General features: G+C 41.7%; 4 protein-coding genes across 6 annotated transcripts in view; 2 read left to right on the forward strand and 2 right to left on the reverse strand.

The window, feature by feature from the left end:
* Window positions 1-2,584: 2,584 nt before the first annotated feature.
* Window positions 2,585-77,485, reverse strand: ppp1r16b (protein phosphatase 1, regulatory subunit 16B). Of its 2 annotated transcripts, XM_068595235.1 has the most exons (12): window positions 77,336-77,485; window positions 74,682-74,793; window positions 52,626-53,049; window positions 27,924-27,994; window positions 17,820-17,965; window positions 15,915-16,018; window positions 10,977-11,101; window positions 7,459-7,584; window positions 7,291-7,366; window positions 6,781-6,910; window positions 6,213-6,360; window positions 2,585-5,591 (listed from the first exon to the last, which is right to left on the reverse strand). In XM_068595235.1, the coding sequence occupies exons 3-12, from the start codon at window positions 52,888-52,890 to the stop codon at window positions 5,115-5,117; spliced, it is 1,668 nt and encodes a 555-aa protein (XP_068451336.1). In that variant the 5' UTR covers window positions 52,891-53,049; window positions 74,682-74,793; window positions 77,336-77,485; the 3' UTR covers window positions 2,585-5,114. The 2 variants fall into 2 exon arrangements, with proteins under 2 accessions (XP_068451336.1, XP_068451335.1); XM_068595234.1 differs by lacking the exon at window positions 74,682-74,793.
* Window positions 77,486-90,049: 12,564 nt separating this feature from the next.
* Window positions 90,050-110,132, forward strand: LOC137796795 (rho GTPase-activating protein 40). Of its 2 annotated transcripts, none has more exons than XM_068594921.1 (15): window positions 90,050-90,254; window positions 98,729-98,952; window positions 100,112-100,332; window positions 101,099-101,177; window positions 102,167-102,315; window positions 103,225-103,390; window positions 103,797-103,888; window positions 104,337-104,414; window positions 105,532-105,691; window positions 106,414-106,496; window positions 107,203-107,409; window positions 107,701-107,844; window positions 108,119-108,270; window positions 108,515-108,570; window positions 109,165-110,132. In XM_068594921.1, exons 2-15 carry the CDS (start codon window positions 98,748-98,750, stop codon window positions 109,269-109,271), a joined length of 1,899 nt encoding a protein of 632 aa, XP_068451022.1. In that variant the 5' UTR covers window positions 90,050-90,254; window positions 98,729-98,747; the 3' UTR covers window positions 109,272-110,132. The 2 variants fall into 2 exon arrangements, with proteins under 2 accessions (XP_068451022.1, XP_068451023.1); XM_068594922.1 differs by lacking the exon at window positions 90,050-90,254 and adding an exon at window positions 97,029-97,189.
* A 25,859-nt stretch (window positions 110,133-135,991) lies between these two features.
* Window positions 135,992-140,590, forward strand: slc32a1 (solute carrier family 32 member 1). Its single transcript, XM_068595297.1, has 2 exons — window positions 135,992-136,856; window positions 137,941-140,590. Exons 1-2 carry the CDS (start codon window positions 136,464-136,466, stop codon window positions 139,126-139,128), a joined length of 1,581 nt encoding a protein of 526 aa, XP_068451398.1. The 5' UTR covers window positions 135,992-136,463; the 3' UTR covers window positions 139,129-140,590.
* A 1,224-nt stretch (window positions 140,591-141,814) lies between these two features.
* Window positions 141,815-144,179, reverse strand: part of aurka (aurora kinase A) — a 4,251-nt gene continuing 1,886 nt past the window's right edge. Inside the window, exons 5-9 of the mRNA XM_068594320.1 lie at window positions 144,067-144,179; window positions 143,527-143,665; window positions 143,138-143,286; window positions 142,725-142,899; window positions 141,815-142,590 (exon numbers count right to left, since the gene is read on the reverse strand). The exon at window positions 144,067-144,179 is cut by the window's right edge and continues 79 nt beyond it. Coding sequence (XP_068450421.1) covers window positions 142,408-142,590; window positions 142,725-142,899; window positions 143,138-143,286; window positions 143,527-143,665; window positions 144,067-144,179 — 759 coding nt within the window. The 3' untranslated portion in view covers window positions 141,815-142,407. The remainder of the gene's footprint in view (window positions 142,591-142,724; window positions 142,900-143,137; window positions 143,287-143,526; window positions 143,666-144,066) is intronic.

The following is a 144,179-nucleotide window of genomic DNA, read 5'->3' on the forward strand; positions in this document are numbered from 1 at the left end:
GAGGAAGAAATTCACCCAAGTTCCTGATCTGATGACAGTACTTTCAGAGAGAATGAAATGGAAAATGTGACACTAATGTTCCCCAGAAATTATACGATACTGTACCATGACTTTTTTTCTGGCTTACTGTATGAAATCTTGATGGCATTTTACTACTAGTGTAATCATTATGGCATATGATACTATGATTGTTTTGACATTCATATCACATACTTTACGAGGACTGTTAAAGCAATGTATTGTGACATACAAAAACTATGTATTTTAATACATGTAATTCCACTCTATGACATTTGTATGGCATACTTACTATACTACAACTTTTCCATGACATACCATGTTGTGACTTTTTGCAAGTTTTTATGACATGCAATATTATAAAATGTTGTATACTATATTAATACATGTATGTGGCTTACCTATTGCTTTTGACATATTTAGGGCACACTAATTTACTAAATTGTTACATTTATTTTGTACTACATCATGATTTATTTACAGGCTATATATTTACTTTTTTGACATTTTATAACATACTATATCATTCAATTCTTTATAGCCCACTATTTAATTACTTTTATTGACATTTCTTCATGACTTACTGTTATGTAAGTAGTTTGAACACTTGATAGGTGAACACTGTTGACGAAGGAAGTGTTGCAGCTCTGGTGACACTCAGAAAACCGGTTCCTCTGGTTTCTTGAGGCGAGCTTTACTGCTTGCAGACATTTTGTCTTTTCAGTTAAAAATTCAAATTGTTTCCAGGCTGTTGGTTTGCTTCATGAATCCAACTGCCGGATCAGTTTTGCAGCTTCTCTTTATTCCTATTGTGCACAGCACCTTCATTGGAGATATATCTCAGTATATATTGATAGCTTTTGCATTGACACGGCGTCTCATGCCGGAGTGGAAGTAACTGACTTATTGTTCAGTTTTACTTAAGTCTGTGTAAATCCTTCGGCCAATTGGTTTGTACAGAAAGACCTTGACTTGCTTTACTTAAACATCTTAAATTCAAGACAAATAGAAGTCCAGTAAAGCCCAACTCATCCTGGGAACCCGGCAGACATTCTGACCCACTGAGCCATCCCTCCATCCATCCTTCAGTTCTTTTTGTGCAGCTCTTCTCTCCGTCTTCTAACGGGCTGGCAGTATGGTCAATAGTTTTTGGCCTCCTCCCAGCGCAGCCCTCCTTTCAGGCCTGCCATCCACCCTTCATTTGCATGCAGCCTTTATTTTCATCAGTGAAAACATCCCTTCGTTCCACCCATCACTCCATCACGGCGGCCCGTGTCTTCGCAGCTCCTGGGATCGGTTCATTTTCCACCTTCATCCTTTCACTCTCCCGACTGCTCCTCGGTGCAGTCCTTCATCATCCCTCCATTTATGCGAGCAGCAGAGTGGTCAGTATGCGTCTGTGTGTGCGTTCTGGCAGCGAGCCACTTCACCCTTCAGTGAAGAGGACTGAAGGACTGGGACCTGAGCCAGCTGGCATGGACTCAGTGCAGGCACAATAGCAAAAGCCAGGCCATGCAGATGAGGTTAATGCAGCCTGGATCATGTTTTCAGCACCATTGTTCTCCTTTCTATCTATTTGCCTTCAACAAACTGAGGCAGCTTCAGATCAATGGCTGATTTCGCCTAACATTTGCCCAAGTAACAGAGGACCGTAACTTGATGTAGATGTTTGACAAATTAGTTAATGTTTTTGGACATATTAGCCAGTAGGTGCTGTGTTACTACAGCCTAATGTATTGTATACTGATAAGCTTCTCCATAAAAGACAGACTACTGTATCCGTGCCAGAAGATGACTCACTACAATCAACAGAAGTGACCGGGATGAAGAAGCAACCATTGGGAGCCAGCAGCTTTTTGTTTTTCTGAACTGTCACTGAGGAGAATCTGACAGTGGAGAAAGTGGAAAAAAAGAAAGAAAAATGTTTCCCCTTAAACTGTCTTCTTGATTTCTTTCAGCTGTAACTCAGCTGTTATATGTCTGCAAAGTGACTGCAGGGTGCATCCTGTAGAAATATTGACCCCTCTGACCCCACAGCCAGTGAATAAGAGGAAGTACAGAAAGAGGGAAGGAGGAGGGGGTGGGGGGGGGAGGAAAGACAACACAGAACATCATTGAAGAGAGCAGTTGATGCCGGGCCAAGACCCTGACAGCTGTGTGCTGAAGGACGGTCCAGCCTCTGGCTGTTTCAGAACAGAAGAAGCTGTAGAAGTAGGGCAGAGAAGGCATACTTGCCGGGGTGAGATCAACTGTTGGTAACCTTCAAACGGCATGCAAACGTGATCTGCACATTGAATACAGAAAATACTGGTGCTTCTAAAAAAAAAAGAAGGGCACCAGAAAGTAATTTGTTTTCTCAACATGCAGATAGATCTTTAAATATTGGGCTACTGAAGGGGGCTACATGCCCCCACTTTTAAGAAATGCCTTTGGTGATGTCTGAAAATGAGAGGTTGGGCCTGTTTGCTGGTGTTCAGGCCTGCAAGGCACATTCTAACAAAAAAAAGCAAGTAATCCTTTGTACCTGTCGACAAAAAAGAGCTTTACTAATTCACAAGCGACCATATCAAATTCTCCAAATATACAATTTATTCAAAATATGTTAATGCCACCATCCACATATTCCAGTAATTATAAAATCAGTAGTTTTTCATCTTTATAGAGGCTTGCAGACAAACACAAGCTTTGATCTATACCATGAGAACACAGGGTACTTTTGAACAAGTGACTGTCCCTTTCTGGCTAATACTGAGTCACCGACCAGGTCGAAGTTAAAAAATACAATTTAATGAGATTTAGATTCCATTAGTAAGAAAGCAGATCGGACATTTAAATTGAAAATATTGCAGCAGCAAGGATGAATGTGAACTGGAGTAACACCAGTAGGTTTTAGCCCAATCATAACAAGATGACGCTTTAAACAATAAATAGAGAAGGAACCAAAAATAGTGGACATAGCAATCTCTTTGACTGTGACTTCTTTTGTACTTCCTCAAGTTAAGTTAAAAAAAACAAACTGCTTTCAATGAGACCGTTGCAAAAATTGCAGACGCTAGTCACGAGTATGATGATGACACCCTGGTGCACTTGACTTTCCAGATAGATCTTTAAATATTGGACGACTGCAGGGGACAACATGGACTCAGTATCTCCCTCTACAACCAAATATGTGCTAACGATGTTCCTCAATGTGGGTAATTGTATCTACATACATGTTCCTCAACAGTAACAACACATACGTGTAAATGCAGAACACATAGGGGATGCCAATTCAGACATATTTACAAATGCATCTGTATACATATTTGCCACTGTCCACTTCACTTTATGGGGGGGTTCAAGTGGCAGCGGCATTGTGGGTCGTCACATGGGGTTGGACATCAGAAACAAACTTCAATTTATGTAAAGAAAATCTTACACCAAAGTTTCACATGCCCCCCCTCCCGCCCCCACCTCCATAAATTGTTTTTCATATCATGGAAGACTCTTTGGCACTCACAAGGAGATTAGAGGGTCTGCTATTCCATAAAAAAGAGCAGTTCAACATTTTGGGAAAAATGATTATTCACCTTCTAGCTGCGGGTTGGGTGAGGAGATTGAAATATGAAGTCTTCAATCTTCTCATCTAACCTCCGGCAGGAAAGCATATTGCCCAAAATGTTAAACGATGTCCTTAAGAGAAGCTACTTCTAGTACTTGATTATATATTTCATATTGAAAGCATGATGCACTAAAGGACACCTGACATGTTGGTGTGGGCTCGCTACCCAATCCATGTGTGGATTACTGTTTTAAGAATAACTGAGGCATACAATTCCATACGAACAGTAATTCATTACATAACACTTACAACTTCTGTAATAAAACAAATACAGTGACTGGGAGAAGATGAAGCCACACAATGGCCACCAGGAGAAAAGAAAAAAAATAACACTGTTATTTGTAGTGAAACAAATATTAAATCCGTCCCAATAGGATGGCTTCTTTGTGTGATTTTAATAACACATAGCAGACAATAATCCTCGTTACACTTCATCTGTTGAACGTTAGATTTTCCATGTCAGGAAGTTCTTTGCTGGAAGACACGCCAGCTCATTCTTACATTTCATTCAAGCTCTCCACACAACATCCAAAAAATAAATACACTCAACTTTAGGAACCATCATTTTTTTCTTTACATATGACATTAATTTAATAAATAAAGAAATGTACAGTCATTTTTAAACTTGTTTGCTCAAATGATTTAAACAAGAGGGCGCAAGTTGAGTAATGCATGAAACAGTCAGTTCAGGTTTGATATGAGAGGACGGCGAGGTGAAGTATAGGTGACAAAAAATGTATAGCGACCGTTTCAAACACTAGTGCAGGACTGAAGTCTCTTCTGTTTCCTCTCGATGTAGAGGTACACTTCCTGAATATGTTAATGCTCTTTTATGGCATTCCTTCCCTTTACTTAGGCGGGCAGCGTTCTAACATGACGGATACGTCAAAGGAGACGTCGCAGGTCTCTTTTTGCTACGTTTGGGACACGTTCATGTCATGGGATGCATCGAGCAGATTCAAGAAATATGACATGAAGGAAATGTTTAATTACATCAAAACCATATTTTTTTGTAATACAGTTTTCCATCTTTTACCTCTGAGGACGAACATGCACCTTGTACCTTGAGATCGTCTCTACTTTCTTAATGTTTGACCCTTCCGGGGAAAACAAACTGATTCTAAATGGGGCCCCGGGGTCAGCAGCGTCTTCCTCGCTTTCCATCCATTTGTGGAGACTTTTAATCCAAGTGACACCTTGAGGATGAAAGTGGCACTGCTCGGCTCTTTTCCTCCTCTCTGCTACGCTCGACACATGCCTGCGTTTGTAGAAATGTCTTCTATTGTCGCAGGAGTCACATGGCAGTGAGGTACAAGGTACATTCTTCAGGCCCGCCATCTTCTCTGAGAGAAGTTTAAAGGAGGGGAGGAAAAGGATGCTAAGAGCCAGGAGCACTCCCTCTTTTCCTTCCTTCCTTCCTCTCCTCCTGCAGCACTTTCCTCGCCCCTGTGTGCAAGAACCCTTTTGTTCCGTCGACGGTCACGTGACCGGCGTGCTATGACACGCAGCAGCAGGTTCGCACCTTCGGCTGCTCGTCTTCCATTGGCTGTTTCAGTCTGAGGAGTGGCGGGTCGCCGCTGGCCGGGGTGTAGTAAACCGCGCTGCCGTTGGAGGAGACCAGCGGCATGCGGGGGTCCTCCGAGTGGTTTTTGGCGTCAGTGAAGGAGTCTGTGGAGCCGTTACCGAGGTGACCATTGAACAAGGGGTGATTCAACAATTTGGCGGCAGCCCTCTGCTTCTTGAGCTCGGACAGAGTCTGAGCGCGCTCTCTCGGACAGACTTCCTCCTGACTGGGCGGGCCGGGGACGGCCCCGCCCTTCTCGGTCGACTGCGCGTTACCGTTGGAGGGCGGTTTCTGCTGCGGCGTGGACGTCGTCGTGGAGATCAGGCCGTTCTGTTTGCTGATGCCATCTTTGAGGATGGCGGGAAGCTTGGGCTTGTCTGGCAGCTCCACAGCCACGACCGGCTTGACCTGCGGGACATCAATAGAGAATACTTTAATCTCTGCGAAGCTTCTCTTTCAGTACATGCAGGCCCGACACGTCACGGGGAGATCAGACATCTTTGTTATCTTTATACGGTGTCAAAGATATTAAGCTCATTTACTATATAAAGTTAGTCTCCCCTCAGAAAGTGTTTCTCAATCTTATACGAGGGGTTCTTTTGACGAAGCTTGGATTGTGGTTTTCAGATTATTATGTTAATGTTAAATTCACCGTGGAATTAGAAAAAAGAAGTCTGCAAACAAATAGTTTTCCTTTTTTTTTTCTCCAGACTTATCCAGATGTAGAAATGATTAAAATTCAAATACATCATTGCATAGGAACCTTATTTTTATGTCTATTTTATGGCTATAATCGCGCAACTGAATTGCACATGGTCAACGATAACCTGACGAGATCGAGGCGGCTGCAATTTTTAGAGCCAGGCTCTGCAGTTGCTCTCCACCGACTGCATTATAGTCGCAAATTTCAAATTAAAAGATGTAAGTAAACAGAATAGGATCAATAGTCTGGAAACACACATATTTTTCAACACAATTTTCTTTTTTTCCATCCTCATTCAGATCTGGATAAATAACCTGAAGACTCACATTAACCACCTGGTCATTCTCCTGGACAGACTCTTTCTCTTTCTCCTCCGCCTCCTCTCTCCCTCCCCTCCACACGATGGCCTCGGTCTCGTATTCTTTACGGCACAAGTTGTGTCTGTCCGACAGGCTGGCTCGCCGCACCACTTTTCTGTGGACACATGGGTTTGCAGTGAAGCCACAAATATAAATACAGCCTTTATTAAATACAATTACAATTCATGCCGTAATCGTATGTAGATTTTACTGACTGGAATTGCTCACAGTTCATCTACTTACATTTTAAACTCGAAGACTAAAAAGAGGCTGCTGTGCTCATATAAACAACAAAAACACATTTACTAAACTGGACAGAAGGCAGGAAACTGCCTCCCTTCACTGACGAGGATTTCTGTAAAATTGAAACTGTATTTTTAATTCAATTTCGTAAAAGCTATCGGTACAGTGCACACATTTTGTTTTGCCTAACTTGCCTCAATCAGCCGATCTTCCCCTTCTCTTTGGAGAGGAAAGTACAAACACGTTGGGAAATGAAATAGCGGCAGTATCACCAGCAGGTGGCGACACTTACCCACGACTGCCTGCACTGGACGTCCGCCTACACAGCGAGGTCTTGGGTTTGAGCTGTGATTTCATGATAATGTCATGTTTGTGTTTCAGGTCCAGCAGGATGGCCCTGAACTCCTCATCCTCACACAGATCTTGAGATGAGAAGGACGAAGGACAGGAAGCGTCACAAGACAAACTGTGCTGTTTATGTTTGGAAACTCATTTAAAAGTTACATTATTATCCTCAGTGATGCTACTAGTTACTAACATATATTTCTGTTCATATACTCAAGTTGTAAAACTTAACCATTCACCAACCACCGAGACAAACATGTAAATGCTGATATCACTAGTGATGAAAATAGCAAAGAAGGTTTATATTGACCATAACACGATTGAACTCAGAACAAACACACGGTGTAAACCTTGCATTGACTGAACAATCTGTAATTGAGACCATGCTGAGGTGACACATTTGTTTTCTTAACCCCCCACCAGGTGTATTGAGAAGAGTGCTGAGGTGTAAATATACCGATGGGGGTCTCGTCCAGGAAGGTCTTGGCATTGAGACTGGCTCCATGAGACACCAGCAGCTCCGCCACATGCATCTGAAACAACAGCAATAGCAGCAAATTATGTTAATGGTTCGGGAAACCTTCATGTGTGCCAGCTTATCTGCTTCCTGTTATGTTGACCTCACCTGACCCCAGCATGCCGCAGCGTGTAGGGGCTGCCATCCGTCGGAGTCTCTCAGGTCCATGCGAGCTCCGCCCTCCAGCAGCAGCTCTGCAGCCTGCACGTAGCCGCTCGCTGCTGCGATGTGGAGCTACGAGGGCAACAACCAAAACAACTATTTGTTTTTGGAGCGCACAGAATAGTTCATAGTTATGCTCTGCGCGTAGAATCCAGCGTGGATTTGACACTGAAGCCGCAGTTTTGATGGAAAGAATAATTTACTAATTAAAAAAAGACATTACACACTAACATGTAAAACAATATTCAAACACTTTGTTCTCTACTCTTAATTCTAGTGGGGATATTACGTTTCAAAAGATACCAAATATGTCTGACATAATATAATAATAATGTGACATCTTGACTAACAGTCCAAAAGATAAAGAATGTTCCATCATAGACGAAAGTCAAACAATTAAATATTCAGGTTTAAGAAGCAGGAATCAGGGACTAATTGATCAAAACTGCTGCCAAGTACGAAGTGATAAAGTCATTGTTTTAGTTTTACATCATATATTTGCAGACGCTGATATAATACATAGTCTATGCCACGCAAGCTCAACTTTACGTGTTTCTGAAATGCTTTGAATCTTATGCTTTTTTAGGTACAGTATTTTCAGGAGAGGAACATTTGTTTTTTTCTAGCCTTCGAACCAGTCTGAGAAACATACACATGTGTAAAATGAAGCCAGCCTTCATCTCATCTGTATCAGATTATGATTTTGCAGGGTGAGAGAGAGAGACGTGCACACCACACATAGCCCAACATTAGCATTGTGGAACATGTTTTAACAACTGAAGTAAGATGACTGCAAGGAGTCGTTTCTGTCCTGGAGAAAGCAGGAAAGGGAGCCCACCGCTACATGTACTGAAAATGTACTGCAAATTGAATGTCATATCTTTTAAAAGCTCAGTGAAGAATTCACAGCGTTTGTAACTCACAGAATATTTGGAAAGAAGAATGTGAAGGCTGAACTCAGTGAACGTCTGTGGCCTCACAGATCTTTTACCTGACAAGTTTATCTGCGTGGCTACAATACCCAGGCGTTTCTAAGTGAGACTGAAAATGTGTCCCATTATCCATATGAATCACATCTTTCTCCTCTCTGAAGCTTTTCCCTCCACCTTCCAGTTTGGCTGTCTGGATCAGGTATGAACAAAATGTTTCAGTTTCCTCACACAGTATCGCTGATATCTGGGTGTAATATCTGGGGTGCAGCCTGTCTCTCGCCAAAACGCATGTTGGGATAATCTCTCGCAGTCTCCTCCAGTTTTTCTCCAGTAGCCCAAGAAAAATGTCGTTCAGGTGAATTGTACAATTTCAAACAGCCGGTAAATGCGATAGTGAGGCTGAAATTGATCATTTGGTTAGTACCTTATTTATACTTTCTCATTTGTTTGCATCACTTAGATTATACTGAGATAATTTTATGAATGAAATCAATGAGCTCCTGTTTGATCAACCCATTCGCGACCACAAGGGATGGAAATCATTGCTCCTGCGCATCGAAAGAAAAGGGCACAAAATGAAAACAAAGAGATTAACCTTACATAACTTCCTACCAGTTCCAGGTCTCTTCTTTGCCAGAGATTTTAATAAGGCATGCTCTAGTTTGCTCCATCATGCTCGAATGAAGATTAACAGGAGCCATAAAGCAAGGAGACAAGCAGCTCAATCAGACAATCTGTAGTTAGACTTTAAAGCTTTACCGGGTTATTTTGGGCTACTACCATGTAATGTCCCCGGGCTATTTTTATCGAGTGATCCCTCACGTTGTTCCCCCGATGTAGATAAATCCCTGATACAAAATAAAGACTTAATTAAAGCCATTTGACTTCATAAGCTCTTCCCGGGGAAAAATTACACTAATGATTTTTTTTTTGTGCCCCACTTGACATTTTCATCCATCGATGCACTGAAATACACAAAAGAAAAGCTGAGGCCAGTTTAGTTTACGTGTCTGTGACTCGCTATTTGAAGCAAAAGAAAGTGTCTGCATATCAATCCCACGCATGCTCGGGTCCTCTCTGCGGTGGGAATGTTATTTTAAAAACAACAGGACGTGACGGACGCGTCCATATTTTGTCTTGCCTTACAGATGCTAACGCACAGCAGTTATTGGTCTCGTGGATATATTTCACTTTACCTCCATCAGATGTGCATTTCCTTTTGCTTGTTGCTGGTGATATGGGATTGTGTTTCTTTTCAGACTTCATAGATTGTCCCAATTGTCAGTACATTTTCTATCCAATTTGATATATCCAGCAGTGAAATTTGATTTGATGTGTTATTGTTTTTCCAGGAAGCTTGGGGAGGCAATTTGCTTTACTTCACTTTTTGTTCCAATTCTCTTGGCATCCCGGCAGCAACCAATGACTCAAATGCGCTGACAAAGAAAACCAAAAGTATGGCGTCCGTGGCCATTATGAGCCCGTCCATCCATTTCATTCAGCAATAATATTTCAACAATAACTATTGTTTAAGCCTGGCTTTGTGTTCGATTCCCATTAAAGCTTTGCACTTACGATGAAAGTGAGCGTCCAAATGCTTGATTAGCTTTAAAGGTTTTATGGCCCTTATGAGCCAATGTTGCAGCGCATAATCATTACAAAGGGAATCTGCAATAAAGATGGTCCTTTAAATATTTACACACCTTCTCCTTTCACCTCAGTGCTGACCTGTCATGCCTGATCATTTGAAAAGAGTTGCTTAAACTCTTGCCTGCTGGCTGAAAGGCAGCGACGAAATTTGTCTTATTCACAGCTCTGTATTAGTCTCGGATCTTTTTACAGCTTTGAGTTAATGAGCAATAATGTCCACACAATTATACGTCTCAAACAACTTTCGGATCATGTCCTGTCTTATCGCCACATCACTCATATTCAAATATTGGCTTATCTAATTATTCCTTCCAGTTTCTGTGGCAACATGGTGTCAGTGCACATGAAGTGCATGACTCTATGGATGCAGTCGGCTCTTTACAGGCGGCTGCAGCTGCAGCTTTGATGAAGCTACGTATTGTTTTTACAGAGCAACGGTGGTGTTGTTGTTGTTGTTATTTGTGTTGTTGGATGTTTTGAGCTAACTCTGTTGAAATACAACACGTGGCAACATTGATGTATGATTACTGCACATGGTCCCTTAGAAATTAAATATAAAAATGAAATAAATACACATAATACTAGAACACTTGAGTCATATTCACTGCTACGTTGTACGCGTTCATAAGTATGTGTGTGAGCAGTAGCTTTGCCCTGTCGTGCAAAAACCCAACAAACTTTTATTGCACTGTTAATATTTAATATTTTTTCTGATGTTTTGACATTTCCTTTATACCCTGGTCCTAAGAGAGAGGACATTTTTGAGTCAGCAATATTTTAAACTTAAACTTTAAACTAAAAAAGAAGAAAGAAAAGCATTGAGTCAGCTTGTTTTAAATGGAGATTGGTCGAGAAAGGTCAAAACTGAGAACAAAGTCTTACCAGCGTGGCTCCCTGGGAGTCCTGCTGGTTCACCTCCTCTCCCTGTCGCAGCAGGTCCTGAACGTCTCCCATCATCCTCATCTCCGTCGACGCTCGCGTCTCGTTGATCATCTCCTGGGTGATGCCTGTCGATCAAATGCACGAGCGGAACCACAGCGTTAATCGCGAGGTTTTTAATCACAAGTTCTTTCCCGACAGCCTCGACATACGACTGCAGCCTGCTGACGGGGCGAGTTCCTCGCTGACCAGATGCTCGTGGAGGCGCAGAGAGGCCACTCGCTCGTCATAAAATAACTTCAAAAAGTCAACGTTATAAAGAAAAATTCATTTTCAGGTTTGACAACAACATCATTTTTTTTTTTATTAGACTGGGGGCTTTCTACTAGCAAGGGTTCAGGGCATCCACAATAAATAAAAAAGAATCTCAGTATCAAAAATGATAGGTTTGAAGGAAAGGAGAAATAAGCTTTAATGGGAGAGCAGCAGATTCAGAGCAATGTTCACAATCACTAAACCAATGAGCCAAACCAAAAGCAGAGTCATTTAGAACATCATGAATTAAAGATAAATATCAAATAATGTTCCTGGTTAACGTACATACATTTGCAAATAAGTATTTCAACGTATTTAACTTCATAAGATTAACACAATGCTGCCTTCAGAACAGTCTTTGAATGTTAAATACTTGAATACTAATTTCTTTCCTGCTGCCTTTCCCAACACCTTCTGCCAAAAGTTAAATCTGTTTGGCCCAGTTGAAGCTCAGGTGATTCTGTTTGTCACAGCCGCTCTACATTCCTCCTTTAATTCATTGCCTCACTGCCAGGTACGACTTAATACGGTGACGGTCTCTCTGGACATCTTCCCCCGCAGTAACGTGAGCAGTAACGTACCGTACTGTCCAGCAAATATAAAGAAATGTAGAAAGAAAACGGCGACTATTACAATCTCACAGTGTGAGACGAAATATGTGAATTACTAAAACTACAATAAATCAAGTGCTGTGGATGCAAATAAGAGACAACTATTTGAATGTATTTGTCACTTGAAAAAGTCCTTAGAAGGACCGCAGCTGGAAATAAAAGCTCAAAGATGTTTGAGTATTTGCAGGGATTCGTAATTTGAAGATACAACTTACAAGCAGAAGTAGACCGGCGTCCCCTGACTGTGCACAAATCATTGCCAGTATTTCAACCTTACAACCTTACCTGTGACACAAAGTTATAATTTGAACCTGGGCGAGGGACGCGAAAGGCAAATCTATCCACTCAGCCAGCATCCCGGCCTCCAGCCCGCCGTTTCAAAGTTAACTTCCTGTTTCAGTGTCACACTCGTGTTTTCAGCCAAGGCCAAACTAGATCCGCTGTAATTCTGAAAAATGGTGAAGAGGAACATTGGTTTTTCTTTCCTCTGAATTCATAACCAGAATCACAGCCCGAGGGCGCTCAAAGGGGCGGGAATCAGGACGACAGTCCCCTTTGTCGACTTAAATGAAATGCATCCCTCCAGCTACTATTTTCTTCCCTGTTTTCTGTCAGCAAGCATCCGTCTCTTTGGTTATGTTTTGATTTGGTTACAGCGATGCCCTTCAGCTTAACAATGCCCCAAAGGATTTAAAGACATGTATAATACAACAGACATTCCTCATTGTCACACTATGACAAATGTATTTAGCAGAAACAATGTCAATATATCAGCACATAAATAAGAAAACAAGAGTTATTCTAGAAGCTGAAGACGGATCACAGGACCAAGAACATCGGTCTGTGGAACAAACCTGTTTTCCTTAACTCAAAGTATAAATGAGTCCTGCAATGACAACAATACTTGCATAGTTGGGGATAAAAACGCAACTAGAGACACTAAACTAAATGTCAAAACCCCCCTCTGAATCTACTGACAAGCAGCAAACCCTCACATTTAGCCAGATGGAGGCAACACATGTTATTTTTAACGTAAGTGATTTTAAAACAAAATCAAATCTCCTAAAATAGCACAATCCTGTGGGTGATGCCATCGATGCTACTGCCATGTTTATCAACAGTCTATGATTTTAGCTTCGAACTGGATTGGGGATCCAAAATGACGTCAACCGTCTGGTTTGAACTGCTCTGCATCCCCACTTTACTTCACCAGGTTCACTTCCTGCTCCACGTTTGCCCGTTATCACTGCGGCTCATCAGTGATGATCCGGACTCAACAGGGAGGATCAAGAGAATGTCAGATCAGTCCATGGTGTGTGTGTTTGTGTGTGTGTGTTCGCGTGGCTAAATGCATGTGTGTGTGTGTGTGCATGCTTGTGTGTCTGTGTACGTGTGTAGGTGTGTGCGCATGCAGGTGTCTGTGTATGCGCGTGTGTGCCTGTGTACGGGTGCGTGTGCGCGCGTGTGTCTGTTTGCGTGGTTAAGTGCGTGTGTGTGTGTGTCTATGCGTCCGTGTGTGCGTGTCTGTGTGCGTGGTTAAGTGCGTGTATGTGTCTATGCATGTGTGTGCATGCGTGTCTGTGTGCGTGGTTAAGTGTGTGTGTGTGTCTATGGGTGCATGTGTGTGTGTGTGTGCTTGTGTGTGCGTGTGTGTCTGTGTGTGTGTCTATGCGTGCATGTTTGTGCGCGTGCGCGTCTGTGTGTGTGTGTGTGTGTGTGCCCATCCCTGCGGCGTCTCTTGAGAGAGAATTATAATCCAGCAACACGGCCGAGAACGTTACGGGAGCAATTAGCAGCGGCGCGCTCCCTTTGATCATCTTAATAATCATTCTCCTCACCTACTGTACCGCTATCTGCATTCTGCGGCTCCAGAGATCTCATTGTAAACTGAGAAGCTCATTTTCCGTCGGCCTCCATTTTCTCTCTCCAAGCCCCCAGCCGCTCTCTGTGTTTTTTCCAGAATTGTCTGTCGTCTATTTGCACCATAAAAAAATTTAAAAATGCATTAACCCCACTGACGATGCAGCACTTAGCACAACAAGGCTCTTTCAGACCTTTAATTGTCTGAGGAAATGTGCCTGAACCCCTCTGATGCCCTCTAGCAGCACCCTGCTTCCACACCGTTTCCTTCTGTTTACCTCTCAGCAGCTCCACTGAGGCATTTGGGATTCACCTTCACGCCGAAGGACACTTTGACCGAGGAAAATTGCACTATTTTTTAACCGTCTCGTTTTTGCTGCTACCTCTCTATTATTTACACCCACCAGAGTGACAGCCACCCACAGCCGGATGGACACATGTAAACAAGAGGAATAAAACGCTAGGTTGGTCATAGCAAGTGCTTCATTGGATGGCGATTTGTCCGAGAATATGGGGCGTAAACCCCAGGGGCACATGATGAAAGACTGATGAAAGAAATGCTAAATCAGAGATTGAACTGAATTACAGTGGTTAGTGGAACAGAGAGTGTCTCCCAAGTTAGCTACCGTTGCTAGTTTCTGTGTTCGCTTCTGGTCGGAATCAACGATGATTGTAGAAGAGACTTCGGGAGGCTCAAGCTGTTTGCCCACAGAAGTGTTGAAGGAATTGTTAGTCAGAATAAACACAATTAAGAGACTGAGACCCAGTTTGAAGACCGAGATTGAACCAAACAGCACCCAACCTCAGCAGTTACACGAGGGCATTTCTCTCCATTTAAAGCCACAGATTCATTTGTAAAATATAAAATGTTTCTTTGAAAAAGGAGGACAGAATTTTGCTCATGAGAAGATCAATGCGCTGTAAATATGAGGGAGTGGCGTCAATCCTTTCATCTAATAGCTAACAAGCATATTTCCCAAATAACTATTCCTATAAACCAGCAACACTACGGCGGGCGTTCCTCTCCACCCAAAGCCCCCGCAGCCACAGATTCAGCCACTTAGTTATCCGACTGTGCGTTCACACGTCTGCCTTTTGATGAAACTGTTAACCGAAAAACAAAAACAAAACATTGACAAGAGCTTATGTTAAGAAGGGTTGAGTGCGATTTAACTCCGGTGTAAATAAAGCTGTCTGTCACCCGACTCCCTCTGCGTCAGTCTTCATTCATATCACACAAACACCGACACAGATGCAAACACTTCTCGAACGCAGCGTGACTTTCCCTCACTGATGTGACGTCTCCTTGAACTCTCTCTCTCTCTCCCTCCCTCTCCCACTGCCTCTCTCTCACATCACACGGACAAACCGCGCAGACTGTGTTTGTTGACATTGATACAGCATGAATATACAGTATCCCAATCTGCATCCCATCACACGTGAGGGAACTGTGAATATCTCAGCGCTCCCAGGGGAGTCAATCCTGCATCTCTGTGGGACACTAAGTCCTTTCTGAGGTCACAAACCTGCTGCAATCTTCCTCAACAATCTGTTCCTGTGGCTGACATACTTTGAACGCTGCCAGAAGCCGCATACACTCTTATCCCGTTGCTCAGGTTAAGGCGGCTTTATACTTTCTGTTAGACGTAAGGGGAGAAATCGGGGGGTCAAAACTATCAAATACAAAGAATTGTGTAATATTGAGAAGGATCTAGACCACTCCCACAAACAGTGGTTGCCCAATCATAGCTTAGCAATTGCACCGTGGCACGGTATCTTTAAATGTATGTCAGATGGATTTGTAGCAAGCCAAATTTATGAGCGACAGCAGAAACAAAGCGTTGCTGTCAAAGGAAAAGATCCACAACCAACAGTAATAAGTTGTTGGTTAAAGGTCCGTTAAATTAAAAGCTGTGTATTACTTCCACTAGCAAATAATTGAAGAAAGACGTCACAGCATTGTGACGTTATCACTTTACATGGAGAAACAACTTGTTCTCATGTTCAGTTGAACTGTGGACATTGTTGGGATAAAAAGTTCCCAAACAAAAGAATCAACAATCTCAGTTGACCAACTGAGAGCTACGGCTCAAAGATTCTGACCGCGGTCCCGATGTCCGCGGCCGTGCCGTCTCTTTAAGTATTTATACTCTACCTCGGTTGGCCATAGCCGTCTCAATGATGTCCAGCGTCGGGTCGTCTTCACACAGGTCGTACGGCATGTTCCCATCAGAGTTGACCCCCAGCAAATCTGCACCGCTTTGGGAAACGAGAGGACAAATGACTGGAATGTTGAGTTGTGTAAGTTAAACAGTGTTGTTGACAACAAGTTACATTCAAGGGCATTATCTGTCATTCAGATATACATACAAATGTACATTCATGTTTTTAAAATATTAAAAAGCTTTTGTTGAGAAACAAAGAAATACATTACAGCTGAATATAATTTTCAGATAGTTGGTCTGTTTAAATGAGCAATGCTGTTAATCATCAAAAGTATTTTATGCAAACCTGCTGAAAGAAAAAGAGAAGCTGATCCATAACTCAAATATAGATAAATCTCAGTCGGCGCACTAATTGATGATTATAATTAAATTCTTTCACTCCTGAACAAGTTGGCCAGAATTATTCGACGGTTTTTAATCAGTAATTTCACTGTGGATAATGAGTCCGACTGATATAATGAGTGGATCGATAAGTCCTGCGTGTCAACAGATGGCAGCAGTGTGGCTGAATATGTTGCGTGTGTTTCTAGTTATTGCACACAGGCAGAAACAGTTTGAGGGTTCACATACTGTCAGCATCTGTGCACGTCTCTGTGTGTGTGTGTGTGTGTGTGTGTGTGTGTGTGTGTGTGTGTGTGTGTGCCGTTAGATCAGAGGACATAATCAAATCCCAATGCAACAATGTGTGTGCAACTCTCTACAGAACGTGTTCAATATGTTCAGATGTAAATGTGTCAGGAGACAAAAATCAACAACGCATGAGGACTTTTTTTTTTTTTGCACAGAGCAAACCTGGATCAGCATTATTGAATTATGCGTGACATTTACAAAACAAAGACGGCTAATAACAACCGTATTAATCATTACATGCCCTTGGGTTGGGAGACAATTCAATATTACCCTTTATTGACTATGAAGATATGATGATTTCACATTTGACCAAATTCTGTCTTGATTAATGTCTCAGAGCAAATTGTAAAACTCTAGCGTATCAGATGTAAAAGTCCAATTAATTTTTACTGAATGTCAATTTGAATACTTTATAAGCAATAATCCATATCACTACATCAACTGATATCATTAAATAATAATGATTTCAACAGTATCTGCCTGCCCCAAAAGGTCCATGCTCCTTTGCCACACCGGGTAATGGTGGAGGACATTGCTTCCATTTTCACATCTTTGTTTTTTAAATAATTGTATTTATAACAATGCAATCGTTTTTTTCTTGCTACTGCCATTAGTGTGTTATCTACTCGGCATTGCCTCGACTCTTCCAGTGCTTTAAAATAAATTTCTGCTCCTCCAGGTTGCAACTTCTGTTGTTTTAGGAAAAGAAAACACCTAATTTCTCCTGCCCAGAACTCAATTAAAAAACTAATTCATAGTTTCCTGCAAACTGCTTACCGTGGCCCACTGGGGACAGTGGTTGCAATAATTTAGACTGTGGTGTCTGTGTGTGTGTGTGTGTGTGTGTGTGTGTGCACAGTTTTCCTCTGGAAAGCACTTAGCGCTGCACACCATTCTGTCTGATGAGCAGCCTCTGTGATTTGTCCAGCCAGTCAATACAAACTTTAAACTAACTTCACCTCCAGAATCTAAAGTAAAGTGTTGAAATAAAAAAGAATTTCACCTTGTGTTTCTGACACATCGGCAACTTGGATGTGGCTGATGGGATTGTTTGATTTTACTTTCCTCAACAGCACAGCAAAAACTGTAGTTTTAAGATGATGGTTCAAACCGGAGCTCTCATTTAATACTTCCTCCAGAAGTTCTCTTCATTTCACTTCTGCTCTAAAGCGCTGCAGGAACCCCTTGTGTAGCGTCTTACTTACTGTGCAATGAGAACCTTGACCAGTCCTGCGTGGCCACAGGTAGCGGCGGCGTGCAGCGGCGTCCACAGCTCGTTGTCCTGAGCGTTGACGCTGGCTCCTCGGTCCAGCAGGATCTTCACCATCTCCTCATAGTTATCTATGCAACACTGTCAGGAAAAAGAAAGGGGGAAAAATAAGTAATACATATAAATGGTATTGCTGATGCTGTAATACTTAGATTAGGTCAGATATAGGAACATGTATAAGGACTGATAAAGAGGGATATAATGAGATAAGACGGCAGGAGATAACTCATAAAAAAGATATGAGTTAATACTTTGTAGCACATATCTGTATCTGCGGATTTCAACAAAATCATCAAGTAGTGTGAGAACTGTGGCGACAGACTGGGATCCACCGCTTCCTCTTGTTTGGAGGACATTGACATGCATTTCCACTACATTTTAATATTCTCAGGATGATGTTGCATGTGATTCTCACAGTGAGTAAGCTGCGTTGCATCGATGCAGCTGCATCTTAATCATCGCAGGAAATGGATGAAAAGAGACTCATAGTCGCAAAGAGCACAAACAAACAAGAAGTCCATTACGAAGTCGAACCCAATCTCATCAAAAGTCTGTTATTGCATATTGCAGAACGCAAAACCGAGAACACATCAAGCCAATTTGGACGGAGTCATTCTGACATCTCAGCTGTTGCTCCCTGGAAGTGTAACAAGGAGCTGGAAATGCCTCCATAACTCACACCCATCCACTGAGACAAAGACACAGGCAGAAAGTATTTTCCTTGTTAATCTTGGGTGTGATTAAAGGGTGGGGTGGAAGGAGATTTGTTCCGTGTAAACCATCCTCTCTTCTAGCTGCTGTCAGCAACAGCAGTTTTCTCCATCAGACCTAATAGGCGTGACTGTGTCAGTGCGACGGCGCTGAGGAAAGACAAGTGAGAAAAACAACAAAGAGAGAGAGTACAAGGAGCAGACGTGGAGTCAAAAAATGTGAATATATTGTCACAGCGGAAAGGTTCAGAGTAAAAGTCTTGTTCTCAGTCTGAAAGGGGCAAATCAGCAGAGGCCAATGCTGTTATTTGAGCTGGCAAAGTTGTGGGGTTTTGAATTTGATCTATTAAATGTTATGTTTGGACCCTCAGTTGAGTGTATGTATAGCATATCAAAGAAGACATGTCGTAAAAAATCCTTCTTTGTTTCCGGAAACAGCAGCATGTTTTGTTTTTTACCTCAGAGAACATCCACTTTTGTAAGAAGCCACTGCAGTGTTGTCGGCTCTCGACTCTGAGCTTTTGAAATGAAAATGAGTCATCTGATGCGATAAGATGCTCAATCTGCTGACTGCTGTTAATCCCGTTATGATTCTACCCACTGAAAGATTTAAACAAAGTGGGGAAAATGGGGGGAAACGGTTGGTAAAAAACAAAACGGAAACAACCAAATTAATCTATCCATCTTATGAAGCACTTAAGCTGCCAAAATTATTCCTTTAATGTTAAAATTAGAGCCTCTGGAACATTTCTGTAATTAAAAAATGTACAGGGTGTTTTTCACATCCCTGAAACAGCTAAGTGTTAGACTGAAGCTCTCTGAAGGGTCCTGGTTCAATCAGCAGCCAATGTGGCTATCTAATCTTTAATATTCCCTTTGGGGATCAATTCACTTCCTGTAAAACAATAAGACAATTCGGGTAGAAATTGGCAGAGTCGACATCTTGCCTTCAGCTCATCATTCTGTGTCTTCACCGTTCTTATGTAGTCAAAGAATAAGATGCAAGTGGAAAAATTGTCCTTTAATGTCTGCCAGATGGCCAGTCCACCACTGCTGCTAGTGAACATGCAGGCTGCGGTTGAGCAGCAGAAACACTGATTTATGATCTAATTCTTATACAGCGTTCGGGGTTCTGCTCAGGATGGCTGCAGTGGCTTTCAAACCATGATTTTTAAGTCAAACACAATCCACACACAAAAATGGTGAACAAACTGCATTCATTTTCAGATGAAAAAAAGATAATAAATCATAATATATGTTATCGCAACGCAAAAGAAACCTGCGATATCGTATTGTGGCTTCGTATCATGACAATATGTTATTGTGGGACCTCGGGTGATTGCCACGCCTATACTTTGTTTCCATAAAAGTACATTTCCCCCTCTTACACTACGTCTTTAAAGACTCCACCACCCTGCAGATGCTCACTATGGAAACCTTGAGAAGCTGAGGTGCGCAGAGCAGACTGTTTTTTTTTTCTTCTTCATGGATTTACATAGAGGATGAGCTGAAGTTCCATCTCTAGAGGTTTTTAGTATCTGAGAGAAGGAGCGAGAGCAAGTCACAGTAAGACAGCTAGATGGGCACACCCATTAATTTAAAGAAACAGGGTGGAGATACCAAGAAAGAGACGCGGAAGCAGATTGGAAGATATCCAAAAGTCTGTTTTGAAAATGCACACAACAACAACAGCAGATGCTTTCCTTCAGCATCCTATGACGTCATTCGGACAACACGCTAACGGCACCAGACAAGCCAAAATGAACCAGCAGAAAACACACAACAGAACAAAACACAGCAGTTAAATGTACTGGCTCTTATAAGATGTTACTTATCTGACAATAAATGTCGTGGAGTAATGAGTGTTGAGTGTTTAGTGTAATCTAGACAGGAAGAACGGAGCACAGAAGTCGTTATTGTGTGACAAGGCGAGCAGCTGATGCTGCAGAATGATTTAATGGCTGAGGCCGTCACCTTTGGCCCCACGTACATCCCTGCTGGCTTTCAAACAAAACCTCAATCTGTCTTCTCGGTCACCTGTGCTGCATCTCTGTCTCCGTCTGCCTAGCGCCTAAAAAAATGAATAATCTTAATCTGAGTGCTTACACAACTATTTAAAAAAAAAAAAAACACATTGACGTAAGGAGAAAATGTGTTGTGTGCATTCGCTGGAGTTTTGTAGCACCGACTGCCAAGGCTATGCAGATAAGGTGGCTCTGACAGGAGTGTGTGTGTGTGTGTGTGTGTGTGTGTGTGGAGGGGAGGGTCATAAATTAATATACAACACAAGAGGAAATTAAATTACTTCACAGATGCAGAGGACAGATAGCAGGAAGGCAAATAAGAGGTGAAATCGATGCGTAGAAAACACAAAGGCAGACTGACTGGAAACACTACTGGCTGACAAACACATCCTGTGACGGTGTTTAGTAATGGTGAAAATAACACAGTAAGGATATCTCCAGCTAATGCAATTTTACACTAATTTTCACAAAATAATTGTTGTGCATTTTTATTCCTGAGCCTGTTTTTTTACATTATTTATGAGAGTTAAAACCTTACCGACCACTGAACAACCCTCCATGTTCAGCGACAGAGCTACTGGTTATGAAGATGGCCTGTCCTAAAGAAAGAAAGCCTGACATGCGAATCATTTTGGTGTCATGATTTGTGTAGAAAACAACAAAAAATGCATCTGGGCTACGAGACACCTCAAAATCACCGCCCATGTCTCAAATTTCTAAATAGGTCTGCAGTGCTCATTAACAGCTTCACCGGTTGGAAAAACAAGCAACCAAATCAGTTATATTTCTATGCCATAAACAGAAAAAGAAAAGAATGAAGCGTTGATGAGATCAAGCTAAGGAGCTTGATGAAAACTTGTTGGTTAAAAGATTGTAAAAAAAAAAAAAGATACTGAGCCATCAGTCAGCACAGAAAAGAAAAGAAAAGAAGAAAAACATAAAGATTCTGGTGTGAAGGTCCCGTCACAGAAACACAGAAAGTTCACTTCGAGGTTTCTCTTTTCTGAATCTTTTCTGAATCAATCGGCGTCAGACTCGATGTTAAAAGGTTTGTGTACATACACATCACAGCTATTAATTCAGTTGGCCGCTATACTGTCAGTGATGCTCTGCAAAAAGGAGGCGAGAAACAGACTGCGAGAGAAACTGTCAGTAAGATCTTCCTCTAAAGCTCCCAAAAGCAGAAGTGGTTCTGGTGTATTTGTGTCAACTACTTCCGATGTCAATGATGTCAAAAGAGCAGCAGGCACAGCGAGTTCAAAGGAAAAGACGGGCGGGCATGAGTCACAAGTGTGTGTATCATTATGTGTGTGTGTGTGTGTGTGTGTGTGTGTGTGTGTGTGTGTGTGTGTGTGTATGAGAATGCATTCAATTCTTCCTTTTGTTACACCAAAATGGTCATTCAGAAAGCTATTTTTGGATTTTCTTTTCTGTCCGAGTCTGGTAATTGGCCAGCCTGTAGATGTAATCCGGGGTAAATTAGCATTGAGCAGCCTCATAAAATTGACAAGAACTTGACTTTTAGGCGACATAAAAGCAAGTCAAAGACATCCACAACCCTGATGGATTAGCTGGCGTCTACATCTCCATCCTGCAGCAGTTGCTTCACAGATGACGTCATCAAGAGACTGCAACCTACACACCAGCAAACAACTAGGCTAATCGCCTCACCTCCTTCGGAATAACCCCACATACTTCAGCCCACCTGCTCGCTGACTAAATTAATCTCTTAGCTTTTTAACACATTCACGCATACGCACAAGAGAAGTAGCATCTAAACTGAATTCTAAGCCTTCCCATGTCCATCCCGCCATCGTCCAACCTTCTTCTCCTTTTGCCAGCAAGCCGACGACGAGGCAAACAAGGAAATAACGTGCCTTTCATGAAAAGCAGCCACACGAGGATGGGAGTCTCTGACACAGGCTCGGATTATGCCGCTGGAAATCAACAGCAACAGTCTTGCTGTGATGAGACGGCGGGCTGAGAGGACCGAGGTCTGGGTTGAGCAGAAAGAGGACGAGGAAATAACACAGTGATTGATACGTTTGCAAGGGCTCGTACCGTGAGGGCCGTCGATTCAGAGCTGGCCCTGAAACTGCAATACTGAGAGGTTGAATGGGCACGACCAGGACCAGGTGGCTGAGACGGCAGGAGGTTAAAAGGATAAAAAGGCTTTAAATTGCCCGGGCATGACAGGAGTCATGCAAATCACGAGGAGGGAAGGGGATCCGTGTGCAGGAACTTCAAGAGTTGGAAATTAGAACTAAAAGGCGAAATTAATTGAATCCCGTCTGTGACGAGCAGATGGGACGTCAGGAGTATGATGGATAATTTGGGAGCTCAGTTTTAGCTTAAAACATGGTTGCACGTCATTTACTGAACTCTTCGGTGGTCACCTTCCTTTAAATATGGTCTACTGGGACACTTGATTATGTCTGAAAGATATTCTAATAACAATATAGTCCAGGAAAGACTAAATGAAGGGTCATTACTGAATTTGGGGAGCCACGTATAAAATATTGGTAATCTCCAAAGTCTGACTGAGGATTAAAAAGTTTGGGACCAAAGTCTCAAAACTTTACATCCCAAATCCTGCATCATTAGAGCAGTTAAAAGCCCGCCTCAGTCATCTCTCTCTACTCGTCTCCATCATCTGCGCATGAATATTTAAGTGGCTGAGCCGCTGAAGTAAAATGTTTTTAAATGTCTGTTGATGTTCTGGGTCATCGCGCCGGGAGCGAAACACAAAACCTCAGAGCCGGATAGCAGCGGTGACTCAACCAAAAGATGGGACAACACCAGTCGGGTGTGTTTGAAAGCGTCGGCTGGCAGGGATACCCGTCTCCCTCCGCCGCGAAGGCTGTCCAGACCAAAAATAACAGCGTTGACTAGAACGAATGAGGCGGCGCTGGCTTGGGAGTGTTGCTACTGACGGGCGAGGGAAAAGAAAGAAAATCAAGGAGGCTAAACTCGACTTCTACACACAGTGCAGCTCGGCTTAATCTCCCAGAGTCATGAATCAGCCCACGTTGGGCCTCACAGCAGAGGATCGCTCTGCTGACTCGCTCTGCTGTGACTCGCTCCGTAGAATAAGCCAACCACGGCCATCATGTGACCATCTCCCTCAAAGCAAAGTCCCGCTTGATCTGCTCAGCAGGTGTTTCTGTGCGGGTTGTTCGAGAAAAGAGCCTCATGTTTTACTTTCAGCCCATACAGAGCGAGTTGCTGCTAATACGAACCAAACATGTCCTGCCGCCTCACATTAATACTGTACTGTTGCTATCATTCAATTATATCCACTGCTGCTATTATTATTTCTGCTGTTATCATTATCATTATGCATCTATTATATTCACCGCTTTCTATTAGCACTGTTATAGCTATTGTTGTTATTGCTGTCTGTCTCTCCCTCTCTTTCTGCCTCGCTCGAAAACAATTAAGTCGAGGCAGATGGACGCCCACCCACAGCTTCGTTCTGCCTCAGGTTTCTACCCTTTAAAAGTTTTTTTTTTTCTTCTCGCCTCTGTCGGCCCAGTTCTAGCTCATGAGGGAATGTTGGGTGTCTGTAAATTATACAGCACAGTCGAGACCTGCTGTGTATAAAAAGTGTCTCAAGATGATTTAACTTAAACGATTTGAATAAATAAATGAATTAAATAGAAAATTAAAACTGACCACCAGTAAACCAGCGGGGGACTTTTATTGTGAAGCCGTCAAGGCATATGCAATATATTGGGAGTGACGGTAATGGAGCTTTTTTGGCAGTGCTATTCTCCGATAAAGACTCTATTCCATATTGCAGGAGAGATACAGCAGAAGATAAGACAGGATGTCGTTAGATCAAGAGCTATGCGTCTGCTGGGATTTGTGTGTAGACAGGCAACATCTTTCACCTTCACACGCTGTCCAGTGTAAAACCCATCGCATGACTTGATTCAAGTAGGAAACTATTGAAAACCGTGTTCAACTATTACACTCCTTCACATCATCCCATTGTGATGCAGCCAGTAAACTGTGGAGAATAAAATGTTCCCTCTCAGAACTCGAAGCATATGAGGAATTCAGTTTGTCTCAAGGGCTGACATAGGAAATATTGAAGTGTGTATACACCAGGCGTGTTAGGGTGTGTGTGTGTGTGTGTGTGTGTGTGTGTGTGTGTGTGTGTGTGTGTGTGTGTGTGTAATCTGGCACATACAGTTCCCCCGAAAAAGCCATTTATGGATTAATGTCTCCCATCAGTGAGGTGAGACCAACCCTGGATCGGTACGACATCTCATTTAGAGAAACATCACCACCACTTCCCTTCATGTATCTCACCCTCTGCCATATGACATGTGCGTGTGTATGTGTGTGTGTGTGTGTGTGTGTGTGTGTGTGTGTGTGTGTGTGTGTGTGTGTGTTGTGTCTTGCCGTCAATTGGCTGTATTTGTCAAATTGAAGCAGGTGTGAAAAGGTCTCATCTTGAAGACAGTGTGCAGGCTGGAACGTCCAAATAGCAGATTATCGGGTACACACACACACACATTCAAAGACGAAAGGTCAATCCAACCTCTTGGCAGCGGATGGCCAATAGCGCTTCAAAACACCAGCCCCACCAGTGGTGACTGATGGACTTCAATTTTCTCTTCCCCTTGTTCATTTCGCTGCCTCCCAGCAGGAGCCAGAGTATTAGCTCTCAGCAGCCGTGAGGGAAAGAGAGGCGGCTGGTTTCGCTGAAGCGGACCGAAGAGAGAGGACACAAATTGTCAGAGGTGTATAACCGGAGAGGAGAGGAGACAAATCGATTATATCAATTAATTTGAATTCATGCTTCAGGAATATTTTTTTAATAAACGGTAATGATTTTCGCGTTAACCTGGGTTATTACGGTGCAGAGCAGCCACTGCTTTCCTGACCTCCTGTGGAGTTCATTGTAAATGCCACTGCAAGTTTTCCTTATATACACAAGTAAAATATCCACATGTCATGCATGCGCTTATCAAAGAACTGTCCGCAGAACGGTTTTTAGAAACTAAAAGCAACAGCACAACTGATTCATTTCAGCATCTCCAAGACTTGCTAAAAAAGCAGCTGACTCATCTTTTCTTAACAGCCCAATATCCCAAGTTTAGGGCAAAAGAAAACAAGGGCAAATAAAAAAATGATGGTCGCTGAAATAGCCGACTGCTTGTTCCTCTTCAGCTCCAACAGTAACGGAGAGAGAGAGAGAGAGAGAGAGAGAGAGAGAGAGAGAGAGAGAGAGAGAGAGATAGAGAGAGAGAGAGAGAGAGAGTTGTGTTAAATCTGGAGCGTCTGCATTGCAACCGCTGTTGTAGAGCATTCGAATGGAGAATACATCAAGCTCGCTAACACGTAATCGCTGTAATCGGGCATGAAGTTGGGTTAGGGCTGGCTGGTGTGACCAGAAGAACGTGTTCTTAAGTTCAACCCGAGGATCCGATGAATGCATGGCTGCCCCAAAGTGTCGAGGTCAATCTTGTTTTTTGGCCCATAGATTTCTCTCTCGCAAGTTTGACAGGAATAAATACTTATTTTAAGCCTTGAAAATTAGCCACTCTTCAATCATGACGACTCAGAACTAAGAGCCATGTATTCGTGGTAATAATATTTCTAACCTGCTGATTGCTGGTACCAAATGACAAAATGTTTGCTCACATTTTAGAGGAATGAGTATTGAGAGAGGAAGAGAAAGGGTTCTTAGAGAGTTGTATCCTGAGACTGACCAGTAAGCAGAAGTAGAGCCAGTCCTGCAACATTAAGAAGACAAAGTATCTCTGCTCTGCTGCAGCTCAGAGTTTATATTACTGTAACACTCTTTGCTGAATTTTAACAGTAAAATGTCCGTGCAAACTGTTGAAATCTTCCAGAAGAAACACGTGTTCAGCTGGAGTAAAGAGAGCTGTGCAGTTTGATGCCGTCGCTCTGTCAGCCACCTTGAAAAATGTATTTTTTTTTAGTCGTGTTGAAGTCTGAATATTAGCCTGAGCTCAGCCAAAGTCAAAGACTTGATTTGACGGTTGTACTTTTCTTGTTTCACCCAATCTGGAGTCTGAATAACTGCTTGTACCCTGAGAGGCGGGCGGCTGTGCTGACAGGAAAAGGCTTCAAGTCAGAGGAATGAAGGAAAACTCTTTTAAGTAAAAAGACTGAGTTGTGATTAAATGAGACATGTGATGATTCATTATTTACGCTGACAACTCACAGAGCAGTTTTGAGTGAAAGGGACTCGGAGCATTGATTTGGATGTAAAAGCTTTGATTATCATGCCCGTAATCGTTCTAATTAGCAACTGAACACGAGCCTGATCTCCTAGATTAATTTCCTGCATCAAAATTGCCAATTTTCCCCAATAATGAAAACCATTAAATATCCTCACTATTAAAACATGTTTTTCTGTCTAAAAAACCTCAACACTATCCTGCAAAAGGCACTTTAATTCATATTACCAACTAATCACACAAGGAACTAATCACACAAGGAAATGACTGAAGACTCAGATGGTACGAGACTTCCAATGTTGCGCCACAGGTGCAAAAACAAAGAGATGTGGACAGAATAAACTCAAGAGCACATCACACTGTTTGCAAGGGTCAAGTCCCTTTTATTTGATATCAAATGAAATGTTGACATTGAGGAGTCATATTCGGACTCTGTTGGTAAAGCAATTTTGTTACTTTGTCTTCTGATAATTGGTGCACAATGTATGAGACATTTTGTACTTAAACATCTAAATTCCATGTTTAGTTGCCTAAAGAGATCATTATTTAATTTCAATTGGCTTGAAAAAGTTAATTTAGAAGGATGCATCATGCACAAAGTTTCCTGAACATGACAGCCTGCATTACTTCCCCACGGGAAGCCGGCATATGCTCCATTCACTTTATGACTCTCGACAAGTGGCTGTGGTTTATTGATAATCTCTATGTTATAAGTATATGAAACACCTGAATCAATAAGTATATAAGTGAAATTACCACACTTTTACTTATTGACAGCTTCACTGAAAAGGGTTTGCTGTAATGTCTGCTATAATAGAGACAGTTTCTTTCAAGCGCATGTCTGAGTCATCATGTAACAATCATGTGTGCCTGTATTTGACAGCGCAGAGGCTGGAAATGGGAGGAGAGAGAGTTGTGAACTTGTGACAACCATTTACAGAGAACGTTGGTCTAATCAGGGACATTCATTGTCTTGCTCAAGGACACTTTGGCAGAAGGACAGAAGACGCTGCGGATCGAGAAAAAAAATTCTCATTTTCCCTTGAGATGAGATTCCATCAGCGCCAAGAGAGTCGGACACTCTTACCTGATGCAAAGCGGTGAGGCCGTCTTCATTGCAGAGGTCCGGGCTCACGTTGTTCTTCAGCAGGTAGCGTACTGATGGAAAAGACACGGAGAAACACATCAGTGGAAGAATAGAATTACGAGAGAATTTGTATATTTCAGATACAGGATTTCCCTCAGTTGGCTTGAGTCACTGCTTCACCTGCAGTTAAATACTATTTTGTAGCAAATAATTGAACGATATTCAGTTTGCTTTCACAAGTTACGAGACATTTGTGTTGCGTGCGTCAAGGTCAAATTTCAGAAAGATTGCGATGTACGGGAAAATGAAACATGAATCTTCATCGCTCAAACAGGCTGCAGGCGCTCCTTTACTTAACCCTAACCCAGTGACATCGCCAATCAATCTGCAATCCATTAATCCCACGGCGTGGTCGTGATGCATCCCTTGCAGGAATTCCAATCTCTCAAATGATCAGCTCTGCCCAGATGTTACCCAACTGACCTTGAAAAAAAATATGGATGAATGTTGGGTGATGGCGAGGGGAGGGCGATGGAGGATGATGTAACGATGCTTGGGATTACCACTGTTTGTCTGCCTCATAGTCCTAAAAGATAAAAGCTCTGCCCGGACCCTAATTCAGAAACATATCAGCTATCACAGGCTGCACACTGGACAGCTGCCCGACTGCTAAGACCGCTAAACCTGCTGGCCTGAGCAGGAAGTGGCAGTGGCACACAGGGCTCCTATCCACGGCAGTATTATCCCCTGTTTTTGGCAGAGCTGCCATCTGCCTTTGTCTCACAGAGACACACAAAAAAACGGAGCGAGTGGATAAATCAGGTTGTGACACTGAAAGAGAGATGAGAGAGATTTGGGATGATAATTATCACATCTGTCCCTCAGACAGTCACATAAAACATGAAGTAGATACGCCGCACGTTTTAAGTACAACAACAAAAAATCAAAGGGCTGCACACTCTGGAGAAAGGTTGGAGAAACACAACAGATAAGATACAGTACAGACATTAATGTTTCACATTATTATTAACATACAACACGTTGATTTAATTTGACAGACTAAGGCTGTATGATGCAACTTAAACATTATGAGGTTCGGACATTTGTAAGAAGGACATTTTCGAAAACTGGATCTCTTTGAATATGAAAGGAGATTATTAGCAGAGCAGCAGCTTCAGTCCCGTGTCAGTCTCTCTACACAGGATGCGTTCAGGGAACGTATAAAGCATCATCTTATTAAGTGGAGGCCGCCATGCGTTTTGGCAGCACTTAGGCCAAACCCACAAAATGGATGTCACAAATAAGAAAAAACTCACTGCGGTTGTGGCCATGAAGCACAAATGAAACGAGAGTCATTACGCAGCCTGTTGAATGGATTAATTTGGTGTTCGGGCACGGCGGCTTCTGTCAGATGGACAATGAGACGCCGCCGTGCAGAGACTTCAGTGAGTAAATCGGAGTTGAACTGAGCTCTTGTTTGAAATACAAACTGTGCTGGTTCGTGCACAATTCAAATATAGTGTTCCTACACACGGATAATCCTTACACTGTATGATCCATTGAAAAAGCTTTTCACACACACTAAATAATACACCAATGCCAAAATGCAAACCCATTCTGTAGTAAAGGACACATGAGCAGGTACTTTGAGAGGTACTTTACTTTGCTTCACTTTGCTTCGAGAGGCGTGCCCAAAATATGAACTGCATTTTATGTGACAGCTATACCCAAAACAAGGCCGGGAGGTGCTGACAACAAGACGTATATGAATAAAGAATGACCATTAGATAGGTAAGTATGAATGCACACTGGCCGCGTGTTGCACGAGTTTCCTCTAAGTGAGAGTTAAATGTTAGTGCTGTTTCACGATAATGGCAGCTGGTCGTTAGAGAAACACATTGTGCAATCCAGCGAACATGGCAGAGGGAGTGCTTTTTCAACAGTAAAGTAGATTGATGGAAATGCAGCCATCGCTCGTCTAACTCCATTATCCCACTTCCTGAATCCTGCAGCCATTAGACCTCAATTAAGCTTCTGACAAGCATCGCTGTCAACATCCAACTATGATGTTCGTCTTTGCCCGAACAATTTTGTTTTGTATTATCACGACCATGTACGCAGGAGCATCTTAAACCATCAGTTGCCTTTTAAAGCTGAGGACGCTGGAATAAATGGAGCAGCTGTTGCTACCTTCCCTGTTCGCTCACTCCTGTAAGAGGTGAGCGGGGGGGGAAGGGACATATTACAGTGAGTGCTGAGAGAATTAGACTCAAGGTTATAGAGTGCAAACATCGTCTGACTGCATCCAATATACGTCACACTCCACCTCTGCTCTGCAATGTGTATCTGGAGTGTTTAGTCCATGAACAGTGGAGGCTTGATTGTAAACACATCTCAGAGGAACTACAGGACCCGCATCACGCTCACAGCCAACACGAGCCGTCTCATCTGGGATTTTCTTGTAATTACAAACTGAGGCTTTTTTTTTTTGTGTATTCAAAATCTTCAAGGGACTTTCTAAATGTCATATTGAGCTGCCCAGGGAGATTATATTTGGATTTAAATTGGCTTGAAATGTGCAAATAAATAACACTATTTTGTTGCATCAAGCACAAGGTTTTCTGAGAATAACTGATTGTATTACTTGTATTTCCTGATGCCCCGAGGAGGCCAAAGGAAAGTCGTTTTGTGACGTTCAATAAGTGCAGTGGCTTGTGAATTTATTTGTAATATAAGTATAAGAAAAGCATGAATCAGCAAGTAAGTTACTGCTCTATGAGGAACTCCAAGAGCAAGCACTGAAAGGATTTTACCACAATGTTTGCTGCAACTCAGGCAGCTCTTTTTTAAAATTTAAATTGCGTTCATTCAGACACTTTCACGCTATCTTATTTTGAGAACAACAACTCTAACTCTATCACATTGACATCAGTATTCAGGCCCTTAACTTAGTACTTAGTTGAAGCTCTTTAGACAGCAATTACAACCTTGAGTCTTCTACTTTCCCAACGCGCTGCTCACATCTGATGTCCTGTGACACTTCTAAAGACATCTCACTTCACACAGAAGCAACTAAATGAATGAACTTACTAAACAACCCAAAACAGAAATAACAGCCAAATAAAGACCACATTATTATCTTAAATAGCCAACAACTGATGTCTGTAAAAAAAAAATACAACTTAAAATAAAAAGGTTTAGGTGCCAACTGAGAAGAAAAACCTTTTGAAACAATTTGATAAAACCAAATGTAAATTAATTAAATGTATGGGGTCATGAAAATATGTTGGTATTGAATTGAATGCATGCATGTGCACATGTTAATGACATCATCATACACACCAAAGACCACATACATGCCAAAGTGTGGACACATTGCAACCTTTTTAGCTAGCTATATTGTTTAAGATGTGTAGACAGTGGTCATGATCAAAGATTGTACATCAAATACACCAGATAACGTCAGATTTGATTAAAAACCTGTCTCGATATATCTTTTCATACAGCAGATCTGTCAAGCTTTGGATTTTGTAACATGCTGAAACTGAGTTAATGGGGTTGTATTGACAAAAAAGAATGAAGAGTTGAAAGATGAAAGACCAGTTTGGAGGGTGGTGTTTTTTTGCCTCTCTATAGATGCAAGAGCAAAAGAGAAAGAACTGAATTAAACAGTGTGTAAACGTCAGATGCAATTGTTTGCATGTCGGATGACTGGCTTTCAAGAGATGGTCTCTGATCATTGCCAAGGGTGTCGTAGTGCGGTTCGATTGAAGTGAGAACATCATCTGACCTTTCTACAGAAGTCTAAATGAAATCCACTTAAATAGAGACGTTTATCAAGAAATTCCAGACAAACTGGAGATGGGATTTGTGCACACAGTAGATCAGTGTCGAGTCAAGTGAAACAACTTGTGATTCTGTCGAGCCAAACCGATTTTGTCCAAAAGATAAAGAAAATAAAATGGTTGCAGTATTTCTACAGTTGTTACCTCTGAAGTGCCAGAACGGTTGTGAGGATCTGGATGAGGTTAAACTTCAAGTCCAAACGATCAGACATCCCACTGACACAAAAACTACGCACCAAAAGTACAAATAATCACAAATCCTGCTCTGGAAAAGCTTACAGTGAAAAAAAGCTAAAGTAAAATTGTCCATCAGCTCCGTTGCTTTCAGCTTTAAGAAAGCTCTATATTTTGGCACAATTAAAAAAAAAAAAATCCCGTTTTCACAATACAGTTTTGGGAAAGTACAAAACATCAGCATGAATGACGCAGCAGCAGCAGATAAATGCTCCAGTGTCTCTGTTCACTTCACCCTCAGGAACACACAGCTCTTCATCTCCATTAATTACCGCTGCGCAGAAGTATATGTGTATGTGTGTCTGTGTGTGTGTGTATGTGTGTATGTGTGTCTGTGTGTCTGTGTGTGTGTGTGTGTGTGCGCACAAGACGTGATTGTTTTGGCGTTGTTTCTCATTCACATATGAGACCCTTCAGTGATGGTTTGTGTGTGTTTAGATTCAACACATACAGGAATGTTGAAATACTTTTTGTCATCAAAAGGCGACCACTGTGTCTGATGCTGCTGACGGAGGCAGAAGTCAGATAACTCTGCTCTTCAGCCCGGAAATCATACAATTAAAAACCAGATGAACCTGCATGCGGCACAGACACACTCGCCGCCATCAACAGCTTGAGATTTCATAGATTTCTTGGTGGAGATGCACTAAAATATATGCATTGGTGCTGAATTGCTTTTTTCTGTGTGACGGGGTGTTGCGCCGATGCATTAGTTGAGATGAAATAGATTTAAGTTGAGATGTATTCGAAGACCAGAGAGATGTGAACGAAAGAGAGCGGCAGAGAGGCGTTTAAACAGCTCGAAGAAGAAAAGCAGCGACTTGACTCGTTTAACATTCATGAATATTTCTGTTGTTTTATTTGGTTTCTTTAATGCATATTTTATATTGTGTTGTGTCGCTTGATTCTTTTTTTTTCATGTCCGGGTGGAATATTTCTTTTTGTTTTTCAATCTTTGGGCTGTTTGAACCCATTTGTGTAAACAATGTTCAATAAAGTGCTTATGAAATTCAAATGTTCTGCCTTTTATGTAATACCCTGCAGCAGCTACGTGAAGGTGATGTGTGAACGGGACGATAGATAGAGAGTGTGTGTGTGTGTGTGTGTGTGTGTGTGTGTGTGTGTGTGTGTGTGTGTGTGTGTGTGTAATGATGATGGCCTCCTTTATCGGTTCATACAGTGATGCACACTGTGACGCATACAAATGCATCACTGCTGAGGCAAATTCAGGATCAATTTCTCTTTGCTGAAAGACGTCACATAATCTTTAATGTTCTTTATTCCTTTCTAAAGGAATTAAGAGCGAGCAGCCATTATTACAAACAGATACAAACTGAGTTTTCTTAGTAGACTGGATGGCTGTTTCTGCACACTTCGATGATACAGTGTCTTAATGCTGTCACTTCCTGTTCAGGTCAGTGGGAACAAAAAATTAATTGTTTTACAGTTATAGTTTGTTGTTTTTATATTTCAAAGAGCAGACTGTTTGAGCAGAATGTGAATGAACGGTGAGACTAAAAGTGGAATTATGTTTATTTTTGTTTTATCAATACACTTGTCATGGTGGAGCAGTGAAATAGAGCATGATTTAAAAATACAGGAAATTACCCTGTAAGAAAGAACAGACTTAAACTATGTTGCATTTTATATATGTACTTTCTTGTGATTCATGGTAACCTTGCTAAATATTTAGGTTTGCTTGTTTCTCAAAAGGATGTTCACTGAAAGATGTATGCTGCGATTCAGTAAATATTTGCTTCTGAACAGAATGTAAAGGGTTTGTTTGTGCCATATCAAGTGTTTTAAGCATATTTTGACCAAAATAGTCGTGGAATGACATTATTAGAGGCTCACATAGTCATTAGGATTCATCCTCTGGGACCATACGTGTCCAAGATGTCCAATTAATAAGATGCACAGCTTTCATCCATTAGTTGTTAAGATATTTCAGTCACAATGACAGACATTGCCAACCCTCGATTTTCAATTTTTGGCATTTCTGGTTGATAAATGAATGAATTTTCAGTGGTGAAGTAGTTATTTCTAAGTAAAAGTCCTTTTTCATGCATAGATGATGTTATTTCTCATCTTGCATGTCTCATTAGCAGCACAGACTCCTACTTAATGACCAACGGCACTTGAAAATGAGCGACTTCTTTACTTTTATCTCACCCGTGGCATATGAGTTTTATGATAAAAGGAAAAGGGATCTCAGAGAATATATCATACAAACCCCGACAGGGAAATGCCAGGGATAAAATGTTGTGCGACATCACACAGGCAGATATATACACTGGTACAAAGAGAGGCAGAGAACAAGAGGGGAGGAAGTAAAATAGAGTCGGCGCTGGCGACACAACGCATGAATGCGATTCCTATCTGTCTGCAGCACCACCCAACGGGGCCGAGCAGACACACAAACACACACACGCAAACACAAAAATCTTTAAAAAGCAATCCATTACATCGAAGGGGTCACCATGGTGATTATCTACCGCTACTGCGGTAACACAACGCTGCAGAAATCTCATGCATGTCTTCCTGGGCAGGTCCCATGAATTCCCATCGAGGGAGGAGATGGATCTGGACGAGATGTTTCCCAAAAGATAAAAGATACATCAACAAACAACAGCGCATGAGACCCACCCTTCCTTCCTGTTATCTCAGTGTGTGTGTGTGTGTGTGTGTGCGTGTGTGTGTGTGTGTGTGTGTGTGTGTGTGTGTCAGAGATGGAAACAAATCCCAAGTGAATGAACTTTGACTACACAGGAGTTATTTAGGTCATACGTTTCCTGAACTCTGATTATTGATAAGAAGTTATTCACAAACCGTAATGTGTTCTCCTCAAGTGGAGCCAGGTTCATGAATATCATGAATACTAATAGATTGTACATTTCTATAGTTTTTCCATGTCGGCTCTTATTAAAACTGTAAATCCTCTTTACTGCAGTGCACACCTAAGCTGGTATTTTACACTTTGGATGCTGATTTACAGACGAAAGCAGATTGCCACCAGAGAAGATCTTAAAGGTCACTGATGGTTTTTAAATCATTGTTTCTGGTCATTTTATTTACTTTTTGTTTTCAGCAATGCCAGAAAAGTAATCCGGTGTGAATAATATTCACTTGAGGTCCTTTAACGCATCTTTAAATAATACAGTTTGTGTTAGACAAGTCAGGTGTGATGTACGTCTGCACTCAGATTAGGAAAAGATTAAAAATGATACTGAAGTTGAGGTTTTTCAGGAGGCTTTGTTTGGTGCAAACTACCCTATTTTCCACTTGTTTCATTTCATCATGTTTTCAGTGATATCTTCAATGTTACCGATCATAGAAACAGAGGACTCTCCCGGATAATGTAACAACCCTATAGGCGTATGTTACGGCCACCAGGTTCAATTATTTTAGATTTTTTTCTGAGAAATTGTGTTTTTTTACTTTCAGTTTGAGAAAATGACATTACATTTCATTTAGCTGATGCTTTTATCCAAAGCGACTTACAATGAGTGCACTCAGCCATGAGTACAAAGTCAACAAGAATCAAAAAAGTACAATTTCCTCAAGAAAGCCAAACCACAAAGTGCTATAAGTACGTGCTGTTTAAGTGCTACTAAAGTGCTACATTTTGTATTTATTTTTGTATTCAAGGTATAGACATATACGACACCATGAGCTATTGAGAAAAAATGAGTCAGAGGCTCAAAACAAAGCTGCTGCACGTTCAAAACAAAGTACTTTGTCATTGCAATTATGCCATTGATAAAATGCAAATTGTGTCTTAATTTAATTTACGATATGAATGTTATTTTCCCCCGTCACCTACAAGTAACAGAATTTTAGGCTCCTTGATGGAATGTTTCTTAACAAAATAAGATCATGAAAATTTGAGTTAACATCTTACTTTACACTTAAAGAACATTCATCGCAAAAGGGATTTAAATGTATATTTTAAAAAAAGATTTCAATATCATATGCAACATCAATATGCTGATGTTATGTCCTGCTGTCCTAATTGGACAGAAAGTTTCCATAAAGCTTCTGACAAAAAATTCACACAACATGGATTTGAGGCGTCAGCTGTGGTTATGGATCCACATCAAACAATGTTATTTGTTTAACATTCAATACTTCATCCGTCTGTAATGCTGTATTCATGTTTATTGACAGGCGTAAAACGAAAGGAACTGAACCCACTGAGATTGAATTTAAAAATAATTGTGCCTTTCAAAGCCTGGTTCAAGGTGTCATCCATCACACCGCTTAAAAACACAGTTCTCATAAATCATACCAGCTCACAATGTGAGATTGAGTCGCTTGTACGAGTACTTTAACCTTCCGTCTGCAGCAACACAGATGTGGATCTCTCAGAGTTCATTTCAGAATGAATTTTATGAGCCTACTCATTTCCTACTGTTCAGGAAATCCCTGACAGATAATTGATGTGGAAGCCTCACATTGCAGCATATTGCAAGCACGCATGTTCAGGCGATCATATCAGCACATAACATGTGCATGTGTCTTTGAAAAGAGACCCTTTTTGTCAGATGATGAACAGTACAGTTAATACAGACATGTGCATGCTCTTATTGTCAGGGTTTAGCTCAGGATGCTGACTCGTACCGATCCCCCTGGAGGCTCATATCTCACTGCCAGTGATCGTTGATAAGGGGGAACGGCCGGTGAAGTGAGGATCAAGTAAAGATTGTAATACGAGAGGGTGGGATCAGACACAGAAGTGGAGAATTGATGTTATTTCCAGAGAATCTCTCTTTGCTTGAAGAGACAACAGTGAGAGCTGTCATAGAATCCCTTAAATCTCACAGGTTAGGTGATACCAATGAGAAAATGGTTTATGTAATAGACCTAAAATGTCACTGTGGTTTATAATCCCTCTGGAACAGTGATATGCTGGTGAGAGGTCAGATTCCACACGGGCGACTATAAAGCATACAAATGGGTCCAAGTAAACACAGAGACGGGTGGTGCACTTCCAGCTGCTCCCAGAGAGTTTGTTGAGATAAAAGGTCAAATTGAAATTTGAATTTGCCTCACTTTAGTGAATATTTTTCTCTTTTTCAAAAGATGGATGAAGCTATTTTCGGATTGCCGAAAGAAAAGTACTGTGAACAATCGGGGTGAGATGCCAACCAGCTTTAAGATGTAAGCAAAACATTTAAACGCAGCATGTTGTTAAGTTTGTGTGTCAATTGGAGGCTGGAAGCTACTTAGCCTAGCTTGCTGACATTAGCACTGATTTCATTTAGGTGCTTTCATTACAATTTTTACAAAATAAATGGAAACAAACTTTATTTTTGGTAAGATAACAGTTCATTCAAGGTAATTCTAGTTGGATATAAAGGGGCCAAAATGGATATTAACCTGCACCATGCCTATATTTATTATTATCGAATTAAACTGTAACTTCTATCAAAACATTTTAACTATTTTGTGTGATGTTATATATTTTTTTGCCAGAAAAGAGGCTTTACTGAAGGATCTAAAAATAATGACAAGAAATTGGACGTTGTCTTTAAATGAATACATCTCATGTGCAGCAGTACATTCAGTTGATGATCTGAGATGATTTACAGTGTTACATTTGGCTCTTTTTCAGTATTTAAAGACATGAACGAGCTAAAAGGCCAGACTGCTATTTGAACATTTCTCCCTCAGTTCGCAATTCTGAGGTAATTGATCCAAAAAATTGCGAGTATTAATTCTGGTCATCGTGCCACGACCCTGTTTCATTCGTTTTTCACTCGTTGGCTACAAATGTGGAACGGCTGATGGAGCACACATATTCATCAGTGTGCATCATTTCCTAAAAATTAGACCCTTTAATCTTAGAGCAGTCAAATGGCCCAAAACATATCAGTGCAGTGGTTCACAGAAAATAGCATAATTACATTCAAAACGCTCTTCGGGCAAGGTAGCCGTCCTTGCTTTCCTGTCGGCTGAGCAGAAAGTAGGCCGCTTGGCACCGCCATAAGCAGCAGCTGAATGACATTGGTTTTAGTAGGACGTGGGGAGAGGAGATCATTGATATAATTAGCATTCCAGTGTGTGTTATAATTATCCTCCACATGATGAGCTGTTAAGAAACTTTAATTGTATGTTACACTGCTTTAACAGATGTAGTTAGACGGCACAGCGCGGAAAGCAATTGGAAGACACGACACACTGTGTGTTGGGATGCAGCAGGTTGTCTCTGGGTCACCGCGAGCAAATTAACGCTGAAATAGAATAAACATAACATGCTCCAGTGAACTCAGCGCTCAATTTGGAAAGATGATGGGAACTCGCTCCAAAAGCGAAGACAAATCCTTCAGGTGACTTTGTGCGCACGCTGACGAATCCTGGATGTCGTCTTGTGGTTCACAAACATCAGCTGCCACTTTGAAGAAACATGAAGAGACAACGCTCCCATCATCGGATTAACTCCAGGTTCATACATCTCATCTCAAGTAATGGAGATTATTATTAGTTTATTTCCATATCACACTGCCAGGGTTCCTTTTAAGCTTTGAGGCAGCGCTGTTAAAGTATATTCAAACTAATTAAGTCAAAGATCACACTGAAAGCATTCACAAATAGCCTTTTTAATAAACTTTACAAAATAAGATCATTCCCCATCTTCTTGATATGAATAAATCATAGATATTGGGCCTCATGCAAAGGCCTTTGTATCTTGACTTAGTTTATTAGTACTGTGGTCTCTTATGCGTGTGCTACATCAAATTCAGCAAACTCCCCTAACTGCCCTATATGTCTCGAGATGTTCCTTAATCGAACAGTACGAGGAAGATCTTTACATGTTTTATAATAATAATAATCGTTTGAGTTTATATAGCGCTTTTCTGAATACTCAAAGACACTTTACATAGGAATTATTCACACAATAATGAGAGGAGCTGACATGCAAGGTGCCACATCAGGGACTATCTAACTGTCATACAACGTAGTCACAGCTACGAGAGCAATTTAGGGTCTTGCTCAAGGACACATCGACGCTGGCTGGCGGGGCAGAGGATCGAACCGCCGATCCTCTGATTGAAGGACGACCCCCTGCTCACCAGTGCGCCACGGTCGCACGTTCTCTGACTTTAGTCCTGCTCTCGGAGATCCATAAAGGAAAAATCTATACTTTTTAACACCATCAGCAGTGGTATTAAGAGCCCAGTTCAAGCCAAGGATTTTGAGAAAATAACTAGTCCTGTTAACACCGTGTCACCTGAGGGTCAAACTGTCATTGAAAAAAAAAGAAGAAATCTATATGAACATGGCTTTAAAAAAGCATTCTGCTATGGCAAGGAGACTGATGACTGCCACGGAAAGGAGTCAAGAAGAAGAAGAAGAAGAAGCAGAAGAAGTCTGCATCAGATGGTGATGGATGAAAGAAAATGTGCCGTAATAGATGATGTTGCACGTTGCTTGTAAGACATCACGATGAAGGATGTTCCCCTGGACAGCGTTTTACATGAAGCTGAATGTGATGAAAGTGAAAAAACATTCATCTGTCAGATGTTCATATCGCTATGGTAGGGCCATAAAATAGCATCAATACCCAATGTTTTTGTTTTTGTGTTTCGTACCCAAGAGAAGATTAAAAATCAAAAATTGCTGAATGTAGCAAGTTCTCCTAAAGCTTTGTTGAGCCTCCACAGATGACGCACATGCTCCAAGCACGCACAAAAGCGCTTATGCTCAACACATTATTCTCTGAAAGGAGGGCGTATGAAAAAAAAGTACTGTGAACAATTAAAAAGACAATGTGTATCGAGCCATAAACGCCATAAACCAACCTCCACAATGCAGAGGACGTAGTCTAATTATATGTCAACTCATATCTAATTTTCATGGATTATTTTGATGGCTTTGTACTAGCCCTGTAAAAAAAAAAAATCTGTTTTGTATTAAAAGCATTATAAAGAAACCAAGATTAATTATCAGGAAAACAATTTGGTTTGGCTGGAGAATATGTACTCAAATCAGAGTGTACACAATATCACTTGAACAAGTTACAAAAATTTACAGGACCTTTGCGCATGACTGCAAAGCCATGATTATGTCTTTTTCTGGTGAACTCACTTCATGCCACCGTGACTTTGGTGACAATAAACTGTGGAGAGACCAGGGATCAAACCATGTACCTTGCGGTTTCAGGACAGCCACTCATCCCCATGAAATGTATGTAAAATATAAATAAAGAGGATCAACATTTACTATTCATTTATTGTAGCAGCTGTCCTGGGAGACACTGAGAATAGGAACCAATCCAGGCTTCATAATGTGTCATATCAGTGCAGAGTCACATCAGGTAGAGAACCAGATGGAAAGAGGCAAAACACATTAAAAAAAACACCCATTTTACCAAACATTTAAATTAAAACGCTTCCCCTCTGTTGCAATCTTCCAAACATGAAGCCAAGCTGCCCTAAAATACCACATTAGCTCTTATAATTGAGTTTAAACAGCTTGTTTCAGCTTTTATATGATATCAAACAGGATCAATAAACTTTCTATCCAATGTATTAACCCAAATGTTTCAAAAGCAGTTCAAGTCTGTACATGTTTATGATCTACAGGAGTAAAAGAAAGGAGTGCCGCATAAAGTTTGGAGACAAGCATCAGTATTGTTTGTCTCAGTAATACTCTGGATTAAGCAACAGTGCTCCATCAATTAGTTCCAGTATGCGTACAAAAGAGTATTAAGATGGCAAGCTTACACCGATTTATAGTGAAATGGAGGGGGAATAAAAAGTAAACAGCCGGCCGGGGAGTAACTGAGATGAAGGGAAGAAAATGTAATGACAAATAAAACAGAGCTCAAACCCAACATGAAGACCTGAGTCACACCGGGTTATGGTCTTGTGAAATATAGGCTTAAAAAAGACTTTAAAAGTATTATTGTGAGTATAGAGGGAGTCAGACGAAATCTCATTAAATGACTCATATGTCAATTGACGCAGTGTTTGGGGTTGAAGACGACAAGTTGTAAAATTAATTTAAATTTTTTTTATGTGGAGATGAAACAAGAGCCCGCTCCTCCTCTCTCCTTAGGGTTAGCTCATTGAGGCTACATTAGCCGCAGCTAGCATAACACACTCAAATCTCTACCTGAACAGTCTGTGGTCAAATTGCATTGTGAGCTATGGCTAACAAAGAAGTAAGCTAAGTAAGAAGAAATACAGATAAAAAAATATATAAATTATAAACATACTACATGAATTCTGATATTTTCTTTTAACTGTCCTTGTGAGTCTTATCATGTTATAAAAGTACAATGCTACATAAATACTCTTGAAGCCATCTTCATATGCAGTTCCTTTACTAAACACTCCGACAGTACTGAAGGAAATTCAGAAACCACAATATATCAATTCGCAATAACTAATTATACTTCTTCTATGTGTCTTGGTGGCAATTTTGAAAATTGTTCCACTGAGGGTATCTGAGGCTTATAAAAAGGTAGGGTTGTATATTTTCAGTCTTGACTGACAAGCCCTCGGGCAGCTGCAGCAGTTGCCATTTGTTCATCCCAGCTCAGCTGCGCTCCACTGCCCCCATTTGGATTTTATAGCTCCAGTATTATCTGACAAAGATGGCAGACAGTTGGGCCGAGGTTATTATTGGTATTTTATCAAATCGGAGTCTAGCATTTAATCTGCTTGCTGTAACGGCATTTAAAAACGTTATCAAATCTATCCATGTCTAGTTTTCAAAATGTATAAGTAACAAAAGCAATACATGTTTTCCCGTCCTCAAATGTCTCAATCAAAACATTTACTTGTTCATTTAATACCATAATTGTCAAATCTCTTTAGCTCCAGGGCAGTTTTTTTTTTTCAGGGTTAATCAAAACATTTTAAAATTCACTCTTCATTAACTTCATGCTCTCAATCCGCAGGTGTTTCTGGAGTTTCATCACATACCATTAAAAAGGTCACTCACTGCAGCTCTCAGGTTTAAGATGATCAATCTTACTGCTGTTAATGAAACACGCTGTCCTGGTTTGGTGAGGTCTAATCCTTGTTGGATAATCCATAATCCTACTGTGGGATTTAGTCTATGGTGGAGGGGGGCTTTTTTTATTCACTATGAGTTGGGGGGTAGGTGGGAAGGTGGAGAGGCACTGGAAGATGTGAGGTAGTTTAGAAAGAGAGGGGGAGCAGTGAGGTGCTGAATAGGCAACCCGGGGATTGGCAGCAGTGGATCAAGTCCGACTGGCACCAGCGGGCGGGGCTTCAAAAACATAAACGCTTTCCCTGTCTGCATAATCTAATTAAGTGAGCTAACTAATGCTTGTTACAATGTCAAATTCACTGTAACTTTTTTCCTGCCATTTAGAAACAAAAAGAAAAGTTCCTGCAGTCCTGTCGATGGAGGCGTCTGCTGCTCGGGTCCATTGTTGCCATTGTATGTCTCATACCATGTATATAAAATGTCTGTCATTTGCATTGCATAACAGCAACAAGTCTTCCAAAAATAAGTGACACAAATATTACATTGACAAGCATTGTGTTTGTCTGTGCCTCCCAAAATGGAAAAAATTATCTCTTTCCGTTAAATTGGTTTAGGCACAAACGTGACTTGTTTATGTTTATGAGTATTGTAGTTTGGGTTAAAATGGTGACGTTGTTATGGTTACAGTGATTCGTCGCTTGCCGTTTTTTGTCTTTAGAGGAGCGTCTCTATAACTCCTTTTTATTACTAGTAATAGTCTTAATAGCATTATTAATTCAACTCGTAGGGACCTTAGAGCCTACCATTTGTTTCAGCACTTTTTTCCACAAGGCAGTTATTTCCAAAAAAGTAAAAGTTATCTACAAAAGATTATTTATTATTCATCGAACACATCTGACACAGTGTATGTTATTTCACCTTGGCTGAAATAAAGAACCCTTTACATCTGTAAATGTGTCAACATGTAGTGCATCTACCCCGTTTTGTTAATCATCTAAAAATCATAACATTAAGCTCTTTCTTTCCCTTTTTTTTTCACACAACGTTCTTAATATCTCTCGACTTTGATTTGAATGACACTATTCACTTCAACCCGTGACCGATTTCCTCGAGGTCGAGTTAGCCCAGCGGCCACATCCCCTATCCCCCACATACTATCCTGTGCAGCAGCAGCAGCAGCAATGATGATGCACAATTTATGTCTTTGCAGCTGAGCAGCTCTGGGCCACGGCTGCCTGGACCTCTCGCCGTCAGCTTCAGTTACCATGGAAATAGGAGTTAACTTGAGAGTCGGGGCTCTCCTAGGATATTTAACTGATGTGGAGACGGGGAGGAGGAGAAGGAGGAGGTCTCAGAAAGCTGGTTGGAAGACTCCCGCTTCAAGTGCAGAACTGTTCACTCGAGACCACAGTGAATAATAACAATAACAATCTGGCTATAAGTGAGCAATTTGAAGAGCAAAAAAGACTAATGCAGCAAAAAGACACGGCCATGAAGAGAAGAAAATGAGGGCTGTACTGAAACTAGAGAACACAAGGAAGCAGGGATAGTCAGTGAAGTGCTGACGTTCAATAAATGACCCTTTGTCGCTGTGTAACAGCTACACAGCAGAGAAACATGTTCAATTAGGAAGCAAAAAGAGCCAAAATCCTGATGACATCACGGCCCAATGCACGGCCCAACGGCTGCGTCCACTGACTGCAGCAACCCCAACCACAATATCACACACATTCGCACTCCACACACTGTTCATACTTCAACCAATCACACTGCTTCCACTTTTGTATTTGTACTTCTTTTTCTTTTTTAAATCCCAAATGATGTTACATGACCGGGATGAGTCAGTTCCGTCTGCTCGGGCACGTGAACCTGCATGGCAGCGGGGAGGAGACAGCAGTGCCAGTGTGTGCCAGGCAGGGCAGCAACACCCGCAGGCAGAGAAAAGGAGTGTTGTTGGACCTGGAGGGTGCCTGAAAACCGCCATAATCACAAAGACAGGCAAGCAAAGATACAAGAATGTCAATATTAACAGCAGCAATGGTGAGGACGGCAGCCTGCTCGATAAAAACAGTTTCTACCATCCACGGACGTCAGGAGAGTAAGACTAGTGCTCTTAATCGCAGAAGCGTTCACAATGACACATTTTATCTGGAGCTCTTAACGTCGTCATTGTCGTGGTCCTGCTCGGAGCAGGAAGTGCCAAATCCCACTTAAGTAATTAACTGCTTGGAAATGTCCAATCAATGGTGATCGCACAAGAGGAACAAGCAAATATGTGAAGAGCCGGCGGTGGAGGAACCTTGATGGAGCCGTAAGTGAAGCGGCTTCATTTTGGCACCAGGAAAAACTCAGAAGTGGTACAAAAACGGTCGCACTCATCTTCAAGCTGATGATGGAATGAATAAAACATCCAGAAAGAGCCATGTGGAGGTTTACAAGGTCTGCAGATTAAACACACTTAATGCTGAATATTTGCTTGATAAATCCAACTGAGATTTGAGTCTCAGATCTCAGTGCCCATCTGAGCTCAAAGCACAGCAAACTGTTTGAAAGTCACTGCTTTGTAAAATCAAACGTTATTACTGAAGTCCTTCGGTCAGTGATCATATGCATGTATCAAGTGGGAGGTATAACTTAGAGCTGCCACTAGATATTATTTTCACTATGGATTAATCTGCATTGTATATTTAAAAGTGAATCAAGTAATTATTCAGTTCATAAAATATCAGAAAACATTGAGCCAATAAGACAAATGCTACAATAGCTTTGTTCAACCAAGTGTCTAAATAAAGCACAAAGATTCAGTTTATTATTTACTTTTTTTTAAAGTCAATAACTCTTTGGCCTTTTTGCTCAAGAAATTACTTAGATGATGAATCAAATATCCAAATTGACGAAGTGAATAATCAACTAATTGTTTCAGCTCCAGTTAAATTGTACATGCCCAAAACAAAAACACAAAAAGTACTTTATAAAAAGTAGATTTTACGGTGGCCCTGAATGCTTAACTGCGACTTAAGAAAACATACAAAAGGATTTTTTTTTTTTAAATTAGGAATTATGCAAAAAAGGTTTCAAGGTTGATACTAAATAACTGCCATATCTCCAAGTCAATCAAATTTATTTTATAGAGCCAAAAATTACAACTCAGAAATTTGCCTCAGAGGGCTTTTCAGTCTGCACACATACAACTTCCTCCGTCACGGGACCTCACATCGAAATGCATCCCTGGAGAATCATCCGGGGGTTCGACCTGTCTTTGTGTGTTTGTGTTGTCTGACCTTGCAGCATTGTTTTCTCAATGCTGCGCATGTGTCGTCTCAAGCTGCAGTGCATTTGGCTCCCAGAGCTACTTTCATTAGCAGACACTTCATTTTTAGAGATCTATGCACACACCCTCCGAGTCCCAACTCGGTGCTCTGCCTTGTTGTGATTTGAGTTAAGACACATGACGCTAGAGAGAGACAGGACAGCTTACACTACAGTTGTCAAAGGTCAGAGGTCACATCAGCTTAGCTGAGCATGTAGGTAAACAACCTCCTGTAACGGATCGCTAGTTATTGCTGAGCAAAAACATCTCTTGCTTTAAACATCAGGGGCTTTTTAAAGACCTCGGGCATAATAGAGGTTGATCACATGTCTGTGTGTCAAGATAGTTTAGAAATAGGTCACGGCTCGTTCACCAAACATATCAAACAACTCTCAGAAGACATTGTAGGCCTCTCGTGGCCCTCATGGCCAAATGTTTTCCAGTATCTGAAGGCATTTGAAAGAAGCTTTAGGTGAACTTTATAGGCTGCTAAATCTGGTGGAAAAGTCCATCCTTTTGTGTCTGCAAGTGAAAACCGTTTGAAGTTTAGCAATTATCTTTGGTGTTGGTCCGACATTATCGTTGCAAACTAACACAGAGCGCAATAACACTGATATTGATGCAAAGCAACCTACATTATTGATGAACTGCACTGTTTGATTTTAATATTTTGACCTTTATTCAGCTCATCTCTCTCGTTAATGGCAGCGGACGCCGGTTTGTTTAATGTGCTGCTCTGTGATGTTACTTTATTTTACATTCCTTTGTTCCTTCACTCCTTCTTGTCTAAAGGGACTTTTATTGAGTGCTTTCAACCAAAAGTTGTAAATGCATCACTCCCAATAAAAACAAGAGAATCTCTTTGGAAAGTAATGAGACATTATGCGGTGTCTCGGTGTGTCGTGGAGCCAGAACAGACAGGAGCAGAAACATTTCATTAACTACTATAGACATTTCTTTGTCTATTAAATGTCACCGCCAGGTTTATTTTGTTTCCACGCCCAGTTTTAATGAAACAGAAAGTTTGTAACATTATTCAACAAGACTAAGAGTCGACAGTCTGATGGCTGCTCGTGAGGCTGTACAGTGTTGCTTTGAGCTAAATGCTAACATACACATGCTATCAGTCTCACGATGGCAACGCCAACATGTTGATGCATACTCACACAACTTTAGGGCAATGTTTGCCACGTTCAACCTGTTGGTTTGGTGTGTTAACACAAGCAAATCAAAATTCAAAAGGAATGTCAGTTTCTTTTTTTCTTTTTTTTTTAAAGTAATTTTAATGTACCTTTTACTACACAATACTTATTTTATAACTTCAGTTACTTTGCCGGATCAGATGGATAAAACTAAACGTAATTAACAGCGATTATGATGCCATTTTCTGGAAATCAATACAACTTTATTGATGCTTGGAGGAATTCACAAACTACAGTCAAAAAAAATAATAAGCTCCATCTTTACCCGTTTCAACTTGAAAACGTTGAACACACTACTGCAACAATAATGATAATCTAATAATGAAATATACATAATTCTGAAATGACCTATCCTGGATGATGAGTACTTCTACTTTTGGTACTTTAAGTATATTGATATTGATATTAACGCTAATACTTTTGTACTTATACTTAAGGAAACACATAAATGCATGTGTTGCACTTGTGAAAGACTCTTTATACACTGTGATTTTGCTACTTTTACTTACTACAAGATTTAAGTACTTCCATTATATACTGTACATTCATTGAGAAAAGGGGTCAAAGGTCACCGATACAAAGGTGTGCTTTTCAATCTCATCATTTCTCACCAAACTCCATGAGAGGAGCTTGTTAAAGGTCAGTGTTATTTTGACAACCAGTTGCATCCGATGTGATGTATTTTTGTTGCACTCATTGTCTTTTCACTCTGCTCCTGTGTGTCCCTTTAATGCTACTCTGTTGCTAACCATATGCCTGAGAGCAGCTAAGCCTATCTCTGTAAGGCCTCGAAGGAGAAGGCCTTACCACTCTAATAAGACAGCAGAAGAAGACAAAAGCTCCTCCGAGACCTAATTTGCACACAAATAACTAGAAAGAGAGGAGGGTGAGGGAAGAAGACACACCAATTTGCAAGTTCTCTTTCCAAGAGGCAATACTCGCTGCTGGAGATATTTTCCTATTCTAAAATCTAGAGTTATGCCTCCTCTGCATTTATATGGTGATGACATGGAAGAAGAAAAAAAGGTGGTGAACCAACAGTGAGCCACAAGGCCAAAAATGGAAAATGTAAAGTGTGGCTTCTCAAACATCGAGGTCCAAGTCATGATTTTTGGTGTGGAATAACTGGTAATTAGCAAGCTGGGTGTTGCCACGCGAGTTGGTGAATAAATAGAGTCCAGAGGTAGAAAACACACTGCGCTTTGAAAACACAGAGGGAGTATATGCAGGGCTAAAACACATTATCACATCGTCACACCAGACTTCTAGTAAAAACAATCTCAACCATAAAGGAGGTTTGTGAAGTTTAACAAACTGATTTTAGGTTGTTTTTGCACAGATGACTTTGTATTTTACACTTTTGACATTACATTTGTAATCATTTGTAATAATTTAGGTTGAACTGACAACAGAAACAAATCAGAATCAGAATAATTTATTGCATAATCATGAATAGTATGATTATAAGAAATGCCAGCTAAGAGCTGCAGCAAAGAAATAAGTTAAATTAAGTAAAGTAAAACAAGATGAAAACAAAAATATATGATTCAGCCCCTTAGCAGGGGTCTGTTTATTATCTTCATTCTGTGGACACCTGATGTGCTTCATCCCTTGGATTGGTTGTTCATAATTTGTGCATATTAAACAATGTTCCTGCTGTAACTTGTTAGATAAAATGCTTGATGAAAACATCAAATATCAACTTGAAGTTTGACAGTGTGCTGCACTTTTGCTTTTACAAGAAATTACATTAAATACAGTCTGAATACTATAAAATTAAGATAGAAAATGTTTTATATTTTATAACTAGGGAAACTCAACATGAAAAGAGAAGCACACAAGTTAACAAATACATTGCCTTGAAAGGGAACATTGCATATTAAGCTGTGAAGCTGTTGAGGTGGCAAGTCATTCAGAAGTGCTTCTCCGGTGATCAATCTGGAGTAGCTGAGTGTTCGGTGTCTTACTCAAGGACACTTTAAAAAGCAGGTAGAATATCTGAAGCATGTTTTCATCCATGTTACTTTTCCTCCACTTTCAGTCAGATAAAGGTCTCCAAATGTTGACATTAACTTCACCTAATGCCTTGCCTTGAATATACTGAGCAGCTTGGCAAGTCAATCTGGGTATGAAAGCCAATTGCCATTAACGTGAATGGAACTGTTAGGTTTCTCAACGGTTATTTCATGTGACGTGCATGTAACGTTTGTCAAGTTTGACCTTTTTGCACACTACAGGTTTTTTTTTTTTTACCCCACAGGGTCTGAACTCTTCATTGACATCAGAGTTGTTTGACAACTGCATCGGATAGCACAGCAGTGCTAAAAAGGAACGTCAGGTGTGTGTGTGTGTGTGTGTGTGTGTGTGTGTGTGTGTGTGTGTGTGTGTGTGTGTGTGTGTGTGTGTGTGTGTGTGCGCGCGTGTAATGACTGTCCTTTCTGACCCTCATTGCTGCTTCTCTGCAGGATAGCTACTCTCTGGGGAGAAGAAAATCTATCAGTCTCAATGGTCAGGAAGCTGCACAGAGAGACACGAAGGTTCTCCGCAATAACTCACAGCCATCAACCCTCATCACAGTGATGGGGCAGAGGGTTCAGGATGGTGGCAGCCGGAGGGCAGAGAAATGGACACAGAATCAGGATGCATCTCTTTCCATCCAATCCTCTCCCAGTTACTGTTTCCTCCTTTGTATTCTTCCTCGGATCAAAGCCTCTTCAATGCGTCTCCAAGCTAGCAGCACACATACAGACCCTTCTCTATGAAAACACACACACACTGAAAAGTCCATAGAATAATCACATATTCTCCCTCTCACGACAACACATCTTCAGCCCGAGTACACACATTGCGTCCTCTGCTCCTTTGCTATATCTGCATCTCCTCACGGCCCACTGAGCCTGCTGCCACAGCCTCCAGTGAAGATGTTGTAATGACAGAGACGTTGTAGCTCGACACACATTCGAAAATGTGCACGCAAACGAACACACACACTTAAAACACACGCATATAAATATACGCATTCACAAATCCTAGTTTTAGTAACAGCAATGGCTGCTCCTGAGACAGTAGAGCATACAAAGTACAACAAAATACTCCATCTACAAAACATGCATGCACGATGAACACGCACACATTTCTCAGTGTGTGCTCGCACACAAGCCCTCCAGTCAACACAGCGATGCTCTGACTGCAACCACGCAGACGAGAGAGCAGTGAAAGAATCACAAGAAACATCTCACTCGATCCAACCAATCTGGGATTAAGCAGGAGTCAGTCCAGCCAATCCAACCTCTCATTTTATTAAGTCTGAGGCAGCCTCAGGTCAAAGTCAATCTCAGTCTCTCTGTGTTGTGGATTTTACCTCTCTCTATCTTCCTTTCGCTTTCATGAAAAAGAAGTGACTTTTATTCCTTTGAAAAACACATCTGTAAGCTTCCACTGCTCATGCCAGCTTTGCTAGTCGCTATTGTTGAGAATTAGGGTTCGAAATAACGTGTAATTTATGAAAATCAATCTGAATGCGAATGTCAGTGCTGATGTCCTGTATTCCTAAGATGCTACAACTCATTTCCACCACGATACACATTCCCAATTTCCGTGTCTGCCTTTACATAACCCTCTTTGAAATGACTGCACAAGAGAACAAATGACACTGTCACATAATATTTTTTTTTGCAGAGGAAGCCCAGAGCCTGTGAGCAGTGTGCATTGAGCAGCATGCAGTCACGATGCTTGATCGAGCATCCGGCGACCAGAGGGAATGAGAGCGGAGATTATCAGGCTCCAGAGCTAGCCAGCTGCCACTGGAGCTGTGTGGGCAACACTACAACCTGTCCCTTGCTTTTTATCTCTCTGCCTCTTTCATGGTCACCCTCATTAAGCAGCACTGTCGGCAAACATTTCTTCGCCCATGGCACTGTCAGCAGTACAGAGAACTGACAAGGCTTCTGCGAGCCAGTTATCAGCGCTTCTCAAACTAAAGCAAAGAAAGCTACTCACAGTGTGTCCGATGCTGCACACTGACTGGTGAGTTCACTCAGAAAATCACATCAAATGTGAACACAGTCGTGCTGAAAACTAACAACTTATTTATTTACGTCACAGACTAAAATTATGTTGCGTACATGTTGGAATATATATACAGCAACTAAAAAGTAGGCAGAGTCTCAAGTCATGCTTATAATGATGCTAACATGTAGGAGGTATAACATTTAGCATGTTAACCATCTTAGTTGAACAATCTTGCATACTAAGATTCAGTTTGTAGCACTAAACATCGTGAGGTTGAGGTAAAAAAAACAAAAGTTCTGGACAAATTTTAATGATGGTGCAAGAAAAAAACTCAGGATCAACCAAGTTATTACAATTTGTTTTGAGGGGGAAAGAAATGTCAAAGTTCATGATAATTCATCCATTAGTTTTTGAAATATTTTAGTCGATGAAAAGCCAGGCTAGCCAAAATCATTAGGATTCATCCTCTGGGGAACATGAATGTCTCTACAAAATGTCATGGAAATGTTAATATATACAAGTCTGTATACGACTATAACTATAAAGCAAGTTTACTGCACAATGTTGGATTAATGCACATCCACAGAAGCAGTCTAGTGGTATAACCATCTATTCATTATTCATTCAGCTGTTTCAGTATGCGAAACCCTGCCCTCACATTAAAATGTAATGTCTTATATCATTTGGCCGGACAAACACCAGTCGAGGTACTCTTAAATCATGCTAATTATTTTAATTTTAGTCGGAAAATATGGACACTCGAGGAGCAGAGTGGCATACAAAATGTGTAAAAATAAAGCTCTAATAGGGACAACCTATTGCTTCCTGTGTTGTGACAGTCTGCCCTCTCCTTACTGGAAAAATGGCACACAAAAGCTTTCATTTGCACAATTCCCTAATGACTTAATGCTTTGACCACATTTAAATCTGACCTCGAATACATAATATATATTTCGGATGATTCCTGGAAGTACATATTTCCTTAGAACTGACGGTACATGAGTAGATGTTGCATGTTCCCGGCCACCTTGTGCAGTTTCTCAAACTAAAGAATCACATGAACACCAACACCAACTCAGCAAAGCAGCATACGACAAAAAAATCCCTTTTAAAGCTATTCAAACTGTTTGCAAAACCTCTCTAACACCACCTCTCTCCGTGTCTAATGAGACAGCACCAGCAGAATTAGCAACAACAGCAACATAGAAAGAGCTTCTTCTCTTTTTTTTTTTTTACCCAAAACGGTGATATCCTATTAGCGCCTGCTGGTTTTCATCAGATCTTTATTTAGGGACCACATGATAAAACTCCAGCCGAAGCCTCTACGTGTGCATGTACACACACACTGTACGTGTATACGCAGTGCAGGGCTGCGTCCGCTCTGTGAGGATTCATGTACATCAGCCTTTTCCCATATCTGTAATTACAGCTTGCACAAGCAAATAATGTACAGTAGTACAGCCATTAGCTGTATTGGTTATGATACAAAAAAAGAGCTCAATCTAATTTAGAGTTAAAGGGAAGTTAAATTAGATGTTGTATCGGAATGATAAGGAGCCTGTTATCATTCCTGCATCACTGGCTCACTGTTAGCACTGCCACAGTACCATTTGTGCTGGAGGAAAACAATTAATATCTCCAAATAGGGGGGCACCATCCGTATGAATTTTAATTAAAAAGACTGGCAGAGTTTCATCTCAGTGTGACAACTACATTATTTCACAATGAGAAAACAGTCTCCTAGCAGAACAAATTCAACTCCAACGGAGTGACTTCCACTGGCAGTTTAAGTGGGCAGGCGCATCTAATCGTTTTCCTGACCTTGGCATTCTCATATCCAGCTGAAGTAGTGAGGTGAGGCTGAAATTAGAGTAATTATTCAAATGTGGCATCACTGAGCTCTGTGCTGGGTTTGACTCCGAGCATTTAAACGAAAACCCAGGCACATATTTTCAGTGTGTTGCCTCGTTACAATGACAATAAATCCACGCCGGTTAAAATGTTGCGTGTCCATCGATGACATGTTAAGAGCCTCTGTGTAATTTATCCTTTTCACTTAACCGAGTACATTTCCCCACAAATCCACACTTCTATTTTCTAATTTGTACACATCATGAATCGTCTTCGCTGCCCTTACCTTCATCTGGATCATTCCTGGCCGATGCCTCCAGAAGAGCCACGCTGGCGGCAAACGACACGTGCCTCTTGGACTCCTGCTGGAAGTTGCTGGCGTTGCGTCCCTTCTTGTCAGCCTTTCGCTTCTTGCTTTGCATCTCCTTCTCGTAAACGGCCCATCTCTTCAGCTGCTGGGTGCGCCGCTTCTGGGCCGCCCGCAGCCTCTCCAGACTGGGCACTTTGTCGAGCTGCTGCAGCTCCTGGATCAGCTCCAGATGGTTGGCCATGGCGCCGGGGCGGAGGGACGGCAGTGGAGGATGTTATGGTGGAGGGGTGAAGTTGGGGGAGAAAGTCTGATTCTAGCTAGGGCTGCACCTTGGGCCGTGGCATCCTCCCATCATCATCATCAGCATCGTCATCATCATCCTTCAGCAGCAGTAAACGTCCTGAGTGAGGAGACAGGGAGAGACATGAACATTGTTCGTAAGGATATCAGCCACAAACTTTAACTACGTGGTAGTGTAATGAATACATGCGCAAATAAAAGGTGGAAGTAGTTTGACGCAGCGCTACACTTCCAGTAAATTCTTTGATGGATACGCTGACAATCGAAAGTGAGCATTGGTCTGATGCGCCACCGCAAAGTGCACGGAGATGCATTTTGGTGTCATAATTAAAGTGCCGTAAGTACCAAGCAACCAAGCGCTAAAAAGCTGTTTCCTTGTCTCGCGTTTCCATTCCCTGTCAAGTGTAAATAAAATCAGATGCATGTTCTACCAAACACTCTGTGGTTCGCATCAAAGTGAAAAGCAGTGTCATTCTCATAATTGCTCCATTTTCTTCCTTTTTTTGACACACACATTCGATCCAGATGATGCCTTAAAGGTTCAGAAAAGGGGACAAATGTACCTCTATGAGAAAAGAGGTCAATTTCTCTATTGGTATCGAAATGACTGATATGAAATATGGCGGAAATGATGAGCATGGGTTGCAGTCTCAATTTTCCATTAGCTTTGTGAGCCATTGTAGACATCGCTACCATCCTCCATCAAGGTTAACCACTTCCTGAAAGCTACAAGTAGACGCCAGTATGATGAAAAACTGATTAAAAAAATAAGAGAGAAAAAAAAAACTATGAGGGTGATGAGCTGAAGTGGGGATTCACCCTGATGTGGCCTTGCTGCCTGTTAACATGAACACAAAGTGTCTTGTTTTCCTCTGTGACCGTTACAAGTTATGCTGCCAGTAAAACAACAAAACACAGCTTTAGATTTGTGTTGTTTATTTTAGATACTGAGAAAGCAACACACTGTACATATCTTTACAAATTATCGTCTCGATTGGAAAGGAATCGACATAATGGGTCAAAAGCAGAATCATGCACATTTTAAAAAAAAAAAAAACATTAACGTAGTGTCGATAAATAGAGTAAATACAGACTAAAAGTAGAACATCTACAGCGATTTAGTGTATTCAGATCAGTTGAATGAAAAAAAAGCCGTTATAAACCCTCTCCTGATAAAACACCAGCCAAAACAAATCCACACACCAAAACAAATTACACTTTCTATGATTTACGTAGAGTTAAAAACAAAATGAACATGCATTATTCATCAAATGTGTTCGTACTTACTATTTTACCAGTGCTGATACATATTTCCTCATGTCTCACTCATGAATCCAGCAGCATAAAATACTCCACAATGCAATGTGCCACTACATCTTGTCAGCTCGCCACCGACCGCATACTACATGAACGTTGCCGCTCTACCCAACTGCTTCATAACTGCTAAAAACATGGACAGGAAACAGACAGTATAATCACTTCCTACAGAAGCATAATGTTCAGTCCTGTGTGTGTGTGTGTGTGTGTGTGTGTGTGTGTGTGTGTGTGTGTGTGTGTGTGTGTGTGTGTGTGTGTGTGTGTGTGTGTGTGTCTGTAGAGGTTAAATGACTCAAAAAATACATCCCAACAGAAATGAAAGTCAAAGGCCATTGTAAGACTTCTACATGCATTAAACTGCAAAAGCTTCCTCTTTAACAGATTTTGACAAATGACACGTGGAAATCAAGATTCTGAGAGTTTGCGCAGGAAGTGCAAATGTCTTTAACACAGGAAACTGGTTTACTGCAAATTATTCGTTAATATCCAAAGGGCGATCACAAAAGGGAAGCATTTCAAACCGAAAGCTGTCTCATCTCATCGATGGAGTTATCTTGTCTTGGTATTTGCTGACATGATGCAATAATCTCAATAAAATGTGTTCATGTGGAGTGTAAATTACAGTCTACACTTTGGGGGGAAACATGCAGGAAGAAAAGATATCAAATGTATGAAAAGTTCAGATTTATAACGATTATTATAGCGCTACACTACAAAAAACATTTATCAACACAACATTGTGCATTTTGTAGAGCGGTAGTGCTTTAATGTTACGTCCAAAGTAAACAACACACCGTTTTGAGGTTGCGGTAAAGGTATCAATATGTATGGTCATCATACCTAACAGGTAATAATTATTCTCAAACCGCTGCTACAATGATGTCATCAACTCAGCTCATACATATTCTGTCATCTGCTCCTGACACAGCATCCTACTGATAGAGGCACATCTATTCAAGCAATGCCATGAACCAGACTCGTCGTAAGTGGGTGCCAGGGCTTAAACAGGAGACGCACCATGCTGGGTCAACAGCAGACTGCCTGGATGAAGAGGAAGCAAAGCCACAGACAGCTCATGCGTTTCCTTTTCGAAACAAACTGCAACCCTAATTGCTTTGCTCACATTACAGTTTGAAAAACATTTGCTCCGCTGGAAAGTTTTCACTGCCTTATTATATATGTGGAGGTTCACTCAGTTGGACCGCCGCCAAAAAGTCAGCCGGCCCTCTCCAGTCTATCGGAGCCGAGTTCAGTGAAGGAGCTGATGAAATAATAAATACTCCACACAACACACACACACACACACACACACACACCTGTGTATGTATCGGTGTTGCAACGGTACAATCTGAGGTGTCTTTTATACACCGTGCCTTATTTTGTTCATTACGATCCCCTAAATACAGCTATATATGTTGCACAGCAGATTTTGAGGAAAAAGTCAGTAAAACCTTTTAACGGCAAACTCGCAAACTCACCAACTCTCTTTCTCGCTCTCTCTCTCTCTCACTCGGTGAGATGTGAGTGCAGCGGGCAAAGTGAATTAACTTCAGACAGGATGTGTGACAAACCAGGAACATCCAGTGTTTTCTTTAGCCGTCTTTGATGGTTAGTGGCATTAGTGCCTGGAATATGAAAACCCAGGAGCCACTGGTGATCATATCAGGGGAATTAGAGCAGCGGTAATGATATTACTCATACACATACACACGCATTTGCACGCACGCTCGCACGCAGTGACAGAAAAGGCAGCAAGTGACGAAAACAGACCCAGACAAACTGATAACTTCTGCATTAATCGGCGACTGTCGGCAATTATTTGTGGCTGTATGTACAGCACTCTGAATGTCCTGGTTTAGGAATAAACCTGTCTTACACATACCTCTCACGGCACTGGATTCATGTAAAATGTATCACACAGCAGATCATGAGCAAAGGCATAATGTTCAATGTAAAATATCAGATGTTTTAGAATCCTACTTTTATCCCGGACTTGTATCACTATCAGTTTGATTTATTCACGTAAGATTCACTCTGACTGTCTTCTGACTGTCGTAATCCTGATGAAAGAGTCTCCAAGTTGACAACGATGTTGATAAGATTGTCTGTGTGTTACTGAGTGTTAACAGTAATGAAGTTAACAAGAAGAACAAGTGGCACAAATGTTCTGATGCTTTATTTAACAACTAACTAATATATAATGAAACAATAGCTAGTTGCAGCTAAAGATGTCACTATGTCTTTAGGAATGATTTCAATGAACTACATTAGATTTCATTTGAGCCTCGGCAGTGATAATGTCGTCACGTATGCAGCAGTATGAGTCCATTATTTCTGACCAACTACTACCAAATACCAATCTCTGGGTGGAGAAGATGCTACCAGACAAGCATGAATCTTTCCACGAATACCACAGATTTTTAGATGAGCATTTTCCGACCCGCTCTGAAACACCCGGATGCCCCAAAACCACATGAGTGAAAAGGACGACGAGTTGCGTGAACAAGCGCGCAGCGGTTTCACTGCTCATCGCTTGTCGTGCCAGCTTAACCTTTTCTCACGCATTATTCTGTCGGGGGCCCTATGCAGAGAAGTTTCCATTTGACATACAGACTGACGTCTCTCTCACGGGTCGCGACATTTAAGAGCCCCTCGTGCTGATTTGTAGTCTTGCTTCTATAAAATCGACAACAGGTGAATGAGAAAATGACATCAGCAGAGCCTTGGGCTCTTTCTAAACAGCAGCAGATAGACGAGAACAAATCGTTTGTTGCCCCGCCGGGAGATTGACTTGCACATTAAGAACTTCAGCAGTGCATGAAAAACAGACAATGCAAACACGAGCAGGAGGCAAAGACAAACCGTTTGAAGATATGTAAAACTCAGGGAGCTGTGGGCAACGGTTAAGCCCTCTGGTGATATCACAGCCGGTCCCCGGGGCCAAGCAGCAAATCACAGATTGACCTCAATCGGCTCCCAGGCAGCAGATAAGAATGTGACACTGCACTCACACTTACTTTTTACGTTTCTGTGAGAAAAGCACGGTTGAATATCATTCATGAAGAATGGCAGACAATGCACGCCGAGCAGCAGCACAATAGTTATGCTCAACAACAGAAGTGGCAATTACGAATAATCCTTCCAGTTCTGTCTGTGTTTTCATTCGGGGTGTTGTTTTCATATATGTCCGGCTGCCTACGCATCACAAAAGCTCCCACTTTGTTGTGATTACAAGATCACAAAAATGCAAACCACACCACTCACAGTCCTGAAATAAATAAAAGTGGTCTGGACTTTAGAAAATGCTTTCTTTGCTTTCTTTCTGGGGCAGATTTCTCATTTTTCTTTCAGACTCAACTATAATTTACTTTGTTGAAAAAATAAATAAACGGTATCTGCAGCTGATCTGTGAGAGCAGAACATTAATAATAAAAAAAAGTAGATTGTGAAAGCAATAAAAAGACATTACTTGAAGAAAAAAAAATCCCCATTGTTCAAGTGAAACATCTCAACAGTGAATTAACACAAGCGAGGAGCTTTGAGCACTGAATCTCACTGGACTGACTGCGAGACAAGCTGGAGAAAAGGAAGTAGTCTGAACATTTCGCCTGTCGAGGCCGCCTGACGGTTCAGTACAAAGCCTCTGTCACTGAGCATGCAGGTCCATTATCTCCTTTTCATCGCCGACAACTACAACGCAGCTGTGTGTGTTCATGAGTTTCCCAAGTCCTCTCAAGGACACAAACCAAAACTCTAAATTATGGATGTTTTTAAGAGGCCTCATTTGATAAAAGAAGCTGTTTAAAAAGAAGAGGTACATATTTTTTAAATGAAATTGGGTAAAAAAAATTTAAAAAAGAATAAAAAGGATATTAATCAAATAATGAAGGCCCAAAAAGAATAGCATCACAATAGTCTGTGTGGGTGAGTGTGTGTGTGTGTGTGTGTGTCCAGTAGCGCTGACATCAGCTTTAATTCACTAATATCTTTACAAACCAGCTGTATTGAGGTCATTCTGGCCGCTCCATCATCATTATGAAGGTGATTTGGCAATACACGTACTGTATAGTTAATGGCAGGCAGGAACCTCGTATTAATATTAACTCTCCTGCTACAATATTTGATATTTAGGATACCTTCAACTCTACTCTTCCGGCCTCCTCATGCTGTATATGTGCATGTTTGTCAGCAGCGTGGAGAAATACATATTGAATGCGACAAAATAAAAACTCAACTGAATACAGTTTGCTCAGCAGACGTTTGAGAGCAGTAAAGGGTCCTTTATACTCGGGTTTTACGCAGAGACCCGCAAAGGCCCCTTGCGTCAGCCCTCTTGCGTGCGTCGCCCAAAATGTCTGACTAACCGACAAAGCTACTCAAGCCGTTCGCAGCCCGCAAGACTGTGATTGGCCTGCTAACCACGTCCTTTCTGAGTCTCGCATTTCCGGTTTTATAGCACAATACCGCTATTTTTAAAAGCCACAGCAGAAACACGAACAATGGATCCCGTTGAAGAACATTTGGCTGAAGACATCCGCAAATAGTTGTAGTTGCAAGAGCGTATATCGTCCTTAACATGTTAACTAACAAGCTGGCAGATGTGTCTCCATAGCTGCTCTTCAGACATGGAATATAAAACGATTGCATCCATCTGTTATTTTTATGTTAATGTTCTTTAAAGCTAAATTCATGTAATCAACTCCCTGCTGTGGAAGACTACTCGCACTGTGAAAAGCAGGGAATCAGGTTACAGTTTGATTATTTGACCGACTTCTTCCCAAAAGCAACTTCAGTTGCACACTGTCGTGGTATCAAACCAAACTTGTTGTTCTCACCAGGAACCGAAGGTGTCGCTCTGGTTCAATCAACCCGGATTGAAATCTTGAAAACAAATGACTCAGCAGCTCAGTCACTAAAAAAAATGTGAAACGTAAAAAAAAAAGTATTTAAAACTAAGAAAAGTCGAACAAAATGCCCACTCAACTGGCAACCCATGCCGGAGCTAACGGTCGGTTGTATCTGTATTTACAAGGCTGCTCGTCCTGCAGGAGTAAGAAAACCTCTCCGCCGTCCAAATACACTGCAGTCATTTTGTGTTTGGTTCATGAAGAGTTTCACAAGTCAACAGAAAGTGAATTCCCATGAGGGCAATTTAAGGGAAGCAGTCATAACTATGCATTTCTTCGAATATGCATTTGAATCCATTTGCATGTTTAAGCTGAAGTCGGTCACTTGTGTTTCATGTTTTAGTCGGAGTGTCAAGAGAATCTTTGTCTTCAAGCAGACTCTTTTAGAGAGAGACTACATTAAAACTAATTAACTTAAAAGCTCAAAATGAGGCCCGGTGGTTAAACACCAAAAGGCTCTGAAATCTCAACCCGTACCACCTCTACCGCCTCTCGCCACCTTCTTCTAGACGATTTAAAAGGAGACCGTTTCAACGTTAGTCCTTTTGTCTCATGTATTTGAAGAAAGCAGAATATGAAAGGAAAAATTCAAATTTGAATTCTGTCTAAATTGGTGTCACCTGACTACAAAAACTGAATGAAAGTCAAAAGAAATTCAAGTGAAAAGTTATATAATCCTAGAGAGGTGCCAGTTCCAGTTGCACCTCTCTATTCAGTAGCTGGCAGGATACTTCAAATGAAAACCATATTATTTTTAAAGACGTTCTATTCCCTCACTTTTCAGCCCATTATGAATGCCTTAAGTCTTTAAAAACACCCCTATAGCCCATTACAGACACACTTGTCTTACAATAATGGCATTCTTCTTCATGTGCCGAACAGATCTGACAGCCAATTACTTCACCTGTTTTACTTACGACTGCAACAAAGACGAGGACAAAGAGGTGCAAAGCTTCACGGCTGTACTCTCAGCTTTAATGGACAATTATAGGAGCGAGTTGCCAAAATAAGAAAGACTCCACCCACTGAGGCTGACCCCGTCAATCAGCAAGAAGAGGAAGAAGGAGAGAAGCCGAGCACTGAAGCAGAAAATAGTGAATGTGTTTGTGAAAGTACAGCCGGGTTCACCGGCTGCACAAGAACACAGTCTCCTCCTCGCAGATCTTCTTCTGCTGTTATGAGGATACGAGCTCTTATCAGTCGCCGTCTGGCACGAGCAGACGCAAAGACAAAGACACACAATCAGGCCGAAGGAGAAAAACACATCTGTGTCAAGAGGACGTCGACGGTAAAACTGAAATTCAGTTCACAACTGACTAAAACAGAGAAAAGCTGAAAATATAGTTCCCAAAACATGTCCGGTGTTTTTAACCAGCAGAGTGACTAACGGTTTATCTAATTAGTTGCCAAATTGATGCATTTTCTATGGATTGACCAACTGATTTATTGCCGAATGGTTTCGGTCGAATACACAAGAACATGACACACAAACGAACATGACACGCGGGCGAACATTGCGTCGCCAATGTCGGTACCCGCGCATGACATTTAGCAGCGAGGAGGCGTGTGCTGTGTCAGGACGCTCCGCGCGGAGACACAGTGGCGGCACTGTCGCACACAATGGGCCAGTGTGTGCGATTGTGTGTGAGTATCTGCATTTTATCTGCATGTGTGTGTATTCATGCAAGCTGTACAAACCCCTCTATGTCATGAGAAAGTGTGTGTACAGGGTGTTCGCATGCCTGCCTGCCCGCTTGCGAAACTGTGGCCTCAGCAGAAAGACGTAAAGCGGCGTCCCTCACCCTCTGCCCCGGCTCGCCCCCCAGAGCCTCAGACAATTCACCATTAATTTGTTTTTATTAATGGGAGATTCATTATAGGCTCCATTGTGAAATACAAGATTTAGTGCTGCGAGACTGTGCAAAGCTTCTCTACGCTGACTTCTGGACGGGATTATTTTGTTAAGACATTTGCAATGAAAGAACTCGATCCAATTTCATGTTTTAAATGAGCAACGACATCTTCTCATTTCATGAATTAGCTGAACCATGAAAGGCTTTTGCACAATGACAGCCTGTTCCGAGTTCAAAATTGAGCCTCACCAAAGTGTTAAGGTCATCAGAGACTAAAACAAATCCATAACATCAGACCAAGCAGTAATTTTCATCATGCTGTTGCCGTCATTGGTGAAAACGACAGCCTCAGCTGACATACTAGACTCTAAGAGAAATCAATGCATAGCTCCCTCTTTGCATACCAGAACAGGTGGGACAATGTGGAGCATTGTTCACATGCTAATAGGTGCTTACAGCACACATACGTTATAATGCGTTATCCTGATCTGGTCATTTTCCAAGCCAGTGACTTTTGTTTTTACATGTGATTGATTATTGAGTTTTATGATTTGGGCGATGTATCTAAAATGACAAATACTGCCTTTTATTTAACCAATAATTCTGGTTCATGCCATGATTTCATATATTATTAAGATCTATAAACATACTAACAGGCCAAGAAACATGTTCAGATGATCAGGTGACAGTTTCTAAACGATCCAAAGGTTTAGTCAGATGATCTAAAACCAGGGACAAACCCGAACATGAGCTGCAACTGAGAACTCATTCAAATCTGTTAGCACAGTAGTTGAAATAGACAACATCCAGCTTCTGCCATTCCCCACAGTGAACTTGACTGAACCTACTTAAAAAAAGGTTGACTATAGGCTCCACAATTCAAGAACCACTTATTGCATTAAAAAAAATATTGTCACAATATAATATATCAGCGACAGCGGCAACCGCGGCTCTTAAACGCACTTCACCGCGGACCCACACTTCAAAAACGGAAGTTGCACCCGAAGGTCCTCGTTATTGGGCAATTAATTTGGGCCCTGAGTCGGTGTTGAGGAAACACTTCACAAAAAGGCTAATGACACAGCACATGGCCGTTAAAACAGGAAGCCGTTGTTTTGGACTGCCGCGCTGAGATTTGACATCTGACCTCTCTGACAACCGCAGCCATTAGCCGGAACGCGACCCCTGGCCGTGTCAGCCCAAAGTCACCGAAGTCAAACTGACAGAAGCCAGGTCTGTGTTTGGAGAGCCTGGCACACACACACACACACACACACACACACACACACACACACACACACACACACACACACACACACACACACACACACACCTTCAATTTCCCCTCAGTCAGTTAAACGCTGATATTTCTAGTATTTTCAACGCTGCATAATTTGCTTCACCTGTCTTTAGAATTATAGTGCTTCCATTTCTGTCCTCTGTTACATAATGTATTGATGCTACAATTACTCTGATTATGTATTCTACATGTTAATTTTTTAATCAGGCTTTGTGTCGCTTTGTGTCGCTTTGATCTACTGATCACCGGCAAGGTTTTTCATTAATTTCTCCTTCACGTTCTTTAAGCTTAAAATCATGTTTTTCTTCAATTGTGTCATGGAAGAAAAAGGACGTTTTCAATGAAAAAAAACTCCATTATTCTGCATCCCACTCAATCAGCACATAGTTTCACTTGTTAGTTTAACTACACTGTATCCAACAATCTGAAAATGAATATGGCAGCAAACATAACAGATATAGAAGAGTAATGTCTACCTAAGAATGGAATGCAGAAACTCTTCCTCTGTGTGTCGTTATCAGAGCTTGTCCTTGCTTTGTTGACATACTCGTGCCAGTCGTGCATGTTAGTGCATGTGAGCGGGCCCCGCTGGCCGGCTCACGGCCACCGCTCTGCACTGCGTTCATACGTACAGCTGACAAAGCCGTCCTGACCGAAAGCATCGCTGCAGAAGCGTAGCACCCACCCTCTGGTTCCCCCCTCAGGTAAACACCGTTAGCTCCGTCAGACACTTTCGCCCCTTGTTTACACTCTAAGCGATGTTAGCACCGTGAGTGGGGAGCCGCCGGCTCACCTTCGCCATGTTGAGAGCTGTTAAGAGGCATTCAAGATGCTCCCAATCCCCGTAAATTGCACTTTTAAATTTCCTCTGCCATCACGTTGAGTTATGTTATGAGTGTGTGTCTCCGCTCCCTCAGCAGCAGCAGCAGCAGCAGCAGCAGCAGCAGCTTCCTTTCAAACCAAAGAAAAGAAAAGAAAGGAAACCTTCATATTCAGAGGCAGAGGATAGCAGGGGACTGTAAATGAAGAGCAGAGGAGCAGCTGCTGCTGTATGTAAACAGAAAACAGGGAAGGCTTCAGTGAGCCATGGATCTCTTTAAATATGCAGGCATGAAGATGCACGATCCAAAGGTAACAAATCTACTTACCAAGAATTTAAGAACTAACTCGGTGTCTAATAAAAACCTGGCTAAAATCACCGGTTAAAGTCAGGAACCATCTGATCAAAGAATAAGTAAAGGAGACAGAAGTTCAGTGCCACCTTTGGTACTTTTTTACAGTTTTAGATACAATAATGTAAAGGTTTGTTACCCCGCCCTAAATGTTAGGATCATTCCAGTTGACTGGGAGACAAACCCAGCAGAGAACCTGTGCTCAAAATCAGCAAATATAATGGAGAAGAAAGGATGCGAAAACTAACAATTTGGATATTTACTTTTCATGAAACTGCTTTGCTCAGTGTCCCGTGAGAGAACTTGCCTTGTGTCAAAAAGGCGTGTTTGTGTTGCAGCAGTGCACCACTTTTCCATCTATCCAGTCAATACTCGCTCACTCTCTCTCTTGCTTGGTCTCTCTCTTTCTAAGTCTATCATGTCTTCCCTCCCTCTCTCCCTCTGCGTCGTCTAAGAGGACATTTTTATTCTGTCTGGATTACTTGTCCTAGTTGGCGCCGTGCGTGCTGGTATAGGGACCGAATGTATTTCCTCCCGTGAAGCCTTGATTTAAAGCACTTAGGTCAACTAGATTCTGGGTCATTGTCTCCCCTGTCGTAATGAACCAGGGCAGAGGTAGACAGCAGCCTGCATGTCGACTAAAGCAAGATGTTGGGGTGCTACAAGAGGCCATAACTGGCCAGCTGCATTCACAACTAAACCAAGAAGCGTTAACACTGTTTAGGTGGCTTTAGTTTTTGTGCCCAAAAGTAATTCAATATTCCACAGTGATACACATGAATAAGCTCAACTCAGCTCATAAGCACTCAAACTACATCTGCGTATATCCACATAAGCTGTTTACTGGAAGCTTGTGAATACTAAGACCGCAATCTTGCAGTAAATCTAAATTTCTCATCCAGGACTGATCCTGCAGGGCCTACTGACCAACATGAGAGTGACCAACATATTAATCGCTGCTTCACAACCCTGCTGGCCCTACAGTCATGCAAAGTCCACATTATATTTCCTGTTAACCTAATTTGTGGTTGTACTTCGCCCTGCCTGACACAGCCAGGTCAGGGCCGACCAGGGCCAATAGTCCTGCCATTGTACCACGTATAATCCAGCATTTAGGCAAGATGGACAAAAGACCTCAGAACTCGCCTGAATGGAAAGGTGTGAGACATGAGGGTCAATAAAGTCCACATAAAGAATCCTACCTACAGAAAATGTAGAGAAATGTTTTCACATTTTTAAGCAAAGGAAACTAATCCAGTCTTTCACTGTCTTCTTACATTTGTATATGGACAAAATTAATACTTAATTATTTCAAGAATCTGCTATGATCGACGTCGCTACATTTTTCCTCTTAGCTTGTGTCAGCATATTTCTATATTTAAAAAAAAGTCTATCTTCTCCTGCTTTTCAGTCTTGTTTTGGTTGTTTCAAGAGATTGGAGGAAACTGATGCTAAACATATTTCAGAACAATTATAATTCACAACTCTTCCAACAATTCTGTCCATCCTGGGAGAGGGATCCTCCTCTGTTGCTCTCCCTCAGGTTTCTTCCCTTTTTTCCCTGTTAAAGGGATGTCATGTGTACAGATTCTAAAGCTCTACGAGGCAAATCTTGTATTTGTGATTTTGGTCTATACAAAATAAACTGAATTGAATTGAATTGCATTATAAAAGGCCTGAACCAGCCAAGGCTCGTCATTTTCATGGAGTTACATAATGGATTTGAATGTTAAACAGTCCTGGTAAGGACACATGCAGGTGTCACCAATCATTAGAAGCAGACATCCAATACAGCACCTAAAGGACACCATCACTTAAAATGCAGTGTGGATTTAGAGGGAATTTTTCGCAGAAATGAAATACAACATTCATAACTATTTCTTAATTAGTGTATAATAATCAGAAACGGAGTACGGAGTATTAGGAGTACTCTTTGTGGTTTTGTCATGTCACTCAAAGGCCACCGTAGTTCTGCGACGCGCTTGAGAAACTGCGGTAACGTGAAGCGCAGTACGCAAACACGTGGCAACACCAGCCACCGCCTTGCGTTGCTCCTGAAGAAGTGTTATTTAGGTATGGATGTACCATGGTACTGCACTCTTGGAAGGGGAGGAGAGAGTGGAGGGGGAACAGTTCGCTGCAATCTACAACCACACCACTAGATGCCATTAAATCCAACACACTGGTCCTTTAAATAAGGTCACATGGCAGCTGAATCAGCAGAATCGAGGAACGAAACTACAGTAGAAAGAGAATATGGAAAAAGTATTTACCATACAAAAACAATTAACATCTAGATGAACAAACAAATGTTGAGACGTGCTGTGAAACGCTATCTGCTACAATGCAGATCTGTGCTAGGTGAATATAAATGAAGCTGTACAAAAACAAAAACCACTTTGTATGCTGTCAGTAGGTTCTTGTGATTTCATATTGGATTCATAGGATGCATTTTGCTCTCCCAATTCTTACTCCTAGTTGATTCATATCCGACCCACAATTGTCCAACTGATGTGAGGAAGGGCAGATGTAAATAACAACACACACATATTGTACTAAAAAGCACAGGAACAGGCTGTACATACGTTTCACAGATCAAAGCTGCAACAATCAAGGCCCCAATGTGGCCATTTTCCTTTCTTTTTACAAAGCTACCCCTTTGCATCTGGGAATACAAATTCCTATTTAGTTTGTACGTTGTCAAATAAAGTCTCTTACAGCCCAAAAACTTAACAAAAAGGGTTAAGAACGGCATTGTTTTCTTTGCTTAGCTTAGATACAAGTAATCATTACTTAACTGAAAAATCATTTCACCACTATCTTTTGTCAGAAGATTTTCAGAGACACAAAACTATGTCAAGTGAAACAGACAGAAACCCTTTCCATTCCTGCACGAGCCCACAGTGTCAGCAGCAGGTCAGAGGAGACTGAAACTGAAGCCTCAGCTCACGAAGCAGACACTGAGTGAACTGAAGAATTTGGAGCACTCTTATATCCATTTTTATATATATATATATATATATATATATATATATATATATATATATATATATATATATATATATATATATATATATATATGAACGTTTTTCTAAACACAGGAAAACCAAGAATAGACATTAGACTCCTTTCTCATGCTTGTGTACCACGCTGTTGCACGGGCCTCTGTGTTTTTCCCCCTGGTTTTTCACATTCAACGTCACAGACGGCCCCGGAAGCAGGTTTAGTGAACAGGAAAAATGTTACAGTGGTTATTTCTTTTTTAATTTCCGTTACTAATCCAGCTTCTCCTTCAAAAATCAAACTAGAAGTTGGTGATTGTTGGAACAGTGGCACGACGAATAAAGACGGCTTTGATGAGTTTCGGTTTCTGTTGAGTTCAAACAATGTGTGTTTTCTGATCATCAACCAAGATAAAGTTCCTGTTCTCTGATTGGAGTCGAATGTACTGTATGTTTTGTATGTTAATGAATCATAATAGTCAAAATACCTGATAATTTGATTTATTATACATTCACTTCAATGTGCATTGCACTAGAAAAGGGGCCAATATTAGTGTTTCCAGCCATGTGTCATGAAGCTCTAGCTGATTAATACCTGTGACGACTGTAATGTCTTTTCTCTTATGGATTAATGTACATTTTAATCTGTCCCGTTAAACAAAAAAGCCAGATGTTGGTGGGGGTTTTTTGTCCTGTGGGAAAGGGGGTTTTACCTCGTAAGCATCATGAGTATCTTTGCAAGTGAAGACTGAGGTTTCTTGAGAAGCCATTAAAAACAATTCAACTTGTATTTTTTAGCAGTGCTTGTATTTTATCATGCAATGTGCCAAAAGGAGATTTCCATGAGACATGAGGTTATAATCAGTTCTCATCTGAAAAAATCATCAGAAAGAGGAGAAAGGAAGGACTTCTCAAACCCAACATGAACAAATGGATAAAATCCATCTCTATTACTATTTCTAGAAGCAATAAAGTCAAGTGTTGGTCAATTTGTGCCTCCTTCCCACTTGCACCTTATTAACCTATAAGTGTTTTATGTCCATGTTTGCTTCATTTAGAAACAGGAGCCAGCTTGTTCTATGCAAGGCGCTGCAAGACCGAGTGAGATTACCAGCAATCTCCTTCCACGGCTCTGATGAGGGCAAAAGCAGCGACATTCCCAGGCAAAGCACGCACAAAGTTTCCTTGCATGTTGGTGTGATGGAAAGCAAGCGAGTCAATGAAAGAGATTAAAGGATTCCCTGGAGATTTGTTTTTGCAATCTTCTATATCATACAATACTACATAAAGCAGAAGACAGACACACAACTGGAATCAGAGAATACTTGGTATTCTCAGCAATCAAATATCAAAATAGTTTCACATTTCTGCCAAGCCACTCACTTAACTGAAGCTTAAGCTCACTTGACTACTCATTACAGCTCAGGCACAAACATTTTTCCATCTTAAATCGTGCGTTGGTTACATCCATGTATGCCAGCTTGTAGTCTTCCACATCAGTGCCTTTGCAGGCGCATTACCACACTTCAACTACTTCAATAGCATAAATCCTGAGGCAGGAATGTGCATCATGTCACCCATGTACAGACGAGTGTGCACATAAAACACATTGCTTCACAGCAGCACTATTGCTGGTCGAAAGGTTCACAACATCTTTCAACATCTTGCATTACATTGTCTCACAAGCCACATGTTATTGCATAATCCCTTCAACACATTAAGACAAGGCGGAGACTTTTTCCGCATGCAGTAGAAAAGACCTAACTCCTAAACTTTGGGAAAACTATTTCCCAGATCATTTACTAAAACATGTAGCATGTTTAGTGTGTGTAGCCTAAGTCTTCTCATCTAGACTCAGTAAGCGACACTCCTGTCTTAAAGTCGTTAGGCTAATTTTAAACAATTATAATTCGCCTCCTCCCACTAGCACTATGTAGAAAATATCCATGCTCTGCCATGTCCATCAAATTTTATATTCCTCTTACTCTGCTTTGTTGTTGTGCAAGTCAGAAGTCTTCATGTTCTTGTTGTCTCAGTTACTGTGTGATGACTTCGTTTATTCCTTGAGATGTTTGTTGTTGTTTTTTTGTTACATCAACATGCAGGTTTACAGCTTTCAAAAAGAGGTCGGGGTTCCCAACGTTTCCTGACAAGACAACACCGATCCCTTTACTGCAAATTTATTTTGAATCGGACAAATGTCTGAACAGGTTGTTCCTTTTGCATTGATGGTTTTACAAAAGGCCTCAACTCTCAGTGCAGAAAAAAGCCCTGGCCGCAGACTCTCTACACAACAGTCTGTGTTCAGGGCCTGCTGTCCTGTCCCGGTCCTGGGTGGGGTTATTCGCCCATCTGCTCCACACTGACATGCGCGATTCATGTTTATTTTAGACAAATCTGTCTGTTTATTTATAAAAGGGTTTGACCAAAGCACGCCCTGTTTCACCACCCCCTGCTAAAGTCATCCGGTTCACTCTCATGCGAATTCAGGAAAATCCTCTGTTTCTTTTCGAAATTGTTCCTCCTACTCTTTTTCCTCTCTCTTTATAGTCTCTTCTCTCGATCTCCCGGTCTGGAGCGCTGTCCCACTGTTGAGTCATTTCGCTGCCTAATGATGGTTTGAGTCTTTGGCTAAGACCTAGCCAGAGTAAACAAGGCTTAGACTCAGGCAGCCTGCAGTGAGTGTCAAATCTAATCCACTAAACCAAGATGGGTGCACAGTGAGCATGCACCGTCCCAGTAACTGCGGGCCTGGCCAGAGCAAGAGCTATGCTGATTTCTCATTTTACTTCACTGCAGAGCAAAGATCTGTCCGTATCGTTTCAGATGAGCTAAGGCAGACGAAACGAGTGAGGTGAGAGACAATCCCTCGATACATTGATAACTTATGTTGGATGAAAACCTATTTCTACAGGTTTGTGAATGGCTGATTTAATGCAGTTCTAACAACACTCCCAGTTTAAATCTGGGAGCGATAAACTTAATATTTACACTTGTTTCCAATCTCTTGCATCATAATCATGCAGAGACTATAGTTCTGTGTTATGTCAATGTGATTCTGTCTAATTGCAGTTTGGTTAATGTGCAAGCGGAATACAATCCATAATGCCCGTGGAAAAGATCATGCGGCTCAGTGGTAGCGCAGACGCGTCATTCAATCAGAGGATCGGCGGCTTGATCCCCGGCTTTGCTAGACCATGTTGATGTGTCCTTGGGCAAGACACTTAACCCCAAATTGCTTCTGCAGGCTGTGCCGACAGTGAATGAATAGGTATGAATGGTTAGTTAGAGTCCCGATGGGCAGGTGGCACCTTGCATGGTAGCCCCCTGTCATCCGTGTGTGAGTGTTTGTGAATGGGTGAATGATGCAAAGTAGGGTTAAAGCGCTTTGAGTGGTCGGAAGACGAAAAAAGCACTACACAAGTACAGGTCTATTTATTATATATGATGAGGGCATTATTACTTATAGCACTGCACTGTTTGCTAGAAAACGCTTGACTGAGCACAAAATAAGATGCAGACCCATCTTGAAGCCACACAATATTATCTTCCAAGTAGGGCAGTGGAAGTAGTCTCTTTTATTTCCCCTTCCTGCGCTCCCTTCAGTGATTCTCACATTGCTCCACTAACCCGTACACAGTTTTCCAAGAATAATTCAAACCACAGATTGGAAACAAAGTACATAAGTGTGAAGCCAGACAGGCAGGATGAGAGGGAGACAATCACATCTCAAGTTTAGATTCAAACACAACCAGTGTGAAGACAGCTTCCTTTTTCAATGGCAGTTCAAAATCCAGTGGGGTTTTGTGCATATTTGAAGTTAATAATGGAAAAAACGAAGGCTGGGTGATATAGCCAAAGTCTTATCTCATGATTTGCAACCTATTTGATGATTAAACAAATGAAAAGGTATATTTAAAATAACAGATGAGTATACATATACATATGTACTCTTGTAGTTTGTTCTAATTCAATCAAGTAGTTGACAATAAAAATAATGATTGATAATGAAAAATAATGATTATCTGAGAAATTTGAGTTAGTCGGTGCTTGTTATGATCTATTTAAACTAGGTAATTAAAGATTTATTCACAATATGATTCCATTAATAAACAATATGATATATTATCATATTGTATTATTTTCTAGCCCAAACAACATAAAAGTACAATAAATCATATTTGTTCTCGACATTAACATCGAGATTGTTGGTCATTCTTTTATTCTACCCGGTGATGATTTTAATGTTTTTTCATCCAAATTTGGTTCTACATCAATACAGTGTCACTTATTACCATTAGTTAAATATGCCAGAAATGTAATAGTTTTGAATAAAATAGAAATCATTTATCCACAAAGCCTAATTTCACAACATGAACAAAAGATCAAAAGATTTGAAATGGAGAGCCACTTCAAAAAACAAATGGTCCTTTAATCTTAATTTCTTTGAAAGCTGTCAACATGAGAAGACGTCTTGCAGACAAAACAAACGCATAACTTCCTCAGTGGAGGCGATTGGATCGCTGGACCCACAGCTCGAGAAGAAAACTGACCACGTCATTGTTTGAGAGCTGGTGCAACACAAGGCCGCACATCTGTGCCAGCTCTGATCTACCTTTTCCTTCTTTAAAGGAATGTTGCAACTGGTGCTGATCGGTTCAGACACCAGCATCATGTCTAGACTAAAATACACTTAAACTGATACAGTCCTTCGGAGGATTCCTAAAAGTAAGCTTTCAGACAAACTTGTGCTCACTCATCATTATTTAAACAGATCCAGCTGTTCACACTTCAAAAAGAATCCTGCATTGAAGAAACCAGAGCTGAAGGAGCATCGGTCCTCACTAGTTTATAAAACCTTAAAACCTTAATGGGAAAAGCATTAGCGGTTAACAGAGTGTGGTATGTGTATGTGTTCGTCTCGAGGGGTTTCAAGCACAGTGAGCCATCGTCAAAAAAGAAAGAAAGAAAGAAAAAAAAAAGAGTAGAAAAATAATAAAATGGCACACACTGCCTTAAAGACAAGCAGCAACACCAAGGGCACAAACCAGGTACACAACCCTCAGCTGTTGTACTACCAGGCACTACCGAGCACCATCGAGCACCAGAGTGATCCAATGGTTGGAGAGTGCAGGCAGAGATGGAAGACAGAGCAACCCAGACATTAAAGGCCCCTTCTCAAACAGCAGAGGGAGAATTCATGAAAACAGCCTTCAAAAAGCATACAAACACACGCACACACACACACACACACACACACACACACACACACACACACACACACACACACACACACACACACACACACACACACACAAACACACACACTCGGTCCATTTCAACAACACTTTCAAATGTTGGATGAATTTTGCCTTTGAAGCTCAACAGCTGTGTTCGTCTTATCTAAGAGGCATTTTGCTCATCAGGACAGCAGGAATCTTTATGGACAGTGACTATTTTTCCAGGCTATAGACTGCATGAGAAACTGTTGAAACGTACTGCTTTTCCTGGAAGAGATAACATTTCATGCTTTCTATATTTATATATATTTGTATCAGATGGATTTGATTTGAAAATCCAAGATTTTCATGGACATATGAGTAAGCATGCCTAAACTTTCAAACTAGACCAGAGAGGCCTGTGTGTGTGTGCGTTCCACAACAATGTGAGGGGAAAAACCTTCACAATGCTGCCTCCCCGCCACCCCCACCCCAGTCAAACACCTTCCTGAAGCAGGCCACAAACTCTATGAGCTCACTTCCTGTTCATAACACGATTGGTCGGCCTGCTTCTGAAGACACAGTCTGCATGAGATGTTTTGGCTTTGACACAGAAACATGCAATGAGCTACACATACAGCTGAGGGCTAAAACAAGGATGTAAAAACATGGACTCGAAAAGGACATTTAATATGCATGGAAGCCTCCAAAGACATGTTTCACTTCTGCTTAAACGGCAGTCACCCGCTGTGCTTCCCGAGTGAACCAGTTGGCTTCAGAAAGACAACTTTAAATGAATTAAGAAAAACAGCCTTGTTTTAAGCTTGTTGACATTGCATTCTTTAAATAATATAAAAGATTTTTTCTTTTTTCCAAGGATTGTATGAGCCTTGTATGTGCAAGAGCAAAATTCATTCATTCATTCGCCTGATAGGAGAAGCTGAAGTGAGTTATGGCGCATGTGAAAGGTCATGTGTAATGAGGGTTGTTTTACTACTTGATTAAGAGATTTGATTGGGACAATTAACTCTTTTTTTTTAATGTTTAATTAATCATTTGGCATATACAATCACGGAAAATTGTAAAAAATAAATAAATACATATAAAAATACTTCATGACCCCAAGTTGATGTCTTGTTTTGCCGACAATCATTCCAAAACCCAAAGGTATTCAGCTTACACTGACATGAAGCTAAAAATCAGAACTGATAAGCTGAAACTAAGTAACATTTGCCATTTTTGCATGAACAATAACTCAGAGGATTAATCAATATTGAAAAAATTGGCAAAATATTTGTCTGACGAAGGGATTCGTCAATAATTGGCTTATTGTTGCATCTCTAGATTCGACAATGGTGACCGGGTGACGTCTATCTTGACTTTTTTAGTTCTCAGCCCAATACAAATCCACTAAAGTTTACTTTCATGTAAAAGCACCAAACACATTTACTTCCATATTTAGATCATCTTTACACTAAGTAATAAATACTAGTGTGCTCGACAGAGCTTAGAAATCATTAAATGTAATCATAAAGAGGACAGTGAGCGTCTGAAGATGAAGAGCCACAGAAACAAACGGACACACAAACACACATTGATCGATGGGGACGACAGACATAATGCTTAAGCTCTTCTCTACAAAACAATGATGTTTGTGGTTTTATCCTCTCAGTGAGTGGTCACACAGGGAGGGGTTCAGATATCCCAGCATGCATCAGCAGGGGATCCACCATTATGCTCCCTGATCACTTAACAGTCAAGCAGCACAATCTGAAGAGGGCCCAATAATTTGGTATCTTTCTGTTTCGCACGATAAAAACCAACAAGAGGACTGGTCTACAACACTGTCGCACATTTTACAACTCACAACCCTGTCAGTACTAACAAGCCAAACCTGGACATTCAAATCAAATGTCCGTCTCTTGTCCGCTTGATTACAAAGTGGACAAGAGATGGAGTGGTGGACTTTAAAGCAACCTTTAAGTAGCCTTGATAGCTGCCCTGAGATTTGCCTGTGTCAGTATTAAGAGCACAGATTAGCAAACAGTGCCTAGCTGTAATCAGAACACTGATCTAGTATAATCGCTTTTCGATGGTAATCAAGCACACGGGTTTCAGGCATGGCTCAAAGACAACTTAGGCAGCAGGAGGTCAAGGAACAGATTTACAATCCAAACAAGAAAATTCCAGTGAGGACTGGAAAAAAAAAAAAAAAATTTATTGAAGCAAAAATGTCATTAAACGGCTTATGTGCTGGTTGTGTGTCTGTGTTGACTTCTTGCTTTGATGTCAGTCACAGACAGCGCCTGGTTCCACCCCCCCAAAGGCATATTTAAGGATAAAGTGTCTTTCAGTGTGCCTCCTGGGCCGCTGTTCTGTTTCAATATTTCATGAGCAACAGCCAAATCACCGTGTCGGAATAATTAAACATCAGTTAGGGTAAAAAACTACAGAGAATTATATGATGGAGGCAGCTCATCAGTGGAGAGGAAGAAGTGAAGGAGAGCAGAGGGGCTCCTCAGAGATCAGAGACGGCTTACTCAGACACTCAGAGGAATCTCATTGTGCCATTTCACTCCATAGGATACAGCCTAATGATGTATTGTCTGAAACACCTGAGGAACTGTTGCTGTAATGTGGAGGAGGACATTGCTAATGTGGCCATGTGTGTGCCTGAGTGTGCTATAATAATGGTAAGAAGGAATTGCAATATTTGTTGTTCTTCGTTACATATTTTGCATTGTAGAAAAAGTACACATACGAAAGTATCATTCATGACATTTATAACCTAAACTAGGTAATAAATGGCTATATAAGCTGATCCGGCTGGTGTCACGACACACAAATAGCAGAGGCAGAAGAATTAGTGCGCAGACTTTTCTTGATTGTCTGGTTCTTGCTCGTGTTCTTCCCCTCTGAAATAGGCAAATTGTCTCCTTGTCACAATTGATTTTTTGCTTACTTTTTTCGGCCTCATTTCTTGATTTTGTACCTCCCCGTCGCCTCAATAATCGATCCTCAGGATTGTGATGCAGATCAATCACAGTGCTTCATTTTGATGGCCGTCACGATTCCTAAAATGCATTTTGAGGAGAAAGGAGGTTTGCCGGAGGAGCTATTGAACGAGGACAGACTGATGTATCTTTTGCTTTTTCCGGTCCCTGTGACTAATAAAAGAGCCGTGACAGTGACACACAGCTGGAATAATCTCAAACCATGGCAGGACTATACAAATATAACCGTTCCTTTTGTATTCATAAATTCTCGGTATTTAAGAGGATCAAACTATCTGCCCTTCACCGTTTGTGTAGTTCCTTGTAAGGGCGTTTCTTAAAGCCTTTTCACCTTGATATTTTTTGTGTTTAAAATGTAGGTAACACCCCCATTCAGCTGCTATAATTATGGCATGTTTCCAAATGCAAACGGCTGATGAAGTCAAATTATTATATAATAAGAATCATTTTATGGCAATCAGCATTAATTTATCACTTAATCCTATGACACTACTAATTTGCATAACCCTCATATATAGCTCATCAAATATATTAAGGATTTAATATTGTGTGTTGAATAAACATGCATAACATCTGTACATTCTTGCCATTATGCCATGATGTGAAGTGAAATGAAAGTAAATAAATTGTCACGAACACTGTTATGCTCACCTGACAGAGATCATAGAATACAGCAGTGTAATAAAACTACGGACATCTGATGCAGCTGTCACATTTTGATTGATGTCCCTTTAAAACGACGGTGCCGAGGTGAAGATGTCTAATTTGTTAAATGCATCGACTCCTCTCTCCTGGCATCTCTTCCACGCCCGCCACCTCCGCTCGCGTCTTCCATGGGCCGAGAGGGGCTCGAGGAGAGCAGGCGAGGAAAGGAATCAAGGATGCACACACTGGGACATGAGAAGGGCCTATTGTGACGTAAACCTACACTACACGTTGCCTCTGTGCCCTGCAGCTCCACCTCACACAATGAGCACAACTCTTCCTACTGCCGATCATGTGTGAAACACAACCAGTGCTTGCTCTCCATCATCTGGCATCCAACACAAGGTTTAGGTAATAAAACGTTATAGTCCAGATGCATGTTTGTGATGCACACCTGCACACGACCATTCTCTCGGCACAGATATGTGCAGTAAGTGTGTCTGCAAGTATGGCAGATTGTACCCCCATAAGAGCCCAAACATGAGCTGACAGCCGGTGCAGATGTTGAGAGGAACAGCAGGAGAAAGTGCTCAAGACGTCTCCACGCATCAAACATTTAAGAAGGCCAACACAGCCAGGCAGGGATACAGACCATCCTTAACAAAGTGCACATCTGGCACAAAGTGACACTAACACAGTGGTAATGTTTCCAGTCTATTGTGTGACCATAAGGCAGTGACTGCGAGAGACAGAGCGTGTAAATGGCAACGTGATGGTGTCATTGTGGTACTAAAGGAGCTCATAGATGTTTAATGGGGACTAGTCTGTATTATAGAGGAGGTTTGATTGGTTGTCAGAAGATAAAACAGCCAACATTTTGATAGTTAACTATCTTCGTCCTTTATTATGTGAGGAGTTTCTGCTCATCTCTCTTTTAAACAATCCTAACCCCGAACATTGATGGTTTGGGATTGTTGGTCGGACAAAACATTTGCGACAACTTGGACTGGAAAATGCGATGAGCAATTTTCTAGCATTTTATAGACCAAATGTTATAGACTTAACTTATGTATGACTTATGTATGACAAGAGCAAGGCGTAACTAGAGTCAAATCCCATGTATGTGTACTTACACATGGCCAATAAAGCTGATTCTGATATACCATATATATCATTTTTTTATCAGTAAAGTAATGTCAAACGTATGTTGTTATTGCCTTTCGTGTGTGTGGATTTTCATATTACTGTAATTTAAATATGTTAGAGGTTGTGTACAGCTGATTGAACAAAATAAGCACTTGTTTACTATTGTATGATGTATTGCAGTGCCAATGGTTAAACAGTGGATCCAATAATTGATCAGACCAATAAAGTCAGCAGCCTTTGACCCACTGATGTGTTGCTACTTATTTGCTCCACATATTTTCCACTCAAAAGTTGAAACACCGCTCCCTCGGTCTCCAAACCCTCCACCTCCGCAGCCTCGGAGAGCTGCGGGGCTTCACGCGAAGTCGCAGCAGCTCCGTTATAAAGTTAATCCTGCGGCGGGTTCAAACTGTGTCCGAGTGGCCGAAGTGTCTGCTGCGGAAGCGCAGTCGCGGTTGTAGGAGAAGCCATGTGAAACATTGCAGCGGTGAGAAGAAGGCAGCAGCCGCGGGAGGATGTTCCGCTACTCGCACAACCGGGGAGGCGAAATCACAAGCAGCGGAAACGACGGTTCTCACCGGTGTAACGGCACGTTGCCGGGGCGGGTAGTGACCCTGGGAAGGCGGTAAAGTGAGCTAGGAAGCTAAAACTGCTCCAAAAAGAGATTCCTCCTCCTGCCTGCCGCTTCCTCCTCCACTGAGGGGGGAAAAAATCCCTTCTTCTTCTTCTTCTTCTTCTTCTTGTTCTCCCTCCCTTGTTTAGTTTTAACCCACCCCAAAAAAAGCAGTGACATGTACATTTGTGCACTCACCTCACTCCGGGTCGTTCACATGGAGGCGAGAGAAACCCGGTGGAGATATCCTGAAGGTTTAAACTTGTCCCGTTACTAAAGACAGAGCGGGGCTGAGGAGAGAAGCTCGGTGTGAGTGTGTGTGAATGTGTGTGTGTGTGTGTGTGTGTGTGTGTGTATGTGTGTGTGTGCGCGCGTCTGCAGCGTCTCTCTCTCTCTCTCTCTCTCTCTCTCTCTCTCGCTCTCTCTCTCTCTCTCTTTCTCTCTCTCTACACCAAGTCACTCCTGGAGGGCGGGGCCGAGAGGGAGGAGGAGACTGAGGAGCACCGTGGATTACAGGGGTGCACATTGTGTGGTGCCCGAGACCACCGAGGGGCCCCCACCCACTACACCCACCACCACAGCAAAGTGGTGGTGGGTGTAGTAGTTTTGTTGTTATTGGGAGGAATTTAAGTAGTCAAATCAACGTTCAATCAGACACAACTGAAGGTCAGATGTAAGAATTGTATGGTGGCCCTGAGAGATCAACATGCTGCAACTTAAACATGTATTAAACAATTAAATGATATATATATATATATTTATATATATATATATATATATATATATATATATATATTTATATATATATATATATATATATATATATATATATATATATAGATAGATAGATAGATAGATAGATAGTAGTTGTAGCCATGGTTTATTGCTCATAAAGTAATTGAAGTCTGCTATACAAAAGTGGTGTTTTTTTGTGCCCCTTGGAAACTGTCTCTGTTTCTATCATCTGCAGCTCATTTATATGTGTTCTGTATGCATGTTTCTGTATTTAGTTGTGTTTTTTGTATTTGCCGCCAGACAACGTTTTTCTACGTTGCAGTGCATTGGGCTCTCCAGGCCACCGTAGAATCAGCCTTATCGGCCAAGTATCCATGTCGCACTAATACATTTTGGTTTTACTTTTAGTATGTACTGCTGCATGTAGTATGCATTGAGTTGGGGCATACTACTTCAACATAACAATGCACCTTGAACTTTGACCCTCTTGGCAAAGGATTGTGGGTCAGAATAGCCAGCAAAGCATGCTGGCTTGTATACTGAAAAATGTGAATAGACGCAGCAGGACATCCTATTTTTGGCATACTGCTTTTGACATATATGCAATGGGACATACAACATATTTTTCTGTTATACTAAATATTTCTGTACACATGTTGATTATTTACTTTCATCCAAAGTTTAAGACACCAAGATAATTATCTCTTTTTTTCAGCATTGTTGGTAAATAATTGTTTAGCATGAGCCAGAGGTTCGTCTTTCAGTAACTCTAACTCTGTTTTTGCAGCTCTCAAAATAAAACTGCTGAGTATTTGGGACACTGATCCTGATAAACAAATACAAATATTTTTATTTTACAGACTTTGTAAGGAATGTATTATTTAGTTGTATTTCTGTCTTAATGCTCATGAGGTGTCAGAAATACACTGAAGCTGATAATATAATCAGTGCTTTGTCTACCCAGCCTCTCTGGAGGGACAGTAGACTTTAGAAGAGAGTGCCTTTCAGTTTTCTCTCCCACTCTTTGGGATTTCCTCTTTTTCTTTTTGTATCTCTGCCAACTTGCATCTCCTTCCCTTTCTTGGTTTCTCTGCTTCTTGTCTGTTCTCCCATGTCTCCTATCTTTCTGTGGTCATACCTCGAGCAATCAACCACCCACCACATAAAGTGCCATTATCCTAATTCTAGATCAGAGATCTGCACAAGATAGTGCTAATCTTAGAAAGTTTCTAAAATGCAAAAGCTACAAATGGGAATTGTTGCCTTTGCATTTCAGGAACTTTCTATGAAAGATTAGGACTATCTTGTGCAGATCTCTAATCTAGAATTAGGATAATGGAATTCATGTGGCAAATGAAACATTTGAGATGAAATGACTCTCTCTTTGAGATTTTATGTTTCTGTCAAGGGAAGAATATTGACAATTCCGATTTAAATGTTTAATTTGTCTGATGCTCATGCAATATGAAAAGTGAATTGCAAGATGGCATACTTTTCAGGCCGTGCTTAATAGACTAGCGTGCAACAAAGAACAATGCAAAAAATTTGATTTATGTATATATATAAAAGATACAGATGGGTCACAGATGTAAGACAAAGTATGCAATACAATTTGGTCAAGCTGCAAATGCAAAGGATTCAGAGGCCAATGCATTTTTGAAGGAAGTAAAACCCTGACCAGCTCATGATGCCAGTAGAAGGTCTTCAGGAGCCCCAGAGAGACATTGAATATAATAAATCAATTATGTATTACTATCTAAATTGGTAAATGTGTGGCCTCACTTCTCTTTTCTGTTTTAAATTATCAATCATCCAATAATTCATTTGATATTATTGTCGAGTAATGAAAAAAACTTTGAACTTGAGGGTTCCTCGGGGATGGAAGATATTTTATTCCCAGTGATGTTGATAATCAAAGACTTCACTTCAAAACACTTCAGGTCAAAGATCTTATTATAAAGACGTCACAAAACTTTTGACACGACAGGTAAGGAAGTCATTCTGCAATAATCTTGGCAAAGATAATGATCTGTGCCTCAAGATTTTCCAACGTATCATCCCTCTCAATCACGCTTCAAGGGGAACATATTTTTCTACAAATTATGATTAATTAACAGCTTGGTTAACACTAATTGAAACAAAAATGCTACAAAACCACTTGGTTATTAGTGAAAATGAAAAAAAGATGTCTACAAACGACACAACAATGCCTCAAAATCACATGGGGATCTAGTGAATTCCCCCGACCTCCTCATTACACCGACTTCCACTCACTCGTTTGAAACATATTCATGATCGTCAAAAACTAACGTAACTCCCTGTGTGGTTCATGTTGTTGTAACGGAACATAATATTAGAGACATGGCTGTGACAAAGACCTATGGATAAAGTGGGGACATCACATTTGAACACAGAAACACACTCTGATCTGAGAATGTGGGTCAGCAGTAACGGTTGACGGAGTAAAGTATTTCATACACTCCCCTTTCTCCTCTTAACCCTAATCTTCCCGCTCCCATGGCAGCCGGAAATGGTGAGTAGGCTTAAAACTTCACCTTTTACATATTTTATGGATTTGTACTTGCCCCACTTCTCCCCGAGAGCTGAAAGGGCTGGTTGTTTTTTGTTGGGAGTGGCGGGACTCAACAAAGACCGCAAAGTAACACTTAAGAATGAGGATTAGGACGTTGCAGCGTCCCTCAAGATGCCACTCAAATGTATTCTTGAGCCAATTTCAAATTCCAATGGGGAATTCTTGCCAAGAAGGAGATGAAAAGACTGATACCAATCTCTTGTTTGCATGCTAAAGAGGAAGCTACACCCTTCAGCCAGTTAGCTTAGCTCAGCATTAAGACACAGGGAAAGAAACAGGGGGAAAGAGCTCTAGCTTGGATGCCCAGGAAATAGTCAACCCCATGTAAAGAGGTAGCATGTTAATTAGTTATCTTTAACGGTACTGGTTGGTGGGTTTTTGGTGCTTCAGAAAGACGCAATTGTTGTTTCCTCTTGTTTCCAGTGTGTATGCTAAGCTAACTAACTTCTTTCTCTAGCTGTATATTACAATAAATCCAACTTCTGGTGTAAATCTTCTCAATCTTAGTCTTCGACTATTCCTTTAACTTTGTCTAGGACGGGCCTGACAATGCTGACTGTAGAATGATTAATCTGATCATTAAACTTTAAACTTGAAAGTGTGTTTTTGAGTCAGAGACTTTCCATCATCTGTTTTAATGGTCTGCAGACAACGAGACACACTATTGGTGACTAATGAGAAGAGAACACATAGATACAATATCCAGAGCTGCTGCATCGCTGCTCCTGAAGAAGCCTTGCAGGAAAGACAATCTTTCTTTGTGTGATGCTGAAAACGTTTTTATGAATGTCTTCTAACAATAAACAGCATGTTGTTGTGCCCTGCATTGATCCAACCTCTCCTTTATCTTGATCTTCTTTCAATGGTGAAGGCTGGACCGGTGCCAAGTCGCTGCTGTAAGCAACGGGACCAAGTTTCCAAGTCCTCCCATTAAGATATTAGCACATCAAAGCAGATTGAGTATGCTTTTATTGTCTACTTCTTACTTCTTTTTTTGCAATCAAGTGCATATCCATCAGACTGTTCATCACAATGCAATTTAAGTATTAATGCAGGGCACTTTTTTGTTTAAGTGCGCATGCAGCTTATGTTATTGACCAGCGTCGTGTGGTTAACTGCACTGAGTGAACGGACATCGCCGTCAAGGCCTTAGTGTGCTTTACACTGAGGGTGCTTGTGTATTGGACTGGATGTAACGTTTCACCAGTTTCTGTGTTTTTTCTCTGTTAAAGTGGATAAAACCTCAAGAAATACATGTATCAATAGATGCTATACACCCCACTATATTTCGGAGGGAGACATTTTACTCTTTACTACATTCATCTAACATCAGTTACTTTGTAAAGTTTTACAAGCAAAACATGAGCAGTTTACAGAATATGATGCATTGTTATAGTTTCACGTCTATCCGATACACCATGAAAATCCTGCTTACAGTATTCCATCATGCAGGAGCAAGACTCTGATAATATAATACATAATGGCATAACGTCTGCATAATAATGAGTCATTTTACTTTTGATACTTTGAGTACATTTTGCTGTTGAGACTTTTCTATTCTTTTCCATACTGCTCGCAGTTCAGACATTTTATAATCAAATAAAACAGAAAACACATCCAAGGATTATAGTGACGCTGCATTCACAGAAAACTTGTGTTAAATTGGTGGAGGACACCAAATCAAATAGCTTAAAGTGGTTCAAATAGAACACAAGAAAGACAATAAAACTGTCCAAAAGCAACATTTCAATGGGTTTTCATGGCTTTTTTCCAGCTGCTAAATTCACCATTCCTCCCTTCAACTGAGACATCAGCAATATGCAAATAACCCGGAGTAAGTTCTCCCAGGAAACGCACATATTTGTTGATTATCTTTCCTCGGGCCATAAGGATGAGACCATCCTTTCAGCTCTCAGCAGAATCGCTTGCACAGCAGAAGTTTAGTGAAAAAAGAAATAAACCACATTTTTTATTTTTGAGACTGAAAAGACAAAAAACAATAACAGTCAAAGGGTGTTCAGGTTTGTAGGTCAATGGCTGATGAAATTGTACTTGAAAAAAGCATGGAGTGAAATATCTTTCCCCTTTAAAGCCAGGGTCAAACGAGTTAGAGCAGTCTGGATGAAGTGAATGTGGGGATTTCATTTCAAACGTTTCATACACGCATTCTGCAAAGCCGTTTTGACCCATTTGAATAGTCATAAAAACACGTTTCCTATCACCCAGCATTGCAGTCTGTGAGAGTAATCATGAACCAGAGATCAGTTGCAAACAATTATGTCGTCCTTCACAGTTCATTCAAATTCCTCTGCTTTTGGTAAATGCTGTTGTTCCCAGGAGAGACGACCCCTCTGAGCCCTGACAGCCGACACCATTTACCTTTTCCATCCCTGCAAAGACTTCTTATTTGCAAGTTGAATAAAGTAAATTGCAAAGAGAATTGCAACAAATATAACCAACTCTAGCTTTACATGGTAATACTAAAATGTAAAATTACTCAAGTATTAGTGGTACAGTCAAACTATTAGAAGAAGTATGAGTAAGAAGTACTTTGCTTACTAAAAGTTAGTAAACGTACAACCATGTAACCATACAATGGTAAAACTAAAGGTACAGAAGTGTTATCGAGTGTACTTCAAGTATCGAAGGTTCAGCAGAAAAAGGCCACTGATTAGGATATTATTAGATTGTATATATTACGTACAAATACATACTTATATATATATATATATATATATATATATATATATATATATATATATATATATATATATATATATATATATATATATATATATATGTGTGTGTGTGTGTGTGTGTGTGTGTATTGTATAATCAAGTATCATTTTACTGTAGGAAGTTGAGTTGGAGCTGGTTTTAACTATACAGCACATGATATGTGAAAGGTCACAAAATAAATCTGGGGATTCGTAAATTGTTGAATGAGATATCAAAAAGGACAAACCAAAGTTCTGCTACCCACATGTACTTTCATTTCACTTATGGATTTAATCTTTGTTTTTCTTTGCAACATATTGGACACATTCACCTCATTGAAGCTTCAACAACTATTTGAATGAAACCATGTGTGCCCTTTAGAGGGGAAATGTCTCTGATGTGAAACTTCTTTAACTCCTAGCTATCTGAAACATGACGAAACATCTTTTTTTTAAAGGTTGTAAACTACTGGGTTTATCTTTGTATTTTATAAATGTACCCTGTGTTATTCCATGTCAAATCTTAATCTCAGAAGTGACTTCACTACATATTAATCTACCAAAGTGAAAAGTATATGCTTGTCCCTTTTTTGGTGTAAAGTAGTATAATAATTGTTCTTATAGGCCTACACTTAAAGAGTAGATGTGTTTCCCATCTATGCACACAGGATATTCATCCTGCATCAGTCAGATTTTGCAAACAGAGGATCAAGCTCCCCTCCATCCTGTCACAGCAGCCAATGATTACCAGTCACACGTCACGCTGAGAGGAACAATAATGCAGCTCGGAAATCAAACCTCCAGGTCTGAGCGTTCTTTTGGAGGATTTGACAGTAAACCAGATTATACTGTGACTCCTCTTTGGCAACACAGTGGCATTTTCTTTCAACTGAAGTCACAACATTATAAAGAATTTCTCTTCTTGCCTCTTTCTCTTCTTCTTGGCATTGTGTCGCTGTCATATTGAATGTATTATTGAGCCTATTGAGACATCATCTGTGCAAAGAGCATAACCAAGGACTCTCAACAATGTTGGCGGTTACGGTGCAAAAGTTTCCTATTTCTGTGTGCACAAAATTGACACCGCAGGTTTCCACATTATAAAACCCCCACCAATAACAACAGCAGAGGGGCAATTCACTCTGCTGGAGGCATACTGCGGTCTGACTGCAGCAAAGCTTCTGTGGGAGCTCCATCGAGGTTTGCAGACACTGATGGTGCAGAAAACTTTTTTCTAACTCTTTGAAGACCAATGAAATGTGAATGAAGCATACCTCACAGTTCTGACCATATAATGCTATAAAATAAGAATGAAAAAAAAATCACTGTATAATCCCTAGACATACCAACCAACTCTTTAAATTCCCTCAAGCAAGGCAGTCATTCCCAGACACTCCAGAAATCTGGTGCACTCGTTCCCTCCGCAGATGTTCCTGCAAGTCATTGCTGCACCTTAAACATGCGTTTGCAGTCAAGCAGAGCCTTTAGTGAGATCAAAAATCAGCCAGTTTGCACATGAGATACTGTGTAAGACTCCAGAGTGTGAACAGCTGAACTTGGAACAAGTCATGGGCAAACACTTGATCAAAAGCAGTTGAATCTCTCCAGGATAGATCAAGAGAAACCCCATAATGTTATATCAATATACTGTAAATCCCTACATCTATTTAGATTATATGGAGACGCTTAATGCCGAAACACGTTATTGCAGGAAATTGCTAGTTAAGTTAAGCAACAAAATGATGCCGTTCATGCTCATTTTTACAGAAGGATAAGATCTCCCTCTGGTGGCCATATTAGTCAATTACACATCCAATTTTTGAAACACTGATTAAAAAAAATAATCAAATGACAGTTGCCATTATCATGTAGTGTGCCATTAACACTTAACCGTCTGTGTGTGTCTTCACATCCTGTAGTTTATGAATGTCCTATGGACTACAAATTGTTGACGTGCGGACTTTTCTGTAGTTCCCACATGATGACACAGGGTGGCGCTGGTGTGGTGTTACTCCACACACATGAACAACAAAGGGGCTCAGAGGGTTGAAGCCCACTTATACAGTTTCTACTTACCTCGGAACCTGAGCAACAGCCATTATGGGCTGCTGAATGAGGGAGGACGCAGGAACTGCAGCACTGCCTTTGACTGCACCATGATGCCTTCATGCACCGCGTTAATGCTGACTATAAACTGAACGTGCAGAACATCACGTGCACACATCTTATTAAATCTTCTGTATGCAATTCACAACGAAGAACATTTTAAATTGACACGCATATTTCAGTTATGCAAAAATATTGTGACTTGATGTGCATGTATCATAAATAATATCTGTTATTGACGTTCTTCTGGTGTTACAGTATCGCTTTTTAAATTGTTTTGTTTAAATAAGCAATTTGGCATGGACAGACATTTTAAAATGGATAATATAGAATTTGTTACTTGGTTGTGCAATGGTGACAATGAGCAATTATTGGTATAATATATATATATATATATATATATATATATATATATATATATATATATATATATATATATATATATATATATATATATATATATATATGTTGGATTATATTCAAATCTGTTGTCATTACAAATGTACAAGTACAGAGTGACAAAATATATGTATACACATATATAAACAAATATATGTATATATGATTTACACTTGTATGCATCTTTGTATTTGGTTGCATTGTGTTTCTGCAGACACCATACCGGTTGCTCACAGTATATGTGTGATACATTTATCTAAACCATTGTGTTCTTCCGTGGGAGTGAAGAGAAAAGAGCAGCCACAGGGCTGGTGGACTACTAGCAGAATATTTGACAAGAAGCGGATTTGAGCATTGAGTTATTATTCTAATCTCAGTTTCAAAATAATTGTGCAATTGTTTAAACAATTGTCATTTAATTCCCCAAACAAACGTCACCAGAACTCGTGCTGCTGAGCTCACACCCACCACGCATACTTTTGTTTGTACTTAGTCAAATCAGGCTTAATCCTAAAGCAGAATCTGGTTAAATATAGCGAGCGATTTTAGCCCTGCTTGAATAATGTCCATTGTCTGTGAATTTATGTAATCAAACCGCCTTATGTTAAAATCCTTTTTTTGTAAACTGATAGCAGGAAAATATCCTCAACCTTAATTATATAAAGTAGCCGAGCAGGCTGGGACAGAATACAGCTGAATGTATTAAATGATTAATGTGCACATCGACATCCACACGGAGCATCAATACAAAAAAGATATCTGTTAAAAATTGATTTTCTTACTTTAGGGCGTAATATTTATTTGTCTTTCAGGTAAGAGACGTGTCATTTTTCCTGCTTGGTCACCTTTTCCTGTCATGATTTTGCAACCAGAAATGTTGTTAAGAGAAGATAATTATGTTACTTTATGACATACTGTCTTTACACAGAAACAAAACGCTTCTATTCACAGTATAATCCACTAGATTCCACGTAATAATCCACATAAGCAGTGCAGGCTTCAGGTGCTGATGGAGAGAGTGATACAACAGAGGTCTGGCACTACAATAAACCAGCTGAGAGCCTTCAGCAATTTATCCATCCAACTTAATGCACACATGTCAGTGTGTGAGCCAATGTAAAGGCATCCTGAACATCAACATTTTATTCTGATTCATGCAAATATGTTTCTCTCTGGCTATGACTGTGGCTCAGTGTTAAAGGAGGCTGACAGGTATACCGTTCCTACTGCAAACAAGGTTTCAATCAATCATTCGTCAGGCTTGTTATGAGGTCCCGCATGCATGCACACAAACACTCCCATGTGCAGTGGCAAAAATGCAAACACGTGTACACACAGATTTCTATTCTATTTATTCCTCTATCTAATCTATTCATATTTCCTTGTTATTGTCTCCGTGTTGCCCTTTCAACAGTCAGATTTCCAGGTCTGTCTGTATTATTGCCTCCGTGAATGCCTTTCAGCAGGGGATGCAATCATCTGCAGGCATATTCTCTGTCTCCATGGAGACAAAGAGCAGCAGTAGGAGGAGTGGCCCGACGGGAGGGGGAGCAAGCTGATGACCGGGATTCATAGACTAACCCAGCCTCTTGTGGGTCCCTGAAATGAAACAATGGCAGGAAGAGAGCGGGTTGCTTTACGGGCCCTCTGTGCTCTCTATCGCTGTGTCTCTCTGTCTTTTGTTTTCTCTGCCTCGTTCTGTCGGTGTGTGTTTCCTCCTCACATTCTCTCTCTCTCTCTCTCTCTCTCTCTCTCTCTCTCTCTCTCTCTCTCTCTCTGTCTCTCTCTCTCTCTCTCTCTCTCGCCCACACACACATACCCACGAAACCCTGGAATGAACTGGAGTGTCTGCAAGAAAGCAGAGAAGACAATGAAAACAAAAACAGGATGCCAGAGAGAATGTATCTGACCAGGAGGAATGATCTTTCCAAATATAAAGGCTGCAGGCGGACACACTGCAGAGGTGGAGTGAATGAGTCAGGCTGAGTCTACCGCATGCTGGGAATAAGATATCAACAAAGAAATAACTATAACTGCTGCTGCGGTACTGTGTCAACTGCACCAGTGATTTATTTATACGAGTGACGTGTGAGAAGGCAGAAGTGAGGTTGTGTAAAAGACACACCTTATGGGAACAAAAGGTAGAGGATAGTGGACGGGTTTAGTGGCGGATCATTAAAGTGACACAAGTCATCCTGAGGGGAACATGCATGTTTGTACCCATTTCATGGAAATCCTAGCAAGCATGCAACAGTTCAGATGTTTCACAGGCTGCTGGTAGCGCTGCAGGAAAGATCAAGATCACCAAATTCATTGTGTTCCATCCTCTGGGGAACATAAATGTCTGTACACAATTTTATGTCAATCCGTCCAGCAGGTGTTGAGATATTTGAGTCCGGACAAAGACGGCAGACCAACTGACCGAATGACGCTGCCATCTGGGGCCCTGCTGCTAGCGCGGCTAAAAATAAGCATGGAGCATTTTTGCACAGCTGTGACTGTGTTTAGGGAAGCGTGAGTCTAAATTTCAGTCAGCTGGGGCTCCACGCAGGCATGTGCCATTTTACATAGTCCACCCATTCTTGATTGAGAGCTTGAAGATGTATTAGCCTTGCAGTCTGACGGAAAATCAGCATAAAGTGTGCTTACGGAAAAGGATCTGACCTTTAGCTGCATCTGGTGCATGACCTTACTGTAAGTCGACCATTTGCCAATCAGTTTAGTTTTCATTGACTTGTCAGATTCAAGTGCTATTCATATTTAAAATGTGTGACATTTTCTTTCTTCGGGCCTACGCACAAGTTCTCATTTCTGCTCTCATTCCTGCTTTACATTTATCACATTCACAAAGACCTTCACATTTAGGTCTTTGTATTTAAACTTGATAGCTAAGGTAATGAGTAAACGGTTGATGTAAAACATATTCTGAGTTTCCTGAGATAGACATTATCTGCATGGCTTTACATCACAGGGATATAGTTGGAAATACCTCAATAGAGACTGCTTTACATACACAACCTCCCTGTTAGAAGGTAATATATCCTGTGTGACCCTGTAGTCCTGCAGTTGGAGAGGCAGTATAATAAACGCTGTCTTCTGCCTCAGCCATAAAAAACCTTTATAAAGACATCCAACTTCAAAATACAACAGTGTTCAGCGGCCATATAAAACCTCACTTTATTTAAGAAAGTCCATGCTGAAGCTCAGTGGACGATGCCAATAAAATCTATTGAACAAAGAGTCCATTTATGCAGAACAAAGACATCCTTTATTATAATATATTTTAAAGTACTAACATATAAATTACCAAAACTACCATAGAACTATGAGAAGTAATAATAAATCATACTTTCAAATCTCTTTAAATTATTGAAGCGGAACATATTTTCTATGATTGATAATCTTAAGAGACTCATATTGTTTTTACAGAATTGCTCGGTTCATATATTCATGGTGTTCAATAAAATTAGTGACAGATTATTGTTCTGATGAGTGCAATAGTATATATGTCTTAGATCTGTCATTGCAAAGTGCCTATATGTTTATTATTACGTTTACAGCTTTTCATATCCGTCCCATTCACAAAGAATAGGTTTCAATTTTGCAACGCTTTGTAAAAAGATCAACATTTCACTATTTGAAAGATTTTACTGTGAAAAGTAATTATTACCATTTGACATGTGTCATATGAGTTCTGTAAATGACCTATTATAAACTATTGAAGAACTTATTGGGTGTTAATATTAAGTAAGTCAGTTGAGCAAATAAGTGTCAGCTCAGTTTGGATGAAGCAGCTTTTTAAATATCTATTATCATTTAGCTCAAATGCAAAATGCAATATGTTTACAGAGCAAAGGAAATTAACGTTTTCATCACACACACACAGTTCAAAAGTATAGATATGTCCAACATAAGAGACAAATCAAGCAGAAGGCATACACAGCGGTGCATCTAATCATCAGGACAGAAGTAGAAAGAAGAAAATTAAATGGATTGATAAAACATAAAAGATAAAAATTCAAGCGCTCTCTAAGACTGACAGTTGACAGGTTTAAAACATGCAAGCAGACTTTAGTTGAGGATCCTCATAATCCAAATTCTTCTTCCTCTTATTTATTTTTAGTTACTTATTTATTAGTTATTTTATTTCAGGAAGATCACATGAACAGGATGCAGTCGGTGATGAACAATGATGCTTTACAATTCATTTGAAGTGGCAGCTTTTTATTAGCTATTTAAAAAAAAAAAAAAAGAAGAAGAAGAAAAAAAAAGAGGAAAACGTTATAGAAACCAGAAGTGGTCATATGGGCACACTGTTGCTGTTGTCGCGGTCGGCGTGATGACGTCAGCCGCAAGGTGCGAAGGATAACGTGGACGGTTAGCGGAGGAGAGCGTGCAGCCTCCCCTCATCCCGTCTGCGAAGGCAGGACGAGCTCCACTTCTCTCCCGCCATCTGTCTGCCGTCTGCAAGCGAAACTCGTCACTTTTGAAAATAATTGGGAAAAAACCCTCCTTTCCCGCTCAGACGAGCCTGCGCGCGCCGGAAGTGTCCAGGGCGTCTCCCCAGGTAAAGTCTACAAGCTCAGCAGTGATCTCTTTGTGCTCTGCTAGCTAACCTTTCACAATTTGTTAAAAAATAACGTACATTTTCCAGTGAAGAACGCGGGTGTTATCTTGAACAGGAGGATGTGTATAGTAGAAACAGAGGTCCAATAATGGACTTGTGTGGTTTTATTTGTTTGGCCGTTGGGCTCTTTGTGTTTCTGTTCTCCGGTCAGGAAGCGTTTCTGGTTGCTAAGGACCTGTTGTTATGGGCATGTGTTTCCTCCTGCACGTGTTCAGCTCAGAAGTGGAGCCCTAAAAAGTATTTCCGTGGATTTCGTTGCAGTTTATTGGTGTAATATTGTGCATGATGGTTCTTTTCCAGCCGCCCTTCACACTCAAGATGCAGATAGATCGTGGCCTTTTGAAATATTTAAGAGTAGAAAAACATTTCGCATAACATATACACTTTTTATACATTTTTGTTATCAAATAAGTGTGACCCAAAATGATATCCAACCAGCTCTTGTTACTTATCGTCTGGTAAGCAATGAGGCTCAGATAGACTTTTAAACACATGAATTAAAGGATTTTTTTGGGCTCAGTAATCATCTTAATTTTATTTTCAAAGATAATACATATGTTTGCATCAGTATTGACATGATAAGCTGAGCTATTAGCTACTGTTAAGCTACTAAATATGTATTTTAGCTGCAGACTGGCATCCATAGCATGCGTAAAGTGCCTGCTATATGTTCAGGCTTTTACATTTTACATTGATTAACTGTGACAAACACACTATGGATCATATTTGGTCAGAGAAAGTACAAAGAGATCGACATAACAAAAGAAACAACACCTGAAAAGACAACTATTTGGTGTGAAGGATATTGCTGAGATGTCCTGAGTAATTCCAAGCACCCAGTGATTGAAGTCATTCTCAACGTTTAGTATGTGAGAAAAATAAATTTGTAATGGGAATATTATTATAGTATTGTGGATTTTTACCTTATTTGCCATTTTTCTTCAGCTCACTGTCAGTAGTGTACATTGAAGAGAACACATGGCTAATAGGGTTGTTCGAGGTGAATAAGAAACAACATGCTACCCCAATACTGTAACACCTTAAGAAAGCTTAAATAGTAAAAGTCAGTGCAAAGTACTATAGTGCAAAGTACTATTGAGCAAAGTACTACTGCTCTTGTAATCCACTTTTGCGCCATATGGCGAGAGAAGAGAAGGTATTCCAGCTTTGATTGCTAGTGGCTAAAGCCCCACACAGCTCAGGTGGCAGCTGCTGTGAGTCACGTATGACACATCGTTTGTTTTGGTTGACGCAATAAGAAGTCTGCTTCCAAAATAGAGAATCTGGACACACAAACATGTAATTATGTAAACGATGTGATAACAGGAGATATGATCAAGGATGACAGTTTAACCTGATCATAAGAAGAGATATGGTTACATGCTACAGTTCATGTTCATTCAACGTGGTGTTTATGATCATATCAATTGAAGTCAGAAGTTATTTTTAGAGAACATGCTCACTTTATGACTTGCATTTCAAGTAATAGAATTATATGGTGCTGATGTCGTCGAGCAGGAGCAAGGAGTTTAAAGTCATATATCACATCATACTTTAAGAGCATATGAGAGCCAAAGAATCGAAGGTGGTTATTATCTTTATAGACTTAACAGGCCTGTGAATATAAAAGCTGAATATGTGTGTATTTTTCGACACTTGGCGTGACTATTGATTCTTTTTTAATCTTATCATTTTTCTCACACAATTTATGACAAACTTTCCACTTTCCAAATGTTTTTGCACGGTTACACCTTTGCACAGGGGCATATTTTGAATGATGGAAATGATCAGATAATTGAAGCTTTCTCCAACTCACTTCCCATCTGTGCTCTCAGAACAAGTTCAGCTACATCGCTCTGATGAATTTATGTGCCAAACTTCGCAGCAATAAATACCGATGAGCAGAAACACTCATGTCGCTCTGGGTGTGTATGCACATGCAAGAGAAATATCTCAAGCGAATGACTTGTTCGTTTCATCCCATACACATCTTTTTCTCCTTGTCTATATATTGTTCACCACAGATTTTCTCTCAAATACATTTTTGTTCGTCGGCGTGGGACGGCGTTGCATTAAATAGTCGTGACATCGTAATCGAGTGAGCGTTTACAGCATGCTGGCAGGCAGCCACATTTTTTTTTTAACGTGTGGGAGTTTTGTGTTATGAGTGACAGGCTGCAATCTTCTGCCTCTGTCGCCATTTGCTTGTCAGTCAAACCATCTGGTGTCAGTGAGTCAGGGGACACATTTTTCTTTTCTCCATGAATTCAAGTTTCAGCATCAGTTTAACAGCACTAATGTAATAGTGACATTGTGGTTTTGCTCCATGTTCCATCACTCTTCACCTCCTTCCTTCCTTTCCTGTATAATCCTCCTCCATCAACATTCGCCCTTGTTTCTCTTTTTGTAATTTTTCCCTCTCCTGTATTCTACACCGCTCCACTTTCTTCCCCTTCCTCTCCCCTCCCCTGGCTCTACTAGCCAAGAGGTGGATCAGCAGGCCGTGAGGCTGAGCTGGCTGTCACATGCCATCTCCAGGGTCACAAGGTGACGTGCCATCACGTCCTCCACCCTCCTTTTCCTCGAGGCGTATCTGTCAGCTAAGGAGGATTGTCAGTGATGGTGAGAAAGGGCTTGACTTACCAAGAACAACAGTCAGAGATGATTTAAGAGAAAGGACATAAACATATAAAGGAAGGATGTGGCATGAGGGAAGTTACAGGAGTGCAGATATGGTGGTTTTATTGGAACTAAATCAAGGTGAGAGTGAAGAGAGTGACTGAGAGACACAGCATTGGGGATACTACACAGCCAACTTTAGTGGTTTAGACTATAGGGAAGTCTCTGGGAGGAGTGAGGAATAAGATATTGTGAGAAGAGAACGAGCTGGCGAGGAAGGCAAACCCAAGAGGAATCCCTGTGGTCTCACTAATCTGTGTTGATCTGGTTGGAGACACACTGAGTGTCAGAAGTGACTGGACCAACTGGCAGAGAGCTTAGCCAGACTATACTGGTCCTCCCAGGTCTCCTACACTGTACACAACGGAGCCTGTAAGGGGAGCACCTATTCTCAATGTCGAGTGATTTAAAGAAAGATTTACAGAAAGTGATAAAAAAAGAAAGGAGTTGGTGTGTACACAGTCTGCAATGTCATTATCAGATTTACACCAATGAGTTGCTCACATATATTAGAAACACTGCCGAGATTTCTAATCTTAAGATTAACCAACTCTGCTGTGGTACAAAGTCCAATCCTTAACTCTCAAGGCTCCGTCTCATTAAGACCAATTCATAAAACCTCATTGGAATTTTACTTTGAGGGCTATTATGACGTCATAATTACCCAACATCTGTCTCAGCTCAGTTCAGCACCACGTAACCTTTGGTGCAGCATCCCACCACTATAGAAATGCAGCTGAACGACAGAGGTCAGGCCGGAGCGGCAGAGGTTCACAGAAGCGGGTGACCTTTTCTGCCTCTGTCATCTTGAGCGTAAAATTGCCCTTTTCAAATGGCGAATCCAACTTATTTATCTTCACACATCCACTGTGTTTGCCAAGAAAAGGGAAGACAACGCAAGCCTAATTTCTTTGTTTGCCACATGTCATGCTCAAAGGCAAGATACGCAACATATAAACTATATATATATATATATATATATATATATATATATATATATATATATATATATATATATATGTTACTAAAAAAAAAAGTAAATACATACAATTCCATCAATGCATTCCATTGGTAATGTTGTAAGAGCAATTTTAAGTAGGTATAATTATTCTTATAATAACTATAATTCTTTTTATAACAGGCAGCAGAGAACATTTAGGCATGGAGTTAAATTAGCATATGCCACACTTGCGAGATCTTTTGGCTGTTTAGTCCCGTAAAGCACAGTACAATGACTCAACTTTAACATTTCGTCCGAATTAAGTCCAACTTAAGTTTTGGCTTTGAACTGTAACCAACCATGTTATGGCACAAATATGAAACAAAGGATTTACAGGTGTGTTGTCTGTCCCCGCCCTACTCTACAGTGTGTCCTCCCTCATTGAGGCCTGATCCAAAGAGCCACTGGTATTTCGAGTCTGCCTTTAAATGTGTCTGTGGACGAGCTGACACCTTCCTGCTGTTCATTGATATTCAGCCTTGGATCATTGACTCTGATGACAACCGTAAAGACAAAATGACAGCGTTCAAGCAGATTCCTGTGTTGGAGTAAATCAGTAAACGTATAATGAGAAGGCCGCCACTAGCTCAAAGGACGTGGAAGGAATTCCCACTTTTCTGAGCCCCGGCATAACTTTATCCAAACAGTTTTGTCAAGCCGTCCAGCCAGCCAGCCGGCCAGTCAGTCAGGCATGCAGCTGTTGTGTCCTCATGGCCAATCCATTCAGCTCCAGCCATTCAGACAAGGTCTTCCCTCTGTCGGTGTCCCAGCCCCAGTCAGCTATTCAACCCCTCAGCTCCTCTCCTTCGCCCCCCTCCACCCTTCACGCAGACCTCCTTTCCTGCCCCAGGATGCGATGTAGTGACGTGCCCACCAGCGCAGTGAGACTGTCCTTGTTCTAAAGTGTTTTGTGCACTGAGGAGATTACAAGGAAATAGCTTGCCAGGGGCAGGCAGCTGCTGTTTCCTTCGGCTTGCAGCAGTTTGGGGGTACAACAGCAGGATGCCGTGGGGGAGAAGCGGCTCTGCAGCCCTGCTGCTTCTCTCGGGCAGAGCCATCGCGTGGGCCAAGGCCAGGTAGGATCAGGCCTCCGTGGACTCGGGGGTGCTGGGACTTGAAGCTCATGCATGGATTAAGCTACTCCACTACTTTTAGGCGAAACAGGGTATGGGTGCTAAGCAAGGTTGTTAAAAAAAGTTTTTCTTTTGACTTCCTACTTTAGTTTGACTTATTTTTACCGGGAAGTTCGTTCAACAGCCTGGTTAGAATTGTTAGTCTCCATGTTTTGGGAGTTTGGAGACTTTAGATCTCTTTCTGTGTTTATGATTTTCTGTGTCAATGGACAGATCCTGTCTGCTGTGGCAGACCCATATTCTCAAGGCTGTGTGAGGAAACTGTTGCATTCTCTCCACGCTAAGAGGCGAGCCATGGAATTCAGCGACGAGGATTAAAAAACAGTGTTGCTTTCAACGCCAGCAGCTTTTGCGAGTGGATTAGCGTTTTCCTTGATGGGGTTACTGTGTGTTGTCTCCCACAGCGCTGAGTTTGAACTTAACACAACAGTTTAACATTTTGTTCATTCTTCTCTCAGAGTGGATGGCTTCCTGTTCATTCCCTGTGTTGGTTTGGGTCCCATCCAACAAGAAACAATCCCAACACAACTGACATATCCAGTAGCCCCTGTTTTTAATTATCTTTTTGAAAAGCAGCGTGTGACTTGTTTCGCAGCTGAGCTTTATAAATTGTTGGCATGGTGAAGAATATTATCAGCAGGTTTAAAAATAATACAGTGGGGCCTTTGCTCTTGGTTTTTGAGGCAAAACAACTTCTCCTCTTCATAGTCTGTCCTCTGAGTGTATTCCATAGAGGGTTGGCATACTTCAGTTATGAATCTGGCCCAAGGCTATTTCTCTATACTGGCTAAATTAAAAACATTTATCCCAGATACATTTTTAGATAGAAAGCAAGTCATATGACAAACTGTGGCGGGACTGAAGTAACTGGTTTTCTCACTTTTCTCCTCATCTCACCAGGCATCTGGTTCTGTCTGTTGACAACTTCAGTTGATATATAGGCTGTCATCCGCTCTACAAGAGAGAATGAAAAAGTGATGTTGAGTCAGTGATTTGGGGAAAGGTGTGAGGGGTTTGCAGTGCCGCTCTCAAACAATGTTGACCGACCTGTTGCACCTGAGGAACTTGAGGCACTTTCTCTGCCTCTTGCTACACATACATCACATCCACACTCAGCCACCAGAGCTTATGTAAACTGTATAGTCAAGCGCTCAGGTATGAGGTTTGACATGTAAGCTGTGTGTGTGTTACAATAAGTTGCTTTCTTCGACATATAAGGCATTATTTGATTCAGCACACCACGTCATGAGCTGTCACAGCATAAGTATGCGATTGATATGAGATAACCTGCTCAACCACAGAGTTTCCAAAAGAAGAAAAAACATCTTTACCCTTTGATCTGTTTGATTAACTTAATTCTTACAGTCACGGCAAAGCAAATAGGTGAAAATGGGCCTTTGTTTTTCCCTCAAAGAACCCTTGATTAATTAGGGCAAGTTAAGTTGTGTATAGCTTTCCCTAAAAGGCCAATAAAGTGCCTGAGGTATACATGAGTGCAGTCGGCATTTACCCTTGTGGCTAAACCATTCATTGTTTACGTATATTAGACCTGGGCTGACACAAGTGTTATCTTACAGCTCACGTCTTTTTGACTATAGTTTTTAAAAGTGTCAAAGACTGGTTTTAATCAGATGTGATGGCCGTTAGGCAGGGCGTCTCCCCTCAGGGTGGCCAGGGAGGGGACAGGTGTGAATGATGTGTTGAAGTACAAGGAGTCGTCACTCCCTCTATGCATTCCAGTTCCAGCTACTCCGCCACAAGCCTCAGTGAACAACAATATTTCCTTGTCAGCACACAGAGAAACTGGAGCAGCGAACAGATTTACACAACTCTCACATGGTGTCGAACCAACAGGACTGGATGAAGCGAGGTTTTTGTGCTGGATTGCAATCCCTGGATTCTTTTAGCATTGTGGCTATGAGAGTCAGAGAGGAGGAATTGGTGGGCAGGCTCGGATCCACCATGCAATTTCCAAGCACCAGGTTGAACCGTTTCAGGCTTCGTCCTATAAGCCCAGCGAGGAGCAAGCGTGTGAAGCCATCCTCCCAAAAGAAAAAAGCCAGGTATGTGTGCTGAGAGGGAGCCAGAGCCGGAGCTGGGTCAGCAGGATCGAAGTCAGACATGTTTTGTTGAAAGTTTGAATGTTGTCTGTGCTTGAAGGGAAGTTGTGCAGATGGCACACTTGTGTGGTAGGACCCCAAATAACCAGCGAACTTAAGAGCCACTGCAGTTAGGCTACATGTAGATCATGCTGTAGAGTCTGTGTTTGCACCTTTTTAGATGGTGCCTATTTTTGTCATTTAAAACAGACACATTTTCATTTTCCGGGACAGAAAAAAGTTTCTCTTGAGAAAGTTTGAGTCGTTGTCACATCAAATTAATACATCATTTTACATTTACTTTCATTTCTGTTGCATTCTGTGTAGTTGAAGTGGATCCAGAGTGCACCGCTGTGAGTCAGCTGTCTGCAGACCTCTGATCTCTCAGGCTTGATGTGTGTTATCCATAAGAGTAGCAGGTTGTGAGCACATGTTTTGGCTTTGGACGGCTGTGTGTGTGTGAGTGATGTAGTGAGCTAGATGTATGGAAATAATTGTACTTTACTTTATTATGTCTATATTGCATCAATGCCACATGTTCTCTCCCCATTCTAACTGCCATATCTAAACTCAAGTTATTGGATGAGGTTGATTACTTAAACCTCGAAACTGGATTAGCATTCCAAAAGCATTGATCTGGAACAAATCTGATCTGACTTCAACTTTTGTGTTGTTGGTTGTTGCATTCATCCGAAACTTGTCAATCATACCCTCACAATTCAGAGTATGACAGGTATCTTTGGCTCTGATACATCAGACAACTATGATTTCATTGTCTTTCCTTGGCACGACAAGCCATCTGACATTCCCCCGAAATGAAAGACTATGGTTTGGTATGTTGCTTGAGAATTGCTGACGAGAGGAATGTGACTGAACCGCACACCGATGGAGTGACTCAGCTGACCACTTCCTGTGTCTGTGATCACCATGTCATGTTTTAGTGCCTGAGGGCGCAACTGTGTCTGCATTTAATGTGTGTCCCTTTGTTGTAAGGGAACAGTTGCACCGTCTCTTGTTGAGTCATTCACCAAAAACGCTGGCTGCATTTTTTTTTTTGCAAGTCTTCAGAAAACAATCTGATTAAAAAAAAACAACAAACAATGTCATTGTTCATTGTTTTTGATTTCTTAACCTTCCGTTCTTGTGGGTTTGCAGTCATGTGTCTGTTAGATGAAGGGGTGTGACCCGTAGGAAACCCGATCTCACATTGTTACAGTGACATCTAGTGGATGTACAGGGTACTATGCCTCCAGGACACATTTCGCCGGAACAATAGAGACCCCCCCTTTGTGTCCGCTCTCGCCATCTCGCTCCTCACGCCGGCCCTCCCTCCACCCCGCTCCTTTTGTCTCTCCATCTCTCTGGGCTCTCCCCGGCTGATTTACCCTCCCCGCATCGCTTCAATCTTCATTCCTCCTTGTGTTTGTATGCGTCTTTGTGTTTCTGCTCGCCGGTTTGCATGCATGCGTGCGATTTCTTTACGTGTGTGTATGTCTGTACCAGAAATCCCAGCCCCACCGAGATGAGCGTGGAGCCCTGGGCCAGCCCGCAGGACCAGGCAGCCGCCGAGCACTCACACGGCACACACCCGTCATCCTCCCAGGATCAGGAGCAGCACCCCGACAAACTCTGCCTGGATTCATTTTGGAGCGAGGTGGAGACCATTCAGCAGGGGAGTGGCTACACAGACCTGGACTGCACCAGGAGAGACTCCAGACAATCGGAGGGTAAATACTGCATGACTTCTCCTGTGCTGAGGGATTAGGAACGGGACGGAAAGAGCTGAGAAATAGAGGTCATCGTGGTTCTGACTCGTGGTGGAATCATGAAACCATCAGTGTTTAACACGGCGGATACGGAGATACTCCATGAAATGATGCATACATGGCAGCAGATGAGGTGTCACTCATGCAGCAAAGAAGCGCTCATCACCATGACAACACTATCAAACACTTTGTGGCGGGGTGTGTTTTATCTGCAAAAAGCCTCAAAGCAATTCATAATGGGAATGCCCTTTTTATTGTGTTCGGCAGTTCTTTTTGTGTTGATTCTACTCTTTCAATAGATTCTAATTATGGTCTGTAAACAGAAACACTTTTCGTAATTACTTTTTCGCTCATGAGGAAACCTTCTGAAGTCTGGATTTTGTTGTGGAAGTGAATTTACGCCCCATTATTATTTTGAGAGAGTAGAAATGGTTTGGTTCTTCTTTATGGATCTTAAATATCTTCCTACCTACATGTCTTTAGTGTCTACGATCCGGGTGCACCAGCTCTTCATGAGTTCAGACTATACAAACCACTAAAGAGAGATTAGTTGTTGCTAAACATTTACACTCATTAGTGCCAAGTGTAAGTTTAGTGCATCTACCTGAATTGACAGACAAAGCTATCGTTAGCTTACAAATGTACAACCCATTTAGAGTGAAGAGGTAAAGACAGAAGATTGAATGGGCTTGACAATACCGATAAAGATTTTCTAATTACAGTTGACAAAAATAACACAACATGCCTCAAATAACAAAACTTTATGCTACATTTTGCTCATTACTTAATAACATCACCAATGTTGTACTAATTAGTCTGAAACACACATGTTTGCACTTCTTTTTGTTGAAGACCGACAAGTATGTTGACTATATTGTTTATGTTACAGCTTGTGGGGCTGCAGTGACTTCCTGTTTACACCGTCCCTTGCTTTTGATTGGACCGTGCTATAGATGTTGTAGTCACTACAGACTGACTTTATAAATTACATCAAAATTATGGTTGATTGTCGTATAATTGTGCAGTTCAAATTGCATTACATCTGCATGTTGTTGCTGTCGCCTCTGTGTAACGTTGCCCGTCTGGATCTTTCACTGTCTGTTGCCTGTTTGTGTCTCAGAAGGCGAACAGGAGGAGCAGTGGTTGGCCGATGCCGGCTTATCGACCCTCATCAGCGAGGACAGCGAGGATGTAGACAGAGCGGTACTGCTGTCCACTCTGACCCGGACCCAGGCCGAGGCCGTCCAGCGGCGACTGGACTCCTACACGCTGTCCCTCCGCAAGAGGAACAAACCGGCGCCGCGAGACGTTCGCGACATCTTTCACTCCCCCATCACTCAGGTCAGGACTTTGAAGAACCTCTGACACGCTCCACGAGAAAAAACATTGAAAAAAGTGCTTCAGAACTCCCCACGACCTCTGACAGCCTGGCGGAGGAGGAAAAGCAAGAGGAAGCTCGCTCTCCGTCTTTCAAATAACATAAAAATAGCTGGAATAAGTGTAGAATTTGAGAGTGACTTGTGACAACCTATGTCATTTGTTTACCGGCCTCAGGCTTATTGTTGTGCTGTCAAAGCTGCATGCAGAGATATATAAAATATCCATTTCCCTGGTGACTGTCACAAAGAAGGCAAATCACATGTAAAGGCCATGCTTTGTCCTGCCTGTCTGCCTGAGCAGCCCCGAGAGGGGACTAGATACACTGTTCCTCTGATCCGTATCAGCCCTTTATCAAAGGAAACACTCTTCATATCCATCTCCATCTGCTCAGTGGACACCGTAAAACACGACGACTATTCCCAGCGGACACAATATTAAGGGACTGATATTTTTAACAACAGTTGTTCCTTAGAGAAAGTGTTGTAATTGGGCACACAGGACATCTATAGCACGTCTGTCCGTCCCGCGAGATTCTCAGACGCACAGTTGCTCTTGCTGAGATTTATTTCAGTTGTTGAGGAATAATTTTTCCTTTCTCAAATCAAGGGACTAAGGCAGAGTATGTTAAAGCCCTTTGAGGAAAATGTGTGATTTGTTAGACAGGGCTGTATCAAATTTAAACATTGACATGCGTTTGTGACGTGTAATAAATGCTCTCTTTCCCCAGACCCTTCTTCCTGAGTCCCAGCGTAGCGAAGACTCTGCCCAAACCAGCATGGCGTCAGTTGGCAAAACACCCCTTTCAGGTAAGCGCTGAATACAGGAGTACTATTACTGTAAGCCAAAAATAAAACCAGCAAGGGTTCAACTACGAATGTATTTCATCACGTGTCTTTAGAAAGACACATATGAAGAATAAGAAGTCTGGTGAGCAGCAGATTTGTGAGGTCCTGATGAGGGATTGTCTGTTGGTATCAGGCCACAGGCCCGTCATCTCTTCTAATTCAGTGATTTTCAGCCTTTTTTGAGCCGCGGCACATTTTTTACAACAAATAAATCCAACAACCCAAAAAAGTTACAAAATGTCCCATCATTGCGTAATACAGCATATATGGTAGGTAATAATTGTGCTACCTACTGGCATGGAAGACTATTTAATTACCTGGCCAGACACTATTTTGCAGGCTCAGACAATTCAACAATGGAAAATTACTTGTTGAAAATGATTATTACGTGAAATTGGACATTTTCCCACAGCACACATGACGATCTCTCACACTGGTTGAAATTTATCGTTCTAATTGGTTCAGATTAATCCCCGGATAACTCCCCATGTCAACATGCAGCTGCTGAAGAACGTCCCTGTACCCACGCTGATGAGCTCACTGGCAAAGTTATGAATAGTATTTAGGTTTTTGTACTGTGGAAAAAAATAAAAAGCGAAACAGTCCTGACAAAGTAATGCAGTTGTTGACGCTTTAACAGTGGAAACACGCATCAGGTTGACGTCAAACCAAGAACTATTTGAATGGATGTCACAGTAGATGGGGACATCTTTATTTGTTTTAACGTAGAGTATTGATCCTCAAAACATTCTGCCAGATGTAGCTATGTTTTTGGGAGATACAAGATAAGAATAGCATGTGGGTACATTTCCTCATATCAATGGATGTTTTTCTTTCTCTTGTTCCTGCATTCAAATTTGAGTTTGATGATTTCCCTCACACTTGACTTCCTCAAGTGAACTAGGTTGTCGTGTGTGTGTGTGTGTTAATGAGTGTTTCCCCATTTACAGCTATGACGCCAGAGCATCATAAAGGCGCTCCAAAAGAGGAGTTCTTCATCACCGACGTGGCTTACTGCGAACAGGCCGTCATCTTCCTCAAACAGGCCAAACTTCCACAGAACAACAGCCAACGCAGAAAAGAGGACGGCACCCTGCCTGTAAGCACCAACACATCCGTCTCTCCTTCCAATGACCTTCTTGCTCATGCTGCCCTTCAGGAAAACTGTTGAAATTGTTGTTTCGAACGGGGAACTTAATGTTATGAAATGGGAAGACAATTTCCAAATAGGGCATAAGAGAGAAATACTAATATGGGTTTCACAGTGTGTACTTCCTAAAGTAATTCTGTGTGAAAGTACATCGAACATCTATTTACAGAAAACAGGACATAATAATAATCACATGATGGCAGGGCAAGGTACACACATAAATAATAAAAACAGTTTGGCTTGTGTACCTGGAGGGAATATACATGTTTGGTTATGGAGAAAAAATGTATCTCAGTAATTTAAGACTTTTGGATAGAGTTGGATATTCTAACCAAATTTGTAAGAATGTAAGTCTCTGTTTTTGGGGCTTTGCGTCAGTTTTACGTAAACCTGTTCAGACACACACACAAATGTTATTGTTAGCTAATTCTAATCGGTCCTGCGGCCCTGCTGTTGGTTAGATGGCAGGGTTAAGCAAAATACAGGAATGAGGGAATTAGCTCCCTACAAAAGAATAGTTGTTGTGTCACTGAGTGCAGCAGATTCATTCTTCTATTTCAGGAATAAGTGTCCTCGGCAAAAGGGAAGAATTTTGTATTTTTAAAGGTGTTAATTAAACATGCATGGTTACTGTTGCTACACTGCTTAGAGTATTAATCAAGGGAATGGCTGATGCATATTCTATTACAAAAGTATAATGTATTATGGACAGTGTTATGTAAACTTTTTGACACTGTCGCCATTTTCTTCTTTATCCCATTCTCTCTTCCTTTGTCTTGCTTTGCCTCTTCACCTCCACTTCCCATCCTTCAACTCTAATCTCCCTCTCCTCACTTTTCACGGCCTTCACCTTCTCAGCGGGTGATCTGCCCCAAGTGCCGTCTCGGAGTGACCTGTATTCAGGATCTCTCCCACTCTGACATGAAGAAGGTGCGTCAGTTGGCTCTCATCGACATGACGGCGCTGTGCGACCTCTTAGAGCTGGAGGTCAAAAGGCACAAAACCGGCAAGAGGAAAATCCCAGGTACGGCAGCACAGACACACGAAGAGGGCACTTTGCAAACACATACACAAGGAAAGCTTCCTTTATAACATCTGCAGAGATTTCCTCCTTTTCCCCTGCAGCCTGGAATTAAATCTGCCTCTTTGATAAAAGTGTTTTGTCCATATAACAACACTGAATCTTAACTTTGGTGACAGATTATTCAGGAATACATTAATCATCCATAGCTAAACCGAACATATCTTTGGTTAGCTTTAGTATGACACACTGCAGTTACTGTGTGTGGACACGCCTATTTACACAGCATTACATGAGCTATGACGTGGCACTATGGACGTCGGTACACACACAAGAAAACACACACAGGAAAATGTCTCCCGTGTGCAACTTCAGCTGACAGCTGAATGAAACGTTGTGTCTGTCACAGAGAGCCCGCTGTACGGCGTGCCGCTGGCCACGCTGCTGGAGAACGATCAGAAAATCAAACCCAGCACCACTACTCCTCTCTTCATGCAGGCGGTAAGAACCCCAAACACTTCTTACGACCTTCAAAATCAGTAAATGTGTCATGAAAATAGTCCCACGTGCTTTTTTTCTGAACGTAGCCATTTTAGATACTATCTATATACGTGGCCTTTGGAGTTAATTTAACCGATAATCCAATATGTCTATATGATATCAGATCTGCTTGACCATATTTTGCACAGCATGTGTTCAGCACATTTTTGCTTTTGAACCTGCAAAACGTGTCTTTGAATAGACGCACTTAAAGCAACCTCAGTGTCCTCTGCATGTGAAAAGCTTTGACCACACCCTGTGTGCAGCTGCAGTTACTGAGAGCCGCCAGCAGAGGTGTGCAAGAGATTCTTATCTCATGATGGCTGACTCTTCGCTAATGTCTCTCTCTCTCTCTCTCTCTCTCTCTCTCTCTCTCTCTCTCTCTCTCGCTCTCTCTTGCTCTTTGCAGTTGTTGTCATTTTTGGAAAAGAAAGGTGTGGATTCAGAAGGCATCCTGCGGGTTCCAGGATCTCAGTCAAGAATCAAGGTACAGTATTTAGATACGCATTATGTATGTCACACAAACACTAACTGCACACCTAATTACCACGGCCCTTTTTGTAATTGTATGTTTGAAGCAATGAAATGAAAAAAAAATTAAAATATTCATGACTTATAGGGCAGCCAAGATATTGACACTGTTAAATGTCAGAAGTGCCTGGACACTAGTGGAGAAAATCCAACAGCTTCACTGAGTTTAAGTATAGTTGACATTTAGGAAAATCCCATGAGACAAAATCAATTTTTTTTTTTTTTGGGCTTCTGTTGCCAGGTCAAGCTTCTGATACTGTGTTTAATTCAGCATATGCACAGTAGAGGGTGAATCAATACAACTAAAAGCAGACACAAGAGGGCGCCATTTAGCGTCAGGACAGATTACCAGAAAGAACAATCCAGTACCTTTGACAGAGAAGGAATTTGGCAGCAATGATCATTTAAAAACTTCATATTTTGGCACTTGCTTTTTCATCTTTACAACATATTATACCATTATGATAGTTTTTCTTGTTCCCAAATTAAATTTTTCAAAATCCAAATATAAAAGTATTTGTAAATAGGGCCATGTTGTCCCGTGAACAAAAGACACAAAACTTCAGGTGTATGGACTTAACTCAAAGCCCAAAATGCTATGGTACCATATGAAAGCTATGGGCTGTATTAGCAACAGACTGTACAATGGACATGTAGACCAACAAGATAATAGAGCTTACTCTGATATGACACAAATAGAGTCTGAAAAACAGTGACAGGTAAATAGTTAACATCCAACGTCATGAAGAGTTGAATAATTATGATCTCAGCTGTAGCTGCTCCAGAGACACGTCATCTCTATGAGTGACAAACAGTTCTCCACATTTGCGTCATTCAAAATAACTGTCACTGAAAATGTAACACTTACGAACACTGGAAACTTTCGAAATGCCGTGTAGACTCACGAAAGCCATTATTCTTCAGTCATTCACACAATAAATGGTTTCTGTGTCCAAAAAAAAAGCTTTAGACTGTAATAAAATATTTCAAAAGTGTTCAAATAATTAGATAAATTGAATGTCTGAGAGCTGGACTCAGTAGTTCCTTTTGTGGTCATTGTGTTCAACCTGCAGCTGCTGCAGCAGAACCTGGAGACCAACTTCTACTCAGGGCAGGTCGTCTGGGACGAGGTGAGTCCCAACGACGCCGCGGCGCTTCTTAAGAAGTTCATCAGGGAACTGCCCGCTCCTCTGCTCACCGCCGAGTACCTCAACACCTTCAGCGCCGTTAGAGGTCAGTGTGCAACATATTAGATCTCCTTAAATCTCTCAGTTTCAGGACACATCGCAGCGTACTCTGTAGTTACATAACGAGCAGCGCTGTGATCATAGAGTACATCAGGAAGCACAAGGGGGACATGTTTGAAGTGATTTTATTGTGTGTTTTCTTATCTGGCAAGTTGTGTAGTTGCTGTATAAATCAGACGTACACAACAATTCCCCTTCCCTTCCTCGACGTGACTTCCATTACCTGCTACGTGACACTCTGCTGCCCACTTTTCCAGACAGCTCAGCAGGGTTCACATTATAATCACCGGAGTCTCTTCTCCGTGACTGCTTACCTTTTCTGCTCCAGCTGAGAACGCAGCATTAAGATGAACAAGTTGATAGCCTTCCAAGAGCAGCTGTAAAAGATCTGCTGGTTCCACATTAGTTTCACCTTAATAAAAGAGTGGACTGATATTATTAATATGATCTGATTGATGACTCACTGATGTTTAGTCTGCGAAGAGAATCAGTACAAAGTGATAAACGACGTGTGACCACAGAGACATAAGCTAACAAAGCTAATGGCCACCTGTCACAATGTCATTAATCTTTAAGCATCCTATTACTCTCAGCCAAACGCAGAGGAAATGAAGAAGATGAGTGTCTGTGTGTGTGTGAGAGAGAGTGTGTGTTGGTGTGTGTGTGTGTGTGTTAGACTTGTCTTACTTTTGTTTCCTCTTCCTACAGACATCACAGAACTGAGGCAGAAACTTCACATCTTGAACCTGCTCATCCTGCTGCTGCCTGAGCCGAACAGGAACACACTGAAGGTAGTCACTGAAGGAACACACACACACAGACACAAACACACACACACACACAGACATGACCTCCAGGCGCAATAGAGGTTGTAAACTAGCTTCCAAAATGAAAGTCATGTTCGAAAATGTCTTTCATCTTCAAGGGTTTAAAACACAGAACACATAGATGTCTCCGAATCTTTACTCAACACTCTTCACACCCTACACGCTCTTATTTAAGGTTGTCAGAAATCCGTCCCAATTTCCACGCTCATGTAACTCGACATACCGAAGCGCTGACTCACAGTGCGTTACTATATTGTTCTGCCACTAATCCACATTTTAAACACTCTGCTCTGTTATGTAACGTCTTGCATTAACCATGACTCACTTTCACCGACACAAGTGTGCAGTCCGCTCCGCTTATAGCATCCAGTGGCATGAAACCCACCTGAACTAATTACTTTGACTCCAGTGGAGGCAGCTGAAACTTACCGCGCATTAACATACTTCTCCGCCGAGGTGTTGCGGATGATTCAGCCACTGTGATAATTCACTTTTCTCCATTTTGTGCGTCAGTGTACAACCCGTGGACGTGGCCTCTCAACAGTTACACTGTGTTCAGTTGAAAGAGAGCGTCTGTCAACTGGACCGCTCAACCCCGACGTATATAATCACGATAACAGATCATCTTTGAGTTACCATATGCGTGTGTCTCCATCTGTGTGTTCCCCAGGCCCTCCTGGAGTTCCTCAGTAAGGTGGTTTCTCGGGAGAAGAGGAACAGGATGAACCTGTGGGCCGTAGCGACCATCATGGCTCCCAACCTCTTCCTCCATAAGGCCGTCCCCAGCCGGCTGACCGAAGGGGCGGAGAAAGGACACGCGGAGAAGGCAGCTGACGTCATGAGGCTCCTCATCCGCTACCAGGACCTGCTCTGGACGGTAAGACAGCCCAAATGTTCATCCTCATGAGGAGAGGATTGTTGGTTTCAATGCAGAAACATTAGATATAAGAGCGATATTATTTTGAGGGTATTGTTTGTTTTCTACATGTGCTAATATATATATTTTTTGAAAACATCTTCTTTAAACATTTCATAACAAAACTTGAATTCCCCTTCTTTGCTTTTTATGGCGAAGAAAAATTGAGGAAGTTGCAATTGTGTAAATATTTCTTTGGCATGAAAATACGTCCGTCACGAATGTTGCGCCACGTCCCCTTTCGCTCTTCAGATCCCCAATTTCCTCATGAGCCAGGTGCGGAAGCTCAATGAGAACAGCAACCGGCGTTACCAGTTCTACGATCGCCGCATCAAGAACCTGCTGAGGAAGATCCACACAGACAGCCGCGAAAAACCTGACAAGAACACCTCAGAGGTGAGCTTCTCTTCTTCATACACTCTGCAGACAGTACCTCCAGACAACAGCGATGTCCAAAAGAGTTTTGTTACAGCAATAAATGGCGACAACACATCTTAATTCTTGTGGTGAAAAGCTCCTCACATACTGATAATTCTTAGGGAAACCTGTATCACTGTTGAAGCTGCATACTCTCATCGTGCCGTCATTCAAATGTCACAAGATGTTTGGTGTGGAAAACGTCATTGTTTTAGTATCCAGAGTTCATACGGTGATGTATTTTGCGCTGCAGCCGTGCCGCACAGTGAAGATCCAGATCGGGGATCTGGTGAGCAGCACCATGGAGTTCCAGCTCAACATCAACTCCCGAGCCTCAGACCTGCTCACCCAGTTCCAGCGCCAGTCGCTCCGCAGCCCAGACAACGGAAAGGGCAAAGTGCGAAGGTACGATACCGCGCAGACTTTAGCTGACCACAAGCGAAAGACAACTCTTAACTTCAATTGTGTTACGTAATGCACATAGCAGTTCAGTTTAAGCTTTTTTCTCTCTCTCACAGTAGCAATGGTGTCACTTCTGTCACCTGATGAAGTCTTCCTTTATTATATATATTAGTTCTTTCAGAGAAACATATTTATGTGTCCACCTTTATCAGAAAAAGGATGCTACATCTGTGTTTTCTCTCAACAGAAACGGCTCCGTGGCGTATCCTGACTGCGCCCTGTACGAGGTTGGAGGGAATATCGGTAAGTTGGAAGTGGCTTCTGCGTTTTCTCTCGACGGAGCGGCGCTGACATTTGCATGTCCTTCTGCTCATTGAGCTGATGAGAGTAGCGAGGTCTTACGTAATGAACTGTGCAAAGACCAAAAGAGATTTTAGTGGTGCATCTGCGGTTATCAGAGCAGACAAATGCTCATTACACACATGTCTGCACGCTCACAGGAAAGCTGACACTTGTTCAGTCAGTTCAGCTTTTGTAGAACTTTTTAATCCGTACATTAATACCGGAGATTATTGAACTATTATCACTGTTTTGCTACAAACACAAATCCTGAAGTGACGCTCAAGCTAAAAAAAAAAAAAAGAAATATTTCCCAGTAATCCCAAATTTTTGGTGTCCGTATCAAAGTAAATAACACATTTCAAGACATCAATTTGAATTCTACGAAATGGGAGGGACATCTTAAAAAATGTGACCAATGGAGACTGTAATCGTCAGATTAATCAATAAGAAAAATAATCATTTGCAGTTGCAATAATATGTGAAATCAACCCCTTGTGATTATTGTTGCATTTCAACAACACAGGCGTTTAGTAATATTTGTGTGTGTTTTTCCAGGTGAGCACTGCCTGGATCCCGACACACACCTTCTGGATTTGTACAACAGCAACTCTGGAGGAGAGTGGGTCATCAAGATGAAACCCAACGCCAGCAGACAGCTGTGAAGGACGGACGAACAGATCGGGGAACAGGTTGCCGAAGAAGGACAAAGGCAGAGCCTCAAAAAGAAAGATCAAATCCACGCAGCCCTCCCTCTCTTCTTGTCCTTTTCATCCTTGGAGCAGCAAGGGAGAAGGAGACAGATGGTCAGATGGAAGAAGCAGAAACAGATAGAAGGAGAATCTGCCAGGAGCAGAGCCTAAGAACTGTCTATGATCAGATGAACACACTTTGCCCTCTGTCTCTTTCCTTCTACATTTCTCCCTCTCTCACTCCATTTCCCCCTCCTTTTTCTCCCTTCTCCCGTTCATTCCTCGCCTGTGTTACCGTGGGGCTGCGACGCTGCGAGCACAAAGCCGCTGATTTGACTCATTACTTCCGACAGAGAACCTGCTGCATGGAAAAAGAGAAGAGAGAGGGCTGGGCAGTTCGGTTCATCGTCTTTTCTCTCAAGCAGTCATCTCCAACCACGAGCGAGCAGATGGGGACGCAGAGCACCTCTGGCGACAGAGAGCAAAGGCCCCGCCCCCTTCTCAGGCCAGACAATGTGTTTTCAAATCATAGTTTTGATTCATGAGGTTTTTTGCAAAAAGCTGGATTATGATACAGGAGCTTTACGAGCAGAGTATTGGTTGGATTGGTGTCTGACCCTGTTGTGCCTCTTGTGTTTTCTTTACAAGACATTTATGAGATTAATTCTTGACCTTGGGAACTGCAGTTAGTTGCTGTTTAGGAGACCTACATGGCAGAGAAATGTGCTTTCTCCAGAGGATATTTACCTGAGGAAATAAGGTTTCTCTAATCCCGCTATCGGAAACCAAGCTCCTCGTTTACTCACTTGACTGCATATATATATATATATATATACACACAGTGGCAACCATTTGGATTAACTCTAGATATATAACGTAATGCTTTTTAAATTATTGCTAATTACAAAACAGCAACACGAGAAAATAATGTAAAACTCACCACTTCAGCCAACCTGGAGACAGAGCGGCACTTCAGTTACCAACAGGTCAATTAGTGAATACACTGACTGATACTTCTCATCTGCTTCTTAGCTCTCCGCTAACTGTTTTCCAGCTCATTTTGACTTCGAAAAAGTAAACAAAAACCTAGGAACCTGTGCCATTCGAAGAGATGAACAGATATGTTCTTATCTGTGAAACCCTGCAATCTCCTGGGCCTTATAAAAAAAAAAAAATGATCCATGGACTTCCAAGGACCCCTGATGTGTACAGAACAGTGCTCAAAGAGACTTTTATTATCTTTTTTTTTTGATACCAAGGGATTTGGTGTCACAACCTCAAGGACAGCTACTGCACCTCCAAAGGGAGTTGTTAAGGACTCAGTGAAGCTGGTCTTCAGTTCTCATTTTTAAACACATGAATGGAGCCAAAAGGGCTGAATGGGGTAAACTGGAATTATTGTTGTTATTTATATGAATGTAATGCCATTGTTGCTTCTGTATGTGATGAGTATTCTGTAGGCTGTAGAGAGATTTTAGGATAATGTGGAGTTGCTGCACTCAGTGTAACAGTATGTAGTGTGAAGTCAACCACACTCAGTGTGGATATTTGCAGTGTTCTTGTACAGATGTTTTGATGCTGAGTTGTTCCCCGATACATCCTCAACAGTACAATATTCATTCCTTCATACTCTGCTGCGAAGAGGTGCTGAAATCACTGCAGTGGAACTGTTTTGATTAGGTTGCGATACTCAAAGTGTTCCAAACACACGCAAGCAGCAAATGAATGTGTCGGACATTTTTGCGCCGATCGTCAGACGCCAATCATTTACTCCTCGCAGCCGGAGCCATGTTGGTACTCCGCGGCCATTTTGTGGGAAGCGTCTCGCACTCCCCGCTCAATAGATGGAGTAATGACAGCCGGCCCTGCACCAACATCCATCAACACCCCTCGGCTCCGTCTCTGTCACCTCGTAATAATGGGACCGTAATGGCGGTTGTGGTGCATCAGAAACGCGGCGAGGAATCACATTTCTTTGATAAAGGAGAAGGTAATAAATGGCGGTTATGAATTCTGCTGCCCTGGACTCGGCGACAGCAACGGTGTGTGTGTGTGTGTGTGTGTGTGTGTGTGCATGCATGTGTGTGATGAGCTTCATTACACAAGTCCAATTGGCCTGTCCCAGGGTCCCAGGCACAGTTCAGTGCCTCGGCACAAAGCGAGCTGATGGAACTGCCTTCTGCTGACAATCAGGAGAAATAGGTCACCTCTGAAGCAGAATCCCAGAGGGCAAGAAGTGTGCGTCCAAACGCCCCGAGGAGCCGAGAACATGGACACGTATTGTTTAAACGCAACATGATGCGGGGGTCACCAAAACAGGGGGCTTCGGTTTACCTGCGACGCAGGTTTTCTGTCGTTTGTCTTGTACACATGCGAGTGCGTTTGTGTGAGAGAGAGAAAGCTTACTGAAACAGTGTTGTCTATGTAATCACCCAGGGAGACTAAATGCTGCACAGTTACAGTGACATGTGTTTCCAGTTGTCGTCAAAGTGTTGCTGAGGACTTCTTATTGCCTTCATCAATGTCCAGCTTTTATTATGGTGAAGATTTTAGACGTCAGTCAGCAGACGTCAGAATGTATATTTATGCCCTTTACACATTGTTTTTAATACTTCTGTGAAAACAGTATTTGCTGTCAAAAGAAAGACTTTTGAAACATGTTTTTGCCAATAAATGTGAATCTAATGTTGTGCTAAACGTGATTTATTTTTTCAATATGGGGCAATGGGTGTGGTAGAAAGATGGTATCAACAAAAGCACCATTCATCAGTCTCGGCGGTGAATCTACAGCCGCGTCGCACACAGAAGCAAACATACTGTACACACACACACACACGTGTGTAAATAGAGAAAATCTGAAGTGAAGTATTGGTTTATTCTGCTGCTGTAATCAATAGAGAGATTAACCTTGTAACGTGTGCGGGTGAAGAGGCCGGCGCTGCTCAGTTCCTTGATTAATCATCGCCACCGAATGGAAAAACCATTCGCAACTAACTGCCTCATCAACTTTGATTATTCAAGGTCTCCGCGTGTCCAAACGGCTGCGTGAAAGACAAAAGGAAGAAAACCGACGCGTGATATAACGTTCGTTGTTTTTGGTTTTTTTTCTTTCCCAAAATTACAGTCGAGAGCTATGCGCTTTGCATTTTCGGAACGTGCACCATGTGGGGAATTGATCGCGGTCGAGCAGGAAGTGAATAAGAAATAGATGATAACAAAATGAAATCAGGATGGATTTAACCTTTTAAAATCCAATCCGCCCTAGAGGGAGGGGGAGGGGGCGGGAGACTGAGCAACTGTTATATAAAACTGTAAATCATAGCTTGTTTTATGAAAATAAAAAGCCCCAAACTGCTGTATTTGGATGTATAGAACACCATAAGTAATATACAAGTGAAATATATGGTTTGGTAGATGTGAAAATTAAAATGTTAGACATAAGCGCAAATGTGACCCGATGCAAATTTTGGACACCTCGCCTGAATTTTCCTTGAACCTTCTCTAACTTTGTGCTGCTTCACTTTATCTAAGTCAACCTTTGCAGAGAGAATGTTCCTATAGTGTGCGATGATTTGAGTTAAAGTTACACCTTTGCATCATTTCAAATAAATTATTATCCTGAAAGTGTTTGTTTTCTGACACCTTTTCTTTTCTATGTGTCCTTTTCATTTACTCTCAACCGGTAACATGCAGACATATAGATATTTACACATCTGAACAGAGAAACACCCTTTTTTTTATTTTGGGTATGTACTTTTCAAGGAAAGGGCCTAAAACTAGGTGGTTTTTTTTAAAAGGTTTATCTTCAGGCTTAAAAACGGGACTTAACGGGACTTGTTCAGAAAACATGAACCACGCCATGTTGTTCAACACATCTGCTGTGAGGTTAACTCTGTATGTTTGGTTTCTCCTGCCTCATCCGCTAATTTCTGACGAAAAGTATAAAAAAAATAAAAAAATCACCTAGCAAAGCAAACTGCAACCCCCTCTAGATAGAGCAGCAGAAGCAGCCAACCTGCCAGACGCAGGCCCCTTTGGCCTGCTGCAGATCTAAATTACTGTAATCAGTGGATGAAAAGCAATCAGCAGCCTTGTATGAGCTGCTGGCAGAGCGCCTGACCCCCGGCTCTCTCCGCCAATCAGGCCGCTGCGTCCCATTCACGGCTAATCACGACGCGCACTCGGAGCTCACCGCCTCCCTCACATTTGATGGAGGAAGCACTCGTCTCCTGCTTTTGTCTTTTTGTGCCGGGCTGACCGGAGTCAACCGGATTGATGAGACGGTGCGAGCTGAAGCTGGTTCCGGTATCCGCGTGATGGTGGCCGCCATGGTTTCCCCTCCTGGCGCCGGCTGCAGAGGCTCCACCGCTGAGGAGACAGTTTGCACAAGAAGTAAAAAGTTGCGCTTTCAAATTTAGACTCTCTGCTGCCAATGATGTGTTCAAGTGAAGCAGGAACCGGATAGAAGGGCGGGGGGGAGGAGGGGGGACTTGTTCTGGTTTTGGGAACAGATATTTGCAGGACTGAAGGGAGGTCGACTGATCGCTGACTGAAATGATCTCGTGATTGGAGGGTTTGTGCCAGAAGCAGTTTGAAGCAGTTGTGTTACATCACCACTCATTGTATGAAGAGGATTGGGCAAATATGTTCCAAAGTGAACTTAGCCATTGCTTTATTGATAGAGAGAGTATGTGTTGAAGGCTTTTACCTGATCCTCAGCCTGAATGCAAATTTTAGATTACCTCGTAATTCATATCGGAAAATACAAACGTGAGATGGACAGAAACCCAGACATGTGAACAGCCTCTCCAGCCCCTTTAAACCGGAACCCCCTGTTTTATGTATTGTCACTTAATTTATATGTTTGAGACCAGAAGACTGTTTGCAGATTGGTCTAAGAAACTCGAATAAAGGAGGCGACGTCACGTGTCTGCAGCATCTTTTGTCACAGATTTGTCAGCGAGGACGAAGATGTAGATGTATTTTTGAAGTTAGAATCAGACACTGCTTATTCGAAGCATCGTGATTTCATGAAACATGTTGAAATGTGTTCAACTGGAAATGTGGAGGACCAAGGAATACAAAAAAAAAAGTGCCCAACTTTTGTGAATAACAGACAAGAAGGACAATGGGGGATGGAGGGAGAGCTTATCTGCCATGAAGGAGGAGGCCTCTGTCTTTGTCACATGACCCCCCCCCCCCACCCCCCCACCCCCGCCCCTTTCATGCTTATCTAGATTCTCTCTTTCTTACCCTCTGCCTCCCCCTCACTCGTTCCCACCCTCTCCTCGCCGCCAGGGGTGACTCCCAGCGTTTATCTCCACCATCCAGCCCCGGTGTCTCCTAGCAACGATGCACGGATCATTTAACTGCCCCTGCATCCTCTGTTTTTCCACCCAGTTACATGCAATATGCCAACTGCCTTAATTCACATTTCCTGTGCCTTCTTTTCGGGCCCTGAAACGATCCCCTGATTCGGTTGTTGGTGGGTTTTTTTTCTGTTTTCGGGTCGTTCTTGTCTCGCCGGCTCGTAGCACTCAAACCGTATCAGTTGCACACTTGAGGCAGACAGACAGGCGGGAGAGGCTGTTCTGTCAGGACGCTTCACTCCAGGAGCCAGCAGGTGCACAAACACACACGCACACACACAGACACACACACACACACACACACACACAGAGAGACTCAATGGGGGAAGACAGGACTTGGCCCTCAGTCTGAAAGGCCCTCGCAGAATCAATTAGCATTTAAATTAATGAAGCGCGTAATGAAGAGAGCGCTATCTCTCCAGCAGAAAGCCGACAGACAGGCGGAGAGCTGATTGTGAATCTACATGAGGAAGACATGCTGAAAGGAACATCAAAGATATTCAAATAGCCACTTCGTCCCTTTTTTTTTTTGTTGAAGGAAAAGTGCCAAATTAAAAGCACTGCTGCTTTAAATAAACCTACAATATGGATGTGGTGTTAATATAATCAAATTTCCATATAAAAAGTGCCATTAATAAAGCACATAATTAAAGATAAAATGATTGCATGGAAAAAGGCGTCTTTATCTTTCAATATCCATCACTGCAAATATGCTTAAAGGAGGCTGCTTCCGGTGCAGATAACCCTGAACTGATTTAGTCAGACAGAGGAGAATTAGAGCTCATTTCAGCCGTCCAGGATGTATTTCTTCATTTATAACATGATCTTTTTTACAACAATATTAATACTGTGGTTAGAACTGAGGCGAGGAGGCAAGGAGCTCTGAAGCTGACCAGACAAGAAAACATCAGAGAAAACAAATCAAAAGACATAAATGTGTTGCCTGTGCAGCTGCTTGCTTATGCTGCACTCACGCAATGTAGAATATTAAGAACTGGGAGAAGAAAAAATCATTTGATGGGTGTGTTTTCTCACATTATTTAAAGTTTGTTAACCTCACTGTGAAGTCACATGCTTTATGGAAGTCAGGATTTATTTGTGAAGGCTCATTTTGTCTCATTTATTTTTTATGAAAACACCAACTTTTGGATCTCAGCCAAGTAAACATTTGTTTATGTTTACGTTTTACAGGTTTTGCCTATTGCTTACACACGTTTTGCTAAATTTGGCTCATTGTGTCTAAACTCTACACACAAGCAAATAAGACACAACATTGGGAAATAAACCATTCACATCTGTGTCAAATTGAAACTCTGCTATCAAAACCTAACAATCCTTTGTCAAAATGTCACCCTGATGACAAAATGATACCCACCTGCATCATATGAATACACTTTCAGATCAGCAGCAACACACTAGTCTACTTTATTTAAAAAACTGCAGTCTTTTGTTTTCAATGTTTTTATTCAGTTCCATAGAGGGCATGTTTTTACAACAACCAAAAAAAAATGACATATTGAATTGCAAATCATTACATTTGTATATTTTACAGTACAGTAAATTCAGTGAAATCACAAATAAAACAAACAATACACTACTGTAAACACAGAAAAACACAATTGTGCGCAAGTGGGCTTATGGATCCTGCCGTCTGTTGAGGTCACAGGATCTCATCAACATCACATCAATGTCCTTGCGTGGCCTCTTTGACCACGTCCTCCTCTCTCTCTCTGTCCTCCTCTTCCTCTTCCTCTTCCTCTCGCTCTACCTGCCTCCATGCTTGCAAAGTTGTCAAAATGACTTAACTGAGGCCTTTTTGTAGCTGGCTGATTGGTGTTCAGTTTTGTAAGTAAGTCTTTTCAAGTGTGTGTCTGTGTCTTTTCAATTAACCAATGTGTGCTGTATTTTGAATCGATGTGTTTTCCCAATGGTACCCAGAGATTTCATTTTTGAACTAAGTGTCTTATGTATAAAATAGTGTGCAGTGTCTAGGAGCAAGTGTTTTGCAGAATTGCAACTAAAGTGCAAAGCAGCGCTTTTGTTTAAGGTATGGTTACACTTTGTTTAAGGTAAAGTAACAACAGCTTCAAGTTATGTTACTTTGGTTTAAGCATGTGTCGATAGTGTTCAAGCAACGGACAAAAACTGTAATATAATCATTATTCAATATTTTGAGGGTCTTCTTTTGTGGGAATGCAGCTGGGTTTTTAAGTCACAGTCCTGTCGATTAACACTGTGTGTGTGTGTGTGTGTGTGTGTGTGTGTGTGTGTGTGTGTGTGTGTGTGTGTGTGTGTGTGTCACCACTGATGTTATGCACTGACAAACCTTGGACCAATTACTGCTCCAGACAAACACATCCACCTCCGTGTGATGATATGCATGTGGAGAATTGTAAAAGTGCATGGAGGTTAATGGAAACCTATGTTTTTATGCTATAATGTATATTTCCTCATTTAAATTGTTTACTTAAGTGCATCATTGGTGCATTCAGTTTTATTTTGGACTCGTCTGATAACCTTTTACTTCTTTTGTCAGTTTGAGGGAGCTCACTGTGTCGTGTGTTTACGGCTGCGGCAGCTTTTGTGTTTGTGGCAGCTGATGATGTTTGTGACACGTTCACACACACACACACACACACACGCACGTGCGCACACACAGAGCGCTGGCAGCTCTGTCTCGCTGACAACGACAGACGCTCCCCTGGGTCACTGCTCACACACACACCGAGATGAACAGTGACACTTCAGACTGACAGCATGTCTCACAGCGAACAAATCTGAATGTATGTCGCACAAACGGATGCTTTCATACTCCTGAGAAGAAAGGGGGAGTTTCTGTGTGTGTGTGTGTGTGTGTGTGTGTGTGTGTGTGTGCATGTGCCAGCCTGTGTACACGTGCTGACAGAAGCTACTGAGTGGCACACATACCTTATCGCTACAACACATTGACGATGGAGAGCTTTTCGCCTCAAGCGTCTCAAAAACACCATGGAGTGAAGGCGGGTGGCTGTGCTTCCCTTCCTCTTCATGACTCATGGATCAAGACCCCCGCCACTCCCATCATGAGTCACTGCCATCAAGATCCCACCCTCCCACAAACACACACACACACGCACCACCCTGACAAACACACACACACACACACACACACACACACATACGTATCTAACACACATCAAACACTCCAATACTGTAAAGAGATGAGAGAAAACATGAAGACAGGAAGAGAGCGAGAAAAGCCAGAAGAACAGAGGAGGAAAGAAAGGTAAGTGAGAGACAATAGGAGGTAAGGACACAATAGGAGAAGAGGCTGGATGAGGATAGGAGGGAAGAAGATGAAGGAAGGAGAGTTGAGAAAGGGAATTGTAACAAAATGAAGAGATGAGAGGATAGGAAGCAAAAAGGAGAGGATGACATGAAAGGAAACTGGAAGAGAGGAATTGAAAGGTCAGGAGAAAAGAGAGGAAGCGTGAGAGGAGAAGGAAGGGGAGAAGAAATGAGAGAAAGAGGCTAGAAGAAGATAAAGATGAGGAGGAAAAGAAAGGAAATGAGAGCACGTAAGGAGACAAAAAGAACGAGATGAATAACGGCGAGGAGAGACATGGAAATGGAAAGAAAATGTAGAAATGAGAGGAGGGAGAGAGACTGAAAGGAAAGAAAAAGACGAGGAGAAGGAAAGAATTGAGAGGAAAAGACAAAAGGCAGAATAGCTTCGCAGGCCGCTTCGTCCTTCAGACGTGCCCTCAGATGTCGAACGGCTCCTTCGCGCCATCGTCGCATTTATCCTCGACGTCCAATGCAGAGCCTCAAACTCAGCGCACACCCACAACACACCGCGTCATCACCGCATTGTGCCGGCTGCCTCGCTGGTGCAGGCTACGGCATGCGTAGTGAGGAGAATCACCCACGATGCATCACTCCCTCCAAGGGGGCTTTTCCTGACCACGGCGTGAGGAAGGAGGCGAGACGGGGAGAGAGACGTGGGTGGACAGCAGCAGTGATGACAGCGGGATGCCGGGGGTTAGCAAGACAGTCACTAGTGTGTGTGTGTGTGTGTGTGTGTGTGTGTGTGTGGCTCAGTCAGGGTGCGGGACACCCCCAGTGATCTCACTGTGTCAGCAGAGGATGATGATGAGGAGGATGACGATGCTGTGTCGTGACAGAGAGACGAGCCAGCGCTTCATTCAGCCTCAGACTTCCACAAAGTGCTGAGACAAGCAGTGAGACAACACAACTCTGCCACAGCGTCTCTCTTTTTTTGTTGTTGTCTATTTTCTAAATTGTCTCAGAAAGGGGAGAATTGTGTTCATCCAACTCAAAAGGGAAGTCTGGTGATATTTCTTGTCCTTCCTTCTGTCAACATATCTCACAAAGTAAGGAAGTGTATCACACTGTGGCTGGAAAAAAGTCCCAAACGCCCCGTCGTCTAAAACGATGAATGTCTTGAAGAGCTTCGTTATTGAAGAGTAACTTAACTCCCTCTTAAAAGCGTGTCTTCGTTGACCTTATTTTAATTTCTCACCTGCAGGCGGTAGAGATTTACAGGTTTTCTGTCAGCACATTTCTGAGGTGAAACTCAGCGTAGGAAGTAAAACCCATAAAAAGTGTTTTTACCCTGACGTTACTCTTTAAATTTAATGTTGTATTTTTATGCAATTCATGCGTCAGAGGAGCAAACAGGAAGTCAGCCTGTGAGAGGAAGTGGGCTCAAAAAGAACGAAGCACGTGGATGCTTCTGTTTGAACAAATGCATCCAGTGAGAAACTCTTTTTTTTTTTTTTTAAATGAATGTTGTGTCATCTCGCAGGGCAAAAATCCAATTTTTCCAAGAAATATTGTTTTTGAATTATCACACATCATCGCGGTGGTAATTTGGGATGTCGTGGATTGTTTTGCTATTGTTGCACAGCAAAGCGCTCGTATCATTTCGTCCATCTTGTGCACAGTATAGCTTTGTGAACAGTGAACACTCGTCAGCTCCTGGTGATGGAGTACGGCTTCCTGCTGCTGGTCTGCAGCCGTGCCTCAAGCCTCCTTTTCTCAAAGTCAATCATTGTCTCTCTCTCTCTTTCTTTGTCTCTCTCTGTCTGTCTGCCAGTAGACATGACACACACACACACACACGCACACACGCACACACACACCTCTCTGTCTCCCTGCTCTGCCTCCCAATTATTGAGACCCTAACAACTACCTTTGAATATGGCCTGTGGATAAATTCACTATTACCAGGTCACTGCCTTGCAGCTTATCTGTCCCCCTCTTGACACACACACACACACACACACACACACACACACACACACAGTCTACCCAGACTCTTTCTAGCCGCTGTCGACTCTAATCATCCGCCGCCGAGGAGGCACAAAGCTTAAAAAAAGAGAGAAGAAAAATAACCATGGCAACAAATTTGAGGCAATTTCAGTAATGATATGAATTAGACGCCGAGTTGAATTACAGTATGTTGGGCAGGGAAGAAAAAGCTCTTAGCTCTGCTTCTGAAGTGACGGGAATACGGAGACGATGCATTCTGTGTTTAAATTCACGGCACAAAAAAAAAAGAAGTGAGTTTTATTTAGTTCCTGTGATGCCACTGTTTCTATTTTCAGCCAAATGCCACATTATGCCGGCCAAAATAGGACACACAGTCACTCACACAGAATGAATGTCTGAGCATAAATGGCAGCTGGCAAAACAGGCTTAGCCAAGCATGAAAATCAACATGAATTCCCACTCGGCTGGAGCTCGATGCCCTGATGCGGCGCTCCCCGCGACCCGCGACCACGTCCCCAGACACCCCTTCACACAGCGGAGTGGAGAGCCATGCGAGTTCACCGGGCGGAAATGATGTCCCAGCGTTTGAGAACACAGTGAATCTCAGAGGCTCTACGGAGAAAGCACAAGCGCATAGAGGAGATGAGGGAAGAGATACAGAGATAGTCTCATGTCATCGATGGGGTGCTTTTTGTGATTTATCTGCCTGAAATACAATTTTCTGTCTATTAGAAAAACACATCAGGGATTGTGTTTTATTTGTTTTATTGTTGCAAATATTTAAACATTGGCCATTCATTTATTTCAGTTCAGTTCGTCGTGCTTTTACTTTTGTTTGTTTTGAAGAAATATGTAATTTCACTTGACATCACATCTAACATTTCTGTGTCTGACACATTTCTCAAAATGTTCGTGTTTCAGTTATCTGTGACTTACAGCAAATGTTTGAAGCTTATAGTCATTTGTTTATTCATTTGCAAGTGTCAGGGAGTAATCTGTAATCTCAGTCTGTGAATGATACCAAGGCTGAACCCAAATGATGCATTCTATTTGGAAAAATATTCTGCATACGTGACCAAATCAAAAGTAATCGACCACCTCCACTGAGAAAAAGAAATGGTATTTACACATGACTTTACAAAATGTTAAACAGGCCACAATTTCTTCCGCTCCTGGTTTCTGATGCAGGTGAGTGATGGGGGATTAACTGATACATAAACTTGATATTCTTGCAGACATTAGCAGCCACACTGTGTTCTGTGCATGTTGAAAGCTGCTGCTGTTGGAGCCCCCAAAATGTCCCCAAAATGTCTCCCGAATGACCCCAAAATGTGACTGTGAGTCTGTGAAACGTAGCTGCTACACGAGTTACGATCAGTAAAGTAGCTACTCATCCATGAAAAGATTCTTCTTCCTAGTCAAGTGAAGACAATGCATCTCCAAATGTAAGAAGCTGAGGATTACGTGTTGAGACCTACTTCCTAAAATACATAAACAATCTAAAAACCACATTAGAAGATCTGAAGAAGAGGAGGAAACAAAGCTGTTCATCTTCGCTGGTGTTAAATGTTGAAGGTTTTCACAGGACAGCCAAGATAAAATGCTTGAATTTAAAAAGTGATATACAGAGTGTGTGTGATCTTGTGTTATTTCAAAGCATTAATCCATAAATTCATGCCAGAGCAAAACCTTATACCTTGAATGAATTGTAAAGTCATTGCATTTGAATCAGTGTTTTTTTCCTTGATGTTTGCAGCAAAGGACAGGCAGTCGGTACAGATTACAGCCTGGATCAGTTTTGTCTGCCTTTCTTGTCTGGGCCAGAGCAAAAGTGTTTTTGTTCATCCTCCCAGTGTGCCATTTTACACAAACCACTGCTCCCCTGCGACATTTATATCAAGCTGAGCTGCACTGCCTCAGGGTCAAAATGGTCCTTTTTTGTAATTGCAGGAGCAAACGGTTGTTTTTAACAGCGCCACGCTTCTCTCGGCATCCCCCAGGAAACTGCCTCCAAATGCGCAGCCGTTCAAAACCGTCTCAGAAGCAGTGAATATTTTTGGTCGTATTTTTCAGAAGCTCATTTGAAGACCAAATAATTGTATGAAAAACCAAACAATCAAAACAATTGGATCCTTTTTGAGCCAGTGGGCAACTTAATCTGTGACACGATCATCTTCTCCTCCCAGAACTGCCTATTATTTACAGCTGCCGTTCAGCAAATTCAAAATGGGGCATTCAAATGGAGCTGGGCCTTTTCACCGCTCAGAAAGCACCAGCTGTAGGAGACAGCATTGACAGCGAGTGGAGGAAAGGGAAAAAAGAAGAGAAGGAGAGAGAGAGAGAGAGAGAGAGAGAGAGAGAGAGAGAGAGAGAGAGAGAGAGAGAGGGGGTGCTATTAATCTCTCCCCTTCATTCACCACTCTACAATGAATTGCAGCTGTGGCTGCAGATAAAAACTGAGCTTTTTTTTCCTCCTCCTTTCTTCTCGGGTGATTATCTGCAGTCAGGTGCCTGGGTGGAGGTATGATCACAACAGAGCAGAGGGAGAGAGGACACAGCCAGGCGGGGGAAGAGGAAGAGGAAGAGGACGGAGACAGGTAGAGGAGAGGGCAAGCGGCGATCAAAGGAAGGAGGAAGTTTAAACAAGAGAATGATGGGAGAAGAAAGGATGGATGGAGGAGAGGACAGAGGAGATGTGAAGGAGACAGAGTTAGGAGAGACAGACACAGAAGGCAGGATTGTTAATGGCTTTAGATGGTAGCGAGGATACCTGAAAGAGACAAATGAAACGACTGAAGGGACGGGGAGGTCAGGAAACGAATCAGGATTGCAGCTGACATTATTTTGATTCTTGATTCATCTGCTGATGTTTTTTTTTGTTGTTTTTTTTAAGATTAAACAATTAATTGTTTGGTTTGTCACACATTAGAAAACAGCAAAATATGTGATTCCCAATTTCCTTGAGGCAAGAGAGAAAGCCAGAGATATTCAATTCACCACAATGAATAAAAACAAAGCAATGGAAAACGATTAAGAGATTTCCTAAAAAAATGAACGTTTTCAAACAAAGAGAGTAAAGTAGCAAACTGTGAAACTTATGTCATCAACCTTCTGGCCTACGTTGTCTCGTGTTCACTGTTGTTTAGCGTGCTAGCACGCCAACATTTACTAGTTAGCACCAAACTCAAAGTCCAGCTGAGGTTGATGGGAATGTCATCAGTTTTGCAAGTATGTGGTCATAAAATAAAGTATTGTCCGAAGCACATTTCTTTTGACCTGATGATGGCACAAGATGAAAAATGAAAAAGTAAAAGGATCCACCAACTTTCTACAATTCATCCCGAACAAGATGCCCAGCACAAATGTCCCTGCGGGACAACAAAGTATATCTTATTTGATCACATTTCTCTAAATACACAAATATCAACCTCACGGTGTCGCCAGATGAAAAGTCAGAGGGTCATGAAAATCATTTCACCCTCAGACTGTGAATGTCTGGAGAAAGTGTCATGGTGCCCATCCGTGAGATATCTCAGGCTGGACAAGTCCACCCCATGTAGATAATACTCAAAAAACCAGGAGCAAAGAAAAGGGAAGCGCAAAGTGACTGGAAACGCAAACCGCAATGCCGCTGGGAGATACCACTACACTCAGGGGGGAGGGGGAGCACATTACAGGAGAATACAGAGATCAGTGAGATGGAAATGCAATAAGGCAGCAGAGAGAGAGGGAGGACTGGATTGCGCGAGGAGAGAAGAGGTGCAGATATGGAGGTGTTTAATATTGTTTGCTGTTTATCTCAACCAAACACAACCGCACAATAGAGATGTTATCTCGCCCACCTAAAGGGGGGGAGAAACATTTCAGATCACGGTGGAAAGTGATAAGCTACATTCAAGATTGAATTAGGGAGAGGTGGGATCTAATAGCTTGACTTTTGTTGCAGCAGATATGAGCAGAAGGATATTTACTTGTTTGTTTTTTAAACAGGTGGAACTCACCTGAGAGGAATATTCTGACAAAATGACATCCAGCGCTTTAGAAAATCCCCCAAAATGACAAACACGTGTGTTCGCGTGATGAAGCCGTCTCGCAGAATCATGACTATAGTCTGTTGGAAGCAAAGGAAGTTGTGTGATGTTGGTGTACAACCACAAAGTCCACAGAGAGAGGCGGTGGAGATGGATGAACGTGTCATTGTGACGTTGACCTTTAACTCAGGGTTAATTACCTTTGGTGCCATAAAACAATTGCTGCCTTCAGAGGGGTTTCGTGTTTCCCGTGTTGGTGAAAGGAGTCCACGCGGGCGGCTGCCTCTTCTGGTATTCACAACTTCACGAGTGCATCATTTCGGTCGCATCGTAAGTCAGGCGAGAAGTCCAATGTCCAATCAAGATTGCTGAGATCACCGGCACACACTGCTTGGGCAGTCTCTCTCTTTCTCTGGTAAAGAAATCCCTTCCTGGTGCATCACCTGACATTGACGCACCTACTACCTTTATTCCTTCACCTAAACATCTATTTTTTTTTTTCAAATACAGAGATGCCTTCCTTCTCTGCAAAGTGGTGTTCATACACTGGTATTAACTACAACAAATGGCTTCTGGGAAGTCAGGAAATGATTGCTTGTTGAACGTACCAGTAATGTGGTAAAGGTATGCACATTTTAGTTAATGGACTAAAATGTGCAAACCCACGATGGCCCTTCAGGTTTTGTTGAATTCAGGCCTCAACGCTCTCGTGATAATTATACATAATCCTGTTTCCAGCATGAACACGTTCAAGTGGACGTGGGGCTGCATGCAGCTCTTTACTTGCTCAGCGTCGAGACCAAAACGAGAGGCTGCGGCCAGACGGCAGAGATGCTGCTGATTTGTTTCTGTCAAACGGCGAAAGATAGAGGGAGGGAAGAAAAATGAGCGTGGAAATGGAGCCGTCCTGCTTTGCATATGAGAGGTTGCAGTTCACTTGAGTCAGCCTCTTTCTCCACATGTCTATCATTTAGCCACGATGCTTTCACATGGGAGCAGCATAACATGTTCACAGGCAATGTTTGGTATTTATGGACAATGTTGCTATGATAATCTGGGGGACACACGGCCTTCATTTTAAAGCTAGTAAATCCAGACATGTGAAGTCACTATATAGCAAATAATGCACGATTATGTTTCTCAAGTTAAATGACATCAGTTACACCACAACTCAAAAAATAAAATATGAAGTGTAATTAGCTAACAAAGGGGCAATGTGCCAACATTTTTGCTACAAAAGAAATGTTTTGTAATTTAACTAATATTATCAATAAATGCTTAAGAGGTTACAGCGTCATGTCCAAGACTTTTTGGTTTATACTTGAATGAATGTGAAATTTAAATTACGTAATTTATTAGCTTTTGGTTGTTGTGAAGTAGAGATTTTATCTACTTTAAATATGATGATTTTTTCTAGTTAACTCTTCAGTCAATAGTGCAGTAAACACAATACAGACCGATGCCACAGGTGAACATTATAAGAACAGTGCGGTTGAGCTTTGAGTATTCACGCCCTTGTGTGTTTTACATACATACAAACAAAACTCATGACTGTAAATCATACTTTGAATGGACCCAGTGGTAGAGGCAGACTGTTTCCCCCTATCTGTTCATGTGGATAGACATTTCCCGTTTAGAGGACTCTTCTGAGATGTAGAAAACCCTGAATATCTGTGTGCTTCCTGTCTGGCAGCGCGCCCTCTGCAGCTGTGCACGTGTTCCTCGATGTACTTGTTAAACAGTACAAGAGGGAGATCAGAAAGCAATCAGTGTTGAATTGTAGACACCCAGGGAGAGAGCCTGAGGGCCGGTGTTGAGAGGAGTGAGAGAAGTTGAGTTTATTGACTGCTTTGTATGAGATGTGTGACTGGAGTTGCCTTCGGGGAAGCAGCTCGCTAACACAACCGGCTCGATGACCTGCAGTCGGTCAGTGGAAGTGAATGAACGGTTGCATTTGAGAGAATACCGGAAACATGCGAGAGATGTATTGGATTATTCATATTAATAAAGGCCCTTAAGACATATTTTCTGAATTAGTATAATTCATAAGTGTGAGGGCTTCCTACATGAGGACACCATTCATTTTGTACGTGACAGACCTTCAACCCCTCAGGAGGAAGAAACATTTAAATCCAGATGTTAGGACAGTTGGTTGATTTTTCACTGACCAATAGATTCATTTCAACACTGCATCTCTGCTCTGATGAAGACATGACTTATGAGCAATGTATAACTTCATTTCAAACCAATTTCAGAGGATTTAAAAACATCATTAAATATATTTTTGGAATTAAAACCTGTAAATATTTTGCACTGCACCTGCTACTTTCATTTTTTTATGGTAAAAAAAAAAAGGATTGAGATGTATGCCAGCTTTTCATGGCCTTATAATTGTGTAAAATAATATAAGTTTGGTTCCATCAAATGAACAACAAAAACATATTGTTCGTGCAGAAATAATGAAATGTCCAGATGTTTTCTAAACCTTCAGATGCATTTAAGGAAGCAGGCACAAGTTGAAGGCCCTGAGATAATGAGAGATAAAAACACAAGAGGTATGCAATGAAATATATTAAATGACTGAAAATCAAAGAACAGAATATAAATATAAAGTTATTTTGTTGGTGTTAAGTTTCCTGAGATTTCACACGGGACATGAGAGAAGTAGAAGATTTAAATTGGGAGGAAATTGTGCTGCATTAACGTTTCACTGCTTCAATAAACACACTGTGGAATATGATGTTTCTGTGATACTGTCAGAGAGCTGGAACAACAAGTGTGTACAGTTTTATTTTCTAAAACAAAAACAACTGGGCTTACAGTTTTTATCAACTGTCAGCAAAACAGGAGTAAAGATGCTGATGAATATACATTAAGTGTGTTAGTGAGTATTTATAGCACCACAAGGTGTGTGGGATGAACTTAAAATAAACTACATTTCCCATGTTGTTTACAGTGAAGGTCAACTATCACACTGTGGGTCATAGATGCGTTAATACTACTTTTTTGTACAATGACGGTCTATCTCACAGAGTATCAAGCAACCACTTGTAAATGTATTTTTTTTTAAATGTGCTCTTTACATGTGATTTGTGGAAGATAAGAAGAATACAACTATAAGCGATTGATTGCGAACACAAGCATTAATGTTCATTTACTAAGCTGCTGCTTCTATTTTCAAAGCCAGAAGGGACACGTCTCTACAAGGCGTCTCTGCAGGAACGAGTGGCTCAGGTCAAACTAAAGATCGGGCCAATGGAGCGTGCATGTCTGTTCCACAGATGCATTGACCGGCTGTCTAAATATAGAGCCGATCACCGGCCCGGTGTTGCCGAACGATTATAGCTCTTGAAAGACAAAAACACCTTTTGTAGCCAGGCTTCTGTATTTGTGCGACGTCTGGCACATCAGCCCAGAAATCAATAGTAACATCTATTCTCTTGGTGTGTGTTGTACATTTTTTGTGTTCCTGTGCGCGGGTGTATATGTGGCTCCTGTGGCCCGAGCTCATGATAAGTGCTGGAGTATTTTTTTTCTCTCGAGCTGCTCTTGATTGTGCTGCTGACAATAGCAGTTAATGACAGCCCAGAGTGGCTGCGCTGCTCCACTGTGGGGGGGGGGGGGGGATGGGAGGACGTGGAGGGAGAGAGAAAAAAAAACATTTTCAAAAGAATACATGGTTTTTATTCATAAACCTGGATGCGACATGGACAACGGTTGCCTTTATTAAGCTCCGAGCACTCTCCACGAGCGCCGTGAGTTTCAATTAAATCAAAGCTGTTTGAAGGCCTGCCGACATCACAGGGACGGAACAAAAAGCTTTCAGCAGGTTGTGAATGTAGTCAATTGCAAACAAGATGTGCATTTCAATGAATCATTCAGGCTGGAAGGGGAGAGGAAGTAGATGGGTTATACTAATAAAAACACAGGGATGCGTCGGAATAAACAAAGCATCAGTGCTAATTTGAAAAAAGGGAATCCCTGTCTTCAGCTTTTGATCTAGGATCTAGTTCAAAGAAATAAAACAATTTATGCTCCTCGAAAGAAACACTTGTTAGGCAAGTGAAATGTTTTTTCGAAACATGAAGGCGACTAAATACAAGCAACTCAAGGAGATTACATGCGGGCTTTGGAAGGAAGGATATATCCTTAATTTGATATTTCTGTAATTGTGTTTGGCTGATTCTGATTATTTCTAAACATGAGTGAAAGCTGTAAGATGTTGCCTGATATGAAGCGTTGTCTGTGTGATGTGGATGAGGCTGAGACTGAAATACATTTTATAACGATTGAGTTCTCTGTCCAAAGGTACTTCAGTTGTGTGTTAGTTTAGGTTATTTGATGAGATTTGGACAGAAACAGGCGAGTTGGTTCCCATTTTCCAGTCTTTATGCTATGCTAAGCTAAGTGTCTGCTGGTTGTAGCTTCACATTCTTTGCACAGACATGAGGATGGTATCTCTCGTTTATATAGCAAAGAAGAGTACTTCTCACAAAGTACTTCTTAAAGCTTGCCATATGAGAGTTGTGTATGTTTAGTTTAAGTTTATATAGAATATACATATCTACATGATGGAAGAAGTATTCAGATTATTTACTTCAGTTTACCACACTGTGAACAGACTCTCTCAATTTGATTTATTATTAAGTTAATATGCAGTAGTATTATTGTCAAAATGTATTTAAAGAATCAAAAGTAAAACAGTTCATTATGCAGAATGACGTCTTTCAAGGTGTTATGTTATTAAAGAATATGAGATTATTTTGCACCAACTATAGCCAATTTGAAATACTTTGTATACTAGTACTGCATCATTTGTTAGTGGACTAGTTATCTCTGAAATTGAGTAAAGTAGAAGTTTAGATGAAGATAAATAAAGTATAGCATTAGGTAGAAATGCTCAAGTACAAGAATGTCAAAATTGTACTTAAATACTTTACTTGAGTAAATGTTCTTATTATTTTTGCTGCAAATCTCTACAAAACCACCTGTTTGTCTTGCTTTGTGTATTGTTTCATGTGGGCTGGGAACCATTGATACAAAGGTATTAATTTATTAAGATTTGAAGTTAATTATTGTCCATAAAACAGAGAATACTAAAAGGTAAAAGTCGTACGTCGTCCGTTGTGCAGGAAGTCTTTGTTTGAAATATAAAAACAGCACAAGATGCTGCTCCATTTTCACAGGTTGCTCATCAGGCCGGCTGTCCACCGTGTGTCATTGTGACTGTTTCAAGTGCTGCAGGATGAAGCTGTGTGAAGCTCTCGGCTCTCTCAGTCAAAGTCTGCTTCAAACGTCTGAATCCCTCTGAGAGCTGACGAGACGTCGCTGCTCTCATGACATCCAACTTTAATGAGAACAAAACTATTACACTTCAGTTAACCAGCCACGGAGGTCTGCTCCTTTATCGACTTGGCTCTGGGCGACAAGACCACACAGACACACACACACACACACACACACACACACACACACAGACACACACACACACACACACACACACACACACACACACACACACACACACAAACAGTCAAAACATAGCCACTTAACAGATTTGCACATGCAGACTACTGTTCTTGGAGTGAGACCACCACAAACACCCCCCACCCTACACACACACAGACACACACACACAGACATACACACATGCACACCTGCACACACACACACACACACACACACACACACACACACACACACACACACACACACACACAAACACACACACACACACACACAGACATACATACACACACACACACACACACACACACACAAAGACATACATACACACACACACACACACACACACAGACATACACACACACACACACACACACACAAAGACATACATACACACACACACACACACACACACAGACATACACACACACACACACACACACACACACAAAGACATACATACACACACACACACAGACATACATACACACACACACAGACATACATACACACACACACAGACACACAAACGTACACACACGTACACACGCATGCACACACACACACACAGACACACACAGACACACACACAGACAGTCAGACAGACAGACAGACAGACTCACACACACACACACACACACACACACACACACACACACTCACACTCACACTCACACACACACACACACACACACACACACACACACACACTCACACTCACACTCACACACACACACATTCACACACACACACACACACACACACACACACACACTCACACTCACACACACACACACACACACACACACACACACACACACACACACACACACACACACACATCAATACTCCCAATGACAGGAGTTCTTACTATAGTGGATTAGGTGTGATAGATATTGATGGTTCTCCAAAACTTTAAGTCCTGATCAATACAGAAGAGGTCTTCCTTGCTCTAACACTCACTCTGACAAAACAGTAACAGGAATATAAGCATGTAAAGTGATTTAAATAGGTAATTTAAAAGCATAATTAGCTCTGTTATTCCACCATTCATTATGTTTGCCTTGAGGCCATTGTCAGATGTGCACAGCATGATAACCTACATCATGTGCAGAATTTAAACATGAAGAATAAAAAAAAAAACACGTATGTGCAGGTCCATGTTTGCTGAAGGCTTGACATTTATTTATTTATTTATTTTACAGGCAGTGTGTGAAAAATCGATGGCATAGCTTTGTGCCAGCCTCAGGCGATGCGGGTCCCCGCGGACTAGCTCAGTTTATTGTGCTCAAAAAAAAAGGCAATTACAATGTTAATGTGTCGCAGCAGGAGAGTGAACTCGGGAAGCACGGACGTCAAAAGGTTGATGGAGAGCACGAAGTCACTGTGGGTTAACAGCAAAACGGTGTCTGGGGAGCGTTTGATATCAAAAAACAGAGGAATAAACTCAACTATATACATTTTATTCTCTTCATTTGGTTCATACGAATCACTTACCTATTGTTATTACCGGATAGATAGATAGATAGATAGATAGATAGATAGATAGATAGATAGATAGATAGATAGATAGATAGATAGATAGATAGATAGATAGATGTATAAGAATGTATCATGCCATTTGTCACTATTGTTCCCAGACAGACGCCATCATGCAGGACTGATACAAACCCCTCTCTGGGGAAGTCTCTCGGGAGCCCATAATAAGCCATTAAACAGACGCATTAGGAGTAATGAAAAGGCTCTTAGTGGTTTACCACTGCGGGCCACCTGGATGTTTCTCTCTGTGGAAGTGGGCGGCGGCTGTGATTGCTTGACGGTTCGTCTGCAGCTCCGTCGCGAGGGGAGGAAAAACATTGGAGATAAATATGATGATGTTTGCACGTATAATGGGATGTTTTCAGATATAATTTCCATGCAGTCTGTCATTGTCTTAGCCAGCGTGTATTCAACTGTCCATGCACATATATCTGAAAATAATCGGTATATAAACACCGTTGTATGGTGAAAATGTACGATGTAAATATGAGACTTCCACTGAGAAAGGCCAGCTGGAGTTATGCCATTGAAACTTTTCGTTATGGACATTTGATCTATTATTATTATTATTTTTATTTATTTTTATTATATGTTTTCACTTTATTTGGTGGACAGGAGAGAAACATAGTTTCAACTCCTCTGGTACTTTGACTTTTTCTTTTTTCGAGGTGCGTGCGCGCGCGTGTGTGTGTCAGTCAGTGTGTGTGACTGCTGTTTGTGTGTCTTATGTGTGTGTCAGATCTCTCATCGAGATGAGCGGCAGAGCGATACATTGAGGTTTATATGAATACGGACAGTAATGAAACATCCTTACGGGACACAATGAAAGCGAGACAAGGTTCGTGGGATGCCATTTTCAGAATCACAACCTCTACACACACACTCACACATTCAACTCCCTTGACTTTAGTAAGACATGAACAAATATCTCAACATGTTGAAGCCATGAGGAGCGCTATCCTCCCCTCTGTTCTTTCAACATATTTAACATAATGGTTACAAACTCAAGTCTCCAAACTGATGTTTACAAGGTCAAGAATGAACCTCAAAACGTAAATAAACAGGGTGGATTTCCCCTGGAAAGCCGGACAGAAATAACCGCTGTCCGTGGTGCTGAAATCTGGACTCCATCCTCAATAAGCTCTGACATATTTTACTCTTTGTCACTGCTTTCGTCACGAACAAAACTGTTCCGCGCCGGCAACACACACTCCAGTCGATAGCGCCGACAGCGCGCTACCTGCGATTGTGATGCAAATGTTAATGGACTGTGAGGTCCTGTGATTAGTCTGATGTGGGCTAATTCCCCTCCTCTGCGGTCCCCAGAGAGCCGGAGTGCCTTTTCTCTGTCCCTTATTAATTGTGGAGTGTTGGGTGGTATTTTTCTGCCTCGCTGGTCTGGCAGACAGACGGCAGCAGCAGCCGGGCAATCATGGGTTAAACGACAGGTGATGTCGCACGAGAGAGGTGCAGTCTTCGGTTTCTTTGATTATTTTATTTTTATTTATTTATTGGATTATTTATTATTTATTTTTTTTCAATATCACAGCATTCGCACCTCTCTGTCTCCCTCAAAGAGTCTCTTATCTTGGCGCAATCTGGGTCGTGCGTCAAAGGATTCATGTAACACACACACGCGCGCGTGCACACCCTCTCTCTCTCTATCTCTCTCTCTCTCTCTCTCTCTCTCTCTCTCTCTCTCTCTCTCTCTGTCGCACACGCCTCGTCATTACCTTGTCTCCCTGAAAACATTTAATGGATGGGGTAATGATAGTCCTCCATAATTGCATTCAACACCATGGAAACATAAAGCCCAGTCAGTTTACCCTCCGTGCTGAAATACCCTAAATGTAACATGGGTTGCACCAGCTTAAAATGTATTAAAAGGTCAACAGTATGATTATGTATTTTATGGAATATGTTTATGTTTCTTTTTTTATTATTATTTGACTTGGTTTACTGAATGATAATCCTTAAAACCAGGTGCCAGTCTTTGCATGTCTTTATGCAATGCTCTTTCCAGGAGAAATTATCCCCCATAATGGAGAAAATTAGGCTTTTATTTGTCTGTTTCGAGGAAAAGGGTGGGGGGTTGGGTCGGTGCCGGCGGAGGGGGGGCTGGAGGGAGGGGTTACATGAAGGCGGAGAACCTTGTGCCAGCTCACCCATGTGTGTAATGTGAAAAGGGAGAGCCGGGGGTGAAAATGAGGAGGGAGAGGAGGAGGGAAAGCGTGTGTGTGGAGAGGGGAGCAGGGGGGGGGGGGGGATCACAATGGCATTTTGGATTTGACTTTCTATCACCAAGAAAGAAGAATTAAAAGAAGGATAGAAAAAAAAAAGAAAAAGAAAGCATCACCGGTGGGTATCGAACATGCGGGTCAAACACAAAAGCAAAGCCAACTCGGACAGCACAGATAAAGAGCTTTGATTAGTCCTATCAGCATCGGCAGAGACGAGGACCCTCCTGGGACGTGGCACCCTGACCCTCTGATGACTCTCGGGATGGGTGATAAACTGAGAAAATCACTCCCCCCCCTCTTTGCAGACCAGAGCCACGCAGAGCTGCTTTGAGAGGAAGTGACTGCGATCACGTGCGCGAGATCCTTTCACAATCTGAAAGTGCACCGCTTATTTTGTCATACGTGTGCGTGAGGTAACACTGAAACCTCCAAACATGTTAAATCCACGAGAACCCCCCCCCCCCCCCCCCCCTCCTCCCAATAATCAAATAGGGCGAAAGTTGCATCTTTACCCGGTGGAACAGAGGCCTCCAATGAGCGCTTAAAGAAACACGTTGTCCTCGTGCGAGAGTGCGCGCGCACGTGTGGGATTCCTCGTATCATAATAAGCCTAAACCGCATTGTAAACTGAGTCTGAATGCATTTATTATAATAATTATCATTAGTGTGATCCGTACAGCAGGTCGTGAGAGGGTCTGCTGGTGCTGGAGTCAGGGCGGCTCTTCTCATCTTGCAGCGCACTCCATCAGACAGCGCGGATCAGAGGAGGGCTGCAGCCCGCTGATAACAGCCTCTGTCATTAACTCTTTCATTCAGGGCTGAAGGAAAGCAGCCATTTTCGTTTGCACAACTGAAAACAACAAACACACAACAAACAAACACACACATAGAACGCGCGCAGCAGGAGCGATTTCTGTGTGTTTTATGATTCAGAGTCTGTCGCTTAAATGAGGCTGGAGGTGTGATAGAGATGCTCAGGCCCGATACCACTCGGCCTGCACTTCCTCTTCTGAAGCTGCCAGTGAAATCATCGTGATGCAGCTTCTATACTTCATTCTGGATTTGGTGACAAGGAAAACGAAGAATCAAGCAAACAATTATCCTTTTATCGCTTATTTCTGTGATTTCACTGACTCTTAGTTTGCACCAACTTCTTCTACTTTTAAGAGGGTTTTTATAATAATTAAAATAAAATGTTATACATTAACAGCCCAGACAGGGTTATCTGTGGGATTGTGTCCTATACATCTCTGCATACATTCACAATAGGCCTCTCATAGGGATTTCTTTTATATAGGACAACAATAAAAGCGTAATAACGTGTGTTCCTGTTTGTCACATGATCACCAGTTGGATATGTCAGTTTACTCTTCTATTATTCCGCTGCATCATTCTCTTATCGGGTTACAGCCTATTCAACGTAACCAGATTCAGAGCTTTTAATAGGTCATATTATTGTTTTCTTTCTCGCATTGCAAAGCAAATAAGCTGAATAATCACACAGCAACAGACCGGGTTACGTTCAGACTACTGCAGAACAAGGCCGCTGCTTTGTATCATGCTGATGAACTCTGATACTGCAGCCTGAGGAGACCCTGAACACGCTAGATACAAAGTATTAGTGACACGTCTGTGTCAACAAGCTGTTTGCAGCACTTTGGGCTCTGGTCTTTAAATCACTTAAAGGCGATTCATGGGAAATAATTAAATCGTTTTATTACTTGAATGTAGAATGTGTCCACAGGACAGTTCCAACGAGACAGCAAAGTGAAAAATATTAAAAGGGTTTGACGAGTGTTTGTTGAATCTGTGAGATTATTCCTCAAAAAGGCTACATTTTTATAAAGCTGTGGACATTAGATACTGCATTCAGATTTGTTAGATTGGCAAAAAGGCGGATGCCCCCTCGACTTCTAAAGATGATTACATGTAGTTTTACAGAATGTCTTAATATAATTTTAATGGACAAATGTAGTGTTTACACACACACACACACACACACACACACACACACACGCACACACACACACACACACGCACGCGCACACACACACGGCATGGCTCAGATCACATCGTCACAGACAATGAATGAATGAATGAAAGAGCGTCCTGAATACGTCAGCCTGAACACATGGAATAACAGTCTGTCTTTACGTTTCAACGTATTAAATACAAATGAATAGTAGCATCAGGCTTCAAACATGTGCAGTCTCGGGTTTTATATCTTACCATCATTTAGCAAACACAAAATGCACAAAAATATGTTTTTCCCCCCTCATCAACAAACGCAACACCGTTTTTAAACCCGATCCATGAAATCCAAGAAACCACTACTATGTTGACGCTCCACGTCCTCTCCTCGTGAAAAAGAATAATAAATACAAAAGATTTCTTTCTTAAATAAATACAAAATCCTATATATTTCTATGTTGTTGGTTTTTTTTTGTTAAATCTTGTCCAAAGAGTTTGAGTTTTCGTCAAAATCCAGCCTCCTTTTATATGCGTAAAGTTATGCGGGATTTGAGGCCCCGGAATGTCATTGGATGTCAGGATGAGGTATTATAGATTATGGGTTGGGGAAGGGGTGGTGGGGGTTCTGCAAGCACCTCCCCTAGAAATGCAGCAAATCTCTCCCGTTTTCTCCTGGTGGGGCACTGGGAGGGCTGGAGACGTGCTTTGCATTGGCAGGCTGATGAGGACACGTGTCTCCTTCCTGCCTCCCCAGCCCCCCCCCCTCCCCACTCCCGGGCTCCACGGTACCGCATTGGCATCAGTAAAGGCACCTGAAAACCGACAACCATCTCCCGGAAACGCTGCCTGCCGCCTTATAACCTATAAGAAAACGATATCATAGGCCCCGCAGAAACCTGTGGCTCGCCTTTCTTCGCGCGTAAAGCTTTTGCGCACACCGCCGAACTGCCTGCGAGACTCGAGAGGTGCGCTACTCGTCAAGCATCAGAGCGCAGTGCCAGGATGCAGAAACGGAGCAGCGACGTCTGAAGGTGACATGAACCTGGGGATAATTAAGACCAGCAGGCGTACATTGAACAAGAAGTGGAGATAACAACTGAAAACCGTCGGTGTCTTAAAACAAAACTTGCGCTTTTTTCCCCCCCCTCGTGGCTTTATATCTAATGCAGAGAATCAAGAGCTGTCATCCAAAGTAGCCTCTCATTTTTACCGACTGGAGGAGAACAACACACTAATTACGCTGCAGAAAGTTGCGATTCGGGAGAGGAGCTAAAAATGGCGACGTTAATCAGAAGCAAGCTTTCCAATAAACTGTCAAATGCAGCCACCACCGTCTCCAACAAATCCCAGGCGAAGGTGAGTGGGATGTTCGCCAGGATGGGGTTCCAGGCCGCCACCAACGAGGAGGCGGTGGGCTTCGTTGACTGCGATGACCTGGACTACGACCACCGGCAAGGCATGCAGATGGACATTTTGACAACCGATGAGATGGGAGGTGAGGGGAGCGGAGACGGAGGCGGACTGTCCGGGGACAGCCACTACCAGAGGGACGGCACCGGCGCGCCGCGCTCGGCCTCAAAAGATGGAGATCTGGCGAACGAGTTGACTGAAGTCAAACCAAAAATCACCGCGTGGGAGGCGGGCTGGAACGTCACGAACGCAATCCAGGTAAAGCCGCACACTCCGCGGGGTTTCGAGCGGGCGGTCCCGGCGCCTGGTTCTAATTGGCTCGAGTCGCATCCGGAGCTGCTGTGAAATTTGAGATAAACGCACACCTGCGACCGCAAAGGTTCATTAGCATATGCATGTTGAAAATACAAGGTTTTGCCCTTTAAATTGAAGCAAGTAACTGTTTTTATAATAATGCCTTTTTGAAAAAGAAAAAAAAAAGTACTTTCGTCTCAACAATGACAGCCTGCTTTTTATTCTGGTATATTTTCCATTGGAGCAGAGCAGAGATTTCAGAAGGTGTTACAATGCGCTGAAAAAAGGGAGGTAGTAGATGTCCTGTGCCCACCCTCCCCTTCATCTTCATCCTCTTCATCCTCCTCCCCTTAACACACACACATTCTTTGTCTGTATAGTGATGCCCAGTGTCACCGATGCACGCCCCTGATAACTGCTCAACTAATCCTCCGAGCTGCCAATGAATACATGAATATGTAAAGGCAACACACAATTGTTTTGGAGACTTCGAGAGAGATATCAGAAACCTATTTTTTCTCCATATTTTAGATTTTTTTTTTAAAGGCACGTTATTAATTGCAACTATGGGTTCAGGTGCAATACAATGTAATAAGACACATTTATTCCAAAGGTGTCTTGACAATTGCATTTGCGTACAGAAATAAGTAGCAAAATATAGATTTTTTTTTTTGCGGAACTATCATTTAAAGTGCGAGGCTTTACTCGAGAGTGGCGCGCATGCGGGCTCTGCGACAAACAAACAAAAAAAAATCGCGATCCTTTTCATGTCTGTGTGGTCACGGCGGTCACCCTTACGTCACAGCGTGTCTCCTCCAGTTTGTGGTGACGTCGGATGCGCTCAAAGCAAAGTGGAAAACCCTCGACATCTAAATGGGAGGGACATCATTGGAGAGTCAGACAGACCAGAGACGAGGCCCGAGTCATGAGATTTGTTTAAATGAATTCAGATACTGCCGTGTTCAGAAAAGCATTACTGCTTTATAATCACCCACCAACAGTTGAACCCACTCACAATGTGTGTGCCTTTCTTTTTGTGTGTCCGTAGGGGATGTTCGTTCTGGGGCTGCCCTACGCCATCCTGCACGGAGGATACCTCGGACTTTTTCTCATTATTTTCGCCGCCGTGGTGTGCTGTTACACGGGGAAAATCCTCATTGCCTGTCTGTACGAGGAGAACGAAGACGGACAGCTCGTCCGTGTGCGGGAATCCTACGTGGACATTGCCAACGCCTGCTGCGCGCCCAGATTCCCGGCTTTAGGTGGCCATATCGTGAATGTAGCCCAAATCATAGAGCTCGTGATGACTTGCATCCTGTATGTGGTGGTCAGCGGTAACCTCATGTATAACAGCTTCCCCAACATGCCGATTTCCCAGAAGTCGTGGGCCATCATCGCCACCGCCGCTCTCCTCCCTTGCGCCTTCCTCAAGAACCTGAAAGCCGTCTCCAAGTTCAGCTTGCTGTGCACGATGGCCCACTTTGTCATCAACATCCTGGTCATAGCCTACTGCCTCTCCAGGGCGAGGGACTGGGCCTGGGACAAGGTCAAGTTCTACATCGATGTCAAGAAGTTCCCGATCTCCATTGGGATTATCGTGTTCAGCTACACCTCGCAGATCTTCCTGCCTTCTCTGGAGGGGAACATGTCGAAGCCGAGCGAGTTCCACTGCATGATGAACTGGACTCACATCGCTGCCTGCATCCTCAAGGGCCTGTTCGCGCTCGTGGCCTACCTGACCTGGGCTGATACAACCAAGGAGGTCATCACAGACAACCTGCCCTCCACCATCAGAGCCGTCGTCAACCTCTTTCTTGTGGCCAAAGCCTTGCTGTCGTATCCGTTGCCGTTTTTCGCTGCTGTCGAGGTATTTGAGAAATCCTTTTTCAATGACGGAGAACGTACGGTGTTTCCAGACTGCTATGGGGGCGATGGACGCCTCAAATCCTGGGGACTCAGTCTCCGATGCCTCCTTGTTGTGTTCACCTTGCTCATGGCGATCTATGTGCCACATTTCGCTCTCCTCATGGGCCTCACTGGCAGCCTGACAGGCGCGGGCCTGTGCTTTCTGCTTCCCAGTCTCTTCCACCTCAGGCTTTTATGGAGAAAGCTGCTATGGCACCAGGTTTTCTTTGACGTCGCCATATTTGTAATAGGAGGTATATGCAGCATATCTGGGTTTATCCACTCAACTGAAGGTCTGATAGAGGCTTTCCAAGAGAACACGCAAGAGTAGATGCATTGCTGGAACTAGATGTAAACTGCTAATCGCCATTTAGTGAAAAAAAAAAAGAAGAAGAAACACGACTTCTCGGTATAAGCGCAGCCCCTCTGCTTAATTCATGCGTAAAAAGCGCGCTCACAACACACGCGGACATTTCTGCGTTCATACAGTCTTGCATCAGTTCAGAAAAAAAGCGCGCGCGCACCCACACACACCCACACACACACACCCACACACACACACATACACACACAGAGAAAGAGTCCGTGGCCGTGAGGGAATCCAATGCATCCACAACACACTATATGGACAAGTACATGTTGTATAAATATGCGAACAAACGTACATATACATATTTTCCGGTGGAGTGAACGTTTACAACATTGACCTTAATAAACAAAATTGCAAAAAGGGCAGTTTGTCTCCTCGTCGCTCTTGTGGTGCTTCCCCACACGAGACTTCACTTCATAATGCTAGAGTTTGTGATGGATGGACTTTCGACAGCATAATGTGATTTAAGTTTATTTAAAAAGAAGAAAATAACAAGAAAAAACCGTTAAGAAATGCCACTTTCTTATATAGGTAAATCTGCAATATGATTATGGGCAGTGAATGTGGTGTTAAGTCAAGAAAAAGCCTGCGGACACGCGCAAGTCGGAAGAATAACACAATGGCAATAACCAGCAGTAAAACACTCGAATGAGTATTGCAATGTGTTAATAAAGAATACGTTAGAAATGAGGAAATTGGACCTTTTCCCGAGCAGTTTAAAAATACTGGAAATGCAAAATATCAAAGTACAAAGCAGCTATACAAACTATGCATTGAATGTATGACATTTTAGACACACAAACAAAATAATGGAACTGGGAAGCGGAAATGAAAAATATTCCAAATGTCGATTATTCTGCGTGAAACTGTTAACAGTGTTGCTTTGATATTTTATTTCTCCAATATTTGAAATTATATTTTTGAGCTTTTCAAATCGGGAATAACACAATTCACCAGACCTGGGATACACATGCAAAGCCTCACACCCTGGCCCAAATCTCAGCTAGATGGGGACCCCCAAATGAAAAACCTGCACACTCAATTTCCCATAATGTTTGTGTCATTGCATTTGAAAACGCACGGCCTGTTCTGACATTAATTGGAAGAGCCCGGTCTCGAAAATTCGGTGTTTTAAAGTTTTAAAAAAAGAAAAGAAAAAGAGACCAATAATGAGGAAAATGTGCATACAGACATTTTTCATTCTGTGCAATCCAATGGGTCCTGTTGAAGTGTTATAAAACAGTATGTGTAGTGTGTTATTGTGGTTTCAAAAAGATGGAATGTATATCTCAAAGTCGTTATCATATATCGTGAAATTAATATTAAAGAATAAAGAAATAAGTGAAATTATATTGTAAAAATGTGTGTGGTTTTATGTAAAACGAAAAAACGTTCAGAACATGTATTTTTTTTCTCTATAATAAAAGACAGAAAATGGAGAAAATAGTCGCATTCAGATGTTTTTTAATCGAAACTGAAGCCGATAGACACCGTGTGAGGGCTGCAAAGGCCTTACAAAGATTCACGTGTGTCTGTTTGTGTGAGAGGGGGCGGGGCCGATACAGGCATATTCCGACTACACAAAATCCTCGTACAAATCCTACCAAAAAGCATGCTTTTTTTCTATTTTTTTTTTTACACCGGGCCTTGCAGCCCTACGTGCTCGAGTGAAAAATAATCTCGACAGATTTTCTGCTGCAGGCATGCGTCAGGCCTTATGCACGACCTGTTCAACTCTCCACTGGGATTCTACTGCGCAGACAACATCTGGACAAACCGCTTATTCACTCAGTGGGGCTGATGTCCAGCTGTTGAAGTATGAAGCTACCTGGTGCACACGAATGCACAGGATGGTGCATGACGACTGGCTTAAAAAAAGGGACAGTTCACATGCAAGGAAGCTGCAGGGAGAGGAAGAAGAGATTACTAAATATGTCTGATCCGTCAGCACAAGCAGAAAGATCTTTAACACATCTCACGGAAAGTTGTTCTTAATTTGGGGCGAAAAAATCTGAAATATCTGACATGTATCAGCCATTTTCCTGAGGACACGCAAGTTTGTTTTATAACCAGCCAGACAAAAATGAATGTAACAAATGAACTTAAAAACACAATAAAAAAAACTACACATAAGTCAAACTGAACTAAAATAAGCAATTCAAATAATACTTCTAAGAATACGAATTTCCTTTCGTAACACTCTGTTTTACTAAACATTGGGCCTCGGGGGCCCCCTAGTGGTCAAACGGAACAATGACGGAACACAGGGCCAACAACCCGTGCTTGTGCAAGAGAAGCATATCAATGGCGATGTGCAGAATAGTCCAGGAAAAGTGAGGAAAACCTCCAATCTGCACTTTGTATTTTTCTTTATTTTGTTTTGTTTGTTTATTCTCAAAAATGCTCTCTTGGGCCATGGTTATAACAGTTTCATCCATCAAAGAACATTAAGCTGGACTCCAAGGGTCCTTTTATGGCAATATTTGACGTCATTTTAAAAAAAATATTTACTGATTATGCAAATCATTACAACTGCCCCATCGACTCATTTTAAATAAGGACTATGGTTTAAATGTATACTTTGCAATTTAAAATCAATTACAGGTCTTTTAATTCTCCTAATAATAATAAAAAAGCTCAATTGACATTGCATTTAAATACTTTATTGTAGCAGAAATTGAATGTGGAAGAGGTTAACAGTGTCAGTAGAATGAATATTCCAAATATGTAAAGATTTCCAAACCAACTCTAGTGGTATGCTGGCGACCTCTGCAGGCCACGTAATTAAAAAAATAAAAGAGGATCGAGTGATGGAATGAATGAACATCAGTGCAAAGTACTTAAAGACAGCAAGAGCTTGAACTGCACAGTAAAGTTCAAGCTTTCTAAGTTTCACTGAAATACAACATTTAATTCCAAAGTGACATCTTTTATTTCAAGTAATAGCATTTTAGAAAAATTCCATAAAATATTCATAATTACACAAACTGAAATATTTACAGGCAAGAGGATGCCATTGGCGAAACAAGGAAAAGGATAAGAAAAGGAAGAAAAAAAAAAAAGAAAAAAAAAGTGGCTCAAGTTGCCTGCAGACAAAACCATCCACATGAAGTGATTTCATTGTCAATAAAGGAGCACGAGTAGATTCTGATAGAGCTGCACACAGGTGTTCATGTTCCACACCTTTGTGCACTACCGCTCCCTCGCGTGCACAGACCGATGGGTGGAAGACAAAGAGGTTCACTGGCTGAGCTCGCCATTGGTGAGGGTTAGGGGTTTCTTGGTGGCGGTCTCGACCACCCAGGGGTGGGACAGGACTCCCTGGATGGGCAGTCTGTGCATTGGGTTGTGCTTCAGCAGCCTAGCAACCAAGTCTTTGGCTCCAGCACTGATATTGGCCTGCGCGGGGTAAGTGTACTCCACCTGGATGACAAAGACAACCAGCATGAAGATTAAAATAAAAAGGAGACTGTAGAGCAAAGCCTGCAAACTTAAGGTGGATGAAAAGGGTTCTGAAACTACAGCGCTAATATATGCTAATTGTTGGAGTGCCTTACCCTCGATATCTTGCGGTAAGTCTCCTCGTGACTCTTGGTTTCAAAGGGGGGTTTTCCAACCAGGAACTCGTAGCAAAGGACGCCAAGGCTCCACAGATCCACCTTTTCGTCATGAGTTTTCCCCTCAATCATCTCGGGAGGCAAGTAGTCCAGCGTGCCACAGAGTGTGGATCTCCTGTACAGAGAGAAATGTATAAAGTTAGTTTGAAAACTACCAGTGATGGAGAGTGGCAAAACAAAAAGAAACAAATTCCTGACCTCAGATAGTGAAGCCAAAAACAAGTGAATCAAAAATGTAACTCAAAACATTATACCTAGTCATAACTTGACGCTTGCATGGATTCACAAAACTCCATTGAAGATTGTTGAAAACAAAAAGATGCACGCGTTTGAATAAAAGCGTGTGTGCATACCTGGAGGAGGGCGTGTGAACAGACCAGCCAAAGTCTGCAATCTTTAGCTCCCCGTTCGCCCCAAGTAACAGGTTCTCTGGTTTTATGTCTCTGTGGATCACCTTCTTGGAGTGGCAATAGTTGAGTGCATCTGCCAGCTCCATGATGTACTAGAATAGCACATAAAGCATGGTGAGCACAACATTCGTCACATTTGGTTTTTGACAGCAACCTCTTGATTCTTAAACAATAAACTCTAGGAAAGACACTGAACCTAAACAGGTTTTTGGAATTTGTATACACCTTAAATGGACTTTAATAATGACTTAGACATAACCAGTTCAAACGCATGTAGAATTGTATTCAGTCTAAGTACACATTCTACAAAAAGGTCTTAAATAGGAACTTACTGTGGCACTCCTGGCCTCAGGAAAAGACCCACAGCGTTGCAGCTCACTGTACAGTTCACCCTTGGGTGCAAACTCCAGGATGAGATAGACACGCGATGAGTCATGGAAGTAACCGTAGAGGCGCAGGATATTCGGGTGCCTGCAGGATGGCAAGGCAAAGGAGCATTTAGAGACATGTTGAAATACCCAATCAAAAGAGCAAAGTATATGGACAGAAGTAAATAAAGCAAACACATCAGTTGATGCTTTATAGAGGTCTACAGTCGGATTTTACACCAAGGTTTTTTATATTCCAAAAATGCAACCACTCTTGGGAAATCTTTCAAACAAAGACTAGCATGGGCCAATCAAGTTTTTTAATTTAAAATAGAAAAACTAAGCATGAACCTGCACATCAAAGAAATACTCAGTCACAAAATCGAAGACCCGACGCTCTTGGAATTTAAATTACGACCATTGTATCAAATTGCATTTGGTCATCTCCACTAAAGTCCGGATTCATATTTAGCGCATAATTGCATAATTTGAACGACACATTACCTGAGGTGAGACTGGATCTCCACTTCCCTCCTCAGCTGGTGCTCCACCCCGGCCTTCTCCAGCTGCTTCTTGAAGAGCACCTTCAGAGCCAAGATGAACTTACTTTGCCGCTC

The sequence above is a fragment of the Clinocottus analis genome, unplaced genomic scaffold (assembly GCF_023055335.1).
Source record: "Clinocottus analis isolate CAN_PGR_092001 unplaced genomic scaffold, fCliAna1.0.p SCAF_3, whole genome shotgun sequence".
Taxonomy (NCBI): domain Eukaryota; kingdom Metazoa; phylum Chordata; class Actinopteri; order Perciformes; family Cottidae; genus Clinocottus; species Clinocottus analis.

Bases quoted from the DNA above. Each gene is read 5' to 3' on its own strand.
- slc32a1 (XM_068595297.1), top strand. From the start codon at position 136,464: ATGGCGACGTTAATCAGAAGCAAGCTTTCCAATAAACTGTCAAATGCA. The intron at 136,857-137,940 runs GTAAAGCCGCAC...GTGTGTCCGTAG, and splicing joins ACGTCACGAACGCAATCCAG to GGGATGTTCGTTCTGGGGCT.
- LOC137796795 (XM_068594922.1), top strand. From the start codon at position 97,044: ATGAGAGTCAGAGAGGAGGAATTGGTGGGCAGGCTCGGATCCACCATG. The intron at 103,391-103,796 runs GTACGGCAGCAC...TGTCTGTCACAG, and splicing joins CGGCAAGAGGAAAATCCCAG to AGAGCCCGCTGTACGGCGTG. The intron at 104,415-105,531 runs GTACAGTATTTA...TTCAACCTGCAG, and splicing joins GATCTCAGTCAAGAATCAAG to CTGCTGCAGCAGAACCTGGA.
- ppp1r16b (XM_068595234.1), bottom strand. From the start codon at position 52,890: ATGGCCAACCATCTGGAGCTGATCCAGGAGCTGCAGCAGCTCGACAAA. The intron at 16,019-17,819 runs GTAAGTAAGACG...CGTTTCCCAAAG, and splicing joins GTCAAGGTTCTCATTGCACA to CGGTGCAGATTTGCTGGGGG. The intron at 5,592-6,212 runs GTGAGTCTTCAG...GATGTCCCGCAG, and splicing joins AGAATGACCAGGTGGTTAAT to GTCAAGCCGGTCGTGGCTGT.